This window comes from Orcinus orca, chromosome 17 (genome assembly GCF_937001465.1).
Source record: "Orcinus orca chromosome 17, mOrcOrc1.1, whole genome shotgun sequence".
NCBI lineage: Eukaryota > Metazoa > Chordata > Mammalia > Artiodactyla > Delphinidae > Orcinus > Orcinus orca.
This window is the reverse complement of record NC_064575.1, coordinates 58,488,479-58,632,657: the sequence shown is the minus strand read 5'-3', so window position 1 is coordinate 58,632,657 and position 144,179 is coordinate 58,488,479. Positions and strand designations below refer to the sequence as shown.

General features: G+C 37.1%; 2 protein-coding genes and 1 pseudogene across 2 annotated transcripts; 1 reads left to right on the top strand and 2 right to left on the bottom strand.

The window, feature by feature from the left end:
• Positions 1–827, bottom strand: part of LOC101279096 (AP-3 complex subunit sigma-1-like) — a 1,158-nt pseudogene extending 331 nt beyond the window's left edge.
• Positions 828–82,871: 82,044 nt separating this feature from the next.
• Positions 82,872–136,321, top strand: EIF3E (eukaryotic translation initiation factor 3 subunit E). The gene is made up of 13 exons (XM_004282938.2): positions 82,872–83,051; positions 89,161–89,275; positions 90,886–91,003; positions 94,782–94,824; positions 95,892–95,996; positions 101,117–101,242; positions 101,918–102,042; positions 117,753–117,879; positions 118,708–118,809; positions 120,112–120,221; positions 134,493–134,595; positions 134,888–135,022; positions 136,130–136,321. The coding sequence occupies exons 1-13, from the start codon at positions 82,962–82,964 to the stop codon at positions 136,166–136,168; spliced, it is 1,338 nt and encodes a 445-aa protein (XP_004282986.1). The 5' UTR covers positions 82,872–82,961; the 3' UTR covers positions 136,169–136,321.
• On the bottom strand, positions 110,341–110,783 carry LOC105748701 (cyclin-dependent kinase 4 inhibitor B-like). The gene has a single exon (XM_033411252.2). It carries the CDS (start codon positions 110,614–110,616, stop codon positions 110,359–110,361), a length of 258 nt encoding a protein of 85 aa, XP_033267143.1. The 5' UTR covers positions 110,617–110,783; the 3' UTR covers positions 110,341–110,358.
• Positions 136,322–144,179: the final 7,858 nt, after the last annotated feature.

The following is a 144,179-nucleotide window of genomic DNA, read 5'->3' as shown; positions in this document are numbered from 1 at the left end:
AACAATGAACTTCCATACCGCCTTTACATAACTTCTTTACAGTACCTTGACTTAAATCCAAGAGCGAAAGTTGACTCTCCTCCTCTATTTTTGGTAAACAACTGCATGGTAAACTTAGACAACTTTTTCCCCAGATTTTACCTGGGAGTGGCCTTTTAAATTTTTTATTTAAAAGAGGGCAGGTTTGGCACTTTTATGCTGATGTCACAAATGTTAATATTTCTTGGGAGCTCAGGAAGATTCATATTCTTTACAGCTGATACAGCACTGGCTGGAGCTCCTGCTAAGCCAGCCTCAGATTTCTCTAGTTTATTTTGTGCATCAATTTGTTTAACAGTCTCATTCATGTTGGTCTCCAATACCATTCCCCCCACATCACCATGTCTGCAAGAATATTGTGAACCTTGTCTACATGGAAAATTAAATCCAGTTCACAGACGTTTTCAAAACACTTGTCTAATGTTTCCACAAATACTTGAATTAGATCTAAAATGCCAAGTTCACTTTCTGAAGAATCCACACAGAAGACAAAATATAATGTTGCATAATGTCTATAAATCAGTTTGTTGTCAGATCCTGCAATTAATAATCCTTCTTCTAGGAAATTACAGCATTTTCATCTCTCTTAGATACCAAATGGAATGTCTCCCTGATGATTTGCTGTTGTGTATCTTCACTGTAGGGCTGGTAGAACTTGGAGAGCCGCGGCTTCCCTTGTTTGTTAAGGATGAGGATCGCCTTGATCATGGCTGAGCAGGGCCGACCGGGTGGGAGCTGGGGGCCAGGGTGGGGGCAGGCGCGCGAGCCTCGCCTCGGGATCTCGCTGGCGATCCTTCCCCACCGGGTGAACGGTTTTAAACAAAAACATATGCTAAATACTCATCTGGACAGAGATCACACGAGATAAAATCTACACGATGTAGCGATAAAACCAAGTTATTTAGAACTATTCAGGTAAATTTTAAATACTGAAAAGAAATAAAATGATTGCTTCTGGGAATTAGAAAATAGAGGAGCAGTAAGGGAGAGGAAAGTGTTGCTTCAAAGAATCACTTAACTCTTTAAGTTTACTATGTGCATGCGTATCTTATATAAAAATTTTAAATATAAAGAAATTAAGAACGGAAAAAGAAACAGCTAGCTAGCTAGCTTAAGTTTCTTCATAATTATAATTTTGATATTGTCTATGGCCACACCACCCTGAATGTGCCCAATCTTGTCTAATAATTTTGATGTTATCCTCTTCTCTGATGAAAAGCAAGAGGAAGGCAGTTGGCTTTTACAAAGAGCTTACCATTTTGAACAAATGATGTAAATGGTACTCTAAAGCGAGGTGAAGAATGAACGTATAGATGCATTGAAATTGTCTGCATCTGTGTGTGGAGAGGGAGGGCAAAAGCCCTAGGGACGTGGACTGTCTAACTAAAAGTGTAATATTCCTATCAGTAGTTCCTGATGAAATAGATTAAAAAGATAGACACAAAGTGAGGTAATATTTAATAATTTGCAGGGTTCCTAGAAACATTGTTCAATATTAATTTTTAAGTCTACACTGCCACATATTTCCTTGATATTTAGCTTGAATTGAGTTGAATCCAGTGAAATGTCAAATATATGAGTCCCATTATTTTGTTTGGTCACACATTGATAAGACAGTATTTCTGTACAAATTTGTTTACAAATTTTGTGATATTATTATGATTTTCCTTAAAATCAAGCAAGTTGTAAAAAATGATTTATAGATGTTTATAATAGAGCTTCCTACTAAAGACAGCACTTGGCTTTTCTGGCATATTTTTCAAAACTTTAATGATTAAATAGTTCTTAAAAATGAAATATATATATATATATATATCCCAATTCTCAATAAAAAAGTAGAAAATATTTATATATGATACCCTCAATTCACAATAAAAAAGAAAATATTTCATTTTTAGGAACTATATATATATAAAATCATTTTAAGAAGTTATCAAACACCATTCACATTTATCATTTAAAAAGAATGATTATTTTGCCTACTGTAGCCTTAAAAGATCCAGGGGGAAAATACAAAAAATGTTCTTATATTTTGGCAATTTTCTTACTTAAGTAAGGTGTTACTTATATTGGTGGTGTGATATATTGATTAATAAGATATTAAAAAATCTTTTTTTAAAAAAATTTAGAGTTCTTTTGAAATTCAGAGAAGTTCACAATAATTTGTCTATGTTATATATGTGTGTGTGTATGTATATAGACTCTGATTAGAATTGTCTTTTGATGTTAGTTAGTTCATTCTTAGCTTTTGTTCAGATAGGAAATTGAAGAACAGAATGGTTTAATGGCTCCCTAATTCTAATATGATACAGCTGATCGGTGAAAAAGCAGTGGTCTCCTGATCCTCCATCCCATTCTACTTCTATGATACCAGTAGTAAAGGAGATCCAATTTTTGATAATTATGAATATAAATGAAGAATTTAAGAAGCATGATCTAGTTATGATGATGAGAACAGAAAGGAAAAATAAAAGACTTACAAATTATTTGATCAGATTTGGGAGAGAAAAGATTCATTGAGGAAATGGGAAAAGTTTGGTAAACTTTGTAAAGGTTGGAAATATATTCCCATCAGATTTCCTATATATATATATTTATTTATAAATAGAGTAGTATCTATAAAAATAGCGCTCCTCACTCTTCAGTCTGTGCAGCATGGGAAGACAGAACTGTAAAAGAAAGCCACAATCCTACTGGTCTAAGAATTTAGAGAACTGAGTTTGGGACTGCCTGAACAACTAAAAATTTAGGGGGAAATCCCCAAAAGGAAGGAGCTTCTGGGTGAGAAGACACAAAATCTGTATCTAAGCTCCCCTCAAAACGTTGGCTTACTGCCTCAACTATGAACGTGCCAGTGAGAATCTAAGGAACCTAGCTGAAAGTAACATCTGGGGAAGGCTCCAAGAACTAAGCAGAGATTTTAGCTGCTATCTACCACAGGTAAGACACACTTTGGAGATTAAATCCAACTAAGTTAGAAGGGCTTGATAAACACCTTGGGCTTTCCATAAAGTTAGGAATAAAGACTACATCACAAAACTAAAACTTAGAGCTGCCCTAACAAAATAAAAACCAAGCCTCCCCAAGTTGAAGGCAACCTGTCTGTAATTTAACTACTTGCTAGAACAACACTTTTCAGAGGAAGATTCAGAGATTCTGCAATGTATTACCCTCAGCATAACAATAAAAAATTACTAGAAATGGAAAAATGTGACTTATAGTCAGTAGAAAGAGACCAACAAAGGACATAGGTGTTAGATTTGGCAGAGAAAGACTTTAAAATAACTGTGATAAATATGTTGAAAAGTCTACAAGAAAAGATGGATATAACATATAAAGAAATGGGTAATGGGGAATAAATATTGGAAAAGGTAAAATGAAACTGTCTTTATTCACAGACAACATGATTCTACACGGTTCTTCAAAAATCTATTAGGGTCAATAAGTAAATTCAGCAAAGTTGTAGGATATAAAGTCAGTATTCCTATATTGTTTCAACAGACAATTGGAAGGTAACATTTAAAAATAAATATCTTTTATAATAGTGTCAAAAAACATTAAATACCTAAGAATAAATTTAAGGAAAGGTGTAAAATATCTCTACTTTGAAAGTCACAAAATTGTAGAAAGAAAGACAGACCTAAATGAATAAGATACACCATACTTTGTTGCAAGACAATATTATAAAAATGTCATTTCAGCCGAAATTGATCTATAGAATCAATGTAATTCCAACTCTTAATGCTTTTTTGTTGTTGTTGTTGTAAATTGATAGTGTAACATGAAATGTTATATGGATATACAAAGGACTAGAATGGCCAAGATAATCTTGAAAAAGAAAACAAGTTTTTGGTTTTTTTTAATTGGGGTATAATTGCTTTACAATGTTGTGTTAGTTTCTGGTATACAATGAAGTGAATCAGCTATTAAAAAAAAAAGAAAACAACTTGGAAGACTTAGATTACCTGATTTTAAGACTTAATATAAAACTACAGCAACTAGGACAGTGCATTATTGGTGTAAGAAAAGACAAATAGATTGAACAGAGGAGAGAATCGAGAATTAGGCCCACCTCCATAACTTCAGCTAACTGAAAAGGATGCCAGAAATTCAATGGGGAAAAGAAAATATTTTCAAAAAATGGTGCTAGATGTATCCTGACATGTACATCACAACATATTTAAAAATTAACCTGAGTTGGACTGAAAATCTAAAAATAAAAGCCGAAACTATAAAATCCGTAGAAGGAAGCATAAAGGATATCTTTGTAATCATGCAGTAGGCAGAGATTTCTTGGTGTCTAAAAAAGCAATAACCATAAAAGAAAAAATGATATACTGGACTTTATCAAAATTAGAAACCTGTTCATCAAAAGGCACCTTTAAGGAAAATGAAAAAGTCACATACTCGCCACTGAGGCCTAGTGAAATTATATTATATAGCTTATATATAATAGAAATATGATTTAACCCAGGTCTCTTGAATTTGAATCCTTGCAGAACAAAATATAAATATGATAAAGCTTGACACTGCAAAAATACAGAAATTGAGGCTTAAAAAATGGGCAGGAGAGCTGGAAGTGTGAATAGTAATGTTAGTGTCATCTTATTAACACAAAAAGTGAAAAGAGAGTTGGCAGTTGATGCAATAGACAATAGAAATTTCAGTACTAATAAGAACCTACTATATAGCACAGGGAACTCTGCTCAGTACTCTGTAATGGCCTACATGGGAACAGAATCTAACAAAAGAATATATATATATACGTATATATATGTATATATATATATGTATATATATACATATATATACGTATATATACTATATATATATATATAAAAAACTGATTCACTTTGCTGTACACCTGAAACTAACACAAAATTGTAAATCAACTATATGCCAATAAAAATTAAAAAAAAAAAAGATAGCACATACTTTTTCCCTACCTTGGGAATGATGGTTCTCTTTGCTTGTACTGTCCACAGAATCGGATGATAGCCTCATCTTCCTGCAATAGTACCATAGAAATTATAGTTCTTTTAAGATACATTTCACAGAGGAGACCACAGTTAATTTGTACTTTATGACTTTTTTCACCAATTTGAAATAATTAGTGTTTATCATGAATGTGATGTTTATGCCTTTTTTATTCAACTAGGAGCCAAGTACTTTGTCAACAGCTTTAAGGTGATGGATGTGATAATTAACTAAATGGGGGAAATCTTTTCATAATATATACATATATCAAATCATCACAATGTACACTTTAAATATATTACAAATTTGTCAATTATACCTCAAAGCTGAAAAAAAATAACAAATAAAAAAACAAAAAAATAAGTCAGTAAGTAACCATTAGAAATGAAAGTAATAATAGGATTATTAAAACTGGTAGGAAGAAAAGACAAGTAGCAAGTAACATGGGTGGACTAAATTCTTACCTTTATAGCTGGGAATCAACAGATAATATCCAAAGTCGATAAATCAAAATATAGCAGTGAAACATAAACAATTTAACCTCTGAAAAACTGATTTAAGGATGGGAGGAAGGAATTTGCTTTACATGTTGTGTCCATTCTCTAATATATGATTTTTCCATAATGTGTATTTATTGCATTATTTTTAGATAGAGAGATAAATAGAAGGATAATAGAAAAAGAGGGAGGGAGGGAGGGAAACCAACATACCTAGAGGTTATCACTGCATAGTGAGATTTCAGATGATTTCTTTCTTCACTACACCAGTCAGTATGGCTAACAATATTTTTATAACTGTAAAAAGAAAATAAAGTTGTTTTCCCTTTGAAAAACAGAAAATCTCAAATAAAAATCAACCTTGTTGAGATACTTTGTTGCCTACTGGAAAATAACATCTGGTAGTGTTGGAACCATCTGGTGGGAAAACACTTTTCAGAATGTCAAAGTGTTATTAACTTCTTGGTTTGCATCACGATAATACACTGAATGCAAACCACTGTTGTTTCAGTTGATAAAGTCTGGAGAGTCCTTAGCCTCAAAGTGCCAGGTAGACTGAAGAATAGTTGCCTACTAGTCAAGCAGAAAGTTCTCACAATGATATTGATAGAATTACTGTCAAATGACATTGAGTTCTTTGCAATTACTGAGGGAGTAAAGAAATCCTAAAAATACTGCTATGGCAGTGTCTTTACAATTTGTACTGACATAAGCTCTTTTGGAATTCTTCTCTAAGATTAAGTCTACACCCATAATTATGTCATCCTGTATGCAGAAATGTCATTTTTGCTCAGTTCTTATAACTTGTTTACAGACCTGGAAGAGCAATAGCTAATGGTGATGTCCAGAGCCACCTGTCACTTAGATACCAAAACCTGTTGTAGTGCTCCCACTAGAGCTGTGATGCTGGTTCATCGATGTCCTAAATTAGGTGTGTAGAGAAAAAATTACATGCCATAGGAATGCGTTTTATAGCCAACAGTATTGTTTTAGAAACTAGTCATCAGGTTACCTTGACCATTGTACATGTAGCACATCTGGGAATTATTCTTGGGAAAACATTGGGTAGAAGCTCTTGCTTACTAGTAGCTTGGACTTTATCTGACTACTGCAAAGACTGGAAAAAAAATAAAGCACATGTCAAGATCCAGTGTATTATTTACCAAAATTAATTCCATGATAGATAATGTCAAAACCTTGATCAAGAATCCCTATTGATTTTTTAAGATTATATTAATAGGTTCTGGTAGACTTTTTCACAAATGCCACCAAACTGTTTCCAATTTCCCTACTGCTTTATTCATAACTATGGGTCAGATATTTCCAATAAATCTTCTGCTGTATGTGTGTGCAATTTTTTTAGTTAAATTTAGGATTATCTAGGATCTTGCTTAAATAAATATAGTGAAGTAGTTAAAAGCAAGGATTTTGAAGTCAGACAGACCTGGGGTCTGAATCCTTTAAGCTGGATTTGCTGCATGACCCTCATCAACATATTCAGTGTGAACCTCAATTTTCTCATGTATAAAAAGGAATGAAAGCACAACTCAGAGAGTTGTTGTAAAATTAAATACGAAAATTTATATGTCATCTACTGCAGTTGTCTGCACATTGGACTCTCGTGGGGAGCTTTGAAAAGTCCTCCTGGTCCCTGTGTCCCATTCCAAGAGATTGTGATTTAATTGGTCATGGGTGTGGCCTAAACTTTGAAATTTTTTAAAGGTCTCTAGGTGATGCTAATATACAGATTAGCTAGGAAACCACTGACTTAGAGCATAACAATATCTACATAAAGTTCATATGGCCTAAGTGTTTTATAAACATTATGAAACTTAATATTTATAATAATCCTAAGAGGCAGACACCATATTATCCCCAATTTCTAGACAGGGTTTAGAGATATTTGATAACATAAGGCCAGATAACTAGTACAAAGAAGAATCAATATTTAAACCCTGTTTGCCTAAATTCAAGGTCCAAGCACTCAGTTATAACACAACCTAGCCCTAAGCAAGTTTCCTATTCATAAATTTCCCAATGCAAGTGAGGTATAGCATATTGACAATCTCAGTTTTGAAAAAAAAAAAAAAAAGAAGAAAAAACAAAAATCTCTTCAGAGTTGTATTAGTAAGTACCCAATAAATCATAGAAGCAACTGTTTTATCACATCTCCCAATGGTCTCAAGCAAATGGTCAGGCTGAAAGGATGGTAAAGACCACTGAAAATTGTTGCAGGAAATTGGACAATAAGATTAGATGTGTTTCTCATCATTCCACATTAGACAGTAGATGTTAGTCCTGTCTAACTTTTTAATAGGAATTTGCATGACAACTCACTCCAGCTTCCTTCTAAATGCATCAAGGTTTCAAAATACAAAGATGTCTTTTGGAAGTTATACTCCGCACTTAATTTTCACTTATCTATACAATAGTTAATACTTGTAAAGAACTGAACTAATGTAGCTTTCAGCCACATAATTGAAACATGGTCTGTGTTCAACAAAACTAAGATACAAGCAAAGTGATAAAGCATCAAACGTATTAACTGTGAGCATATCCCTCATGCATCAGTTCTGAACTGGAGTTTTTACTCCATCTTCTCAGATCAGAATTAGTGAAAAGCATCTTTAAACATGACTATTCTCTGCCATGACATTACTTGGTTGAGTAACCAACGGAAAAAGAGGAACAAAGTTAGAAGACAAATGCTATCTGACTTCAAAATTTATTATAAAACTACAGTGATTAAGACAGTGCAATATTGGCATAGGCAGGCAAATAGATCAATGGAAAAGAGTAAAGAGCCCCTTTGTGACCACCTAGAGGGGTGGGATAGGGAGCGTGGTAGGGAGACGCAAGAGGGAGGGGATATGGGGATGTGGGGATATGGGGATATATGTATACATATAGCTGATTCACTTTGTTATACAGCAAAAACTAACACAACATAGTAAAGCAATTATACTCCAATAAAGATGTTAAAAAAAAAAGAAGAGCAAGCCCAGAAATAGACCCACACATGTATAGACAACCGATTTTTGACAAAGGTGTAAAGGCAATTCAGTGGAGAAAAAACTAAACTTCTCAATAAATGATGCTGAAACATTTGAAAATACGTATGCAAAAAACAGAGAACTTCTATCCATACCCCTTACAATACACAAAAACTAACTCAAAATGGATCTTAGATATAATGTAAAAATCTAAAACTATAGAACTTCTAAAAAAAACAACATAGGAGAAAATCTTTGAGACCTTGGGTTTAGACAAATATTTCTTAAATACAACACCAAAAGTAGAATCCATAAGAAAAAAACAATAAATTGGACCTCATCAAAATTTTAAATTTCTGTTCTTCAAAAGATACTGTTAAGAGTGTGAAAAGGTAATCCACAGACCAGGAGAAAATATTTACAAATCGTATATAGAACATGGTGCTTATATCCAGAATATTAATGAACTCTTAAAACTCAACAATTGGGCTTCCCTGGTGGCACAGTGGTTGACAGTCCACCTGCCGATGCAGGGGACACGGGTTCGTGCCCCGGTCTGGGAGGATCCCACATGCCGCGGAGCGGCTGGGCCCATGGGCCATGGCTGCTGAGCCTGCATGTCTGGAGCCTGTGCTCTGCAACGGGAGAGGCCACAACAGTGAGAGGCCCGCGTACCACAAAAAAAACAAAAACAAAAAAAACCCTCAACAATAAGAAAACAGCACAATTTTTTAGAAAGGGAGCAAAGTATTTGAACACACTTCATCAAAGAGCTATATGAATAACAAATGAGCAAATGAAAACATGCTCATTATCATTAGTCATTAGGTAAGTGCAAATTAAAACCACAAGAGGCTGATCCGGGAAGATGGCGGAAGAGTAAGACGCGGAGATCACCTTCCTCCCCACAGATACACCAGAAATACATCTACGCGTGGAACAACTCCTACAGAGCATCTACTGAACGCTGGCAGAAGACCTCAGACCTCCCAAAAGGCAAGAAACCCCCCACGTACCTGGGTAGGGCAAAAGAAAAAACTAAACAGAGACAAAAGGATAGGGACGGGTCCTGCACCAGCGGGAGAGAGCTGTGAAGGAGGAAAAGTGTCCACACACTAGGAAGCCCCTTCGCGGGTGGAGACTTCGGGAGGCGGAGTGGGGGAGCTTGGGAGCCGCGGAGGAGAGCACAGCAACAGGGGTGCGGAGGGCAAAGCGGACAGATTCCAGCGCAGAGGATCGGGCCGACCGGAACTCGCCAGCCGAGAGGCTTGTCTGCTCGCCCGCCGGGGCGGGCGGGACTGGGAGCTGAGGCTCCGGCTTTTGTCGGAGCGCCGGGAGAGGACTGAGGTTAGCGGCGTGAACACAGCCTGCAGGGCGTTAGTGCACCGCGGCTGGCCGGGAGAGAGTCCGGGGAGAAGTCTGGAACTGCCGAAGAGGCAAGAGACTTTTACGTCCCTCTTTGTTTCCTGGTGCACGAGGAGAGGGGATTAAGAACGCTGCTTGAGAGAGCTCCAGGGACGGGCGCGAGCCGCGGCTAAAAGTGCGGAGCCCAGAGACAGACATGAGACGCTAGGGCCGCTGCTGCCGCCACCGGGAGCCCTGTGTGCGAACACAGGTCACTAGCCACACGCACTTCCGGGGAGCCTGTGCAGCCCGCCACTGCCAGGGTCCCGGGATCCAGGGACAACTCCCCCGGGAGAACGCACAGGCGCGCCTCAGGCTGCAACATCTCGCCGGCCTCTGCCGCCGCAGGCCCGCCCCACACTCCGTGCCCCTCCCTACCCCCGGGCCTGAGTGAGCCAGAGCCTCCGAATCAGCGGCTCCTTTAACCCCGTCCTGTCTGAGCAAAGAACAGACGCCCTCCGGCGACCTACACGCACAGGCGGGGCTAAATCCAAAGCTGAGCCCCTGGGAACTGTGAGAACAAAGAAGAGAAAGGGAAATCTCTCCCAGCAGCCTCAGAAGCAGCGGATTAAAGCTCCACAATCAACTTGATATACCCTGCATCTGTGGAATACCTGAATAGACAACGAATCATCCCAAATTAAGGAGCCCTGTGGATGAAAGGCGCTTGGTGCTGCAGCCAGGAGTCAGTGCTGTGCCTCTGAGGTGCGAGAGCCAACTTCAGGACACTGATCCACAAGAGACCTCCCAGCTGCACATAATATCAAACAGCAAAAATCTCCGAGAGATCTCCATCTCAACGCCAGCACCCAGCTTCACTCAACGACCAGCAAGCTACAGTGCTGGACATCCTATGCCAAACAACTAGCAAGACAGAAACACAACCGCACCCATTAGCAGAGAGGCGGCCCAAAATCATAATAAGTCTACAGACACCCCAAAACACACCACCAGACGTGGACCTGCCCACCAGAAAGACAAGATCTAACCTCATCCACCAGAACACAGGCACTAGTACCCTCCACCAGGAAGCCTACACAACCCACTGAACCAACCTTAGCCACTGGGGACAGACACAAAAAACAACAGGAACTACGAACCTTCAGCCTGCAAAAAAGGAGACCCCAAACACAGTAAGATAAGCAAAATGAAAAGACAGAAAAACACACCGCAGATGTAGGAGCGAGATAAAAACCCATCAGACCTAACAAATGAAGAGGAAATAGGCAGTCTACCTGAAAAAGAATTCAGAATAATGATAGTAAAGTTGATCCGAAATCTCGGAGATAGAATGGACAATAGAATGGACAAAATGCAAGAATCATTTAACAAGGACCTAGAAGAACTAAAGATGAAACAAGCAACGATGAACAACACAATAAATGAAATTAAAAGTACTCTAGATGGGATCAATAGCAGAATAACTGAGGCAGAAGAACGGATAAGTGACCTGGAAGATAAAATAGTGGAAATAACTACTGCAGAGCAGAATAAAGAAAAAAGAATGAAAAGAACTGAGGACAGTCTCAGAGACCTCTGGGACAACATTAAACGTACCAACATTCGAATTATAGGGGTTCCAGAAGAAGAAGAGAAAAAGAAAGGGACTGAGAAAATATTTGAAGAGATTATAGTTGAAAACTTCCCTAATATGGGAAAGGAAATAGTTAATCAAGTCCAGGAAGCACAGAGAGTCCCATACAGGATAAATCCAAGGAGAAATACGCCAAGACACATATTAATCAAACTGTCAAAAATTAAATACAAAGAAAACATATTAAAAGCAGCAAGGGAAAAACAACAAATAACACACAAAGGAATCCCCATAAGGTTAACAGCTGATCTTTCAGCAGAAACTCTGCAAGCCAGAAGGGAGTGGCAGGACATATTGAAAGTGTTGAAGGAGAAAAACCTGCAACCAAGATTACTCTACCCAGCAAGGATCTCATTCAGATTTGATGGAGAAATTAAAACCTTTACAGACAAGCAAAAGCTGAGAGAGTTCAGCACCACCAAACCAGCTCTACAACAACTGCTAAAGGAACTTCTCTAGGCAAGAAACACAAAAGAAGGAAAAGACCTACAATAACAAACCCAAAACAATTAAGAAAATGGGAATAGGAACATACATATCGATAATTACCTTAAATGTAAATGGACTAAATGCTCCCACCAAAAGACACAGATTGGCTGAATGGATACAAAAACAAGACCCATATATTTGCTGTCTACAAGAGACCCACTTCAGACCTAGAGACACATACAGACTGAAAGTAAGGGGATGGAAAAAGGTATTTCATGCAAATGGAAACCAAAAGAAAGCTGGAGTAGCAATTCTCATATCAGACAAAATAGACTTTAAAACAAAGACTATTAGAAGAGACAAAGAAGGACACTACATAATGATCAAGGGATCGATCCAAGAGGAAGATATAACAATTGTAAATATTTATGCACCCAACATAGGTGCACCTCAATACATAAGGCAAATACTGACAACCATAAAAGGGGAAATCGACAGTAACACATTCATAGTAGGGGACTTTAACACCCCACTTTCACCAATGGACAGATCATCCAAAATGAAAATAAATAAGGAAACACAAGCTTTAAATGATACATTAAATGAGATGGAGTTAATTGATATTTATAGGACATTCCATCCAAAAACAACAGAATACACATTTTTCTCAAGTGCTCATGGAACATTCTCCAGGATAGATCATATCTTGGGTCACAAATCAAGCCTTGGTAAATTTAAGAAAATTGAAATTGTATCAAGTATCTTTTCCGACCACAATGCTATGAGACTCGATATCAATCACAGGAGAAGATCTGTAAAAAATACAAACACATGGAGGCTAAACAATACACTACTTAATAATGAAGTGATCACTGAAGAAATCAAAGGGGAAATCAAAAAATACCTAGAAACAAATGACAATGGAGACACGACGACTCAAAATCTATGGGATGCAGCAAAAGCAGTTCTAAGAGGGAAGTTTATAGCAATACAATCTTACCTTAAGAAACAGGAAACATCTCGAATAAACAACCTAACCTTGCACCTAAAGCAATTAGAGAAATAAGAACAAAAAAACCCCAAAGTTAGCAGGAGGAAAGAAATCATAAAAATCAGATCAGAAATAAATGAAAAAGAAATGAAGGAAACGATAGCAAAGATCAATAAAACTAAAAGCTGGTTCTTTGAAAGGATAAACAAAATTGATAAACCATTAGCCAGACTCATCAAGAAAAAAAGGGAGAAGACTCAAATCAATAGAATTAGAAATGAAAAAGGAGAAGTAACAACTGACACTGCAGAAATACAAAAGATCATGAGAGATTACTACAAGCAACTCTATGCCAATAAAATGGACAACCTGGAAGAAATGGACAAATTCTTAGAAAGGCACAACCTGCCAAGACTGAATCAGGAAGAAATAGAAAATATGAACAGACCAATCACAAGCACTGAAATTGAAACTGTGATTAAAAATCTTCCAACAAGCAAAAGCCCAGGACCAGATGGCTTCACAGGCGAATTCTATCAAACATTTAGAGAAGAGCTATCACCTATCCTTCTCAGACTCTTCCAAAATATAGCAGAGGGAGGAACACTCCCCAACTCATTCTACGAGGCCACCATCACCCTGATACCAAAACCAGACAAGGATGTCACAAAGAAAGAAAACTACAGGCCAATATCACTGATGAACATAGATGCAAAAATCCTCAACAAAATACTAGCAAACAGAATCCAACAGCACATTAAACGGATCATACACCATGATCAAGTGGGGTTTATTCCAGGAATGCAAGGATTCTTCAATATACGCAAATCAATCAACGTGATACACCATATTAACAAATTGAAGGAGAAAAACCATATGATCATCTCAATAGATGCAGAGAAAGCTTTTGACAAAATTCAACACCCATTTATGATAAAAACCCTGCAGAAAGTAGGCATAGAGGGAACTTTCCTCAACATAATAAAGGCCATATATAACAAACCCACAGCCAACATTGTCCTCAATGGTGAAAAACTGAAAGCATTTCCACTAAGATCAGGAACAAGACAAGGTTGCCCACTCTCACCACTCTTATTCAACATAGTTTTGGAAGTTTTAGCCACAGCAATCAGAGAAGAAAAGGAAATAAAAGGAATCCAAATTGGAAAAGAAGAAGTAAAGCTGTCACTGTTTGCAGATGACATGATACTATACATAGAGAATCCTAAAGATGCTACCAGAGAACTACTAGAGCTAATCAATGAATTTGGTAAAGTAGCAGGATACAAAATTAATGCACAGAAATCTCTGGCATTCCTATACACTAAGGATGAAAAATCTGAAAGTGAAATCAAGAAAACACTCCCATTTACAATTGCAACAAAAAGAATAAAATATCTAGGAATAAACCTACCTAAGGAGACAAAAGACCTGTATGCAGAAAATTATAAGACAGTGATGAAAGAAATTAAAAATGATACAAATAGGTGGAGAGATATACCATGTTCTTGGATTGGAAGAATCAACATTGTGAAAATGACTCTACTACCCAAAGCAATCTACAGATTCAATGCAATCCCTATGAAACTACCACTGGCATTTTTCACAGAACTAGAACAAAAAATTTCACAATTTGTATGGAAACACAAAAGACCCCGAATAGCCAAAGCAATCTTGAGAACGAAAAAAGGAGCTGGAGGAATCAGGCTTCCTGACTTCAGACTATACTACAAAGCTACAGTCATCAAGGCAGTATGGTACTGGCACAAAAACAGAAATATAGATCAATGGAACAGGATAGAAAGCCCAGAGATAAACCCACGCACATATGGTCACCTTATCTTTGACAAAGGAGGCAGAAATGTACAGTGGAGAAAGGACAGCCTATTCAATAAGTGGTGCTGGGAAAACTGGACAGCTACATGTAAAAGTATGAGATTAGATCACTCCCTAACACCATACACAAAAATAAGCTCAAAATGGATTAAAGACCTAAATGTAAGGCCAGAAACTATCAAACTCTTAGAGGAAAACATAGGCAGAACACTCTATGACATAAATCACAGCAAGATCCTTTTTGACCCACCTCCTAGAGAAATGGAAATAAAAACAAAAGTAAACAAATGGGACCTAATGAAACTTAAAAGCTTTCGCGCAGCAAAGGAAACCATAAAGAAGACCAAAAGACAACCCTCAGAATGGGAGAAAATATTTGCAAATGAAGCAACTGACAAAGGATTAATCTCCAAAATTTATAAGCAGCTCATGCAGCTTAATAACAAAAGAACAAACAACCCAATCCAAAAATGGGCAGAAGACCTAAATAGACATTTCTCCAAAGAAGATATACAGAGTGCCAACAAACACATGAAAGAATGCTCAACATCACTAATCATTAGAGAAATGCAAATCAAAACTACAATGAGATATCATCTCACACCAGTCAGAATGGCCATCATCAAAAAATCTAGAAACAATAAATGCTGGAGAGGGTGTGGGGAAAAGGGAACCCTCTTACACTGTTGGTGGGAATGTAAATTGATACAGCCACTGTGGAGAACAGTATGGAGGTTCCTTAAAAAGCTACAAATAGAACTACCATATGACCCAGCAATCTCACTACTGGGCATATACCCTGAGAAAACCATAATTCAAAAAGAGTCATGTACCAAAATGTTCATTGCAGCTCTATTTACAATAGCCCAGAGATGGAAACAACCTAAGTGTCCATCATCGGATGAATGGATAAAGAAGATGTGGCACATATATACAATGGAATATTACTCAGCCATAAAAAGAGACGAAATTGAGCTATTTGTAATGAGGTGGATAGACCTAGAGTCTGTCATACAGAGTGAAGTAAGTCAGAAAGAGAGAGACAAATACCGTATGCTAACACATATATATGGAATTTAAGAAAAAAAAAATGTCATGAAAAACCTAGGGGTGAAACAGGAATAAAGACACAGACTTACTAGAGAATGGACTTGAGGCTATGGGGAGGGGGAAGGGTAAACGGTGACAAAGCAATAAAGAGGCATGGACATGTATACACTACCAAACGTAAGGTAGATAGCTAGTGGGAAGCAGCCGCATAGCACAGGGAGATCAGCTCGGTGCTTTGTGACCGCCTGGAGGGGTGGGATAGGGAGGGTGGGAGGGAGGGTGACGCAAGCAGGAAGAGATATGGGAACATATGTATATATATAACTGATTCATTTTGTTGTGAAGCTGAAACTAACATACCATTGTAAAGCAATTATGCTCCAATAAAGATGTTTAAAAAAAAAAAAAAACCACAAGAGGATACCGCTACACACCTAACACAATGGCTAAAATTAAAACTGACCATACCAAGTGTTGGTGAGGATGTGAAACAACTGAAATTCTCATTCACTGCTGGTAGAAACTGAAGTGGTTCAGCCAGTCTGGAAAAAGGTTGGACAGCTTCTTAAAGAGTTAAACACAATCTACTATGTGATCCAACCATTCAACATCTACATATTCATCCAAGAGAAATGAAAACATAGGTCCATACAAAGATTTGCATACAAATATTTGTAGCAGTTTTACTTGTACTAGCCAAAATCTGGAAACAATACAAATGCCCTTCGACAGGTGAATGGATAAACAAATTGTGGTATATCCATACTTCAGGAATAAAAACTAATGAACTATTTTACATGCAGCAACATGGATGAATCTGGGAATAATTATGCTGAGAAAGAAGCCAAACAAAATAGAATATATGCTGTATGATTCCACTTATATAAAATTCTTGCAAATGCAAACTAATATATAGTGACAGAAAGCAAATCAGTGGTTGCCTAGGTTGGGGTAGGAGAAGTAGAAAGGGTTATAAAAAAGGCACAGAAAAACGTTTGAGGGTGATAAGTATGTTTATTATCTTGCTTCTGGTGGTGGCTTCACAGGGCTTTGCATGTGTCAAAACTTACATATTTTTTAGTACACTTCAAATATGTGCAGTTTGCTTTAAGTCAGTTATATCTCAACGAAACTGTGGAAGATTTTTTAAAATGTTAAAGCTCTTCTCTTTTTGTTTAAAGACTTTGTTAGCTAAATAGAAAAGCACTGCATATGGTGGGGACATTTTTCTTTTATATTTATTTATTTTGATTATATGCTGCAGTGATTTCTAATATGGCTTGACTTTTCATTTTTCAGTGATAAAAGAATACCTCGTTAAAAGCCTGTTTTATTGCTTAAAGACAGCACAAATATTTTAATCAATTTTCTGGGAGAAAACAAAAACTCCTTCTCCCTCAAAAAGAAATTGGGAGTACAATGGATTAGACGGTTGCATAAACTTTTATAATGCTGATTGTTTTGAAATTCATATTTGGCAAGTTTATTCAATAGTTTGCAGATTTATCTTATGTATTCTGACCCATTTGTTAAAACAGGCAATTATGAGAGAGCACTGCTGGTGAGTATACATTCTCAGGGCTAAACATATATCTACACACTTAAGTACATTTAATATCTGAGCATCAGTTTGCTGAAGATTCTGTTTGTCTTTTTCACCTTTCTCCGAAGGTAAATGGCACAGCAGATTCTTTAAAGACAAAGTTGCATTTTAACAAGCTGGTTTTAGGATTTGTTCATATTCTGTGCTTGCAGTTATTTATTGCTTTATAAAGGTTATATAGGTAGGTAAATATGACTAAAGGTCGATAAAACAGAACAGTTTTACAGAACACCCCATTGGTTTAATGTGGGAAAACTTCTGGCATTTCAAATCATTTTAAATAATGAATATCTTAGAATTATTAGACCTGAAATGTTTATGACATATCTAGATAGGAGTAGATGGTTTTTAAATACCTACAGAGAAGATTCCATAACTTGCTTTTGTAATCTATTTTACTGTAATTTACCTTAAAGTAAGTATTAAAAGCAGAGTAAATTCTTGCTTATTTGGAATTTTGATGAATGAGATATTAATAATTAATATTCTTGTTAATAGGAATGCCATATACAGTATGCCGGGTTTCTAATTTTTCAAAGAAAAAGTATTATGAAAGACACTAAAATGAGGCCTTAGAATACCTAAAACAATCTTGAAATAGAAGAATAAAGTGTGAGGAATCACTCTTCCCATATTAGGGCCCATTGTATAACTACCGTGGTCAAAACAGTATGGTATTGATGGAGGAAAAGATGGATAGATCAAGGAAGGGAACAGAACAGAGGACCCAGAAATGGACCTACACTCTATCAATGTCAATATCCTGGTTGTTAAATATAACTGTGGTTTTGCAAGATGTTACCACAGAGAGGAACTGGGAAAGTGTACAAGGGATTTCTCTGTGTTAATTCTTACACATGCATGTGAATCTACAGTTATCTCAAAATAAAATTTCAATTTAAAAAATTTGCTAAAATAGTAGCAAATGAAATAGAATTTTTCTGGTTTGCTTTTAAATTAAATACAAAATTTCACTTTTCTTGGTGGCTTTCATTAAAAAGATGAGTTATCACACATAAGGACTATAAAAAAAACTCATTATTTGAAATGTCTAGTTAAGTGAATTTTCAATGAATAAGCATTGACTGTACACAAAAGTTGCAGTAAAAAGACCTCAGATAGTTCTAGAAATTACCCAGTAACCTTTTCCAGGGGTGAGAAAGGTGAAACTTAGCAATTTGTCAACCTAAAAAGTTGCTGGTGCCTCCATGAATTACCTATGTCTTGGTCATCTGACCATTTCTCATGTAATGCAATAAGAAAAGGATGTTCTTCATTAGCACACCAGAAGACATATTTTTGCCTTTAAGTATCTATTTCACAATCTTGAAATGTATAAGATTGTCAAGAATATACAAAATTGGAACACAACATTAAAATATTTGATGAGATTATTTTTGCATAATATATTCAAAAGTAATCTAACCTGGGATGTTATAATGGATGTTATATTTGTTTTGTTTTGTTTTTTCCCTGAAGTATGAGCTTTTCTATGTTTTAGAAGAGACTAACATTAAACAGTGAGATGGTAAAATGCAATTCATTTTGAATTAGATAAAAAGTTTTCAAACATCATCTCATAAATTTTTAGGGTTTTAGAAGTATATAGATTATTGGAAATGCTTCATAAAATGCTTTATCAAAACAAAGTTGGAAAAGTAAAAAGAAATCATCATTTGTGAGATAATAGAAAATATATATCAATCTCTGCCCCTGGTTCCTCACCCAGATCTCCTGAAACCCTTCTAATTTCTTAGTGATAAGAGCATTAGGATCATCTCTTGTTCTAATATTTGTCTTTGACCCCATCTCTGACATAGGGCTCCTAAAACCCTTGTGAATTCCTAAGTGATTAGAGTACTAGGGGTATCTTTTGTTCTATTGAGGTGACTCTGGGTGGGCTCTGGGATGGCTTCTGGATGGGGGCTGGTCACCAGAAAGACCAAGCCATGATTAGAAGCTTGGAATTTTCAGCCCCACACCCCCTCCTCCAGAGAGGGGAGAGGGGCTGAAAGTGAGGTTAATAATTGATCACGCCTACGTAAGGAAGCCTCCCTAAAACCTTGGTAGTATAGGGTTCGGAGCGCTTCCAGGTTGGCAAACACATTCACACTGGGATAATGACATACTCCAACTCCACAGGGACAGAAGTCCCCATGCTTGGGGACTCTCCCAGACCTAGCCCTAGGTATCTCTTCATCTGGCTGTTCATCTGTGTTCTTCATCACCTCCTTTAATAAACGGGTAAATGTAAGTAAGTGTTTCCCTGAGGTGTGTGAGCTGCTCTAACAAATTAATCTAACCCGAGGATGGGGGTACTGGGAAACTCCAAGTTGTAGCCAAATCAGATAGAGGTTGTGAGTAAACTGGACTCCTATTATTTGGTATTGGCATTTGAAGTGGGATGGGAACAGTCTTATGGGACTGAGCCCTTAACCTGTGGGATCTGACACTATGTCCAGGTAGATAGTGTTAGAATAGAGTTAAATTATAGGACACCCAGCTGGTGTCACAGAGAATTGGTTGGTGTGGAGAAAAACCTTCACACACTTGGCGACCAGGAGAAATGAAGTGTTCTCTGTGAGTATTAAAAGAGATACACAGAGAAAAAGTGCACAGTAGAGAAGAACTGGGTTTTTCCCTACATTAGAAAGAAAGAACTGCATTTTCCCAATACATCATTGTTTTTTTCTGCCCCTTCATCCCACTGGAATCATCTGATTCAAGCTCTTGCCTTACGTGACTTGTCTAAACAATTCAGGTAGACTACAGGTGTCCCCAACTTACAATGGTTGGACTTAACAATTTTTTGACTTTACGGTGGTGTGAAAGTGATACACACTCAGTAGAAACCATACTTTGAATTTTGATCTTTTCCCAGGCTAGCGATATGCAGTACAATGCACTCTCATGATCCTGGGCAGCAGCAGGGAGCCACATCTCCCAGTCAGCTAGGCAATCACAAGGGTAAACCACAGATACACTTACAACCATTCTGTACCCATACAACCATTCTGTTTTTCACTTTTAGTACCGTATTGAACAAATTACATAAGCTATTCAGCACTTCATTATACAATAGGCTTTGTGATAGATGATTTTGCCCAAATGCAGGCTAATGGAAGTATTTTGAGCACATTTAAGGTAGGCTAGACTAAACTATAATGTTCAGTAGGTTAGGTGTATTAAATGCATTTTCAATTTCCAATATTTTCAACTTACAATGGGTTTATTGGAAAGTCAAGGAAGATCTGTAGTGATTTCTTTGCTCTGACCTGTTTCTCACCTCCCACACATAGTCCATCTTCCATACTGTCCCCAGAGTGATCTTTCTAATGAGGAATCTGCTCACCTACTCTCTATTTGAAATTGAGTCATTGCTTTTGATTGCCTAAAATATAAAGTCTAAATTTTGCTGGCTATAAAAAGCTATCAAATATATAGGCCCAATACCTGCCAATCCTAAATACACATCCCACAGTCCAGATGGGCCACTTCATTTTCTCAGAACACACCACGCTTTTTCTCAGATGGCTCCTTTAACCTAGAGTGCCCATCTTGGTCTTTGCTGGTTAATGATCTCACTTCCTCTCTGAAGCTGTCCTCAGTATCTTGAGACAGCCCATCACTCCTTCTTTTTGCTCTCACAGGATTTTACATGGAAGAATAGTTACTATTTATTGAGCGCTTACTAGGTACCAGGCACTGTGCCTAACTAAGCATTTTACAGACGTGATCTCATTTAATATTCCCAGAAGCCCTATGAGGTAATGTGGCACTTTTCGCACTGTCTTCTCATTCATTGTTTTCACGTCCATATCCTCATTAGAAGAGATTGGTATTATTCATCTTATCTGAACCACCTCCTCCTATAGTATCTGATCAAATCAGGTGCTCAATAAATGTTTGTTAAGTGAGTGAATGATGGAATGAATAAAGTGAAATAAATAAACAATAGGGTGCTTTAAAGACTAACTTGTTAGAGAGAACTGGCTTTACCATATTTTACATGGCCAGAGCACTGGGAATATGCTTCCTAATCCAAATATCTCCCTTCTTGCTCCTGGCATGATGCCTGAAATCCCCAGGATTCACAAGAATGCCCTGTCTTTATTTTTTATTCTTATTGCCATCAACCAAAATTAGACCATGTCTTGCCTTTTATTTGATCTACATTCAGATCTTCTCCTCTTTAATTATTACTAGACACCATGGAAGAGAGCAATTATCCTAAAATACTAGTCTGATTATATATTTCCCCTGCTCAAAAATCTTACAGTTTTTTAAAAGGAATCCTTTCTCCCTAGCCTGACTTTCAAGAATCTCCACAATTTGGTCTCAACTATTTCCTACTACATTTTAAATGCTCTGGTCCAATCAAGCTGAAATAGTTGCCATTCTCACTTCCATGTCTTTGTTGATTGTAATCCCTCTGCCTGTCTGGGCTGGCCTGTTTCCCTGTACTGTCTAGATGCTTTCCTAGAACACACCAGTCAGAAATGACCTCTTATTTTTCCTATATGCTTATTCCTCTGATAGAAGACTTATAAGAGACATTTGAATTTTAGATTTTTCTCCTATATTCAAAAGTTACCTCTTTGGGCTTCCCTGGTGGCGCAGTGGTTGAGAGCCCACCTGCCGATGCAGGGGACACGGGTTCGTGCCCCAGTCCGGGAAGATCCCACGTGCCGCGGAGTGGCTGGGCCCGTGAGCCATGGGCGCTGAGCCTATGTGTCCGGAGCCTGTGCTCCGCAACAGGGGCCATAACAGTGAGAGGCCTGCGTACGGCAAAAAAAAAAAAAAAAAAAGTTAGCTCTTTGAGGGATCGAGTAGACCTTTTCAGTTAACTGCCCACTTCATAGAAAATTCCCTTTTCAAATAAGTGCCCCCTTCCCCATATGAGGGTGAATCCTCCACAGCTGTGCATCTGCCACATTAGTCGGTTTCTCAGAACATGGGTGAGTAGATTAGGGAGGAGACCTAACCATGCTGGGCCAGCTAGATTCTCCTCTTGGAGACTATGCACTTGTAACAAAAAAAACTCTTAGCCTGGATCTGTCTCCTAAATGGAGGAGCTGGGAACTAGAGAATTGTGAAGCATTACCGGTGTACTCGTAAGGCTGTGTCCCTCCATGGGGACCATTTTGTTCCCATAAGAAAAGGGCAGCCCTCTAGGTAGATGCAGCTTCAGATGCAGGGCACAAATATATGTAGTGACCTTGGGCAGCCATAGCATTTTTCTTCATAGCTGGGGAGGCAGAAAAATTTGGGTTTCAGAAAGAGCAAAATGAACCAAAAACGAAAGAGAGAAAGAAAGAGAGAGAGAGAGAGAGAAAGACAAAGCCACTGCCTGGTTCCTGTCAGCTTTCCAGAAACTGGGTATAGTCCCTATTGAGATACCATTGCATATGCCTGAGAAAATCCAGTATTCTTCCCCAAAACTCCTTTTTCACTCAAGGCAAAATGAGTTGTGCTTTAGTCATGTAATCCCACAAGGCTGAGAGTAGTTTTTCAGAGTAACTTGCAATGTCAGGCACCTGCTGTATATATTTTGAATGTGGGTTGGACTCCTTGTCCTTAATGTTGGCTGTACATCAGAAACACCCAAGATGCTTTTAAACCTACCAATGCACGCATCCCACTGTAGACCAGTTAAATTCAAACTGGCTTGGATGGGAGGGCTCATGCATTTGATATTCTTTTAAAGCTTCTCTGATGATTCTAAAATGTAGTCAGGAATTATAACTGGGTTAGATGTTATGAAAATACAAACACTGAGGAGGAACTGCTAAAACATTAAGCCATTTTTATTTGTTAACTCATCTATGTTGAATCATTTAATAGATTATACAGTTTGGGGAAGGTTTTCAACAGTATGGTAGGGTCAGGGTAGCATCAGAAGCAGTAAAGAAAAATGTATAAAAAGACAGAGAGGATTCACAGAAAGATAGACAAGATGAAAAGGCAGAGGGCTGTGCACCAGATGAAGGAACAAGATAAACACCCAGAAAAACAACTAAATGAACTGGAGATAGGCAACCTTCCAGAAAAAGAATCCAAAATAATGATAGTGAAGATGATCCAGGACCTCAGAAAAAGAATGGAGGCAAAAATCAAGAAGATGCAACAAATGTTTAACAAAGACCCAGAAGAATTAAAGAACAAACAAACAGAGATGAACTATACAGTAACTGAAATGAAAACTACACTAGAAGGAATCAATAGCAGAATAACTGAGGCAGGAGAACGGATAAGTGACCTGGAAGACAGAATGGTGGAATTCACTGCTGCGGAACAGAATAAAGAAGAAAGAATGAAAAGAAATGAAGACAGCCAATGAGACCTCTGGGACAACATTGAACACAACAACATTTGCATTATAGGGGTCCCAGAAGGAGAAGAGACAGAGAAAGGATCCGAGAAAATATTTGAAATGATTATAGTCGAAAACTTCCCTAACATGGGAAAGGAAATAGCCACCCAAGTTCAGGAAGCACAGAGAGTCCCATACAGGATAAACACAAGTAGAAATAGGCCAAGACACATAGTAATCAAATTGACAAAAATTAAAGACAAAGAAAAATTATTGAAAGCAGCAAGGGAAAAACAACAAATAACATATAAGGGAACTCCCATAAGGTTAACAGCTGATTTCTCAGAGGAAACTCTACAAGCCAGAAGGAAGTGGCATGACATACTTAAAGTGATGAAAGGGAAGAACCTACAACCAAGATTACTCTAACTGGCAAGGATCTCATTCAGATTCGATGGAGAAATCAAAAGCTTTACAGACAATCAAAAGTTAAGAGAATTCAGCACCACCAAACCAGCTCTACAACAAATGCTAAAGGAACTTCTCTAAAGGGGGAAACACAAGAGAAGAAAAGGACCTACAAAAACAAACCCAAAACAATTAAGAAAATGGTCATAGGAACATACGTATCGATAATTACCTTAAACGTGAATGGAATAAATGCTCCAACCAAAAGACACAAGCTCTCTGAATGGATACAAAAAAAGACCCAGGGATTCCTTAGTGGCGCAGTGGTTAAGAATCTGCCTGCCAATGCAAGGGACACGGGTTCGAGCCCTAGCCCGGGAAGATCACACATGCCGTGGAGGAACTAAGCCCGTGTGCCGCAACTACTGAGCCTGTGCTCAAGAGCCCACAAGCCACAACTACTGAGCCCACGTGCCACAACTACTGAAGCCTGTGTGCCTAGAGCCCGTGCTCCGCAACAAGAGAAGCCACCGCAATGAGAAGCCCGCAAACCACAACGTAGAGTAGCCCCCTCTTGCCACAACTAGAGAAAGCCTGTGTGCAGCAATGCAGACCCAACATGACCAAAAATAAAAACAAACAAATAAATAAAAACAAAACCCATATATATATTGTCTACAAGAGACCCACTTCAGACCTAGGGACACATACAGACTGAAAGTGAGGGGATGGAAAAAGATATTCCATGAAAATGGAAAGCAAAAGAAAGTTGGAGTAGCAATACTCATATAAAATAAAATAGGCTTTAAAATAAAGAATGTTACAAGATAAAAGGAAGGAAACTACATAATGATCAAGGGAGAGAAAAGGAAGGAAACTACATAATGATCAAGGGTTCAACCCAGAAGAAGATATAACAATTATAAATATATATGCACCCAATATAGGAGCACCTCAATACGTAAGGCAACTGCTGACAGCTATAAAAGAGGAAATTGACCATTAACACAATAATAGTGAGGGACTTTAACACCTCACTTACACCAATGGACAGATCATCCAAACAGAATATTAATAAGGGAACACAAGCTTTAAATGACACAATAGACCAGATAGATTTAATTGATATTTTAAGACATGCCCTCAAACAACAGCAGATTAGACTTTCTTCTCAAGTGCACATGGAACATTCTTCAGGATAGATCATATCTTGGGTCACAAATCAAGCCTCAGTAAATTTAAGAAAATTGAAATCATATCAAGCATCTTTTCTGACCACAACACTATGAGATCAGAAATCAATTACAGGGAAAAAAACATAAAAACACAAACACATGGAGGCTAAACAATACGTTACTAAATAGCCAAGAGATCACTGAAGAAATCAAAGAGGAAATCAAAAAATACCTAGAGACAAATGACAATGAAAACACGATGATCCAAAACTTCTGGGATGCAGCAAAAGAAGTTCTAAAAGAGAAGTTTATAGCAATACAATCCTACCTCAAGAAACAACAAACATCTCAAATAAACAACCTAACATTACACATAAAGGAACTAGAGAAAGAAGAACAAACAAAAGCCAAAGTTAGCAGAAGGAAAGAAATCCTAAAGATCAGAGCAGAAATAAATGAAATAGAAACAAAGAAGACAATAGCAAAAATCAAAAAAACTAAAAGCTGGTTCTTTGAGAAGATAAACAAAATTGATAAACTGTTAACCAGACTTATCAAGAAAAAGAGGGAGAGGACTCAAATCAATAAAATTAGAAATGAAAAAGAAGTTACAACAGGCATCGCAGAAATACAAAGCATCCAAGAGACTACTGCAAGCAACTCTATGCCAATAAAATGGACAATGTGGAAGAAATGGATAAATTCTTAGAAAGGTATAACCTTCCAAGACTGAACCAGGAAGAAATAGAAAATATGAACAGACCAATCACAAGTAATGAAATTGAAACTGTGATTAAAAATCTTCCAACAAACATAAGTCCAGGACCAGATGGCTTCACAGGTGAATTCTATCAAACATTTAGAGAAGAGCTAACACCCATCCTTCTCAAACTCTTCCAAAAAATTGCAGAGGAAGGAACACTCCCAAACTCATTCTATGAGGCCACCATCACCCTGATACCAAAACCAGACAAGGATACTTCAAAAAAAGAAAATTACAGACCAATATGACTGATGAATATAGATGCAAAAATCCTCAACAAAATACTAGCAAACAGAATCCAACAACACATTAAAAGGGTCATACACCAGGATCAAGTGGGATTTATCCCAGGGATGCAAGGATTCTTCAATATACGCAAATCAATCAATGTGATACACCATATTAACAAACTGAAGAATAAAAACCATATGATTATCTCAATAGATGCAGAAAAAGCTTTTGACAAAATTCAACACCCATGTATGGTAAAAACTCTCCAGAAAGTGGGCATAGAGGGAAACTACCTCAACATAATAAAGGCCATATATGACAAACCCACAGCAAACATCATTCTCAATGGTGAAAAACTGAAAGCATTTCCTCTAAGATCTGTAACAAGACAAGGATGTCCACTTTCACCACTATTATTCAACATAGTTTTGGAAGTCCTAGCCATGGCAGTCAGAGAAGAGAAAGAAATAAAAGGAATACAAATTAGAAACGAAGAAGTAAAACTGTCACTGCAGATGACATGATACTATACATAGAGAATCCTAAAGATGCCACCAGAAAACTACTAGAGCTAATCAATGATTTTGGTAAGCTGCTGGATACAAAATGCACAGAAATCTCTTACATTCCTATACACTAATGATGAAAAATCTGACAGAGAAATTAAGGAAACACTCCCATTTACCATTGCAACAAAAAGAATAAAATACCTAGGAATAGGGGCTTCCCTGGTGGCGCAGTGGTTGAGAGTCCGCCTGCCGAGGCAGGGGATACGGGTTTGTGCCCCGGTCCGGGAAGATCCCACATGCCATGGAGCGGCTAGCCCCATGAGCCATAGCCACTGAGCCTGTGCGTCCAGAGCCTGTGCTCTGCAACGGGAAAGGCAACAACAGTGAGAGGCCCGCATACCGCCAAAAACAAAAAAAACAAAACCTAGGAATAAACCTACCTAGGGAGACAAAAGAACTGTATTCAGAAAACTATAAGACACTGATGAAAGAAATTAAAGATGATACCAACAGATGGAGAGATATACTGTGTTCTTGGATTGGAAGCATCAATATTGTGAAAATGACTATACTATCCAAAGCAATCTACAGGTTCAATGCAATCCCTATCAAATTGCCAGTGGCATTTTTTTATAGAACTAGAACAAAAAGTCTTAAAATTTGTATGGATCCACAAAAGACACTGAACAGCCAAAGCAGTCATGAGGGAAAAAAACAGAGATGGAGGAATCAGACACCCTGACTTCAGACTATACTACAAAGCTACAGTAATCAAGACAATATGGTACGGGCACAAAAAGAGAAATATAGATCAATGGAACAAGGTAGAAAGCCCAGAGATAAACCCACGCACCTATGGTCAACTAATCTATGACAAAGGAGGCAAGGATACACAATGGAGAAAAGGCAGTCTCTTCAATAAGCTAGTAAGAACCTGCTGATTTAAAAGATAAATTAAATTTTTTAAAAATGGAGCTTAAATTCTTTTATGGGCAGAGGGAGGGGTAATATCTAATTTAAAAAAAAATAGAGGACAGGCATTGAGTTTAGTTCATATTTTTTCAAACAGCAAATTATTAGGGCACTAGGAGTGGTTGCATAAACCAGTAGCTGATCAAACAGAAGGAAATGGGTTATGATAGTCATTTTCATTCCAAAAATATGGAATTCTTTTGAAAGGATATCTTAGAAAACAATATTTTGCTAAAATTTTAGATAATATTTTAGGAGGCAGCATAAACTTCCAAGAATACTTGGAAGTTTTTAATTTTATCCCTCCCCTCCTTTCCCCACTGCTAATCATAAGATTGTTTTCTACATCTGTCACTCTATTTCTGTTTTGTAAATAAAACAGAATTTGTACCATTTTTTAGATTCCACATATTAAAATATGTATTTTTAAAGCTCTATTCCTGATTTCCCCACACTGTTCCCTGAACTCAAGTATGACTTCATTCTGCTTAAGACATGGTTGGTGCTGTACTTCTTCTTAATGCATTCTATCTGGTACTGCGGCTATTTCAGCGCTTGTCTTTGCCTTCTACTTAATTAGAAGTGCCTTGAGAGAAGCTTCTCACAGAACCTTCTTCAATTAGAGCATGTTAGTTTTATTTGTTGGGTTAGGCTGTATCATTTAGGCATAAATTCTACTGAAAATAAGGTAAACCATACCACAATGGCTTAAACCATGGGTTTATTTTTCTCCTGTAGCAAGAAATCCAGACCCACGCCCCTATGGTCAACTAATCTATGACAAAGGAGGCAAAGATATACAATGGAGAAAAGACAATCTCTTCAATAAGCGGTGCTGGGAAAACTGGACAGTTACATGTAAAAGAATAAAATTAGAACACTCCCTAACACCATACACAAAAATAAACTCAAAATGGATTAGAGACCTAAATATAAGACTGGACACTATAAAACTCTTAGAGGAAAACATAGGAAGAACACTCTTTGACATAAATCACGGCAAGATCTCTTTTGATCCACCTCCTAGAGTAATGGAAATAAAAACAAAAATAAACAAATGGGACCTAATGAAACTTTAAAACTTTTGCAAAGCAAAGGAAACTACAAACAACAAAAAGACAACCCTCAGAATGGGAGAAAATATTTGTAAACGAATCAACCAACAAAGGTTAATCTCCAAAATATATAAACAGCTCATGCAGCTTAATATTAAAAAAACAAACAACCCAATCCAAAAGTGGTCAGAAGACCTAAATAAACATTTCTCCAAAGAAGACATACAGATGGCCAAGAAGCACATGAAAACCTGCTCAACATCACTAATTATTAGAGAAATGAAATCAAATCTACAATGAGGTATCACCTCACACCTATTAGAATGGGCATCATCAGAAAATCTACAAACAACAAATGCTGGAGAGGGTGTGGAGAAAAGGGAACTCTCTTGCACTGTTGGTGGGAATGTAAATTGATACAGCCACTATGGAGAACAGTATGGAGGTTCCTTAAAAAACTGAAACTAGAATTACCATATTACCCAGCAATCCCACGACTGGGCATATACCCGGAGAAAACCATAAATCAAAAAGACACATGCACCCCAATGTTCATTGCAGCACTATTTACAATAGTCAAGTCATGGAAGCAACCTAAATGCCCATCAGCAGAAGAATGGATAAAGAAGATGTGGTACATATGTACAATGGAATATTATTCAACCATAAAAAGGAACGGGGCTTCCCTGGTGGCGCAGTGGTTGAGAGTCCGCCTGCCGATTCAGTGGACACGGGTTCATGCCCCGATCCGGGAAGATCCCACATGCCGCAGAGCGGATAGGCCCGTGAGCCATGGCCGCCGCGCCTGCGTGTCTGGAGCCTGTGCTCCGCAACGGGAGAGGCAACAACAGTTAGAGGACCGCGTACCGCAAAAAAAAAAAAAAAAAGGAACGAAATTGGGTCATTTGTAGAGACGTGGATGGATCTAGATACTGTCATACATAATGAAGTAAGTCAGAAAGAGAAAAACAAATATCATATATTAACGCACATATGTGGAACCTAGAAAAATGGTACAGATGAAACAGTTTGCAGGGCAGAAATAAAGACACAGATGTAGAGAACAAACTTATGGACACCAAGGAAGGAAAGTGGCGGGGGTGGTGCTGGTGGTGAGATGGATTGGGAGATTGGGATTGACATATATACACTAATATGTATAAAATGGATAACTAATTAGACCCTGCTGTACAAAAAAATAAAATAAAATTCAAAAAAAAAAAAAGAAATCCAGATACAGGCACACCAAGGTTGGCACAGTTTCTCAAGGAAGCAATACATTCTTTCCATCTCTCTGATTCTGTTGTCGTTACTATTTAGCATGTCACCTCATGGTCATAAGATGGCTGGTATACCTCTAGGCATTGCATTTTTTTGCAGGCAAGAAGGGGACATGTTCAAAATGTCCAAAGAACATTCCAACCCAATCATTCCTTTTAAAAAATCTTTCCTGGAATCTTAGCCAGCAACTGCTTTTTGGTTAGAATTGGACACATGGTTACCCCTGGACCAATACTGAAAGACGATGAGGGAAAAAAGAATTATGCATAGGGGTTGAGCCAGCCAGAAACATTGTACCATAAGGTTTTATTCTAATTAGACTTGAAATGAGTATTACAGATTATTTGGCACCCCCTACCGAGATCTGACAGCCAAGATAATCTTGGGTCAGAAATGTCTGAGATCCATAGCCAGGTAATGGCAGAACAGAGACTAGATTAAGATCCAGCTATTACCATTCCTAAGCCATCAAGTGTTACATACATCTGCACGTGGACATTTAGAAGGTCCTACTTTAGAAGCTATGCATCATTTCCAAAGACAGAATTTAGAATGTTGGAACTTTGCTTTAGCCATCTCCCAAAGAACCTTCCCCTTCCTATAAATCATCAGAGCAACAAATAGGAAAATAGAACTTTCAGTCCCACTTTGATTTAAAAGATGGCAAAATTAACTGTTCAAAATTTCCGTGGGATATGTCCTCCATAAGTTGTCCTCTTGCTTTGGGTAACTGGGAAAGTTGTTTTTAAAAATCTCTAATGCAGAACTAATTCATTATACAGTGAAAATCCAAAAGCGTTTACATGCAATCCCAATCTTTGTTACTTTCCCTTAGTATACACTACCATTGATTATTTTTGCTAGGAAACTTTTTTATAAATTATTGTTGCTATCAAATGACTTTGACCCTTGACTCCCCAAAATAAGGTTTTGCTAAATGTATACCACCTAAATAATTATCATTTCATGATTTTTGTTTCCCCAAATGACTAATTTTAGCTCCCTAGGTATGATATTCACACTTCAGGAAAAAAACAGTATACCTCCATTTCAACCACCTAATGCTCGCAAGAGTGTTGATTATTACTTCTCCACATCTATGATTTTTATCATTATGAATAAATGCTAAGTGGTAGTTATTATTAAGTTCCGGTTGCTATAAGTTCAACAAGACAGTGGATACACATCTTTGAATGTTAAAATAGAAATCAGTTGTATTCTTATGTTCAAACACGTTTGGGCCTGAATTTTTAGGACTCGTTTTTTCATAACTATATTATTACCCTTATACATATATGCATAGCATATACATAATTTAACCATTCAGCCATCTGCTGTCATGTTTCCTTTTTTCTTAACCACTTTAAGGATTATTCAGCAATAATCTTGCTACCACCACAAACTGTGTTAGGGAGAATAATTCTATGAAAATTCAACCTCATAAGCTAGCATTTTAAATAGGGAAGTACAGTAAAGAAATGTATACAAAATGTTTTACATACATTTTGTAATACCCCTCCGTAGTTTTTCTAAATCAATTTTAATCTGTTTGGGATGTGTAGTTTATCGGTTATATTTCAATTTCTATGGCAACAGATGCAGTCATTGCATACACATTCTGCAGCTGGGTAGACAGACAGTCTCCTCTGAGACTTTAACTTGCAAATAAAGCAGTGTGTGAGTAAGAGGCAAGCGTTCCTCTCCTCCAGGAGACTGAGTACATTATACTTGCAGGATACCAGGCTGAGGCCATAGCCAAAGAAAGTCTTCCAAATGCAACCCTTTCTCCAGGTTTTCATGGAACGATTGAGACATCTTTGCACAAGGCATAAAGATACTTCCACTGCTGCTTTTCGAATTTGGGACTTAGGCTAAATAAAACACAATGGAAAAATGTTCACTAAGTACCTGGTTCTCATCCATTTCTTAAGACTTCCTGTGTTTCTGAAGTGGAAATTTATAAAAACACAGTTCAGATGTTCTGAAAATAAAGCTTAGATGATGATGAAAATAAAGTAATAGAAGTCACTGCACACACACACAAAAAAGTAGGAACCAAAGAAATCTCTGTAACAAAAATTCCTTAAAAGTCTTTCATGATGCCCTGAAACTGAGATTGTGCATTCATTTGAGCTACTTCTTCTGAGCAAGTGAATGTTTTATACATAGTTGACTCAATTAAAGGAAAGATGCTTTCATTTTTTTTGTTACAGAAAATTTCAAATATAAACAAAAATGGAAAATACTGTACAATGAACTTTTATGTACTCACCTCCCAGATTCAGTTATTATCAATACTTTTACATGTGTTTTATCTATAAACCCACACAAACTTCTTTTGACAAATTATATTAAAATAAATCATGTCCTTTCAGTCATATATCTACTACATCTCTAATTGGTAAGGATTCTCTAAATGTAACAATTGTGCTGTTATCTATGACACTTAAAATGAGCAATTATTTAATATCAGAAATATTCTATTTTAAATTAATAATGTGAAAAGAGATTGATGTTAACAAATGAATCACTTTCATAAAAAAATGTAAATTATTTATTTTTCCCATGGAGAACAAAATACGTTTTAAAAATCACTTTTTATTTTGTCCCTAAATTTTGTTTTTCTTTTCTAGAGGAGGTATGATCATGAAGTTATTTCCTATCCTACAATAGTGTAGGGACTACCCATTGAAGAATTTAATTTTAATTAACTGAAATAATGTTTAGGTATCTCTGTCTTCAATTTCCCTTCAGTTGGCCCAGAGGTAAATACCAAGAGGTTATCATCCGCCATATACCCATCATTGCTTAACACTAATGTTTATTAAATGTTTCAGTAAATGTTATTGATTAAGCTATTTCTCCATGAAAACCTTTCTCTTAGAATGACCCATGTTCCATTTGTTGAGTGTCTGTCTCTTTGCCTTTCCACTTAACTCCTATGAGAGTCTTTCTGATACATTTCCTTGTCTCTTTATTCTTGATTTGTCCACCTATTTATGTCTGTGAGTATCTTTATCTTTTTTTTTCTTTTTCTCATTTTTCTTTTTCTCCATTTCCACCTTCCGTTGCCTCTAATCTCTGCCTCTCCTTCATGGTTGTTATATTTATTGAGTATATGGCAATATTCCGTGTTCTTAATTTTAAAAATAGATAAAAGAAACATTTGGGGCTTCTCTAAAGGAAAATAAAATGGCTTTTCACTTGATTTGTTTTCTTCCTTCAAAGTAGTAACTATCTTAGCCTCTTTGTTTAGAATACATATTTAGGCATTCTAAGATGTATTGAATGTTTACTGAAGATGATTTCCAAATAATTTTTTTCAAAGAATAATTCAGTTTATTTAAACAAAAACAAAAACAGTTCACCCATTACTCCCACTTCCCCACTGCTCCCATCCCGCCCCTACCACCCCCCAGCCTCTGGCAACCACCAGTCCATTCTCTCTATGAGCTTGGATTCATTGATTGCTATACCTTTCTTTCTTTCTTTCTTTCTTCCTTCCTTTCTTTCTTTCTTTCTTTCTTTTTTCTTTCTTTCTTTCTGTTTCTTCTTTCTTTCTTTCTTTCTCTTTCTTTCCTTCCTCCTTCCTTCCTTCTTTTGTTTTTTCCTTTCCTTCTTTCCTCTCTTCCCTCCTCCCCTCCTTCCTATCCATTCATCCATCAATAAGCACTTAGGTTGTTTCCATATCTTGGGTATTACAAATAATGCTGTAATGAACATGGGTACTCATATATCTTTCTTTTGGGGTTAGTTTTTGTTTTCTTTGGATAAATACCCCAAAGTGGAATTCCTGGATCATATCATAGTCCTATTTTTAATTTTTAAAGGAACCTCCATACTTTTTTCCATAGTGACTGCACCAATTTACATTCCCACCAACAATGCACAAGTGTTCCCTTTTCTCCACATCCTATCTAATACTTGTTATTTCTTGCATTTTTGATAATAGCCATTCTAACAGGTATGAGGTGATATCTCACTGTAGTTTTGATTTGCATTTACCTGATGATTAGTGATGTTGAGCACCTTTTCATGTACCTATTAGCCATCTCTATGCCTTCTTTGGAAAAATGTCTCTTCAGATTTTCTGCCTATTTTTTAAATTGAATTGTTTGGTTTTTGCTATTGAGTTGCATGAGTTTTTATATATTTTGGTTATTAACCCCTCGACAGATATATGATTTGCACACATTTTCTCCCATTCGGTAGGTTGTCTTTTCATTCTGTTGATGTGCAGAAGCTTTTTAGTTGATGTAGTCCCACTTGTTTATTTTTGCTTTTATTGCTTTTGTTTGGTGTCAGATTTAAAAAATCATTGCCAAAACCTATGTCAAGAAGATTACCACCTATGTTTTCTTCTAGGGGTGTTATGGTTTCAGGTCTTACGTTCAAGGCCAATGTTTCCTTATTGATTTTATTTCTGAATTACGTATCCATTGATGTAAGTGGGGTATTAAAAGTCCCCTACTATTATTGTATTGCTGTCTATTTCTCCTTTTAGGTCTGTTAATATTTGCTTTGTATATTTAGGTGCTCCTATGTTGGGTGCATAACTACTTACAAATGTTATATCTCGCAGGTTTGACCCCTTTATCATTATGTAATACCTTTCTTTGTCTCTTATTACAGTCTTTGTTTTAAAATCTATTTTGTCTGATATAATTATAGTTATTCCAGCTTTCTTTTGGTGTTCATTTGCATGGAATATCCTTTTCCATACCTTCACTTTTAGTCTGTGTGTCGTTATATCTAAAGAGCCTCTTTTAGGCAGCATATAGACGGATCTAATTTTTTTTTTAATCCATTTAGGCACTTTATGTCTTTTGACTGGAAAATTTAGTCCATTTACATTTAAAGTAACTATTTATGTGCTTATTGCCATTTTGTTCATTGTTTTCTGGCTGTTTTTGTAGTTTCTCTCTGTTCCTTATTTCTTCTTTTGCTCTCTTCCTTTGTGGTTTGATGACTTTCTTCAGTGGTAACTATAGATTTTTCCTTTGTGGTTACCATGAGGCTTACATATAACAGCTTATATCTATAACAGTCTATTTTAAGTTGATAACATCTTAAGTTTGATCACATTGTAAAGCTCAACATTATTACTCTACCCCCATCATGGTTTATGATTTTGGTGTCACATTTTACATTTTTTTAGCATGAGCAACCCTTAACTAATTATTATAATCATAATTATTTTCACTGATCTTGCCTTTTAACCTTCATACTAGCTGTATAAGTGATTAATCCATTGCCTTTACTATATATTTACTTTCCAATGCAATTTAACCTGTCATATGTGTTCTTGTTACTAATTAGCACCTTTTCTATTCAGCTTAAAGAAGATCCTTTAACATTTCTTGTAAGGTCAATTTCCAAAGAATTGTAAGCATTTTTGTAACTAGGAATTTCACTCCTTCTTGTGGCTTCTATGCTAATAGTATAAAGGGAATTGTGTAATGCTTTGATTTTTAGAAAGGGTCACTCAGTTTAGAGAGTTTCAAAACATCACTCAGCAAATGAGTGCAGACCCCTCATAGTGCTCAGTGTTTTACTTAGTAAATTTATAGTTATTCCAATTGAATTCTGTACTAAGTACAGATTTTTGTGGGCTTTGTTAAAGTCTTAAACCTGGAGGACATCTTAGAGACAATATACCCTAAAAGTCCTTCATTTTACCAGTTGGAAAACAGAGACCAGGGGAGGCTAGGTGACTTCCAAGTATCTCCTCATAAGTACGAAATAGAGGTAGAACTAGAACCTCAGTTTAATGACTATCAGCGTACTTCCCCTACAATTTTTGGAAATAGGAGATGATTATATGTTACATGGTGTGAGAGGACATAATACTTGCTTACATCAGTATAACATGCACTGTGAGTTGTTTTTTGAGGGTGCCTAAACCTCCCACTCTTTGATCCAGTGGGTCTAGAATGTTGAAACACATTAGAAGGACAGCTGGCCAGATAGATAAAGAGGTATGGAAAGTTTAATCTGCTTTCATTAGCATCATGCTAAGATGCAGCTAATGGTAACTTTACTAAAAATAAGTCAGGACACCCTTGCCTGGGAATTTCAAAATGGGAAACTACCCCCAGTGAAGAAAAAATATATACATTGGAATGAATTTATAAAACAGTATTAGTTTTCATCTGTGAAAGAGAAAGGATATCGATTATTTTCTCTACCTTAAATGATCCAATGTATTTGTTGGCTTAATAATATAGTTCCTGTCATTTTTGTTCCATTTCGTTACTAAGTTCCCAAAAAGCATGTTACTTGCTTTAATTATATGATAAGCATAAATGGGTACACATGCCACATTCTTGCTGTGAATAAAGTGCCTTGATAATAATGATAATGGGGAAGATAATAACACACATGCCCTAAATACTCATTTAAGTGATTTAAACCCAATGCCTTTTGCTCTCCAAAAGCAACTTTAGGAAATTCAACCCCCAGTGGATAAGCTATATTTTAAGATGTTATTAACTTTACTTAATATTAGATATTTGTCTCATGTATTTTAAAAATTACTAGGTTTATTTCTATTATGTTTTTAAAAAACTCCCTTTTATGACACACAATTTTATTAAAAGGATACATTATCAACAATTCACTGTTTTTCAGTAGGTTTAGAACTACTGCTAAAAAAACCACTCTCCTTCATTCTGTGTTTCCAATGAGAAAATAAATAACTATTAAAAATGTCACTTCGGTGAGGTTATTAACAACCTTAAATTATAGGGAGGTTCCCCTGAAGGGGAAAAAAGGATGATAAAACACATCTACTTGAAATGGCTTCATAGTTTAAGCAAACAGCATAGCCCCCAAAAAAAGTTCCACCCAGCAGGAAATGGTAAGAACAGCCATAAAATATTCCAGAGAAATAGACTACTTCAACAAAAAATTAGGGGAAAAAAGTCAGCCCACGACATCAATTGAATTTTGACTGAGACTGTCAAAGACTTGGGCTGGAAAAACACAACAATAGAGAATCTAAAATTTTTAAACAGCACTGGAAAGTGCAGCCCCTAGGAAAAATAATGGAGGCTAATGCATTAAAAATAGGGTATAGATACTGATCATATGTTGTAATTCAGTCTCTTTTTTTCACATTAAGCTTTAAGAATAAAATCGAACATTGTCACAGCATAGCTAATTAATCTATTATAATATTATTAAAATGCACTCACTAAAAACACACAATTCCAGATCGCTGTACTTCACATCTAATTCATGCTGTGAACTATTAAAATTATTTCTATAAAAGTTTCCGCTGATATCCCAAAAAAAGGTCTTAACTTGCAGTAGCTTTCCCCTAACTTTAGTATCAAATAACAACCAAGAAACATAAATAGAATCTAGTCATAGGAGTTGACATAATGGGAAAAACTGGGGCCTTCAAAGTTAGTTTAAATGTTTACACTAGTTGCTAGTCAATGACCTTGGATAGGTTGCTTAACTTCTCTAAGCCTCCATTTTCTTTATATATACAGTGGAACTAATGATATTTATCTTATTGGGTCTCCTTTACCACTTAAGCAAGATTGCATATATCTTGGCTTAGAGCATGGTAGATGCTCAATTAATGCTTATTTCTTACATTTTTATGATTAGGATAGAGCTTGAATTAAAACCTGGATTTCTTTAAATGCAGGCCAGTGCTCTTTTCCTGTAGATTACACAAACTGTTGCAGTCAGCTGGAGGGCCACCCTGAGAAGAAGGCTGGAGAGTAAATATTTGTCTAAAGAAAACAGAAACCACCAAATGTAAAATAGATAGCTAGTGGAAAGCAGCCTCATAGCACAGGGAGATCAGCTCGGTGCTTTGTGACCACCTAGAGGGGTGGGATAGGGAGAGTGGGAGGGAGACACAAGGGGGAGGAGTTATGGGGATATATGTATATGTGTAGCTGATTCACTTTGTTATAAAGCAGAAACTAACACACCATTGTAAAGCAATTATACTCCAATAAAGATGTTAAAAAAAGAAAAGAAAACAGAAACCTTCATCAAGTTTAAAGTGTTCAGATAGACAGTATAGTAAGCAAGAAGACTGTGTATGAATCAAGTATGGAAGTGATGCTTCAGGTTCCTGTATCTCCAATATCTAGTGCATCATAGGAATCTTTGTGGAAACACAAATACCCTAACACATTGTGTTGTGTTCTGCCTTTACTTTAAAGGTGTTTTCTTGTAAATCTCAAATTTTCTCAATGAAGCCTGGTATTTTTGTTTTCTGATTCTTAATAATTTGATTCTTATAATGTATGCATAGAGATATTTTATTTTACAAATTGTACAGGTAATAGTTAAGGGATTGGTGAGCATTTGTATAGAACATTGCCACCTTTGGTTAGATTTTAATGAAAAAGCATATGTTTTAAGCGAGCTGTCTGGAAATACATCTTTACAAAACTCAGAAAAGGCTATGCAAGAGCTATCTCAAATATATTTGCTTTTATTTAACAACTCCATTAGTGGTTGCGTAAGCAGATAGGGTAGGGGTCCCGGGAGAAAGAGAACCAGGCATGGCTTTCTTGACAAAATGGAAGCCATTTTTGGCCTAAGCCATTTTGTGATCTAAAACTGGCCACATGCTTGCCTTTGAACAGGTCTCAGTAATTAATGATCTTGAACAAAGAATGAAGACTGTTATCAGGCAAGAGAAGTAACAATAGCAAAGATAATATATCAGTTGTGAAGACTCCCATTTCTGTTTCAATGGAAAGATTAACCTGAAGGACTTAACCACCAGAACAGTGGAACCTAAGGTATGATGATGTTGACCTTTTCTGACCCTCATGACTTCAATCAACTAAAGCTTGGACTCAGTCTACCACCCAAGCCCCTTCATGAATATGCATATATGCTTACCTTAAAATTTCCCCAATTTTGCTATTCAGGGAGACACTGCTTTGGAAAAGCCCCCTGTATTCTCCTTACTTGCTGCAAATAATAACTCCTTCCTTCTCCCAATCTTTGGCTTGGTGGTGTTCTTTTGGCTGGACACTCACCAAGGGGTGAACCCAGTTTTAGGTAGCAGTATGATCTGATCAACTCAAAAGGATTTTCCCTCTTATTTCTACTTAGTTCCTGGAGAATGCTCTGAAAAATGCCACTATTTTGGCATCAACTAGGTAAGTTTAAATTCTCAGTCTTTGTCCTATGATATGGAAGGGCATAGTCACTGAAGATGATGACTTCTACTTAGGAGGCCATGTTTAGTAAAGCAGAAATAGCCTTAGCAGCACACTAAAGTTTCACCATACTTACTGGATGTCATTACTCATTGATTCCCATGAGATATGTATTATAGTTTTCTTTCTAGACACCTTTTTAAGAACTTGGCTCTACTTTTATTATCTCCTTTTAACAGATCAAGGAAATTTAACTTAGAGAAGTTATATACATAAAAATTCACAGCTTGATTGGGACAAAGGTGAAATGGAAACCCCAACTAATGACTCCAGAACCATGCTCATAAGAGCAACACCATATTCCTGAAATAGTTAATAAATATTTTTTCCCCTAATGGCAACTCATCTTCCAGGGTAGAAAACAAGAATTGCCAGGCCAAATCAGGAGGAGGCTGACTCTGTTTTCCATTCTTTCACCTACCCACCCTTAGAAATTCCATGTGTTCCAATGACCTTAATTTGCCCATGTATTCAACATGCACTTCCTACCTCAACCTCTGTCTTGAATTCAAATTCCAAACCCACATTGCTGACCTTTGGCTGGGTGTCTCCTCTTGGATGTTCTACCATTACAGAGACTCAACTTGACCAAACTGAATGCTTCTTTTCCTGAAATAACTTTCCCTTCCAAACTGTCCCAAAATCACTCTTGTTTTTGATTTTTCCTTCTTCCTCTTTCCTTACATCCTATCAGTCACATAATCTTGTTAATTGGTTAATTGATTCAGTCTTTACATAGGTCCTGGGTATACATTGTGCCCCCAAGCACAGGCCTGCGAGCCAAGAATATCAAGATAAGCCTCTTCCCTCTAGGCTCACAGTGAATGGATTTCAGAGTCTTATTTAATGTCTTTCACACCCAAGACTTTCTTTCCATCTCCACTACCAGTATTTTAATCCAATTCATAATCTTGTCAGGATCAGACTTTTGCAAGCGTTTCCTAACTGGTGGTCTGTGGCTTCTATTCTCTCTGCTCATCCCTAGTCTGAGCCCCCATTCCTTGTGCTCCATCTAACCATTCTATTCACTACCAACAGCAGACTCTTCCTGAACCCTGCTTTGCAGTGTTGCTTCTTTGCCCATATGCCTTTAATGCCTGCTATTGCTGGCAGAATTATGTTCAAACACATTAAGCTAATTTTCAAGGATCTCTACAACCTGCTCCCCCCCCTTTTTTTTTTTTTCAACCTGCTCCTTTGTTCAGCTTTATTTCCTACCAAAGGAGTGTTTCGGAAAGTTTGGTACTCAGATTCCCTCAATCAGAACCACATAGGCATTTTTTCAGGAATACAGATTTCTTGTTACCAGTGAATCAGTTTCTCACGCTCATTTGAAAAACTGAAAAGCAGTCACTGACATCCAGGATCTGGTCTGGCCCTCACTGCTGGGCACTGTGTTTTCTTGTTGAACATGAGCCATGTCACAGAACACCAACATCAGACAAGGCTCCACAGTGGCCGTGACAACCAACCTGCAGTCAAGCATCAGCACAGACAAGAACAGGAACATTGTCTGTTTTCCCGTAAACGAGTCATATGCATTATTACTTATCTGAATCCTTTCTATCCTGCAAAGCTAACTTACATTCCCCTTCATCACTGAGGGCCCCCTGACCCTGCCATTGCACATCATTTCCTCCTTCACTGAACTCATACCAGTGTGCGCATTTGGAACTAAGTACAAAACATTGCATTGCTCCCTCATCCCTTAACATTGCATGGACCTCCTCTCCTTAAAAACTGTGGCTTTTCAACATCAGACTCTCCAGAGGAAAAACGATTCTAATTGATATCAACAGAAAAATCTTCCTGAATCCTACTTTGTAATGCTGCTTCTTTGCTGGTACACCTTTAATGTTGCTATTGCTGGCCAGAATTAATTTCAAATATTTCAGCCTGTTAGGAATGAACAAACTAGGCTGTTCAATATCAGACCCTTAAAAGCAAAAGATAGGAAAGAGAGGGCATTCTGGGAGTGTCAGGTCTCTGCCAGGACCACATCTAGGAAGAGGCCCCCAGGAAGGCTCCAGAGGACAAACAGGAGAGGCAAAATCTGGCATTGTTGAGTATCAAGGAGGAAGGTAATAAGTACATGAAGAATTAAATGAAAAATAATTAATGAATGCTTGTGTTCCTAGCAGATTTATCATCAGACATGCTTGAATAGCCCTACGTGTTGATTTCATGTCTTTCTGATATTTTTCTTTTTTTTTTGAAGAAAGCATGAATATGATAACTGGTCTTTTTTTTTTTTTTAACCCTCTTTTACCTCCATTTATTTATTCCTTTTTTCACTACTCAAATGTTTTGAGAGCACTTTCCATATGTAAGGCACTGTGCTAGGGACTGGTGGCACAAAATTAATTAAGAAAGACAGGTCCCTGCTCTCACTGAAAGCCCACAATATACTGAATGGAAAGGGAAAATTAAATATCAGATTGCTCTAAATTATGCTAAGTACAGAACAAGGGACTATTGGACTACATAGGAAGGATTCTTGGAAGGAACAACTTTAAATGGACACCTAAGGGATTAGAAAGAGTTAGTCATTTTATAGAATTGTAGCGAATCATTTAATATATGTGTTAAGGTCTTTTTAAAATAGCTTTATATCTACTGGCTCAAATAAAAAGTTTTAGATACCAAGGTTTAAGAAGTTATTTTCTAAGGACTTACCTCCTTCAATATGCTCTTGACAATTGCTAGCTACCTGCTTTTAAAATACTTCACTTTTCTGTCTCTCCAACATTTGTGTTCTTTGTATCTTATTATGTGAGTATATCTTTCTGTCCTGAAAAGCATTCTGTGTTGCAAGATCTTACAAGGTTTTCTTTGGTAAGAAATATCACTATGGCATAATGTCAGATCAAAAAATGGATCCGGGCTTCCCTGGTGGCACAGTGGTTGAGAATCTGCCTGCTAATGCAGGGGACACGGGTTTGAGCCCTGGTCTGGGAAGATCCCACATGCCGCGGAGCAACTAGGCCCTTGAGCCACAGCTACTGAGCCTGCGCGTCTGGAGCCTGTGCTCCGCAACAAGAGAGGCCACGACAGTGAGAGGCCCGTGCACCGCGATGAAGAGTGGACCCCGCTTGCCACAACTAGAGAAAGCCCTCGCACAGAAACGAAGACCCAACACAGCCAAAAGTAAATTAATTAATTAATTAATTTTAAAAAATTTAACAACATAAACATACAAGTTTAAAAATGAAAATAAAAATGACTGGCCAAAATATTTTTTTTAAAAAATGGATCCTCCATTGGGGAGTATCATGACATACCACAAGTGTTGCCTTCAAACATTCCTGGGAGCTGCTGCAGTTTATGTGTATTATTGATCAATTACTTTTTTCCCCCAATATTGTACAGACTACTTGGGTAGCAAATAACAGGAAGGCAGGGTCCATGTCTATCTTATCTATAGCAGAATGTCCTCCCAACACCTAGTACCATTTCTTACACCACATCATAATGCCCATAATATAAAGAAAATGATAATACACCTTTGCAAAAATTGGAGAGGATGTAACCAATAGTATAGGGAAGCAGAAGAGGGTAGAAACAAATAAACCGAGGAATTTGAATTTTACTGGAGATAAAATGGTGGCAACTTGAAATGCATAGTGATCCAAAATTCTTGTGGTTTCAGAGAAGGTATACAGAAATAAGTCCACATACACTCACATTTCAAATGAGAAGAACTTGTGGTTAGAAGAGGATTACTGAATGAGACATGATCCTTTACTTCAGCAGCCTACAGTCTAGCTGAGGAGACAAGGCTCAAGAACAAGAAACAACCTGGTAGCAATTAAGTTCTAGGCGTGAGGTGCTGAGAGGCTGAGATATGAAAGAAGCAGAGAGAATGAGGAGAAGGAAGAAGAACGTGCATTTTGAATTTAGTGTCACATCCTTTTATATGCTTGTCTATGTCAATTTGTTCATTTAAAAATATAAGTTCCTAGAGGGTAGCAACCATGTCTATTCGATTGACTAAACTCTGATAGCTAGGACAACTTACACATCAAATGTCTTACAGAGTCTCCTAATCTATAAAGTAATTCTAGCTTCTCTGTAACTGCCTCCTTTAGGTCATTTCACCTGTGTCCTCTACTGACCTTTGGAGTTAAAGTCTTAGGTGCCAACTTTCCCAAAGTGTGCCAATTTTGCTGGCTGTCCAATCCTCCAGCCTCGACATGGTGATGGACGAGACCTACGGCATATATTTGCTTCTCTTAACTGACCTACTTAAACATGATATAGTCCTGTTTAGTCCTCTTGCTGAGATGAATTCCTGCCTGTCCTTTCCAGGCTAGACTGTGTGTTATCACTCCTGCCCCTCTGTGCAAGTTATCTGTTGCTGTACAACAAATTACCCCAACATTTAGTGGCTTAAAACAATGAACATTTATTATCTTATTCAGTTTCTCAGGATCAGGAATCTGGGAGCAGCTTAGCTGAGTGGTTCTGATTCAGTCTCTCATGAGGCTGCAGTCACACTGTCAGCTGGGGCTGCAGTTATCTAAAGACTGGAATGGGGCTGCAGGATTCACTTCCCAGCTCACTCACATGACTGTTGGCAAGAGGCCTCAGGTCCTCACACAAGGGCCTCATTATAGGGTTGTTCATGGTACTGCAGCTGGCTTCCTCCAGAGTGAATGATGAGAGAGAGAGAGAGAGAGAGAGAGGAAGAGAGAGAGAGAAACACTGCTTCTTAGGACATGCACTATTAATTCCACCTTTTTCTGTTCATTAAGAGCAAGTTCCTAAGTCTGGCCAATATTCAATGGGAGGGGATTACACAAGGATGTGAATACCAAGAGGCATAAGGGGTTGGGGTTTTTTTTGTTTTTCTTTTGGCTGTTCCACACAGCATGTGGGATCTTAGTTCCCCGACCAGGTATCGAACCTGTGCCCCCAGCAGTGGAAGCGTGGAGTTTGAACCACTGGACCACCAGGGAAGTCCTATAAGGGGTTGTTTTATTACTTTTTTTTGTACTTTTATTTTATTTATTTATTTATTTATTTAACATCTTTATTGGAGTATAATTGCTTTACAATGGTGTGTTAGTTTCTGCTTTATAACAAAGTGAATCAGTTATACATATACATATGTTCCCACCTCTCTTCTCTCTTGCATCTCCCTCCCTCCCACCCTCCCTATCCCACCCCTCTAGGTGGTCACAAAGCACCGAGCTGGTCTCCCTGTGCTATGCAGCTGCTTCCCACTAGCTATCTATTTTACGTTTGGTAGTGTATATATGTCCATGCCACTCTCTCACTTTGTCACAGCTTACCCTTCCCCCTCCCCATATCCTCAAGTCCATTCTCTAGTAGGTCTGTGTCTTCATTCCCGTCTTGCCCCTAGGTTCTTCATGACCTTTTTTGTTTTCTTAGATTCCATATATATGTGTTAGCATACGGTATTTGTTTTTCTCTTTCTGACTTACTTCACTCTGTATGACAGACTCTAGGTCCATCCACCTCACTACAAATAACTCAATTTTGTTTCTTTTTATGGCTGAGTAATATTCCATTGTATATATGTGCCACATCTTCTTTATCCATTCATCTGTCGATGGACACTTAGGTTGCTTCCATGTCCTGGCTATTGTAAATAGAGCAGCAATGAACATTTTGGTACATGACTCTTTGAATTATGATTTTCTCAGGATATATGCCCAGTAGTGGGATTTCTGGGTCGTATGGTAGTTCTATTTTTAGTTTTTTAAGGAACCTCCACACTTCTCCATAGTGGCTGTATCAATTTACATTCCCACCAACAGTGCAAGAGGGTTCTAAGGGGTTGTTTTATAAAGTCACCCCTTTATAAGGTGACTTCTCCATTCTTCATTTGAAGTAGTTACCTTAGTTTTCTCATATATTTATTAACTTCCTCATGGAATTAAAGTGAATTCTAATCTGTTTGCCTGTGAAACTATGTGAAGTCAATATTTTATCTGGTAGCCTCAAAATAAGAGTTCCCCTTCCTCCTACTGACAAATTTTACCTTTTTGAGAATGAAAACATACTTGTGTTTCCACCCAATATTGTCTTCCTCTGAAAGCTGTAGGTTACCTCTTCTTGCTTATTTTGATTTGTAAGTCTGTCAGGATAACAGCACAAAACATTCTTTAAACTGACAATGTCAAAAAGCAAACAGAGAATTCCTTCTCCTCCTTGCTGCCAACTGAAAATATTCATATCCAAGTCCTTCGCCATTCAGTCAGCAGGCCAAACCCAATTCACTGTAAAAGCTAGCATTTGCCAAATGTTTTTTTTGGTTTACTTACATCGAATAAATAAAGAACTCTATTAATGTGAGCATTTGTTCATTTCATAAATAATTGAGATAATTCAGGGCTTGAGTCTTCAGTGTTTAGAGGAAGCAAGAATTCAGCAACTCAAACATAACCTACTGTTGCCATGATTTGACTTGGGGCAAGATTCTTTTAAGCCAGGTATAAATTGGAAATTGGAAGTCAAGGTCATGGCCTCTGTCATTCAGGAATTTACAGCTGGTGAATACGTTAGAGCTTTGGTTCCTGAAACCATCCCTATTGTCACTAAGAAAGCACAGACTGGTCTGATAACTCCCTTCTTGCTTTTAAGGCAGCAGTAAAGATTTTCCTTTCTTAAATGCATGCCTACTTGGACAGCACTGAAAGGATTGTCCTAAGAAGGAATAATACTAAAATACCCCTGATGGATGCTTGAGCAGAAGTCATTTGCATTCATAGATTTGGTCCTCGGTCAAGTGCATGAACAGAATGTAGACAGGATTGTATTCCAGTCTCAGTTCCACCACAGCTGTATTAACCTCAGCAGTATCTCTGAGCTTAGTTTCCTTAAAAGTGAAATGGGAATAATGAATAAATATACTTGCAGATTTGTTTTGATGACAAAATGTGTCAAAATACTAGTAAAAGGGTTGACACATAGTAGGCATTCAGGAAGTGCTGATTCTTCTTCCTTTTGTGTCCCATTAAAATGTGCTGGAAATAACTCTACCAGGAAGCTTTTTCATAGCTGTTGCCTCATTTTCTGGCCTGGCTGGCGAATCTGGTGTGGAGGGAAGCTTTTCTACCTTCTTCATGCAGGACATTATATTGTTAACTGTATTCCAGAGACTTAAGAGTGAATTAACTGAATATTTAAGTACTCCCTGAAGTCAATGCATGATTTAGGAAATTATGTATATTAGAATGTTATGCTGCAACATGATACATTAAGTCCCAATGAAGCTGTGGTTCCTAGTTCAGACTGTATTTAGTTTCTCTGCTTAAATTTTATTATAATGGAGATCATCGATATCAAGTGAATCAAGCCAACTATGAAAACATCACTAATAAGAGAAAAACATTTTAATGTATCAAAAAACCGCTCTATGAAGTTTTACACAAAATACACCACTTATTTCAGAGACATTTGCTAGAAAGTTGCTAATGTTGAGTTTTATATTAACTTATGTTTACCAAATGCTTTGCAGTCACCTTTATTTCCCACCTCCAAAGACTTCTGATAATGGATCAAATCAAACCACCACCTTGGAGAAATGATTTTGTTGAGATAGAAGGCACCATTACACCACACGCCAACTGAAAATTTAGGATAATTTGGTCTACAATATTTTGTAGAACCCCTTCTACTGTCAAAATAGCCAAACAATAGTGTTGAACTTTTTCTCAAATAATTGAAAACCATATTGTCTCCCAAACTCCCTTCACTTTGCCCGCAGAGCAGGGAAGAAGAATCAGAATCTTTTTCTTACTAGAACTTAATATACTCAACCCTGTCGTATCATCTTGGTTTCCTTGTCACATTCATGCTTGATGTATTTTTGAACAATATCCCACCCATGCTCAGTCTTCTCCATCTCACACCATCCAAGTTCACAAAGGACTGCTATATAAACCATGGTTCAATTTTTAAACATATAGTGATAAATATGACTGTGAAGAGAATGCAACTACTCATGTTGAAAATGAGTCCATCCTATCCCTGGAGACCAGGAATTTATGAGGAAGCCTTGGCAGAATCAGAGGCTATTTAGTGAACATGGAAGCAGAGTAGATAATGTTAGATGATATTCCAAGTTAATGCCTTTAAGCTATGACTGCCTGATGCTCCCCTTCACTAAAGAAATGCTGCTAAACAGACTAGATATTTGACCAGTTCATAGGAGACAATATAGACAATAACTATATTGAAGGCATGCAAAACTTCTATAGTACTTTTTGCCTTCCTCTTAATAGGTCCCGTGCAGACTTGAAAACATGGGATATATTTGTTAACTATAGCCTATCTTTTCTTTACTTAAACACAATGTAAATGTTTGGACTCAGGCATTCTTACTTGTAGTCACCTTGATAAATTTTGGGTATTCCCGTATTACCTTAACTCTGCATTTGCAAGTAAGCACATCTATTGATAGTTACACCATGTTATTTTTCCAAAATTCATCTTGAGAGGTTGTTCAAACCTCTTGTGCCCCACCTCACATTCTCTTAACATACTTCTAGCCTGGGTGTTATTATAACAACCAGGCGTACACAAGCATAATGTGACAGCACTTACCTCCACTGCAATTCCTTGCTTTCTGCATCAGGAAATTTTTGCTGTAGCGCCTGTGGGAATCTGTTCAGCTAAATTTTGACTCACACACAAACCTGGAACTGGGAACTGTGAGGGAATTAACAAAATGTAGGACAAGAGTCAGTAGAGAAATAATTCCCTCTTCCACCCCTTGGGTGGAGAACTCTAAGGCATGTTCCACACAGTTCCTCAGACTGTTCCCGTATGATAAGATCACATTGGTTGATTTGCTATGTTTCTTAAACGGAGTTTTTTCCCCCTCAATTGAAAAATGTGAGATTTAGGAATATTTTAGTTATGCCCATTTTTACATTGGCAAGTAGATATGCCATCATGACTTTAAGAAGTATTTTATCAGCTCCCAAATCAATATGCATATTTTCCAGAATATTTAAACAAATCAAAATATTTGGACTATTAAAAAAGTAAACACAGCATGAGAAAAATTTTAATGAGAAATGTGAGTAAATCAAATGTTAAATTGCATGATTCTCTCTGTTCAATGTTTTAGCATAAAAAGTGAAAAATTGGGAATTTCCTGGTGGTCCAGTGGTGAAGACTCTGCACTTTCACTGCCCAGGGTCTGGGTTCGATCCCTTGGTCGGAGGATCCTGCAAGCTGCCTGGCATGGCCAAAAAAAAAGGAAAGTGAAATACTGGATATTTGCCCTTGGAAACATATTATTTTTCTCTTTTTAAATAATGGAAACTAGTAACAAAATAAAATTACTGCAGCATAAATAGAAAAAGTGTAAAAGCCCTAGTATATGACATGATCTTTGAATTTGCCTCAAAATGATTTCCCATTTAATACCTTCCCTTAAATATTGATACAGAATCAGAGGTCAGCCAAACATCTTGGCAATGCTTAAGAAATTATACTTTAAATGAAGTATGCAAATACTTATTTTTGTTTTCTAATCTTAATTCAGAGAAGATGGAAAATACAAGTATTCTCTCCCTAAAGAAATATTAACTCATCAAACTGGGCTGCTTTGGAATAAAAAGTCCTACATGTGTGCCCTGTGAACTTATTTAATATAACTATGAGTACTGTAATTTCTGCATTTCCTGATTGGTACTAAAATTGCAAGTATATTAGTTTAATATTTTATAGGGGTTTTGGAAGACTGCTCTTGAAATTTTCAAGGTATAGGGTTGTTTTTCCTCTGGAAGGAAAATCCCAGCATCTGACAATAATTCTCTGTAATCTTTTACTTGGACAAAAGCTCTGATTGGTTATAGTCATGGCTTTTCCTCACACACAAATTGAACAATTTCACAAGTAAAGAGGCTTCACTTTTTTTCCCTTTCATTCAAAATAACAAAAACTCTACATCATACTCTCCCTTTTCCTCTGTCCTAGAGTCACCAAAGTATTAGGTCTAATCCCAGACACCCTGATTAGTTACCCAGTCTCCATAGTTACTTTTTTAATTTTTTTTTTTTTTTTTTTTTTTTTTGCTGTACGCGGGCCTCTCACTATTGTGGCCTCTCCCGTTGCGGAGAACAGGCTCCGGACGCGCAGGCTCAGCGGCCATGGCTCATAGGCCCAGCCGCTCCGCGGCATGTGGGATCCTCCCAAACCGGGGCACGAACCTGTGTCCCCTGCATCGGCAGGCGGACTCTCAACCACTGCGCCACCAGGGAAGCCCACTTTTTTAATTTTTAAAAAAATTTTTGGCCATGCCCTGCAGCTTGCAGGATATTAGTTCCCCAATCAGGGACCGAACCCAGGCCCTGGCAGTGAAAGTGCCGAGTCCTAACCACTGGACCACCAGGGAATTCCCCATAGCTACTTTTAAAAAGGGAGAGTTTTGATCTGAGTGCTCAGAGTGTGCTTCATGGTTTGCAACAGTTCCATTGACATTATCCTTTGTTCTGTGTGATGTTGTTTGTTATTTATATTTCTCTGTTTTTGTGACCCTACACATCCACAGAGCACTCTGTTATTGACTGTAGACAAAAATCTTCTCAAATAATAAACTTTATCATAATTGTGAACTATTTTGTGGAAATAACAGGCTTATGTTCAGATGCATAGTCTAGCCTACATAAACCTCTCCCTCCCCAAAAATGTACGTAATTTTATTTTCATGTGGTCATAAGAAACAGTAAACTTCTTGTTTATTATTTTTCACAGCAGCATTCATGGAGCTTACATTTTTGGTATATTGGTTACATTACCTAGAAACTTCCTAGAAATCAAAAATTCAATTAAAAATTCAAGGAAGTAGGCAGATGATTTTATAATTATCAAGGGCTGATTTTAAAAGTAGTACAAAACAGAGCTTCCCTTGTGGCGCAGTTGTTGAGAGTCCGCCTGCCGATGCAGGGGACAGGGGTTTGTGCCCCGGTCCGGGAAGATCCCACATGCGGTAGAGCGGCTGGGCCCGTGAGCCATAGCCACTGAGCCTGCGCATCCGGAGCCTGTGCTCTGCAATGGGAGAGGCCACAACAGTGAGAGGCCCACGTACCGCAAAAAAAAAAAAAAAAAAAAAGTAGTACGAAACAAAGTAGCTAGCGCTTACTAAACATTTCTTTTTAGGCATCTGTGACAAATAATAATTAGGTCTCAATCATTCCCTCTCTCTTGGGTCATTTTCATCAACATGCTGGAATGTCTGCCTCCTTTAAAAAACATGCTTTGTGCCTTTTCCCTCAAGTTACTTTCTTTTCCTCTACTTTCCTAAAAACATTTTTTTTTAAAAATTATTTTTATTGGAGTACAGTTGATTTACAGTGTTGTGTTAGTTTCAGGTGTACAGCAAAGTGAATCAGTTATACATATAAATATATGCACTCTTTTTGAGATTCTTTTCCCAGATAGGCCATTACAGAGTACTGAGTAGAGTTCCCTGTGCTATACAGTAGCTCCATAGTACTTACCTATTTTACATGTAGTAGTGTGTATATGTCAATCCCAATCTTCCACTTTATCCCTTAAAAGCATCTATACTCACCATCTTCACTTGCTCTCCTCCTATTCCTATTTTTAAACCCCTCTAGTCAGGCTTTCATTCTTCCACTCCACTGAAAATACGCTCTTCAGGGTCATTATTCTTGCTGAATCCAGTGGTTTATCCTCAATCTTCATCTTATTGTACCTTTCCTAGAGCAGGATTTGACAATAATTGATCAAGCCTACTTTTTGAAAAACATTCTTCTTTTGATTTCAGAGACATCATACACCTGTTTTCCCTTCTACAAAACTGACCTTTTTTCTGTTTTTTCTTACTCTTCCTGGCCTCTAATTTTTTTTTTTTTTTGGCCTCTAAATTTTTAAGAGCCCCAAAGTTATCTTCACTGAAATTGTAAGGTTTCTTTGTTACTGTTTGCATCGAGCTGAGGGCTCTGTGGATAGAGATCCTGCTTCCCAGAGGGAGAACATTTCAACCAGGGGACATAGCAAGAGTCCAGTTGAACTACAAAGTATGGCTGCTTTTTGGGCACTTCTAGCTCCTAGTGTCCAGGGACCAGTCAGCAAGATAAGGAGTCACCATTTTTGCAGGGGAAATTGACCCTGATCATCAAGAGGAGGTAGGGCTGGTTAGAATATGTGTGAAGCCCAGGTGATCCACTTGGGTGACCCTTGGTACTCCTTGACCAATTCTGATGGTAAACTGAATTTACCAACTGTAGTAACTCTGGCCAGAGAAGGGCATGGTAAGCAGTGCTCAGACCTCAGAAGAAAGGGTCTGGGTCATGCCAGGTAAACCACTGAGACCAGAAGAGTTGATAGCTGAGGGTGAGGGGATCTAGAACGTATAGTAGAGGAGGGAGACAGCCAGTGTTAGTTGTGGCCCCATGACCAGCTGCAGCAGTGAGCACTCCAGCTTGTCCCACTAACCTTCCTTTTCCAAATTTCCCTCAGGAAGAAAGGCGCATGGGGAGCTGCTTCTGGAAAGTATGCAAAGATTGAGGGACACATGGGGTAGATTGTGGTAGCCATTGTGACATTTCCCCAGCTTCTGGGAAGGCTGCTGGAAGGTGATCCTCAGCTGTCAGCCTTCTATAGGGATTCCCTCAGCTGAAGAAAACTGCCTTGCCCAAGGTCACGACTCCTTTCCAGGATAGCTGGTATCCAATGACTTATCAGCATGGGAGTGTAAAGGTCTGATCCCAGTGTTCCAACCGGAGACAGCTCTGAAGGGCTGTCCCAGTTGCACACCTACACATGGGGTCAGCTGAGGATTCACTTTGACTGCATTGCACCTCAGTTTCTACCTCTGCCTGATCCGACTTCATTCTCTTCTCTTCCACGAGTGTTGATCCTGAAAGCATTCCTCAATAAACTTCTCATACACTAATCTCCATCTCAAGGTCTGCTTCTGAGGAAACCCAGGTGGAGACAACAGGATATTGTCTCCAATATCCTGAACTCACTATGTGGCTGTACCCAGGCGTATAACTAACTATAATTCCTGAACATACCAAAAGGGTCTGTACATGCTTAGTATGTGTTTTCCCTGCCTCGAGTACCCAGGCTGTTTTTGTCAGGCCAACTCACATTCATCTTCTAAGACTCAGCTCAAGACTCAGTTTCACTACCTCCTTGAAGCCTCCTCTCAACATGTGTTCACCTCCATTCCCAACATGTGTTCCTTCAGAAGCCTGTGCTTCCCTCTATCACATATCTTACTGTACCAATCTGTAAGTATATATTTACTTGCCTGTGCAAGACTGAGACTTTCTTAAGGGCAAGATTTGCCTGGTCTTTCATCTTTGTATTTTAATGCTAATACAGGGCATCTGACACAATAAGCAATCAATAAATGTTTTTTGTTTGTTTGTTTGTTTTTGGTTTTTTTTTTTGCGGTACGAGGGCCTCTCACTGCTGTGGCCTCTCCCGTTGCGGAGCACAGGCTCCGGACGCGCAGGCTCAGCGGCCATGGCTCACGGGCCCAGCTGCTCCGCAGCATGTGGGGTTTTCCCGGACCGGGACACAAATCCGTGTCCCCTGCATCGGCTGGCGGACTCTCAACCACTGCGCCACTAGGGAAGCCCAATAAATATTTTTTAAAAGAATGAATGGAATAGAGATTTTTCTCTATGTCACAGGCAAATGTTTATGCAATATAGATTTGAAGATACAGATTTTGGAGCCAGACTGGCTTGTAATGGAGGCCTAGCTCTATATTTAATTAGAGGTTTGTTGAAATAACCTTGGGAAAATTGCTTAACCACCTCATTTCCCTTATTTATAAAATGGAAATTATAATAACACCAATTTTATAAGATTGTTACAAGAATTAAAACAATAATCATAATGGGCATGATATTATTAAATATCATTCTCATTTGTTGCACCCTACCATACAGCAGAGCACTAAAGCTTTTCACCTGTAATTCTCATTCAGTCTTCCAAACAAATCTACAAAGTTGATGGCAACTCCATAAAGATTAAAAAACAAGAACAGCAGGGAATTCCCTGGCGGTCCAGTGCTCAGGACTCTGTACTCTCACTGCTGCCGTGCGGTATGGCCAAAAAAAAAAAAATTAACCATTATTTTAATCTGAAATTTTAATTTTTATTTGTTAAATCTGGCAACCTTACCCAAAATCCATAGGTTTCATACATGACTAAAACCTGTTGCTAATTTCAAGTGGCGAATTACTTCCTCACCTAAAGTTATTTAAAAATTTCTAGCCAATACAAACACATCTGCAGGTTGAAATTTGTTAGCCACTTGCCAATTCACAACTTAAGCTGCACCATATTACAGTTAAAAAAAAATAAAGCCGTAAAATCGAATTTTAAATCTTGTATCTACCTAAACTCCATCACCAACTAAGGATGTAGCTAGCCTTCTGCAATTTAAGTTGCCTGAATCTCACCTTTCCTTATTTGTAAAATTAAGAGGTTTGACTAGAAAATCTTGAGTGCCTTCTTCCTCTTAAAATCTAGTGTCCTATAACTCTACTGTGTTTCTTCTGTAGCAGGGTGTCAGGATATTAATGAAAACATATCACAAATGACACTTCTCTCACAAATAACATGTTTTTTCTCTCTCCCAAAGTGTACTCCTCAGGAGGCCATATACTTATTTTGATGATAGTGCTGTTGCTTAAATCATTTTTGGAGAGCATAGCAACATATTGAATATCCTTTCTGGTGGCAAATTATTTTTCCATGAAAGTGGATTTGATTTTTGGAACTAGACCAAAAGTTATTCAGACCCAAATCCAATGGATGGTACAACTGAAAAATATATAGAAATTTTAAACAAAATACGAGATGGGTTTATCAAATAAATGAAACTTTTATTTTTGGGAATCTTTTTTATTTTATTTTATTATTTTTTTGCTTTTGTTTTAATTTTTGAATCTTATTTTATTTACATTTTTATACAGCAGGTTCTTATTAGTCATCAGTTTTATACACATCAGTGTATACATGTCAATCCCAATCGCCCAATTCATCACACCACCATCCCCACCCCCACGTGGCTTTCCCCCCTTGGTGTCCATACGTTTGTTCTCTACATCTGTGTCTCTATTTCTGCCCTGAAAACCGGTTCATCTGTACCATTTTTCTAGGTTACACATTCTTGCGTTAATATACGATATTTGTTTTTCTGTTTCTGACTTACCTCACTCTGTATGACAGTCTCTAGATCCATCCACCTCTCTACAAATGACCCAATTTCGTCCCTCTTTATGGCTGAGTAATATTCCATTGTATATATGTACCACATCTTCTTTATGCATTCACCTGTCGATGGGCAATTAGGTTGCTTCCATGACTTGACTATGTAAATACTGCTGCAATGAACATTGGGGTGCATGCATCTTTTTGAATTACGGTTTTCTCTGGGTATATGCCCAGTATTGGGATTGCTGGGTCATATGGTAATTCTATTTTTAGTTTTTTGAGGAACCTCCATACTGTTCTCCATAGTGGCTGTATCAATTTACATTCCCACCAACAGTGCAAGAGGGTTCCCTTTTCTCCACACCCTCTCCAGCATTTGTTGTTTGTAGATTTTCTGATGATGCCCATTCTAACAGGTGTGAGGTGATACCTCATTGAAGTTTTGATTTGCATTTCTCTAATAATTAGTGATGTTGAGCAGCTTTTCATGTGCTTCTTGTCCATCTGTATGTCTTCTTTGGAGAAAAGTCTATTTAGGTCTTCTGCCCATTTTTGGATTGGGTTGTTTGTTTCTTTAATATTGAGCTGCATTAGCTGTTTATATATTTTGGAGATTAATCCTTTGTTCATTGATTCATTTGCAAATATTTTCTCCCATTCTGAGGGTTGTCTTTTCGTCTTGTTTATGGTTTCCTTTGCTGTGCAAAAGCATTGAAGTTTCACTAGGTCCCATTTGTTTATTTTTGTTTTTATTTCCATTACTCTAGGAGGTGGATCAAAAAAGATCTTGCTGTGATTTATGTCAAAGAGTGTTCTTTCTATGTTTTCCTCTAAGAGTTTTATAGTGTCCGGACTTACACTTAGTTCTCAAATCCATTTTGATTTTATTTTTGTGTATGGTGTTAGGGAGTGGTCTAATTTCATTCTTTTACATGTAACTGTCAAGTTTTCCCAGCACCACTTATTGAAGAGACTGTCTTTTCTCCATTGGATATCCTTGCCTCCTTTGTCATACATTAGTTGACCGTAGGTGTGTGGGTTGATCTCTGGGCTTTCTATCTTGTTCTGTTGATCTATGTTTCTGTTTTTGTGCCAGTACCATACTGTCTTGATTACTGTAGCTTTGTAGTATAGTCTGAAGTCAGGGAGTCTGATTCCTCTTGCTCCGTCTTTTTCCCTCAAAACTGCTTTTGCTACTCGGGGTCTTTGTGTCTCCATACAAATTTTAAGATTTTTTGTTCTAGTTCCATAAAAATTGCCATTGGTAATTTGATAGAGATTGCATTGTATCTGCAGATTGCTTTGCGTAAGATGGTCATTTTCACAATATTGATTCTTCCAATCCAAGAACGTGATATATCTCTCCATCTGTTAGTATCATCTTTAATTTCTTTCATCAGTGTCTTATAGTTATCTGCATACAGGTCTTTTGTCTCCCTAGGTATGTTTATTCCTAGATATTTTATTCTTTTTATTGCAGTGGTAAATGGGAGTGTTTCCTTAATTTCTCTTTCAGATTTTTCATCATTAGTGTATAGGAATGCAAGGGATTTCTGTGCATTAATTTTGTATCCTGCAACTTTATCAAATTCATTGATTAGCTCTAGTAGTTTTCTGGTGGCATTTTTAGGATTCTCTATGTATAGTACCATGTCATCTGCAAACACTGACAGTTTCACCTCTTCTTTTCCAGTTTGTATTCCTTTTATTTCTTTTTCTTCTCTGATTGCCATGACTAGGACTTCCAAAACTATATTGAATGACAGTGGTGAGAGTGGACATCCTTGTCTTATTCCTGGTCTTAGAGGAAATGCTTTCAGTTTTTCACCATTGAGAATGATGTTTGCTGTGGGTATGTCATATATGGCCTTTATTATGTTGAGGTAGTTTCCCTCTATGCCCACTTTCTGGAGAGTTTTTATCATACATGGGTGTCGAATTTTGTCAAAAGCTTTTTCTGCATCTATTGAGTTGATCATATGGTTTTTATTTTTCAATTTGTTGATATGGTGTATCACATTGATTGATTTGTGTATATTGAAGAATCCTTGTATCCCTGGGATAAATCCCACTTGATCATGGTGTATGATCCTTTTATTATGTTGTTGGATTCTGTTTGCTAGTATTTTGTTGAGGATTTTTGCATCTATATTCATCAGTCATATTGGTCTGTAGTTTTCTTTTTTTGTAGTATCTTTGTCTGTTCTTGGTATCAGGGTGATGGTGGCCTCATAGAATGAGTTTGGGTGTGTTCCTTCCTCTGCAATTTTTTGTAAGAGTTTTAGAAGGATGGGTGTTAGCTCTTCTCTAAATGTTTGGTAGAATTCACCTGTGAAGCCATCTGGTCCTGGACTTTTGTTTGTTGGAAGATTTTTAATCACAGTTTCAATTTCATTACTTGTGATTGGTCTATTCATATTTTCTGTTTCTTCTTGGTTCTGTCTTGGAAGGTTATACCTTTCTAAGAATTTGTCCATTTCTTCCAGGTTGTCCATTTTATTGGCATACAGTTGCTTGTAGTAGTCTCTTAGGATACTTTGTATTTCTGCGATGTCTGTTGTAACTTCTCCTTTTTCATTTCTAATTTTATTGATTTGAGTCCTCTCCCTCTTTTTCGTGATGAGTCTGGCTAATGGTTTATCAATTTTGTTTATCTTCTCAAAGAACCAGCTTTTAGTTTTATTGATCTTTGCTATTGTTTTCTTTGTTTCTATTTCATTTATTTCTGCTCTGATCTTTATGATTTCTTTCCTTCTGCTAACTTTGGGTTTTGTTTGTTCTTCTTTCTCTAGTTCCTTTAGGTGTAAGGTTAAATTGTTTATTTGAGATTTTTCTTGTTTCTTGAGGTAGGCTTGTACAGCTATAAACTTCCCTCTTAGAACTGCTTTTGCTGCATCCCATAGGTTTTGGATCGTCGTGTTTTCATCGTCATTTGTCTCTAGGTATTTTTTGATTTCCTCTTTGATTTCTTCAGTGATCTCTTGGTTATTTAGTACTGTATTGTTTAGCCTCCATGTGTTTGCATTTTTTATGTTTTTGTCCTGCAATTCATTTCTAATCTCATAGCGGTGTGGTCAGAAAAGATGCTGGATATGATTTCAATTTTCTTAAATTTTCTGAGACTTGATTTGTGACACAAGACGTGATCTATCCTGGAGAACGTTCTGTGTGCACTTGAGAAGAAAGTGTAATCTGCTGTTTTAGGGTGGAATGTCTTATAAATATCAATTAAATCTGTCTGGTCTATTGTGTCATTTAAAACGTGTGTTTCCTTATTAATTTTCTGTTTGGATGATCTGTCGATTGGTGTACGTGAGGTGTTAAAGTCCCCCACTCTTACTGTGTTACTATCGACTTCCTCTTTTATAGCTGTTAGCAGTTGCCTTATGTATTGAAGTGCTCCTATGCTGGGTGCGTATATAATTGTTATATCTTATGCTTGTATTGATCCCTTTATCATTATGTAGTGTCCTTCCTTGTCTCTTATAACATTCTTTATTTTAATGTCCATTTTGTCTGATATGAGAATTGCTACTCCAGCTTTCTTTTGATTTCCATTTGCATGGAATATCTTTTTCCATCCCCTCACTTTCAGTCTGTATGTTTCCCTAGGTCTGAAGTGGGTCTCTTGTAGACAGCATATATATGGATCTTGTTTTTGTATCCATTCAGCAAGCCTGTGTTTTTTGGTTGGAGCATTTAATGCATTCACCTTTAAGGTAATTATTGATATGTATGTTCCTATGACCATTTTCTTAATTGTTTTGGGTTTGTTTTTGTAGGTCCTTTTCTTCTCTTGTGTTTCCCACTTATCGAAGTTCCTTTAGCATTTGTTGTAGAGCTGGTTTGTTGGTGCTGAATAATCTTAGCTTTTGCTTTTCTGTAAAGCTTTTGATTTCTCCATCGAATCTGAATGAGATCCTTTCCGGGTAGAGTAATCTTATTTGTAGGTTCTCTCCTTTCATCACTTTAAGTATATCATGCCACTCCCTTCTGGCTTGTAGAGTTTCTGCTGAGAAATCTGCTGTTAACCTTATGGGAGTTCCCTTGTATGTTATTTGTCATTTTTCCCTTTCTGCTTTCAATAATTTGTTTTTAATTTTTGCCAGTTTGATTACTATGTGTCTCGGAGTGATTCTCCTTGGGTTTATCCTGTATGGGACTCCCTGTGCTTCCTGGATTTGGGTGGCTATTTCCTTTCCCATGTTAGGGAAGTTTTTGACTATAATCTCTTCAAATATTTTCTCGGGTCCTTTCTCTCTTCTCCTTGTGGGACCCCTATAATGCGAATGTTGTTGCATTTAATGTTGGTGTCTTAGGCTGTCTTCATTTCTTTTCATTCTTTTTTCTTTATTCTGTTCCGCAGCAGTGAATTCAACCATTCTGTCTTCCAGGTCACTTATCCGTCCTTCTGCCTCAGTTATTCTGCTATTGATTCCTTCTAGTGTAGTTTTCATTTCAGTTATTGTATTTTTCATCTCTGTTTGTTTGTTCTTTAATTCTTCTAGGTCTTTGTTAAACATTTCTTGCACATTCTCCATCTTTGCCTCCATTCTTTTTTCGAGGTTCTGGATCATCTTCACTATCATTATTCTGAATTCTTTTTTGGAAGGTTGCCTATCTCCACTTCATTTAGTTGTTTTTCTGGGGTTTTATCTTGTTCCTTCATCTGGTACATAGCCCTCTGCCTTTTCATCTTCTCTGTCTTTTTGTGAATGTGGTTTTTGTTCCACAGGCTGCAGGATTGTAGTTCTTCTTGCTTCTTCTCTCTGCCCTCTATTTTGGGGAATCTTAAGCCACAAGTTTAAAGCAGTTAGGAGAGACCTCTAAAACCTATTTTCGAGCAACAGTTGCATCCCTGGAATAAGTGCATTGCCTCCAACTTCAAGGGGCTCACACTCAACAGGGTGTGTAGGTTCTGCCAGTTGGTTACACAAAGTCACCCTCTATCAAGAAGCTAGTGATTCATTGCTATTCATGATAAAGTGTTGAAAATACAATTCCACATGATTTATTACCCAAATGCTCTTTTATCCTGAGACATAGTTCCTTTTTGGTGAAATTTTCAACTATGTTTAAGAAAAGAAATGCCAAATCCTGATGGTTTTTTACCTCCCATCAACACACACATACATATATACATATAAAGCTTTTCTTAGCTCATTCATCTAATGATTTTAAAAGTAGCAGTACTTATACTCTACAGTGTAAAGATTATGTGACAATGGAAGAAAACAGAAAAAGTGTTTCTTTCAAAGGGAAAATGTAACATGTCATAATTGAAGATGATTCTACATAAAATGCAAATATTTAAAAATAAAACATATTTCTAGACAGAAACAAAACAGGGATAATCAAATAAATAAATTGAAAGCACACAAATTTGGCTGTATTTCTAGGCCTAGACCAATAAGGTATGTTTTATTGATATAACTATGGACAGACAAATTATAAAGGAGTAGAGTTGAAAGCCCCCTCCCAATTCTTTTTCTGTTTTCTCTCCACTTCCAATTTTCTCTTCTCTTTTCTTTCCTTTTTAAATTTTTATGGAGTACACATACGTTTTTGCATGGTGTGTATACAAGCACACGCATATGTTTAAGAACATTAAAAACACAATTCAAAGTCACTCTAAAGCACGATTTGGAAATATCTATCTAAAAACATTTAAATTTTACCTAACCTGAACTAATAATTCTGGTTTTAGAAATTTATCTTAATAAAACTGTAGTGGGTTGAATGGTACCCCCCCTCCAAAAGGTATAATTCATGTCCTAATGCCCAGAACTTGTTAACATTACAAGGAAAAAGAGTCTTTGCAGTTGTAATTTAGTTAATGATCTAGTGATGATAAAATCATTCTTGGTGGGCCTTAAATCCAATGACAAGTGTCCTTGTAAGATTAAGGCAAAAGGAGATTGCAAAGACAGCTGAGGAGGAGACAATGTGAACGCAGAGGCAGATAATGAAATGATGCAGCCACAAGTTAAGCAATGCCAAGAACCACCAGAAGCCAGAAAATGCAAGGAACATTATCTCCCTTAGAAGCCTAGGATCAGTGTGGCTCTGCCACATTTCTGATTTTTAGCCCCTAGAACTATAAGAGAATAATTTCTGTTGTTTATACCCACCAAGTTTGTGGTAATTTGTTAACTGAACTCTGGAAACTAATACAAAAACTACCATAAAATCAATAAATATGATAAGTGTAGTTTAATATATAATAGCAAGATGAAAATGGCATCTTATGAAATAGCATATCCATAATAGAGGGATCATTAAAAATTATACCATAGGGGGCTTCCCTGGTGGCGCAGTGGTTGAGAGTCCGCCTGCCGATGCAGGGGACACGGGTTCGTGCCCCGGTCCGGGAAGATCCCACATGCCGCGGAGCGGATAGGCCTGTGAGCCATGGCCGCTGAGCCTGTGCGTCTGGAGCCTGTGCTCCGCAACAGGAGAGGCCACAACAGTGAGAGGCCCACGTACCGCAAAAAAAAAAAAAAAAAAAAAAAATTATACTATAGGGCTTCCCTGGTGGTGCAGTGGTTGGGAGTCCGCCTGCCAATGCAGGGGACACGGTTTCGAGCCCTGGTCCGGGAAGATCCCACATGCTGCGGAGCAACGAACCCAGGCACCACAGCTGCTGAGCCTGAGCTCTAGAGCCCACCTACCACAACTACTGAAGCCCACATGACTAGAGCCCGTGCTCCGCAACAAGAGAAACCACCCCAATAAGAAGCCCTCACAGCACAACGAAGAGTAGACCCCGCTTGCCACAACTGGAGAAAGCCCACGCGCAAAAATGAAGACCCAATGCTGCCAAAAATTAATTAATTAATTAATTTTAAAAATTATACTATAAACATATGACATAATATAAATCTTATAGCAAAATAATGTTAAATAATATATTCAAAGTACATAAAATGAAATGAAAAGACACATTGAAAAACAGCCTGTAGTGTATAAGTATTATTCCATGTTTATTTAAAAACATATATTGGGTATTAATACCCAGAATATATAAAGAATTCCTTCAACTCAACAACAGAAAAACCAAAAAACCTGATTTTAAAATGGACAAAGGAGGGAATTCCCTGATGGTCCCGTGGTTAGGACTCTGCACTCTCACTGCCAAGGGCCGGAGTTCAACCACTGGTGAGCGAACTAAGATCCTACAAGGCGCGAGGCTCAGCCAAAAAAAAGAGACGAAAGACTTGACGTTTCTCCAAAGATGATATACAAATGACAAAAAAATACCAAAAGATTCTCAACATCACTAATCATTAGAGAAATGCAAATCAAAATCACAAGATATCACCTCATACCTGTTAGAATGTCTGCTATCAAAAAAGAAACAAACATAAAATAGCAAGTGTTAGCAAGGACATGGAGAAATTGGAATCTTTGTGCACTATTGGCGGGAATATAAAATGGTTCAGCTGCCTGAAGAAATTAAAAGTAGAATTACCATATGATCCAGCAATCTCACTTCTGGGTTTATATCTAAAAGAACTGAAAACAGGATCTCAGAGATATTTGCACAGGCATGTTCATAGCAGCATTATTGACAACAGTCAAGAGGTGAAAGCAGGGCATATGTCATTGACAGATAAGTGGATAAACAAAATTTGGTGCATACATGCAATGGAATAGTATTTAGCCTTAAAAAGGAGGAGAAGGAAGGAGTACTTGTCATATGCTGTAACATAGATGAATCTTGAGGACATTATGCTAAGTGGAATAAGCTAGTCACAAAAAGACAAATACTGTATGGCTCCATACATATAAGTTACCTAAAGTGGTCAAATCCATAGAAACAGAAAGTAGAACAGTGATCACCAAAGGCTGGGAGGGAGGGGAAATGGAGAGCTGTTGTCTAATGGTTAGAGAGTTTTGGTTTTGCAAGGTGAAAAGTCCTGGAGATCTGTCACACAACAATGTAAATATACTGAACACTGCTGAACTGACACTTAGAAATAGTTAAGCTGGTTAAAAAAAAACCAAACTGTGTTTTTTAAAAATTTGCAGTTTATTGTATATATAAATAAATAAAGCTGTTTAAAGAATATATTGGTGAACTATTTTAGCTAAGAAAATAACTAAGAAAATAAGACTCCAAAGTCAGACTACCTGGCCTCAAATCCCAGCTCTGCCACCTACTAGTGATGTGATTTTGGGCAAGTCATTTAATAAAGCTGTTCCTCAGCTTTCTTTGTAAAAGAGAGTTTATAATAGTATACTGCCTTATAGAACTGTTTTTTGAATTAGATGAGCTAATATTCATAAAACAAGGTCTAGTACATTGTGCTAAATAAATATGGTGACCTATCAATCTCACTCTTGATAGAAGAGTGAGATTGAGATTGTGAGATGAGATTCTCTACATAGAAATATTTACAGATTATTTCTAAGTAGATGTCCTACCAGAGATTTTAATCATTTTCTTCTCAGCTTATCTGAGGGTTCTTTTTAATATATATTTATTTATTTATTATTTTTGACCATGTTGGGTCTTCCTTGCTGCACGCGGGCCTTCTCTAGCTGCAGCGAGTGGGGGCTGCTCTTCATTGTGGTGCTCAGGCTTCTCATTGAGGTGGCTTCTCTTGTTGCGGAGCACAGGCTCTAGGCACACGGGCTTCAGTAGTTGTGGCGCACGGGCTTAGTTGCTCCACAGCACGTGGGATCTTCCCTGACCAGGGATCGAACCTGTGTCCCCTGCATTGGCAGGTGGATTTTTAAGCGCTGCACCACCAGGGAAGTCCCTTATCTGAGTTTTTAAATCTTTTTATTACATATTTTCATAATAAAAGCAATAGAAGGTTTTTTTATGAATACAAAATAAGTCAGATGGTCCATCTAGTTTACAAGTTTGTCTCTTGGTAACACTAAGGTAATAATTTCTGGGCAAACATGGATTATTTATTATATTTCAAAAACCTTTCTAATATTTTTAGCACTGTCATTGACAAAAAGAAAGATACTGTTATATGCGAATGAAAATAACAGAGTCTACAATAACAGCCTGTAACTGTTGTTATGAAAATTATGGTCTATAATCCTTTAAATTTTTATAGTTATATTATTAACTATTAGAGTAATTTCCTGTTTGTAGGCTGGGTGACAATAACACAATTTAAATGCGAGACTGCAGAGGTATTCCATATGGATGTCTTCCTGACCCAGTATTTTTGCAACGCTGGGAAAAGCCATGGTAGATTTGGTGTTGATCCTGCTTTTCCTCTGGACAGAGTCAGTTCTGGCCTGCTCTGTCTCTCATTACTGTGATGATGGCCCTATCCAGATGCTAAATACTCAAGAGACACTCCAGTACAGTGTTAAAGACTCTGAACACTTCATCCGCAAAGAATGTAGCATTCCAAGAGAAAACAGGCCTCCTTCTGACACTAGTAAAATTGTGAAGGTGTGTGATAAATCAGGCATCAAAATGAGAGGCCACAAATTCTTAAATATACTCTGCCTCTTACAGTGAGTCCCTGCTCCTCTCTTTCCAACACAGAAATAGTCATATATTCTAAATAATGATAATAAAGCTTGCAAATACACATCAGTAGAAACAACTATAAAATATGTTCAACTATAAAGTGTTACAATAACCTATTATGCAGTTAAGAAGGCTGGTCTAGTTGGGAATCAATAAATAGAGGTGTAACTAACAATGAAAACGTGTGAAATGTCTTAAGCTCTTTGAGGCGATTTACGTTGAGAAGATCGGCAGGAATATTTTGTTTTAAGAGCACTGGTTTCTTCCATTTTCCTTCTCTCTCTCTCCCTTCCCTTCCCTTCCCTTTTCTTTCTTTTCCTCCCTCCCTCTATTCCTTCTTTTCTTCCTCCCTCTTTCATACAGATGTTTTCACTCTTTCATATTCAAAAAACAAAAACTACAGGGGTTTAAAGGTACAATTTACTTGAAACATCAACTTTCTAAAGAAATACAAAATTTTTAAAATCTAAAAATTTGATAGATAATGACTTATCTATCTCAAAGAAAACAAAATGATGGCTTGTTTTTCAAACAAATAGATTTGGCTATAAACTAGAATTATTTTTCCATTGAAAAATAAAACTATTTTAACCAGAAATATGTAAAAGATTGTTTCTAAAATGACCAGTGCTTAGTTTTCTAACAAAAATGCAAAATAATCTGCCTGAGAACAATGGAAATATATAAATTATGACTACTGGTGCTAACTAAAATTTACTAAATATTAGATTTACTTATTATGCTAAAGCAATATGGAATTCCTAGTATTTTTTGTTCCTTTTTACTTTTTACTAAGATATAACTTAATATGAAGTAGAAAAGTTAAGTGTATACCTTGATGAATTGTTACATGTTACAGCCATGATCCACCAGCCAGATCAAGATAGAGAACACTTAAAAGATCACGTTTCCTTCAATTTTAGGTGTATAAATCTCTCCCTTAGTATGTAGTTTAAAATGTAGATTCCTAGACTACATTCCCAGAGATTCAATAATAATACGTCTGGGATAGGGTCCCTGAGACTGAATATTAAATAAACACCTCCACTTGGAGAAACTTTGCCCTCAAAGGAGGCCTAACTTGACTTATGACTCTAAAAGTTCCATTACTCTCAGCTTTAAAGATAATTTTATTAGGAAATCTAGGTGGTTTTCTACCAACATACATAGGACATTTGGTGTCCTTGTGTAATTCTAAGTTTTAGTGTGATTTTTTCTTTTTTTGAGGCAGCATCTTCCATATGAAGTTTCTCCTAGTCCATGGCAAAATGAAAAATTTTAAGTCCCTAGTGAATATATCCTAGTAATATATCCTTTCTGTAGAAAACTTTCAAAGAATGGGAAAACTTAAATCAAGACAACCAAACCATTGTTAATATATTGATTTATTTATTCCAGTGTTTTTCTATGTACAGTTTTTTTTAACAAGAATATATATATATATGTATTAATATATATTGTTCCTGCCATTACCACCCAATTTTTCTTCAGCATTTTCCAATGTCCTTAAAAACCCTTTCAATGTAGTTTTGTCTGTAGAATGTTCTGTCTTATGAAAGCATCATAATTTATTTTACTACTCTGTATTTAAAATTTTAAACATAGAAGTTGTTTCCACTTTAAAAAATGTAAAGAACACTATGATGAACATTTTTGTACACATTTTAAAACTTCATTTTAAAATATTTCTTTAAGATAGATTGTTAAAGAAATTGATATGGAGGGTATAAGCATTTTTAAGGCTTTTGATATATATTGTGATTCAGTTACCTATTGCTGTATAACAAAATCTCCACAACTTAGTGGCTTAATATAACAACTATTTATTAACAATCATTTTTCAATACATAGTATTGACTGGGTTCACGCATGCAGCTGCATTCAGCTGAAAGCTTGACTGAGGCTGGAATGTCTAAAATGGCTTCACTCATGTGTCTGGGACCTTAGCTGGGGGTAGTTGGAATAGGTGGGAGCTGGCTTGACCTCTTTCTACATAGTCTCTCGTTATTCAGTAGTCTAATCTGAGCTTGTTTATATCACAGCTGTATCCCATGAGAATAAAAGTGGAAATGTCAGGGTTCTTAAGACCTAGAGCTAGAAGCCAAAGCAAGTCATGGCGTCAGCCCAGATTTGGGGGGAAGAGAAAAAGACTCCACCTTTTACTGGAAGAGCTCCAAAATCATGTTGCAGAAGGGTATGTGGGGTTGGAGGTATTGCTAAGGCCCTATCTGGAAACAAAGGACCACATACTGACATATTATTATTTTATAAAGCATAGATTTATTATAAAGATTATATGCAAAATGTACTTCCATCAGATTGGCATGAGTTAAAAAGTGTCAGCAAGAATGTGTAGCAACAACTCTCATATACTCCTGGTGTAGGTGTAATCTTGATGCTCATTTTACAAAACAATTTGTCATTAATTGCCAAAGGTCATAAGTATATACCCCCATGAAATGGGTGCACAGGTAGACCAGGATATATGTTCAATGAGGTTCATAGCCTCATCATTCATTACAGCCTCAATCTGAAAACAACCTAAAGTTCATTGACTCTAGAACATTATATTGTAGAATAGAATATATGGAAAATATAGAACAATGAAAATAAACAAACTATACACTCAGCATTATAGATGAATCCTTCAAACATGATGTTGAATATAAAATACAAGTCCTGGGAATTCCCTGGCGGTCCAGTTCTTAGGACTCCACTCTCTCACTGCCGAGGGCCCAGGGTTCAATCCCTGATCAGGGAACTAAGATCCCACAAGCTGCGCAGCGTGACCAAAAAATAAAACAAGTCATAAAATGATTCATAGAATTTGATTTTATTTACTTGAAGTTCAAAAACAAGCAAAAGTAAACTATGTTGTTTAGGGATGCATACATAAGTAATTGAACTATAAAGAACAGCAGAGAAATGTTTACTGTATTAAAGCCAAAGTATGTGTTTGGCCTGGTAAGGGGGAAGGAGGATGGAGAGGAGCATCCAGGCAGAGGAAAAAGAATAACTGGGCAATAGGAAGGAGATGACGGAATTTGAGGAGTTTAAAGGAAGCCAGTGAGCAAAAGGAAGAACAGGAACTTAGAGGCCAATGTAAGGATTTTCAGACTTCGTGCTAAGAGCAATGAAAAGCCACTGATTGGTTGTAAGCAATATGATTAGATTTTCATTTTCAAAGAGTAATTTTGTCTGTTATATATAAAACAGATTAGGGAAAGTCAAGAGTGGATAGAGGAGTATAGTTAGTAATCTATTTTAAATGGCTTCAAGTGGTACAGTGAGAGTGGTTAAGAAAAGGATGGATCTGAGATGGGCTTGGAAGATGGAATCAATAAGACGTGTTGCTTAGGGAGTTTAGAAAACAGAATGAGTCATCATGATTCCTATTTTCTGGCATGATCAACAAGGTGCCATTAATCAAGAAAGGGAACACTAGTGGGGAACTGGATCTTGATTTGGACTCCTGGAAAAGATGTGTGTACTAGATTCACTGTTTTAAATGTACTATTTAAAACCCACAAGTGCAGATGTTACCCAAGCAGTTGAATAAATGATCCGGAGCTCAGAAGACGTACTGATCTAGCGAGAGAAATTTGATATTTTTTTCTTTTAATGTACCATGGCAGTAAATGATACAGAGCATACCTGAAGTACTAAGGGCAGATAAAATGACTCAGAAAGGACAGATAGAAGCAAAACACAGTGAAAATGTTAATATTATCTATGTCCAAGGCACTATACATGATGCAGGTCACAAAGGTAAGTAAGATATGGTCCCTAGTTTACTGCGAAGTGGAGGAAACACTTAGATTATATAGATCTTACCTGGTAAATGACAAGAACTAAAAGATGCTTTGAGATCCCAGAGGGGTGCAGTTAATGCTGGAAACTTGAATAAGAATCAGTCATAAGGTGAAAGGTGGAAAAGGCATTCCAGGCAGAAGCAATAAGATGCACAAAAGCACTGAGTCTTGAAACAGTGTGGACGTGAGTAATCACAAGCAGTCCAGTAGCATTAATACGCAGGGTTTGAAAGTTGTGCAACAGGAGGTCAGACTAAAGAGAGAGAAAGGCCCCGGTTATGGACTGTCTCGCTTGCCCTTCTCAGGAGTTTAGGATTTATTGGGTAGGAAAGAGGAGTGTGTATTTCTACGTTAGGGAGATTACGCAGACCAAGCATGGAGGGTGAAGGCAAAGCTGAACACAGCAAAGCTGCCTAGGAAAGAAAGAAGCTGCTACATGTATGGGAAGTGGTGATAGGGGTAAAGAGGGGACATCACATTTGATAAATATTTAAGATTACCCTTTAATTCAAAGGGCCTGTGTGAAGTCTTATCCGCTTAGTCCCAGGTTTCTCCCAGCTTTAAATGCAGTTGACGGGTACTTGGGAGAGATGGCAGAAGCCCAGGTTTTAAATCTCTGAATTTCTACAAAACAGAAAGGAAAAATAAGCAAACCACAACCACTACATAAACAGAGCAAATACATGGCGAAGCCCAAACGCCTGGGCAACATATACCACAAAGCTAGGGGACCCCAAAATACACGTGGGTGCGGCCAAACCCCCAACAGTCAGATTCTCAGGGCCTGTATGGGAGGAAGGAAGCTAGCGGGCGACGGCTGCGAAGCAGGTGCGGGCAGGTGCCCTTGGCCGCCAGGAGCCGCCAGGAGCGCTTGGCTCAGCAGCGGGCAATGCGCAGCCGGCGAGGGAGGGAGCGCTTTGTCGGCTCCCGCCCCGGCGGCGCTCGAGTCCGCAGGACTGCAGGGGTCGGAGCAGCTGGGCCACCCTGTGACTCATCGGTGCTCCGATGTGAGACACGGCCCAACACTGAAGAAGGAGAAGCCGCTGAGAGTAGAATAAATCTCAGCAGCACCTGAACAACCAGGACAAAGTAAAGGAAGTTTCAGGGGGCAGGAAACAGGGCCAGGGAACTCCAGAGAGAAAGCCACCAAGGTTTTGACTGCTACACAAAAGCAACAGAAGAGGGAGCATGCTAGAGTCAGAAAACATTTTCTCCACCAGCCTCACTGTAAAAGTTCAAGGGGGAAAAAAAAAAAGACACCGAAAAACAAAAAAACCCCACAACCCGCCCCCCAATTTCCCATAGAAATGAGCATGAGGAAAATATCCAGGGGAAATCCCATACAGAATTTATTATAAGAAAAAATAAGGAGCAAACTAACATCCTTACAGACAAGGAAAGCAGGCCAGGAAGATGTGCCCACAAAAGAGCTCAAAACTGTAACCTACCATTTCAAAACAAACATAAAACACATTAAGAAAATGATTCAAGATGTGAAAGAACATCATGAATCAGGATTAGAAAAGCTCAGCGTTGAGGTGACAGACCTCAGTGAAGAATTAGACTAATTAATTTATTAATTAAAAAGAATTAGATTAATGAATGCCTTAAAAGAAATAGAAAGTGCCAAGGGAAAGTTTTTCATTTTAAAAGAGACATTAGGGAATTCCCTGGTGGTCCAGTGGTTAGGACTTGGCACTTCCACTGCAGTGGCCCAGGTTCAATCCCTGGTCCAGGAACTAAGATCCTGAAAGCCACATGTAGCCAAAAAAGAAAAAAATAAGAGAAATTATTTTAAAAATATAAAAGAAATGAAGAGATAAAAACAGTGAATCTAGTACACACATCTTTTCCAGCATCTACAGACTGGGAGCTCTGCTTTTTACCTGTTGCTGCTTCACAGTCTTCCTCCTGGGCATCTTTGTATCTCGTGGGCCCCCTCAGCTCTTGTCACATGGCAAGTATAGAATACCTTTGTTAAATAAGTGGTTCTTAACTCCTGTGACAACTCCCTTATTCCCAATCTCCAGGACTCAGAGGAGTCTTCAAAGATAGGAATACCACTAACCCACTTCCCTTCCTCCATGGCACTGAGTTAATTTCCTATTGCCACTTAGGAGAATAAAAAAGGGGAGACCTCCCTTTCAGAGATCAATTACCAGGACTTAAGGCATTTTTCATGTTCTTTCCTTTTTCAATAGTTGTACTTCCCCCTGTGCCCACTGTATCCTGGTATGTAAGCAAGCTTTTCCTATCATGTAAGAAATTTTCAGAATACAAACATATTCTTTTGGCCTAAATCAGACATATTAATTCATTCAAAACTTCATTCAGCAAATAGTTGTCAAGTAACAAATAGTTATTGGGCAGTAATGAACAAGACCAAAGATTAGGTTCCTGCCTTCATGGAATTACCATGAGCTGAGAAAGATGTAAACCAGTCAACATGTAAACAAGATCATTATAGGTTGTGATAAGCAATGGGAGGGAAATTAACAAAGTGAGGTAATGTTGGGGGAAGCTATTCTAAATAAGAAAGTCAGGGAAGATCACTCTAACCACATCCTAGTCTTAAATCATCTGGTTAGTTGAATAATATTAAGATATTTAAGTGCTTTCATATGAATCCCAGTTGTTATTCCCCTTTGGGACGACCTACAGGCCTTCTTGCCCGTGACTTCATTTCCTCCAAAAGGTACATGGATATAGAGGTACATAAATATGCCTCATTCCTGACCTTGAGAACCTACAGTGTAGTAGAAGGAACAGACATGCAAACAGATAAGAAAATACAACATGGCAAAGGGGATACCACAAGCACGAACAAGGTTACTGTTCTTCCTGGTTAACTCTTCGGTCTTGGGCCTCTGGTGTCCCTGGAAAACCCTGTTTACCTGTTTGGGTTTTAGGCTGAAAATTCTTCCTGGCTCCCTACATCATCTTAATATTTACTTTTAAGTTTTTGGCTATATCAGAAGTAACTTGACTTGCATGCATTACTAGCTTAATTCCCTCATAGCCGGTAGATCCCAACATTGGCTTGAGATACATAACAAAGTACTGGGGAAAATATTTTTAAAAATTACTTTCTTAAAGAGCCCATATTGTTCATGTCAAATTTTTCAAATAAATGCTAAATAAGATGTCTGGCCAGATAATTGAAGCTGGCTGTTATCACACAAGAGAATGTATTCAAATAATAATTGTCATGATTAGAAGCCTGTACTGCATTTCAGTGTCACCGTTTTCCTGTCAGTAACCATGTTAGTCTGGTAACCAGGCAGTGAACATTTATTTGGACTGCAGGAATTTTTAAAGACAGATAACACAGGCACAGAATATGCTATAAAAGACACACAGAATTAGAAGTATTTGAACAGATACATAGGTATTTTAATTATGTTCTGAAGTGGCTAGTGGTTTATTTAGCTTGTCAGCTCTTAAGATTCATCACAACTCTTTCAGATTCCTCTGAGATACTTCCAACTACTGGGAATTGCTACCTTCCCCCAAATAATGGGGTAGCCGCATTCCAGGTGCTAGCATCAGGGACAGATGAGAAAGAGCAGTGATGTTTCCCTTTGCCCGATATCCTTCACTTCACATATTACAACGTCTCCAAGTGAAGTAGATTTAGCTGTCAATCCTAGCTTTATATGAGGTGGTAAGTGAAGAAAGAAGGAGATTTAAGTCCTCCAAAGGCACCTTCTCTCTGTGTGATTCTTTAATGAGGATGACAGCAGGACTGAGGCTTCTGGAAATTCTCACACAGGAATTAGGTGGAATCAGTACATAAAGAGTTCCAATAAGGTCCCCCAGAGCAAGGGAATAAGGTCAGGGAAAAGTCAGCTTCTGAAGATACACACTCCCAGAAGCAATAATTATTTTGGAAAGAAAGACTGAAAACACCTAGCTGTACGATGTGTCCATGCTTTCAATCTAATTAAAGCACTACATTAATATCCCGTGCACACCTCTATCATTGCACTTACCACACTGAAATATAAATTGTTAGTTTAGGTATCTGTCCCTTCTGCCTAATCATGAGTTCCTTCATGTAGGAACAGCATTTTAGTTATTTTCTCACTCTCAGAATCTAGCACTGTGTCTGGCTAGAATAGGGACTGAATAAATGTGTGTTGAATAAATGAGTGGGAAATATAGTTAAAGAAGGCATACTGCAATAGGCATCTGCATGCAGTACGTAAAAAGGGTAATTGGATTAAATATAATATTATTTAGTGTTATTTAGAAATATCTAAGAGAGCTATTGAATCAGAAGGCAGGAGCATTCTGAAAGTGTCCACTACAGTAGTGACAGGTATTCATTAGGCTATTCCAAGATATGGATGAGGGACTTCCCTAGCAGTCCAATAGTTAAGACTCCATGCTTCCACTGCAGGGGTCATGGGTTCGATCCCTGGTCGGGGAACTAATATCCCACATACTGCATGGTGCGGCCAAAAAACAAAAACAAAATATGAAAGAATTTCTTTCAAGAACATGTAGGTCTGGATATCCAGGCTCTATGCACATTTATTCATTTCCATAGCATTTGTTGAGTACTTGGTATATGTCAGGTACTGAGACAGGAACTAGGACTACAAAGACAGATATTCATAGTCCTTACACTCAAGATGTTTACAGCCTAATAGGGGGAAACAAACATTAAAAAATAATAAAAGAGGGCTTCCCTGGTGGCACAGTGGTTGAGAGTCCGCCTGCCGATGCAGGGGACGCGGGTTCGTGCCCCGGTCCAGGAAGATCCCACATGCCGCAGGGCGGCTGGGCCTGTGAGCCATGGCCGCTGGGCCTGCACATCCAGAACCTGTGCTCCACAACGGGAGAGACCACAACGGTGAGAGGCCTGCGTACCGAAAAAAAAAAAAAGTGGGCTAAAATGTTATAGACTCTGTGATAAAAGTTTGTTACTGGTAGTGAGAGGCTGGAGGGATTGCTTCAGATATGCTCTGCTAATGGGAGACACAGAATAAAGAAGATGATGCTTAATCCAAGTCTTAAAAAGTGAAGAGGTTGGGACTTCCCTGGTGGCGCAGTGGTTACAAATTTGCCTGCCAATGCAGGGGACACAGGTTCGAGCCCTGGCCCGGGAAGATCCCATATGCTGCGTAGCAGCTAAGCCCCTGTGCCACAACTGCTGAGCAACCCCCGCTCGTCATAACTAGAGAAAGCCTGCATACAGCAACGAAGACCCAGTGCAGCCAAAAATAAATAAATAAAAATAAATATATTTTTAAAAAAAAGTGAAGAGGTGGTCAACAGGGTGGGAGAGGGCAAAAGGGCATTTTAGTCTGAAGGACCTGCTAGAGAGCAAGCGAAGAAATCATAAACTTGTGACTCCGTATAAATTTCAGAAGTGTTTTTTTCTACTTCTGTAAAACATAGCATTGGAATCTTGACAGGGATTGCACTGAATCTATAGATGCCTTTTGGTAGTATTGTTGTCTTAACAATATTAATTCTTTCAATCCATAAACACAGTATGCTTTTACATTTATTTGTGTCTTCTTCAATTTCTTTCGTCAATGTCTTGTAGTTTTCGGAGTAGAGATCTTTCACATCTTCACTAAATTTATTCCTAAGTATTTTATTATCTTTTATGCTATTGTAAATGGGATCAATTTCTTTATTTCTTTTTCAGAAATTACATTATTAGTGTATAGAAACACTACTAATTTTTGTGTGTTAATTTTGTATCCTGCAACTTTACTGGACTCATTGATAAAATCTAACAGTCTTTTGATTGAGTCTTTAGGATTTTCTGTCTATAAAATCACTGTCATCTGCGTATAGAGACAATTTTACTTCTTCCTTTCCAATTCTTATACCTTTTATTTCTTTTTCTTGCCCAATTGCTCTAGCTAGGACTTCCACTACTATGTTGAACAGGCGTGGTAAAAGTGGGCACCCTTGTCTTATTCCTGATCTTAGAGGAAAAGCTTTCAACCTTTTGCCATTGAGCTATGGGCTTATCATACATGGCCTTTATTATGTTAAGATATGTTCTTTCTATGCCTAACTTGTTAAAAAGTGTTTATCATGAATGGATGTTGAATTTGCCAAATGCTTTTCCTGCATCTATTTAGATGATCATATCATTCTTTCCTTTAATTCTATTAACGTAATGTCACACATTAACTGAGTTGCATATGCTGAACCATCCTTGCATCCCATGGATTAATCCCACTTGATCATGGTGAATGGCTCTTTTAATGTGTGGCTAAGTTTGGTTTGCTAGTATTTTATTGAGAATTTTTGCATCTACATTCATCAGGGATATTGGCCTGTGGTTTTCTTTTCTAGTGGTGTCCCTTGCAGTTTTGGTATCAGGATAATGCTGATCTCATAAAATGAGTTTGAGAGTGCCCTCCCCTTCATTTTTTGTTAGCGTTTGAGAAGGTTTGATGTTAATTTCTTATTAAATTTTTGTTAAAATTCACCAGTGAAGCCATCTGGTCCTGGGATTTTCTTTGTTGCAGATTTTTTTTAAAATAAATTTATTTATTTTTGGCTGCGTTGGGTCTTTGTTGCTGTGCACGGGCTTTCTCTAGTTGTGGCGAGTGGGGGCTACTCTTCGTTGCGGTGTACAGGCTTCCCATTGCGGTGGCTTCTCTTGTTGTGGAGCACGGGCTCTAGGCACGTGGGCTTCAGTAGTTGTAGCTTGTGGGCTCTAGAGCGCAGGCTCAGTAGTTGTGGTGCACGGGCTTAGTTGCTCCACGGCATGTGGGATCTTCCTGCACCAGGACTCAAACCTGTGTCCCCTGCATTGGCAGGTGGATTCTTAACCCCTGCGCCACCAGGGAAGCCCCTGTGTGAGTTTTTTGATTATGGTTTTAATATCTTTACTAGTAATTGGTCTATCAGATTTTCTATTTCTCCCTTGGTAAGTTGTATATTTATGAGAATTTTTCATCTGTTCTAGGTTGTCCAATTTGTTGGCATATAGTCATTCATAGTAGCCTCTTATGATCCTTTGTATTTCTGTGGTATCAGTTGTAATGTCTCTTTTTTCAATTATAATTTTGTTGATATGGAACTTCTCTTTTTCCCTTGGTTATTCTAGCTAAGTGTTTGTCAATTTTGTTTATCTTTTCAGAGAACCAACTCTCAGTTTGGTTAACCTTTTCTATTGTTTTTCTATTCTCTATTTATTTCTGCTCTAATCTTTATTATTTCCTTTCTTCTGCTAATTTTGAGCTCAGTTTCTAGTTCCTTAAGGTGTAGAATTAGGTTGCTTTTGGGGGCTATTTCTCACTTTTTAATGTAGAGAAGCAAAAAAACTTGATGGCTTATTCGAGCAGAAGTTAGCATGGAAGGGGTGTACAGCTCTGGAGAGATAAAGTTCTAAAGAACATCCTACAGTGTGCTAAGATGTTTTTATGTTACACTATATGAAATTAGAAGTGCAGAGTGTATTAATTTGCTAGGGCTGCCAAAATAAAGTACCACAGATTAGGTGGCTTAAACAACAGAAATTTTTTTGTCTCAATTCTGGAGGCTAGAAGTTCAAGATCAATATGTTGGCAGGGTTGTTTCTTCTAAGGCTTCTCTCCTTGGCTTGTAGATGGCTATCTTTTCCCTGTGTCTTCACAAGGTCTTTCGTCTGTACATGTTTCTATCCTAATCTCTTGTTATTAGGACACAGTCTATTGGATTAGGGCTCACCACAATGACCTCATTTTAACTTAATTACCTCTTTAAAGACCCTATCGACAAATACAGTTTCATTCTAAGGTACTGGAGGCTAGGGCTTCAACATATGAATTTCAGGAGAGGGGGGCACGATTCAGTTCATAACAACGTTAGATGTACATTTAGGTCACCAGGACAGCAGGGCAGAGGACAGGCTATATGGGTGCAGGGCTAGGGACAGGGAGACCCTTTGGATGACTATTGCAATAGTCCGTCTGTGTGAGGGATGATCAGAGCCTGAACTAGAAAGACAGAGGAAGGTGTGTCAAAGACAGATGATAAAAGAGTTACCAGGAGAAAGGGCCTGCAGGATAGAATCTAAACTCCTCAGCATAGTTCACAGAGCCCTTGACAATTCAGCCCTGACCCCTCAACTCAGACTCATGTCCTGCCACTTGCCATCACACATGCTACCCTCTAGGCATAAAGACCTTCTCAATGTCTCTGATCACACTATGCTTTTACTCAAGGTCAAGTCTGTGTGCCTGCTCTTCCCTCTGCCTAAAACATTCTTTTCCCTTTTTTTTTTTTTGTGGTACGCGGGCCTCTCACTGTTGTGGCCTCTCCCGTTGCAGAGCACAGGCTCCAGACGCGTAGGCTCAGTGGCCATGGCTCACGGGCCCAGCCGCTCCGTGGCATGTGGGAACTTCCCAGACCAGGGCACGAACCCGTGTCCCCTGCATCGGCAGGCGGACTCTCAACCACTGCGCCACCAGGGAAGCCCCTTTTCCCTTTTCTTAGTCAGTTAAACATCTATTCAGGTAGAGGTAGTCCAGTGTTACCTTCCCCATGAAACTCCAGCTTTCTCTGGCAGCAAATCACTTCCTCCTCTGGACACTCTGTGCATAGACTCTCTCACATGGTGCTATGATTATTTTATATTTTACATGCTTGTCACCTCCACTAAACTGTAAATTCCTTTTAGGCTAGGATTGGTTTCCTTTCTTTGTTTCCCCAGAGCCTGACATGGTGATCAGCAAATGAAAAGTGTTGCATCAATATCTGATGAATGTATGAGAAAGTCTTCACCTGATACCACCTAGATCCTACCAGGTGAGGCCTTGCCTGTCTTTCTTCTGTAATATCTCTTTTTAACTAAAACACTAGGAAGAGACTAAAGCAAGAAAGTCAGATTTTCCATATTTGGGGCTAAATCTCTCTTTTAAAAAGAAATAAGATATTTTCACAAACCAGCAAGGAAAATTCCAGGGGAAAAGCCAGGCAAATCAGCAGAGTTTCCAATCTGTCACCACTTTAATCCTTCTTGTAAATCACTTCCAGTTTAATTGTAAAGGACAAAACACCACTGTCTTCATGTCTTTTTCTATTTAAGAACTTAATGAGCGGCTCCCATTGCCTATCTGGTCAAATCCAAGTTTCCCAGTCTGGTTTTGAAGATCTTCCACAGCCTGGCTGCATTTCACCTAACCAATTCACTGTCCACACGACAGTCAGAACTACCTTCCTGAAACACTCTCACACTCAAAAATATTTTAAGGCTCCTCATGACTTCAGATGAATTTCAAATTCCTCACATAAGCTTTCTACTGTTTGGCCCTGGTCTTGTGTTTTCTGGCATATCCTCTTCTATAGTCTTCAATCTTCAGTCAACTTCCCAAGTTGTCTTTCCCAGATATTTCTTATATTCTTCTGTTTTTGTGTCTCTCTACTGTTCAAATCGTTCCTGAACCACCTGTAATGCTCTCTCCCACATCTGTTTTAAAAGTCAGCAGTTCCAATACAAAAGACATCCAATCCACCAAGCTTTCTCCATTTTCTCTACCCTCATGGAGAATCAATCTCCGTTTGGAGCCAGTTGCCTAGGACCACATGCTCTTCTCATATTCCCTACAGCTTGTCATAATACTCTATCCTTCCATGATAGCTATTTATGTAAGTACTATAGCATGTCTATCAGCATACACACATCTTTTAAAACATGCTCCCTAGACCCAACATCTATCGTTCCATTTTACTGCTTCCCTTTCTAGTAAAATTCCTCAAAAGATCTGTTTATATATGGTGTTTCACTTTCTCTCCTCCCATCTTTTGAGCTCACATCAAACAGACTTTCATCCACCACTCACTGAAATTGCTTTTATCAAAGTCATCAATAACCTGCATATCTTAGAAAGTCAAAGAGCAACACAGTAAGTGCCCTACGTATAAACCTTCAAGTTGCAAGCTTTCAAAGATGTGAATGTGCATTCAAATGTCCAATCACATAAGTTAGTTCACATGTCTGGTGTACATTGTCACATGCATCCTCTACACGTGCTTGTGCTTTTGTGTACTTTACTGTACAGTACTATATAGAGTACAGTAGTACAGTATCTTTATTTCAAGCCCAGGATGTCTGGAAGCAAGTGTAAAAGCGGCGGTGATGTAGCTGGTACTGCTAAGAAGCACCAGGAATTGGAGGCCCAGAGAAAGGACAAAGAGAGACAAGAGGAAGAAGAAGTAACTGAAGAACTGAAGAAATTCATGACGCAGGAAGTGGCAAGAGGATTTTCTTTATTTGAGGAGGCACTATTAGTTTTTGAGGCACAGGACCGTGTAGAATGGTACATGAAGGAAGGTTGCAGCAGCTGTTCAGAGTGCAATCCAGTGCTACCGTGTCATCTAAGATGAGAAAAAAAGAGCTATTACTCAGACGTCACTGGATCGCTTTTTTTAAGAGGGTAGATAGAATTAAATCCAGAAAGGAACCAGAACCTGTGCCATCAGCGTCAGCCATGAGTGAAATTGCAGCTTGCCCTCCGTCTCCTATTGCTGAGGATCCTTCAGCTCTACCATCTCCCACCTCCTCTCCCTCCTCCAGTTGGTAACTCTTCTTGCCTGTTCACTCGATGCCAGCCCCTGTATGCCACCTATTGTACTGTACTACTGTACTTTTCAAGGTACCGTACTATAAGATTAAAAATGTTTTCTTTATTTTTTGCGTCTGTTTGCTTTTTATGTATTATTTGTGTGAAAGCTATTAGAGTACAGTGCTATATAGCTGATTGTGTTAGGTGGGTACCTAGGCTAACTTTGTTGGACTTACAAACAAATTGGACTTATGAACGTGCTTTCGGAATGGAACTCGTCCCTATGGAGGGGACTTACTGTATTCAGTTGTCATCTTGAACAAACCATACCATTTGACACAGTTAATTGCTCCTTGGTGCTTGGACCAATCTCCTTCTTTGGTGCCTGGAACACCACTATCTCTTGTTCCTCCACATTCCTCCTCCACTTCCTGGCCAGTCTTTCTCTGGTGTCTTTACTTGATCTGAATTATCCCAACCTCTACAAGTTGAAGTGCCTAAGATTTAGCCCTCCTCATCTCTTTTCCCAACATACTCACAGTCTGATCTCATCCAGTGCCATGGTTCTAAATTTCATCAGGAGGTTGACAAGATCTAGTCTTCTGTCTCCAGCTCTTACCTTTCTCCTGAATTCCAGATTCATATGTACCACTGCTTAATCAGTATTTCAACTTAGGTGTCTAATAGGCATCCCAAACATAATATGTCCAAAACTTAACTCTTGATTTCTCTCCTCTAAACATGCATCTATCACACCCTTCCTCATCTTAGCAAAGGGCCTCTCATTTCTTCTAGACCTTAGAGTCATCTTGGCCCCTTCTCCTTCTCATCTAATGCATCTAATGCACAAATTTTGCTAGCTATGCATTTGGAATATATTCAGAATTTCACTACTGTCCATAACTCTTTCAATGCTACCTAAGCCACCAATGCTGATCTAAGCCACCATCATCTCTTGCTTGAGTTATTTCAATAGTCCCTTAACTGGTCTCTCTGTGAATGAGCTTCTTCCCCCACCCCCTTCCAAACCCTCAAAGTGGCCTTTTTTAAAAGCATAAACACTGATTATATGCCTTCTCTGCTCAAAACCCTCCAGTACCTTCCCACCTCCTTCAGAATGCAACCCAAAGTCTTTACTGTGGCCTACAAAGCATTATGTCATCTGTCCCACCACTCCCTCTCTGAACTCATCTTCTTCCACACTTCCCCTTGCTCAATCAGTTCCATACATTGATACTTAATGTTCCTTCACCTGGCTTTTTCTCCTCTAGGCAGCCACAGGCACCCTCACTTCCTTCATATCTCTTTTCAAATTCTACTTTATTAGAGACGCCTTCTCTGACCACTTTATATAAATTAGCAACTTTTTCCCATCATTCTCACCCTGCCTATTGTTCTTCATAGCACTTATCACCACTGGACAAATTATGTATTTGTTAATATGTTTTTATCTGTCTCCCCCAACTTGAATATAAGCTTCTTTAGAGAAGGCAATTTGTTTTCTTTACTGCTATATTCCCAGGACCTAGACCAGTGCTTAGCATATTGCAGGTGTTCAATTTATATTGAATGAATGAACAAATAATTGCTACCTATTAGATTGAAAGCTCCTGGGCCAGAGACTAGCTCTTACGGATTATATAGTCCCATTAACACCTAGCTTAGTACCTGGCATATTAAAAGTTCAAAATGTTAATCAAATTGAATTGCATCTTATTTCTCACTGCTTCTCAAAGATGCTCTCTGTTCCTTTTTGGCAAGTTTCCGTACTTCTACCTGCTTCCTTCGTTCCTCTGCTGCGGCTCACTTCTGCTGGAAGCCTCAGTTCCTGCTTTTTCTCTCTTTAACTTCCTCTTTTCCTGTCTATATTCTATTACAGCTTTGGTCTCTGGGCTTACAGGAAACTTCATATTACAGCTATCACCTCTTAGAGGCTACAAAGACTATCCCCTACAATACAGCAGCCTATACCACCACTTATTCTTTGCTTCATGGAAATTCAGCCTTGCTTTCCCAACAATACTGTAATGACACTATGGCAGAGATCATATCATACTCCCAAATCCTTGAAAACAGCTAGTACAAGGTTACACGGATGGTAAGTGATTAACAACTATATCAACTGATCCAGAATAGTATCTCCATTTTTTTTTTTTTTTTTTTTTGTGGTACGCGGGCCTCTCACTGTTGTGGCCTCTCCCGTTGCGGAGCACAGGCTCCGGACGCGCAGGCTCAGCGGCCATGGCTCACGGGCCTAGCTGCTCCGTGGCATGTGGGATCTTCCCGGACCGGGGCACGAACCCGTGTCCCCTGCATCAGCAGGCGGACTCTCAACCACTGTGCCACCAGGGAAGCCCAGTATCTCCATTTGCATACTAGACAGCATCACTTGGGTAGCTAATAGGAATGTTATTCTGTCTGAAACAGAATTTCTGATTTTAGCACTCATACATATTCCTTTGCCATTCCCCCACCCACCTTTTACTGTCACCAGTAGGTATCCAGTTTTTTAAGCCCAAAGTCTAGGAGTCACTGTTTTTTTTAATTAGACTTTTATTCTGATTGTGGATTCACATGCAGTTGTAAGAAATAATACATGAAGATCCCGTGTACCCTTTACTCAGTTTCTTCCAGTGGTAACATCGTACAAACTTATAGTATACTCTGATGGTTCCTCAAATAATTAAACGTAGAGTTACCGTATAACACAGCAATTCCACCTCTGAATATATATGTAAGAGAACTGAAAACATATGTCCACATAAACATGTGTACACGAATGTTTATAGCAGCATTATTCATAGTAGCCAGAAAGTAGAAAAAAACCAAATGTCCATCAGTGGATGGATGGGTAAATAATATGTGGTATGTCCATATAATGGAATATTAATCAGACCTAAAAAGGAATGAAGTACTGATACATGCTACAACTTGGATGAACCTTGAAAACATTAAGTAAAGTGAAAAAAGTCAGACCCTAAAGGCCATATATCATGTTATTCCATTCATTTGAAAGTCCTGAATGGGAAAATCTACAGAGTGGTTCCTTAGGGCTGTGGTAGAATGAGCAAGAGGAGGAGATAGAGAAGATGAGGTAAGAGAGGTAACGGGTCCAGATGGTGCAGGGCTTTTTAGGCTATTTTGAGACATATGTTTTTCTCTGAGTGAGATTACAAGGCCTGCAGGGTTTTGAGCATAATCTGACTTTTAAAAGTCACTCTGGCTTATATATGGAGAATAAACCACAGGAGGAAAAGAGGGGAAGCAAGGTGATTCGTGAAAAGACTATTTCAAAAACCAAAGCAAGTGATAATGGTGTTTTGGAGTAGGGATTAACTTTGTAGGTGCTGTGAACTGATTGATCAGGACATGCTTTAAAGGTAGAACCAGAGGATTTGTTGGTGAAGTCAATGTAGAGTATAAGAGAAAGAGAAAAGTCAAGGACGACTCCAAGGTTTTGGGTCTGAACAACTGGACAGATGGAGTGGGCATTCACTGAGGTGGAGAAGAGTGTAAAAGGAGCAGGTTTTGACGAGCTACATGGGGAATTTGCTTTTGGACACGTTAATGTTGAGATGTTGGATATATGGAGTATTAGCTGTTAACTAATATGTGGACTATTAGCTGTTAACTAATAGTTTGTGCTGGGGCTCTAATTTGGGAGTTGTCAATGTGTGGATTGCATTTAAAGCCCTTAGGTTGAATGACATCACTTAGGGCATTGGCCTAGAGAGTGAAAAGGTCCAAGACACTCCAAAGGCACTCCAAAATGCAGAGGTCTGAAAGACGACAAGGAGACAAGAGTACTTAGAATAAAATACTCACATTCCCTACCTTAATGGAGACCTGGCCCTTCTCCATGTCTGTAACCTCACTCTCCAGTCTGGTAGGATACTCAGTTTTTGAAGGACACCAAGCCCTTTCCTGTCTCATGGACTTTGTCTTTGCTGTGCTTCCACCAGGCATGTTTCCACCCAGGCTCTAATTTTGGTCACCTGCTTCTCTTACCACAACCTCGACTAAATTGTAACCCTGAGTTTTATCTAAACACCCTAATTGAAAAGCCCCAAACTGGCACCGCGTCCCTCACCTCCCTGCCCCCCTGACACCAAGTTATGGCTTTTACTATAATCTTAAATTATTTCACTGTTTTTTGTCTAGAAGACCATCCCATCTTAATTTAACAAATGCTTACAAAACGATTACTATACACCAAATAAAAGCTCAGCTATTCCTTGTACTTAATTTTCTGGAGAGCAGGGGCCTCATTATCTTGTCCTTTGCCGCATCTCCAATACAAATGACATTGCCTCAGCAATCAATTCTGAGTTTTCAGTATTTGTTAACGGAACGGATTGCGGGACACCTACAAACTTGCAAACAAAAGGAATTTTGCCCGCCCATCCACCCCGTCCCAGAGTTGCCGGGAAGGAGGAAGGGAGGGAGAACCTCGCGCATGCGCTATTGTTCCCTGAGCTCTCGAGGCTGAACCCCGCCCCTTTCCTTTGGCTGGTTTAACCACTGCACATGCGCAGTAAGGGTCTTGTCCGTTCGTTTGTCGGCGCTATCAATAAAGTTTTAGCGACCGCACACTTCTCTTTTCCTTGGCAAGATGGCGGAGTACGACTTGACTACTCGCATCGCGCACTTTTTGGATCGGCATCTAGTCTTTCCGTTGCTTGAGTTTCTCTCCGTAAAGGAGGTGAGTGGGTTTTTGAGCGCGAGGAAGGCGTGGGAGCGCGTGAGATGCGGGGCAAGGCCGAAAGGCGGTGGCGGTAGCCTTAGGCCTTACCCACGTGTGAGGCGGCCCTGAGTTTGGTCCCGAGTCGGGCAATAAGGATCTGCTGGTAGTTAAGCGTCGTCCCTGTTGATTAGCACCGCGGAATTCGGCCGTGAGTAGGGGTGAGGTGACAATATGAAACTCAGGGGAGAAAGGGAGGGGTCTCTGCTTCACTTCTTGAGGTGCCAGTGCCGCTGGGACTTCCGCATCGTTCCTCTTGGAAGTTGACGATTGGCTGGCTTCCCTGTATTAATGCTTGAGCTTAACATAAAGCTGGCTTCGAGAAGCAAATTGGACTGTTAGAGACTTAAATTTTTCTTTTGGGCACAGTAGGAGGGGTGACCGTGGCTTTGTGTTTTTGCTTGCCGGATCGTTTGGAATGATTTTCTTACACTTAAATATCTAGCCCTTTGGTTTCCGTAAAGTTGGGAGTTCTTTGCGAGGAGTTTAACTGGTGTTTCGGTAAATAGCCACTTCCTAGAAGCGTAGCTTTTTTTTTTTTTTTGCGGTACGCGGGCCTCTCACTGCTGTGGCCTCTTCCGTTGCGGAGCACAGGCCCCGGACGCGCAGGCTCAGCAGCCATGGCTCACGGGCCCAAGCCGCTCCGTGGCATGTGGGATTCTCCCGGACCAGGGCACGAACCCGTGTCCCCTGCATCGGCAGGCGGACTCTCAACCACTGCGCCACCAGGGAAGCCCAAGCGTAGCAAATTTTGTCTAGTGGGGAGGGGACCCCAAAAAATAATCCGACAGTAATTTTATCTTAAGAGTTGTTTTTCGGTGTATAGATGTACAGACTTCGAGTGATTTAAATTGGTTGTTAATGTTCATTGAGCTATTCCGGATATCTTGAAAAAGTATTTGGTCCTAGTACCTCATTTAAAAATATCTCAGTCCTAAAAGTTTGGAGATATTAGGCTTAGTTATACCGTAGTTTATTGGGAAATTGATATATTTTAATAGTTACAATAAAGTAATATTACTGTGATGAAGGAATTAGAATATTGGTCAGAAAAATGCGTTCTATTTCTAGAAGCAGATTAAACCGCAAGTCTACTTTGGGCACTCTAGATTTGGGGAGTAGATTTTGTGTGTTCCAACAGCAATAAAACAAAAAAGCCCTACAAATAAACATTAAATTTTTCTGATAAGTTTTCAAATTTTCCCATGGTTCATTGGATAGGTATAACCCTCAAATTCATATGAACCTTTTCTAAACACCTACACACAACTCTAAAGTTAATGATATTAGGGAACAGCAAAGTTTACTTTCAATAAATATTCAAGCATGCCTTGCCATATAAAGCTTTATCTTGAAATGCTTTTGTCTTGATTTTTCTTTTATAGGATGTACTTAACCTGTATTGTAGAACTTGCATAAAACAGCCCAGTCTGCCTTCTGTTTCTCTTTTGGATAATTTAGGATAATTTACCAAAGATCAAGGAATAGAAAAATATCCTCTATGCTTCTGAACTAGCCAAACTTCATATTTTTGTAATGTGTCTTTACACCTTTGTTTTTCAATGCAGACAGATGAAAGGGAGGAATACATAAGTGTAAATTAGTTTTTCATAGGGCAAGACCAAAACTGTGAACGGCAGCTGAGAATCAGTGGAAAATAACTGCTCAAAACCTGTTTCCTTGGAGAGAATGTTGGTAAGATGGCTGTGATACACCAAGGGGAAGACAGCTGCTGGAGTATTTATTTATCAATTACTAAGTATAGGACTACCGTGGAATTGTGAGAAATCCAAGATAAAATCCAGACATCTCATCACTAAAAAAACTCATCCTTTCGTGGAGATAGAGGTCTGTAATTATAAGGCTAAGAGTAATAAATGTCAGAAGTAGTGGCAGAGTGCTGTCAAAATTGAAGAGGTACAGAAAGGATTCTGAGGAAGAGAGGCTTGAAGTTGAGTTTTGAAGGCTAGATGGTTAGGATAGTCAATGATCATGACACGTGAGGGTATCAATTGAATATATTTATAGTATCAATATGTTGGAAAATATAAACTCCATTGGAGCAGGAGCTTTGTTTTATTTCCTTGCTGTGTTCTCAGCAGATAGAGTCTGGCATAAGGGCTTCTCATGACTATTTAATAAATGAGTGAATATATATTTGAACCTTAGTGTTCTTTATTCTCAAGTGAAGTGGAAGGCCAGATAGTGTTTAGCAGCCTGGGTACTGAATTGGGACCTGGATTAGGATCCTGGCTCTGTCACTTAATACCTTTGTGCACTTGAGAACAGTTTCTTTCCCATCTTTTTTTTTGCGCGGTACGCGGGCCTCTCACTGTTGTGGCCTCTCCCGTTGCGGAGCCCAGGTTCCGGATGCGCAGGCTCAGCGGCCATGGCTCATGGACCCAGCCACAACGCGGCATGTGGGATCTTCCCGGACCGGGGCACGAACCCGTGTCCCGTGCATCGGCAGGCGGACTCTCAACCACTGCGCCACCAGGGAAGCCCCTCCTTCCCATCTTAACTAAGCCTTTTCTCATGCATAAAGTGTTGGTACTACCACCAGCCTCATAGGGTTGTTAGAAAAATTACATGAAATAGTACATATAAAGTATTTAGCCTTCTGGGACAGAGTAGGTACTCCTAAGTGTTTTCTATTAGGAGGCTAGGCCATCCTATATGAGAGGTATTCAATTGGCTTTGTTTGTTTGTTTTTTTAAGTTTTGTTTGTTTTGGGCTGCATTGGGTCTTCGATGCTGTGTGCAGGCTTTTTCTCTAGTTGCGGTGAGCAGGGGCTACTCTTCTTTGCTGTGCGTTGGCTTCTCATTGCGGTGATTTCTCTTGTTGCGGAGCACAGGCTCTAAGTGCGCGGGCTTCAGTAGTTTGCAGCACTTGGGCTCAGTAGTTGCGGCCTGTGGGCTCTGGAGCGCAGGCTCAGTAGTTGTGGTGGACAAGCCCAGTTGCTCCACGGCATGTGCGATCATCCCGGACCAGGGATCGAACCCATGTCCCCCGCATTGGCAGGCGGATTCTCAACCACTGTGCCACCAGGGAATTCCTCAACTGGGGTTTTGAGGAGGGAAATAAAGACTGGAAATGGTGACTGAGGAAACTGACCAAAGACAAATGCAAGGATTGGTAAGTTTGGAGGGCCCAACTGAGATTGGAAATCACACATTTATAAGTGGTCATTCTTGGAGTGAGAGAAATGGTAGTTTATTTGAGTAGTATAGAAATATGTGGAGGTAGGCTGGTGATAAATAAATGCCATCTAGAGATTGATGAAAAGGTTTGCTGATTAGAGAAAAGCACAGATGTGATTGAATAACATTATTGCCTAGTTCTGAAACATTTTATAGGTGACCTTAGCCATAACGTAGAAAAGAGGGAACTTTTTTCCAGTGCTAGAGATAGACATTGATTGTATTTGGTTGGAGAAAATGAATGGAATAAATGTTAACCGCTAAAGAGAAGGGCTTTGAAATAGCCAAAAACAATATCCAAACTAATGTAGAAAGTGACAACCAAATAGGGTGATGTAAAAATTAGAAAGAACAGAGGGTATGTTGAGGGTGATGAACCATTTTAGAGGTAATAGTGGAAGAGGTGATGAATGTAAGTTAAAAGTCTTAGAGATGAGCTGATGAAAGTTGTTATGATTTGCAGGATAAAGGAATTTTAAGGCTTGAGGTTTTAAAGAATCATCAGTATGGATGTTGGATTTGTGGAGGATGATAGCAGGAGATGTCAAAAGAAGATTTTTAATCTATTAAAAAGTAGGAGTTGTTTTCAAGAGGTTGATAGACTGTGTTGGCAGACTATAACCTGTGAGCCAGATACAACCCTCTCTGCCTGTTTTGTATAGTCTCAGCTAAAAAAAATTTTTAACAGGTGCAAGATTTGCAACCTTTCTCAATTATAGAACAATAACTGTACACAGGTTAAGTGAAACGTTTCCTGCCCAAAAAGAATTCCATTCTTCTCATTAGTAGAACTGTATTACAGAAAATTTTATAACATATTATATTTTTTATTTCAAAAAGAAAATTGAAGCTTTTCTCTCTTGTACTTATATATAGTATCCTTGATTTTTGCTTTTTGGCTCACAAAATCTTACTGTCTTTTCTTTACAGAATAAATGTGCCTATGAGATAAAATTTAGAGAGGATGGTATAAGCAGATATAGATTTAAGAAGAGCCCAGTGAGGTCTGATGGCAGAGGAGAAATGCTTTGGATCTGCAGTTGGGAGAAACATTACAAATTAAAAGCTATTGATGAAGTGGTGAGGAGAGGTGGCATGCCAGGAAGAGGATGTTTTCACCTAAGATTAGGGTTTCTATGGGGCAAACGGAAAGGAAATTTCTTTTTTTTTTTTTTTAAAGTAAACTTCTTATCAAGTATAATATGTGAACAGAAAAGTGAGCTGGGCTTCCCTGGTGGTGCAGTGGTTGAGAGTCCGCCTGCCGATGCAGGGGACGCGGGTTCGTGCCCCGGTCCGGAAGGATCCCACATGCCCAGGCGGCTGGGCCCGTGAGCCATGGCCGCTGAGCCTGCGCCTCCAGAGCCTGTGCTCCGCAACAGGAGAGGCCACGGCAGTGAGAGGTCCGCGTACCGCAAAAAAAAAAAAAAAAAAAAGAAAAGTGAGCAACTATAAATCCTTTTTTCCCCCAAAGGAAAAACACTTATGTGTGACCACCATCCAGATCAATAAATAAAACGTTGCCAACATCCTAAATAACTGCAATTTATTTATCCAGTCTAATGTTGATAGGACTTGGCTGTTACAAATAGTTCTGCTGGGAACATTCTTGGTAATGTCCTTTGAGTATACGTACCCATTTCTGTTGGGTACTTAGGAGTAGAATTGCTGGGTTAAAGAATATTTTAGCTTTAGAAGATAAAAACAGTTTTCCAAAGTGGTTGTAGTTCTGCCAGCAGAGAAGGTGTTCAGTTACTCTGCAACTATACCAACACTGGTATTGTCCAGTTTTTTTAGTGTGATTTTAATTTACATTTTCTTTATGACTGATGCGGTTGAGGGCTTTTTCTGGTGTTTGTTGGCCATTTGGTTGTGCTCTTGTGGAGTGCCTATTTAAAATCTTTTAGCCATGTTCAATTGGATTGTCTATTTTTTCTTACTGTTTTGTAGGAGTTCTTTATGTAGTTTGGAAGGTTCAGGTTTGATCTCATGGCTATACCGTTTGACCACCTTTATCTTTTCTTTTCATGGGTAGTAAAATGTTGTATAATCTTCCTTCATTTTTCTTTGCTTGACAAAATTAGATTTAGTACAAAAATCTTTTCTTTTGCTGAAACCTTATCTTGACTATTTGATTAAAAATTGTTTTGAATTATGTTACTGTCTCTCTCCTTGAATGCTATTGTGTAGAATCCTTAACATATTGCTCAGTACACTTCATGTTTATGTGAGTTTGCTTATGTATCTATTTGGTTCCTGAACTGTGGGTTAAATTACGTTTCTTGAACTCTTTGCAAAAGCTAAAACCTGATATGACAAGGTTGACTGAAAGAATGGGTGCCAATTTGTTTCAGGGGTGTGGATGGGAAGCATTATAAAGGATTTTAACTATTTAGTGGAAAAGTATGTGGGGGAAAAAGGAGAGGCCACCTCAACGAGAAATGGGTAGGCATCATGTGGATGTGAGAGAGACTAAGAAGGTAAAACATTTAAGGGTTGATTCTTAGTTACCTGAATGTGGAGAGGAGTCAACAATACTATGTGCTTATCAGGGGAGTTGGTGTGGTTTATTTACTCACAGCCTTGTTCTAGAAAGACTAAGAGATGACATGTAGGGACACATTAAAAAATGAAGTTGGTGGGAATGGCTTTGTGGTATGTAATTGCCTTTATTTTAAAGTTGCTAGGTAAACAAAATATTTTATGTCTCTGTAGGCTGATTGCTTGCCTTGTTGTAGGAGGGTGAATTAATAGTATATATTTTATTAAAAAAATAGTTCAGGACATATGTTTCCAGGTACACTATCTTAATATTAACCACTTTACTTGAGGGAACTTCAATTTATTCATTAGAAAGTAATTTTCTCTTGCAGATATATAATGAAAAAGAATTGTTACAAGGGAAATTGGATCTTCTTAGTGATACCAACATGGTAGACTTTGCTATGGATGTATACAAAAACCTTTATTCTGATGATATTCCTCATGGTAAGTTTTGTCATTACATCTGAAGCTTGACTTGTGAGCTGAGGCCACGTGTATTAAAAGTTTTGTGATTTATAAAAGTGCTTTAGCCAGAAGTCTTAATAAGTATTTGAATGATTTAAAAGTTCTTTGGATGAAAGGTAGTATGAAGGTTACAGGTCTTCTAAAGCAGTGGTCCCCACCCTTTTTGGCACCAGGGACCGGTTTTGTGGAGGACAGTTTTTCCATGGTCTGGGGGTGGCAAGGGGATGGTTCAGGGGGCAGTGCGAGCGATGGGGAGCTGCAGATGAAGCTTTGCTCCCTTGCCCGCTGCTTCCCTCCTGCTGTGCAGCTGGATTCCTAACCAACTGGTCTGCAGCCCGGGGGTTGGGGACCCTGTAAAATGTGTGAAACTACTTTAAAACATGGTCATCAAATGTCTGCAGTTCATAGTATGCAGCATCAAAGTTGTACTTATTAATCAGATTGCTTCCTTAGAATTATCTGGGAATTTTGCAGTTTTTTGACTTTTTCAGTTGGCATCTTGTGTGCCTTAGAGATTTCTTTTTTGTCTTGAAGCATCTGGGTTCTCAAAAGCATGGTCCCCAGAACCAGCATCCTCAGCTCACCTGGGAGAACTTGTTAGAAATGCAAATTCTTGTGCCATACCACAGATCTACTTAACCAGAAAATGTTGGCTGAAGACCAGCACTCAAATTAGGGAACTGCTGTGGTATATTTCGAAATCCTTGTTTTCTGTAGTAATAGATGTTCTTAAAACAAGCAAACAGAAAAACCCACTATGCACATAGTATTTTAAAAGATTATAAGAACTCAGTAGAGAAATACAGTTTACTTTGTTTAAATTGACATTTCTCAAAATTTGATCACAGATCCCGTCTGTGTTTGAGAAACACTCTCCTAGTATTAGTACTTTCTAATATATAATGTAGAAATTATTACATAAAACATAATCACTATTTTGACTTCTATTATAGTTCCCTGCAAGAACAGTAGCTCTTTAAATTTTAGTTTGTGGTAAAAAAGTAAACTATTTCTTAGTGAAACTTTAAAACATGCTAACAGGGTAAATTATGTGCAAGTTTTCTCTGACTTCATGATGTGGTAAAAAGAAACTATAGAATTGGTTTTGAGAGATTACAGAACTAGATTTAAAGTGAAAAGAGAAATTATTGACTGGATTTAAATTCCATTCAACCTAGTTGAAAACCTGTACTAATAATATGTAAACCCCTCTGAGCCTCTTCAGAAACTGTGGGATAATCTCCTGAAAGAATTCAATGAAAACAAATATAAAAACACTGAGGATGAAGTGTCTGAAATGTAGAGTTAGATAATTGTTTCCTCAACAGCTCCTTCTCCTAGGCTGTATCTGTATATTCCTCAGTTTCTTCTAAGAGTAAGAAGAGGATTCACTGTTCCTTTATGTGCCTTTGCAGTGCTAGACAGAAGAAATTGGATCTGAGGAAGTTACTGAGTTGGTGGCTCCTGGCATATGCATATATTGGGGATAAATAAATGCACAATTTAGATAGACTGAAAAATTTCCAGAGACATCCTCATAGTGAGCAATATAGTTTAACATTATAGTACTCCTTTGCATTTTTAATTAGCTTTGAGAGAAAAAAGAACCACCGTTGTTGCACAACTGAAACAGCTTCAGGCAGAAACTGAACCTATTGTGAAGATGTTTGAAGATCCAGAAACTACAAGGCAAATGCAGTCAACCAGGTAACCTCTTTTTTTTAAAATTATTTTATTGAAGTATAGTTGATTTACAGTGTTGATTAATTTCTGCTGTACAGCAAAGTGATTCAGTTATACATATATATACATATTATTTTTCGTATTCTTTTCCATATGGTTTATCACAGGATATTGAAAATAGTTCCTTGTGCTATACACTAGGTCCTTGTTGGTTATCCATTCTGTACATAATCGTTTGCATCTGCTAATCCCAAACTCCCAATCCATCCCTCCACCACCCCCTCCCCCTTGGCAGCCTCAAGTCTGTTGTTCTCTGTGTCTGTGAGTCTGTTTCTGTTTTGTAGTTCATTTGTGTCATATTTTAGATTCCACATATAAGTGATATCACATGGTATTTGTCTTTCTCTTTCTGACTTAGTTCACTTAGTATGATAATCTTTGGGTCTGTCTTTGTTGCTGCAAATGGCATTATTTCTTTCTTTTTTATGGCTCAGCAGTATTCCATTGTTTATATGTACCACATCTTCTTTATCCATTCATCTGTCATTGGACATTTAGGTTGTTTCCATGTCTCGGCTATCGTGAATAGTGCTGCTATGAACATAGGGTTTCATGTGTCTTTTTGAATTATGGTTTTATCCAGGTATATGCCCAGGAGTGGGATTGCTGGAGCATATGGTAACTCTATTTTTAGTTTTTTAAGGAACCTCCATACTGTTTTCTACAGTGGCTGTATCAATTTACATTCCCACCAACAGTGTAGGAGGGTTTCCTTTTCTCCACACCCTCTCCAGCATTTGTTTGTAGACATTTAGTGATGGCTCTTCTGACTGGTGTGAGGTGGTACCTCACTGTAGTTTTGATTTGCATTTCTCTAATGATTAGCAATGTTGAGCATCTTTTCATGTGCCTGTTGGCCATCTGTATGCCTTCTTTGGAGAAATGTTTATTTAGGTCTTCTGCCCATTTTTCGATTGGGTTGTTTTTTTGTTGTTGAGTTGTACGAGCTGTTTGTTGTGTTTTTGTTTGTTTGTTTTTGCCACAGCATGCGGGATTTTAGTTCCCTGACCAGGGATTGAGCCCTTGCCCTTGCAGTGGAAGCGCAGAGTCCTAACCACTGGACTGCCAGGGAATTCCCTGTATGAGCTGTTTGTGTATTTTGGAAGTTAAGCCCTTGTTGGTTGCATCATTTGCAAATGTTTTTTCCCAGTCAGTAGGTTGTCTTTTTGTTTTGTTTATGGTTTCTTTTGCTGTACAAAAGCTTGTAATTTTGACTAGGTCCTATTTGTTTATTTTTGCTTTTATTTCTGTTGCCTTCAGGTAACCTCTCCTTAATTTGAATTCTAAAAATTCTGTTTTCTGGATTAATACAAATGTTAATTCATACTTTAGTAACCCAGTCTAAAAGTTCACAGTTTAAGAGATAGCTTTATCTGCTTTTTTCATTTATCTTTATTGTGTAGGGACGAGGAAGTCCTTAATTATAAATGTTAATAACTAAATTTTTTTTAGAACTTCTTTACCAATTAATCCAAATCTGATTATGCTGAGCCGCTCCCCCCTCCTCCCCCCTTCCCAGGGGACATTTGGAATGTCTGGAGACATTTTTGGTTGTCACAGCTGGAGAGGTGCTACCAGCATCTAAAGAGGAGAGGCCAGGGATGCTGCTATACATCCTACAGTGCATCAGGCAGTACCCTCACTTCCCCCAAAAGAATTACCCAGCTCAAAATGTCATTAGTCCTGAGGTTGAGAAACTGTGCCTGGGCAATACCTAGAGTACATGGGTTGCTCAATGTATGGGAAAACTGAGCTCACTCTATCACTTTGCTACGTTGTCTCATATCCTTCCATGCTCAGCCCAAGGAGGGTAGTATAGAGCTGATATGGTTATATTTTATTCCTGATTTCCTCTTAGCTAGAAATAGACTTATTGTTTAGTTTACAAAGAAAGCATGTTACCCTACTCTGGCTTTACTAATTGAAGCCCTTTGGGTCATTAAAAATGTTTAAAAATAGTCTTCTACTAAAACTGAATATTGCCATTGTGGTAAATCTTTTCTATCAATATATTCACCTGAGGAATTGTTTAGGATTTTACCATGTTGCACCTTGAGTTCTTAGGATATGTCATCAAACCAAATTTTTAGAGCGATTGGCTCTAAGTTTTCATTTGTGATTTGAGAAAGTGTTACCAGATATGTTTTAGAAAAGCAGCAAATACTATACAATTACTATACCTTACTATAATGTGCCATGTTATATAGTATGTATATATATACAGAGATAACTATATCTTAACAAAGCTATTATATATATGTATTTTCATATATATGTATATAGCCTGTATATAGCTATCTCTGTGTGTCTGTGTATACTAGTATACACTTAGAATATCATGAGTAATTGTAGCCCTTCAAGTCACGTGTAAGTGCCCACAAAGGGACAGCTGAAATAATCCAGATGTTAGGGTATGACAGAAAATTTAGGATTTTAATTCTAAGTTTAGTCTAGTCACTTAAATACTGGGAAGTAATTAGATTAAGGTATGAATAAGATGAATATAGATTTGTTCACTAAATATTAGAAAAAGATAACTCCTTTTAGCTTAATAGGCAATAAATTGGAGATAAATGAAAGGATGGAAATGGGGTAAAAACTTGTAATCTAATTTATAACCTATTCATTTTCAAAGTAATAACCTCTCCCTGCCGATTCCCCATTTTAAAATTTCATTGAATATGTAGTTTTGTACTTCTCATACTTTCCCAGAAATACCGTATCAGCCAGAGGACAGTGATTATATACCTGAGGTGTAAGGCGTATAACACAAAGTTATTCACTATGACCTATAGGAAGTGTTAAGGGTTTTTTTTTGAGATCTCTTTATGTTAAAATTTCATGCATGTTTTTATTTAGTATTATAATATGTTCATGTTAATTTTAGTGGTAACATATCCCCTCCCCATTAAACCTTCAAGTAAAATTATGCTCCCAAAAGACATGCCACGGTATTCATTCTTACAATGAGCATAAGAAAATGGTTTCATTTTTGCAAATGCCCAGAAGGCGGGCAACTCTGCCACCTGTCACTTGTTCCTTGGTGTCTTTGTCATCAATTTGTCTTTTACAAGGCTGCCAACATCTCAAGTTATGCAAAGCTAATTTTAAAAATGTTACATTGGGTTATTTGACACTTTGGTATAAATAATGATCATATAGAGTATGTAGCATAGATAGCATGTGAGTTAGGCATGATTTATTAGTCTTGTAAATTTGCCAAATCACTGTCTGTATGAGAAATACTAACATTGTGGAGGGGGACAAAATTTTTGTACAGGATTAATTCCTCCTTGTTTGTATAGTACATTATTTCCATCTCTATCCTATTTTAAGAATATATTACCTATTAGAAAAGTATCCTCAAGAGAGCAGATTCCATTCTCAGTAGGTTAACACCTAAGTAGACCTCACTGACCTCACTATAAGAATAGTCAGAATGTTCTGGTTTTATTACCTAAAAAACTTAGATCATGTGGTGAATCAGAACACATGATTTTCAATTACAGCTAAAGAAATCTGAAAGTGAAATGTTAAGTTTGCAGTTGTCCTTGAGTTCCTATTCCTTATGTTCAAAACATGTAATGTTCTGTTTATTTTATTCCGGAAGTTTTATTTTTAGTGTTTAAGTATTAATATAATTAAATTGGCTTTATGTGAGTAATAAGATAGAAGTTGAATAGGCTTGTTTTGTTTTCTGTGGTCTATAAATTACAATAATTTTTGTTTTTTTATTATTAAGGGATGGTCGGATGCTGTTTGACTACCTCGCAGACAAGCATGGTGTAAGTGGTCTTTTAAAAAATTGTTTAGTTGTCATGTTGTAGTAAGGTTAATTAAAGAATAGTGCGGTATAGATAGATTCATGGCTTGACAAGAGTATAATTTCCAGATTAAGTTATTAGACATAATACCTGGTATGTTTTTGAAACTTTAGTTTTTAAAAATTGGTCCTGATTGGAAAATAATATCCTTATACTTACCTTTTTAGATAACAGAAATTCTCAAATTGTTTGTTCCAGAATGATCATGTAATAGTTAGCATTTTATATTTCTGATGGATAAACAAGTGGGTAAAAACAGAACTAAATTTGAATTAGAATACCTTGAGCAATAGCATTAAGCTGCCTTGTGGAATACAGTAGCCCTTGACATTACCAAGACCTTCATAAACCCCCATATAAAGGAATGTTGTTATAGGCTTTCCTTGTCATCTCCCAGTCTCCTTCCCCTTGTGTTAACTCAAAGTGTGAGGCTATGTATATAATCAGTTCTTTAACTTGCATTCAAGTTTTATCATTCATTTAACAATTATTGTAACAAGAGACATGCTGACCACTGCAAAATTACTCTTTCTGGTTTCCATATAGAATGTTTGGTATATTTGTTAATGTTCTGGTTCAGAGCCCTTCTCTTGATTTTTTGTCTTTCACTTTGCTTGCATCATTAACTGTAAAAGTTGGTGTAATTTGGGGGCCAGTTTTTTCAGAGAACTAAAGTTTACTATACACATTATTTGTACAGAATCACAAAATCCTCACAGGGATGCATATGCTTGGTAGTTGTCTAAGCTCATTCACCAGCTAAGGGACTCACACATCAGACCTTCAGCTGTAATTCAAGTTTGTATCACAACAAAGTAGGTATTGTTACAGTTCAGAACTATGAAAGTTAAATCCAACAATTCCTAATATGTATTTTAACGGTCATGTGCTTTTCTGATTTTGGGGGGCGGGGAGAGGGTAGTAACTTTTGAAAGAATTGATATCTGGGGATATTTGAAAGAGTAAATGGTTTGAATTTTAAAACTCAAAATTAAAAAATAGAATTTAAGCTTTTTTCCTTTTTTTAGTTTAGGCAGGAATATTTAGATACACTCTACAGGTATGCAAAATTCCAATATGAATGTGGAAATTACTCTGGAGCAGCAGAATATCTTTACTTCTTTAGAGTGTTGGTAAGTAATTTTTTTTTCTTTTTCTTCTCTTTTGTAGGTTGCCTTGGTTCCTTAAAACATGTCTGTAGATTTGATCTGTCCATTAAGTTTTCAACAGTTATTGGCAAAAGGAGAAAAAAATAAACTTTCAACAAAACCAAATAGAAATAGGAAACCTTATTTCAGGGCCTCAAAATTTGGAGGGAGATTTAACTTGTCCTTGAAATCCAAAAGTAGGAACCACTAATTTTTCATTTTATATATAATTGTATGATTTTAGCATTAGAATTCTATCATGTAGTGAATTTGTTATAGTATTACTGTACAGCACAGTGAGTGGCACATTGTGGGTGCTTAATATTTACTGAATAAATCTATTATTCCTAATTTTAATTCAATATTTTATGCTGCATATATTCCTTGAATTTGTTCTAAACAGCTGTGGAATTCTAATGATATCTGAAAAGATTTTATGCTTTAATAGTAACTTTTTTCTATTTACTTCTGCCCTCAGGTATTAGACTACAAAGCTCAATTTCTTTTCATTATGTAGGGAGTAGATGAGTTTAAATAGTACTGCTAGAAAAAATCCCTAACCTTTTTTTCTTCATTTGTTTACTTGACAAGTTTCCTAGATTCATTGTGTTTGTTAGGGAAGGAGAGTTGCATGAAGCCAAAGGAAAAATCAGGATTTCACATTGACAGATTTCTTTCTTATTCTGCCTTCTGTTTAGGTAATTATATTAATAAATGCCTTCTAAAGTTACCAAAATTCTCTTGTTTTAACTAGCGTCTCATTTGAGAAATTATAATTTGTTACTTTGGATTAGTAAGCAAGTACCTACATCTCTGATATCTCTAGTTAACTCTAGAAGTTGGGAAATGACCTCTTTAAGACAGGGACTTTTTGTCTTCCAACCTTGGAAGAGTCCGTTCTTTCTGTCTCTGTTTTCTGGTGCCTTTTTTCTTTTAACCCCGCAAGTCACAAAGACAAGACTCAATGGCTGCTATCTTTGGTTGTTCTCTAGGAAATTAAATTTTCCTTTTTTGCAAGTGAGGAAAGAGTTCAGTATTAATAAATCGAATAAATCCTACACTTAAAAAAAGTGCTTAGACAACTTCATTTTTTAAAGTACCATCCTTCCTTCAAAGAAATAAAGATTTCAGTTTATTTCCAAGTTTGATTTGAAAAAAAAATTATCCCATTTGTAAACGAATTCTTAATTTACAGTTTAGCTGTGGTTAGCTTGCAAGTGCATTGAAGGTAATGGGTGATGCTAAATTTGTAGCAGCTTATCAGAAAATTCCATCAGTTTTACTTTGAATATTATGAAGGATTTAGGAGAGCAAAAGTTGATTACTTTGGAAATGTAAACAGCTTAGACGAGGATTGTAAAATCAGAAGCCTGATATGATTACAGGTACATGAAAAGAGTTGGTTATTCATATCATTTGTTAATGCTGGGAGTGAATTTTGAGAATGAAGATTTAGTGTCATGTTAGAGTTCTAGCACAGTAAATTTATTGTTGCTGGTCAGTGAGTGAATGTGCCATTTTGCTAAGACATGGAAACTTAAGGTAACTGCTGGAAATCCAGATATTGAAACTCTTCTAGCATATCCACCCTTGAAAGCAGATTGGTATGAAGAGCCAACTGTAATGACATGGACTTGAGCCAGAGTAGTATGCATGAATCTTTTGGGGATTAAAAAACTTGCTACACTGCTGCAAAAAGCTTTTATCCTAACACATGTAACATATTTTAGTTTTAATAGTATTATTATGTTTATGTAGTATGGTTTCATAATTAGTCTGAAAATTTCTGCATGTGATAGGTATATACTTAAAAGTTTGCAGAGTTTTTGTATTTACTTTTGTAAAATACAAAGATCTAATTAAGTTTCCTGTCTTAAAAAATTCTGGGTTGATCTTAAGCTTTTACATTGCCTAGCAGATCTTATGATGGAACTCAAATGATGTTTAAGTGATTGAATACCATGGTCTGGATACAAAATTAATGTTTTACGTTAAGAGCAGTCAAAATGTAGTGATTGGATAGTGTTCAGAAATTAGGTGCAGTTCATTTTAGTTTTTGTCCCATCTTGTGCCACAGAACAATTGAGTTACGTGGGAGTTGGTTACTTCATGTTGGCATATTGATAAAGGCTAACTAAGCTAAGTTTAAAAATGGATTATTTACTTTTGATTAAGATAGACACCACTAATGAAATCTTGTTAATAGCAAAGATAAAAATCCTGTTTTGGATTTGGGATAAATAATGTCAATGTTTTTGCTTATTAGTTATTTAATTTTACTTTTTTGCAAATGGCCTGTTTTCATTTCTTTTCTGGTGGTTGATTATTCTTTTAAATCTATGGTTAGGGAAACATAAGCTATGAAAGAACCATTGTAACTATGATCTGAGATTAGAATTTGACTCTCTGAGTGACCTATTGTAGGTTAGTGTTGTATAAATTAAAGCTGTATGACCCTAGAATCTACTTTTATTTTTAAAAGACTTCATGGCTTTTAGAATACACCAAGTGCTTAAATGCACCCTATTTGATTGTGAAGCTTCTTTGAATCATGCTCTAAGAAATGCATTAATTTGAATTGAAATGGTGGGGCAGATTTGTTAGGAATTTTTGAACACTTTTGTTTTAAAAGTTATTAATTTATAACTGTATTGTAATTAATCACTGTATTGTAATTATTTTGTTAAAATTTGCCCTCACTGTGGCCTTTGGTCTGGCTCCAAAATATAACCCCTCTCCTCATCCAGCAGCTATTTGAAATAAAAGTGATTTTAAGATGCTAGGACTGTTGGTGATCATATTTGTGTGTGTGTGTTTCACTCAGAATTTAAAGTTTATCTACTGTAAGTACTTGCCATTCGATTTAAAGGTACTTTCCCTTGACTCAAGAAAGCTTGAGTAATGATTTGGTGAAGTTTTAGGCTCTTGACTGAAGGTTTGGATCTGATGTACTCTGATAATGTCACTATAAAAGACATCTATTTCATATCGATTCTCAGATATATTTTTATCCCACTTTAACATCTAAAATTAGGACGTGTCCTGAATTGACCTAAAATAATATACCATAAAATTGATGACATCTTAGATTCAATGAAATATTAGTACTTAGATTTCTTTGTAAGGATAAAACGTTTTATCCTTTGTAATTTGAACAATAATTTTATAGATTTTTATATAAGGTTTTTTTGATTTCGGTGAGTTTTGACAAATGCACATACCTGTACAACTACCACCAAATCAAGATAAAGAATATTTCTGTTACCCAGAAAGACCCCTTGTTCCCCTTTGCAGTCATACCTCATCTCTGGTTCATCCATTGGTCTGCTTTCCATCTCTGTAGATTAGTTTTGTCTGTTCTAGAATTTCATGTAAGTGGAATGATATATGTAAGCTTGTGCCTGGCTTATTTTGACTAGCAAGTTTTTTGAGATTCGTTTATATTATTGTATGTATCAGAAGTTTGATTCTTTCCATTGCTGACCAGTATTCCATTCTATGAATATACTGCAGTTTATTCATCTATTGATAAACATTTGGATTACTTCTGGGTTTTGTCTATTTCAAATAAAGACATGAATATTCATATACAAGTTTCTTGTGGACACACATTGTAATAATAATAAGAACTAGTGATTTCATGGTTATGTTACAAATTTTAATTTGCAAATTTAGTCTCTACTATTTGCCTGTTCTGAGAGTTTGCTAAAGTGTTTTCCTGTACATTTGAATTAATTACTGACATCAAAGGAAGAATTTCAGTATAGGCAGAGTCTGACTTAGGTATGATTTTGATCCTCATAGTTTAGGCAACCTATAATACTCTGATATAATCATTTCTATTCTCATTATCATTGTGGTAATGACTCACATTTCCCAAGTTTTTATCATGTGTCAGATGATGTTGTAATCTTTTTACATGTATTATGTAATTTAAGTCATACAACAACTGAGGTGGCTTCTGTTACTAGCCCCATTTTATAGATGAGGAAGCTAAAGCACAGATGGTTCAGCTGCTTATAGTAAGTGGTAGAGCCAGAATTATTGGTGGTTGGATTTCCAGTCCTGCCCATATGATTTTATTTAACTTGTAATTATAATATGTACCAATAGTACTTTACAATTAATAGTACCATGTAAGTGCTTCAGTGAAAAATTCAAAATTTCAGCTTGGGGTATAGAAATGTTTTCTCCCTCCAGTACCCTCACTTGCTTCTGCTGCTTTAGCACAGTTCAGAGTCATTATATCCACTTTCTTTGCCTTGTTTTGAGAGTCCTGCTTTACTTGTTTTTGTTATTAGCCTAGTCCTTATAGGTGTTTGGGTTTATGACCCACTTGCATCAATGGCAAGAAGAGATAGAGTGACCCTCATTCCTCCTTTTTTGTAGGGTTAAGACTGCAGTATGAAATTTTATAGCTTTTATGATTAGAAGTATAATTTTCAACAAATTATGCTCTCCGTGCATCAGTTCCCCTCTTTAAAATAGGGATAAAAATCATTATTTACCTTCCAGGGTTTTAGGGTTATATAAGAAAATGAACTTCTGTTTCTCAGTACATATTCCTTTGGTAATTATTAATGTTATTAACCAGTAGACCTGCTTTTTTTTCTCTCTATGACCTCTTCCATTTATATCATAATTTGGAAGTTTTTTTGTTCTGGAAATAATTTTTCTAAATTTTAGATGAGACACTCAATTCTTGATTTTCACATCTTCACTCCAGGAATTTTTAGCAACAAATTGCCTCTGAATCTAACTTTGTTTGCAAAGTTTTGAGTCCCTAAAATTTGATTAATTGTGTATAAATGGTCTGAAATGGGTTACACGAAAACACTGGTGCTGTATCCTAGTTTTAAGTTATTTATCTTCTGATCTAGACTGACTATCAAAGACCTGAGTATTTTTAGTAAATCAAGTTAAATGAAATCTATTTGAATCAGCTTAACCAGTGTGATCCAAATAAGGGCTTATATAACTGGAGTTAGGGGAAGAGTGCTATAGACCTTTTAGTAGGCCCGAGGGATATGTAGGGTATAAAATATACATTATCTTTTTTTCCTCCAGAGTATTCAGAATATAATTAATTATGATTGCTTAAACAGGTTCCAGCAACAGATAGAAATGCTTTGAGTTCACTCTGGGGAAAACTGGCCTCTGAAATCTTAATGCAGAATTGGGATGCAGCCATGGAAGACCTTACACGGCTAAAAGAGACCATAGATAATAATGTGAGTTACACTTTTGCAGGGTGATTTTCTGAAATTTCTATGTATCCTTCATACTTCCTGATAAGGAGAACACTGTGTACTTTAAAAAGGAAGGAGGAAAAGGAGGGAGACTAAACTAAAATGTTGACCTGATATAAAAATCACAGTGGATTAGTGGCTTGATTAGTTTTACTGAATCTCCTTGAAGGAAGCTGTCAAACTTCTTTTGGCTCTTAGAGAAAATAACTCAGTTTTCATTTTTCTTAGAGCTGTGGTGCCTCTTTGATCTGTTCCAGTGGAAATGACATAATACTCTTAGTGCCACCCATTATTGAAAGTCTAATGCAGAAGATGACAGTTTTCATCTACTATTAATGTCTAATAAAACTTATTATGAAGTGTTTAATTTAGTCCTTGCTTATGAAATGTTTTCTGAAATGTGTATAACTTGGAGCCTCTGTAAAAATGGCTTAGTGGACATTGTTGAATTTGTCTCTGAGAACAGGGAAATTTTGAATGTCAGGGGTCATGCAGAGAGTAGAGTGGTCTGGGGGATTGGACTTTGATCATAATGATCACTGTGCATGCTTTAGAAGGTTCTCATTTAAAATAAAATTCTGAGATCAGGCATGTTTATTCCCTTTCATCTTTTTCATATATTAATATTTCCTATGTATACCTTTTTTAATCCTTTAGTCTGTGAGTTCTCCACTTCAGTCTCTTCAGCAGCGAACATGGCTCATTCATTGGTCTCTGTTTGTTTTCTTCAATCACCCTAAAGGGCGTGATAACATTATTGATCTCTTCCTTTACCAGCCACAGTAAGTTATTTCACTGTATAGTTTTGACTTTAATTATGTGAAATCAAATAGGATTTTTAAAATTTAAAATGTACTTCTCTCTAACATTTGAATTTGTTGTCACATTTTTTCCCCTCTTCATGTGGTAGATTTGCTTGTTAATTGAAAAAGCTTACATGTAACTCTTAAGTAAATTATTTGATAAAAGTATACTCTTAAGCCCTTTAAAGTGCTATTTAAGTTTGGTCCCTGGGCCAGCAGCATCAGTATAATGCAGAGTCTCAGGCCTTATTCTAGAAGAACTAAATCAGAATCTTCAACATAAGAAGAACCCAGGTAATTCATGTATACATTAAAGCTTTAGAATTAAGGCTCTAGGCCATATTATTTGGAAGGAAGATACACATTCCAAGAGAATTCCTTTTATATCTTCTTTGTTCCATCATCCAGCTTTTGGTGATAAGAAATTCACTGCTTTATGAACTAGACTGTTCTACTGTTAGCTAGAAATCATTTTTTAAAATTTATTCTTCCATTTGAGGTCAATGCCTCTGAATATTCTATTATTTCTTATTTGGTTGGAGCAACAGAAAACTAGACTGCTTTATGAAAATACTTCAGATACTTGAAGATAATTTTCCTTATTTTTCTTTCCTTCAGGCTAAATATCTCTAGTTTTATTAAGTAATGTAGTTTGTCACATTCTTCAGTATTTTGGCTGCTGTTCTTAGGTAACCACCAGTTTATCCACAGCTTTTTAAAAATCTGGATCTTTAAAATTGAAAGCTTATTCTAGGATTGTTATCTAAGCTTTATAGATTACAGTGGCAATATTAGCTCCTATGACCAGTACATATACTTATATTAATTTAGCCCAAAATTGCATTCTTGGTATGACTTATTGACTGCATTGTTGGTTAAGTCTCACATAACACTTTGAGCCGTATTTTTGTTATTTTTAACTCAATTTAAGATGGAGATCCTAATACATTTCAGTTGATATCTGCTTATTGTCTGTCAAATTAAGATTTTAACATTTTTTTCTAAAATGCATATTTAATTTACAGAAGTATAGTTTAGGAATAGATGGTGTAATACCCATCTAATAGAAAATCAATGAACATTGAACAGTGTATTTTTAAATTTCTTTGTAATTTTTTAAGTCTTGAAAATAAGGTAATAATACGTTAGCGATATTTTTATATAAGTTGATGAAATATAATCATCTAAACTGAGTCACATGAATAAACATGTTCTTTAAATACTCCGTGTAGTAAGATTTTTGAGACTATAAAATATTTGACCTATTCAGTTAAGTTGTTAACATAATCATCTGAACTTTAAATTTAAGAGAAATGAAGTTATTGGTGGCGATACAGATGAAAAATATTTGCCAACCAAGAATTGCCAGTGATTTTTAAATGTAGAAATGGAGGGGTTTTGTGTTTTTTTTTGATGTGGACCATTTTTTAAAGTCTTTATTGAATTTGTTACAATACTTTTGTGTTTTTGGCCACGAGGCATGTGGGATCTTAGCTCCCCAACCAGGGATTGAACCCACACCCCTGCATTGGAAGTCTTAGCTACTGGATCACCAGGGAAGTCCCAGGGAGCCATTTTTAAATGGTTTAAATTGTGTTTTCTGCATTAAATGCTAAATGTTTGCCTGAATCTGTCAGATAGAAGCACTTTTATCAGAAATATGCTTGGCTTATTTTTTGTATTAACATTACAACTTCAGTATTAATGTATTTAGTTAGTATTTGCATGACACGCAGGTCCAATTTGTTAAAACTGAACACAGGCAAAGAAGTTTTCGTAATAGGAAATTATTTCGGTCTTCCCTTGAAAAAACAAAACTACATGGCATTAAGTGAGGTAGAAGATGGTGATTCCAGCATTAAATTTTAAATGTAAATTATAAGAGATAAGATTTTGTAATTTACATGGTATTATAGTTATTTCTTCTTTTATTAGAGATGTTCAAGTATGCCTTCTAGATTCACATTATTCACTAATGTGAACATAAAAGCTTCATTCTGTCTGAGCTGTTGTTCCTCCTTTATTGAAGAAACCCTATTTTGTGGGAAATCTAAAAATTTTAAAGCTATATGTTTTACTGTTTGCTGGATGCTATGATAGATTGTAATCTGGAAAGTTATATATAAGTTGTAGTCCATATGTTGCATTAAGTAAAAAGCTCTTGGGAAAGGTTAAAAAAGAAAAGCCACTGTGTACTAAAGTAAGATCCTACAAGGGTGGTATTATTTTGTTCTGGCTTTTGGTATAGGAAGCATGCAACTTTATTTTTACAGTATCCTAGGGGTTGATTTGTGAAGAACAAAGCTGAACCAACCTCAAAAAGACTGAGTATAAAACCAGAAAGCCATCATTATTTGCAATGAGAAGTGCTTAGAGGACTAAGTACATGAAACATGACCAGATTGTTCTGACCCTATAGGTTTAATACATAGGAAGCTGTAGAATACAGAAGATTCCTTTATGAATATTTGGAATCAGAATAGAAAATTAATTTATGTGACTGGAATGTTTCATGGCACCATCAGATTAAGCATCGGGTTAACATTTCCATTTCCACAATAGGAATATCCTTGTCATAAGGACCAGATCATGAACATTTTTTGACATGTTATGTCACCCTAAACATTTGGATGGGCATTTCCAAGATTTGCTTTTTACTTCTCTTTTTATGATTCCATTTCATATCAGTATCTCTCACTTTGTTCCTATCTTCCTTCCCTGTCCCCCTATGTTGATTTAAATATGTTAGTATTTTGTATCAAGTTCTTCTCAAGTCTTCCTGATCTGGTAGTTTTCTCTTACTAAATTGATTAATATCTCTCTGCTCTGGTGCATTGTTTATTTAATCCTCTGAGGGCCGTCTTATTTCTGTTATACTCTGATTCTTGAGAAGTACCTTTTTCATGCACCCTTTGGGCAATCATTATATTTTAGAAGAGGCTTTTTTATTTGTGATACTGACAGTTGCAATCTTATGCAGTAGTTGAGACATACCAATAATGGATGAATCTGGAGTACCCAGAAAAATGATTGGTAAAACATTGCAAGAAATTTGGGGATGTTGGTGAATATAAAATAGTTACATACCTATCTTTAATGTTAAACTATCCGTGCATCTTATGAAAAGAGATGTTTGATGAGAATTTCAAACTCAAGAATTAAGGGTATATTTCTCAATATTTATGGAGATTAATCGAACATGCATTCAGGAGATTAAAAGTAACATTATTATGTAGTATTTTGCCTCCCTCCTGAATAATACAGCCTGTACGATTGCCTTATGAGTTGATTGATATCCCTAGAATCATGGCTGGGAGTAAGAGCCTTCCCTGAATGAGCAGATTTGACTCAAACATTGGATACTGTAATAGTTGGCTCTAATCTTGATATCTAGTAGGTGGGTTAAGGATCGATAAGGACAGCTCTTCTTGAACTCAGTCATAGGAATCCCTAGGCATTGGCTTTCCATGCTACTGCTTACAGGTAGACTCACTCTGCTGAAATTTTTTTTTTGATAAATTTATTTATTTATTTATGGCTGCATTGGGTCTTTGTTGCTGCGTGCAGGCTTTCTCTAGTCGCGACGAGCGGGGGCTATTCTTCATTGTGGTGCATGGGCTTCTCATTGCGGTGGCTTCTCTTGCTGCGGAGCATGGGCTATAGGCACGCAGGCTCAGTAGTTGTGGCTCGCGGACTCTAGAGCACAGGCTCAGCAGTTGTGGCTCACAGGCTTAGTTGCTCCACGGCATGTGGGATCTTCCCGCACCAGGGCTCTAATCCGTGTCCCCTGCATTGGCAGGCAGATTCTTAACCACTGCGCCACCAGGGAAGCCTTCTGCTGTAGTTTTTGCAGTTACATATGTATCCAGAAAGGAACATTAAATTCAACTGATTTTTTAAAAATATTTTTAAGTAATGAAAGGAAGTATACAAACAAGGAAAGTGAAAATATTCAAGCCCACTGTAAAAATTCTATAATACAAATAAGGGGGAAACAGTATGGATTAATCCCTGACAACCTTATGGCTTATATGAAATCAAAACAATATATTTAATTCGTTAGTAGAATCATTTATTATAGATATTAGAAATAGAAAGGTAGTTCAGTTGAGATTGCAGAAAATTTTGTTAAAGATAAAAAATCAAACTTTTATAAAGGAAAACAATGCAAAAAAGTAGATTTGTTTTTTAAATTTTAAAGTAAGATAAAGGTTCATGGTCATAGAAATATAATTAAAATAACAACTTAGAATTAAGACAGTTAATTATCAAGCTGTATTCTACAAGTAGGCTTAATGCCTTCATTTGCATTTCCATGGTTCATATGCAAAAAAGACAATACCTTATGCCATTAAAAATCTCTGAATAAATTTTTAAAACTAGAAATTTTATAGCATGTACTTTCCGGACACAAAACAGTAAAACTAGGAGTTATTAAAAGTTTTATAAGTAACTGAATCAAAGAAGAGATTAAATGTTGATAATTATGAAATACCTGCCAAAGCAGCACTCAGAAATTAATTCATAGCTTTGAGTACTTGTTCAACTTTTAAAACCTTGAGTAAAAAGTACAGAAAAATGGAACAAAGGCACTGAAAATAAAATTAGTAATATATTAGTAAATGTTGAAATTACTAATTTTGGAGCATTAAAAGAACTAGGTGTACATGGGGAGATATTCTGCATCCAATTTTGCGAGGCAAATAGGACTAGCCCTATTAGAACATTCAGTAAGATCCTCTTACCCCCTCCAAGACCCAAATCAGATATACACAGTGAGGAGAAAAAACATTGGATGTTGAGAAGAAAATAATACTGACATCAGAATTATCTTTGGCAATATTATTGTTACTGGTGAATGGTTCTTAAACTTTTTAGTCTTGAAACTCTTACACTATCAAGAGTTTTTGAGTGTAGTTTTGTATGTGTTGGCTAAATTTATTGATATATATACTGTATTAGAAATTAAGAAATTCTAAAATATATTTATTAATTGACAAATAGTAAATTGATTATAGTTATATATATTCTTATGAAAAATAACTTTAAAAAACCAAATTTAGTGATGAGTGGCATTGTTTTACATTTTTGCAGACCTTTACATTTCTGGCTTAATTGACAGCTAGATTTTCGTGTTTTTTTTCATATCTGATTTTCATTCAGTCTGTTGTGATATGTCATTTTGTTTGAAGGATAAGAAGAAAACCAAGCCTCACACATACATGTAGTTGGGAAAGAGAGGTGTTTTACTAGCCTTTTCAGATAATTGTGAATATCCTTTTTTGATCATACACCAGAACTCAACAAGTAGTAATTTCTTAAAAGGTACTGAAATGTGGGATTTGAAACCATATCATTCAGTTTTTTGGATTCTAAACTATACTAGAATTCTAAACTATATTGGTTGATTTTGCAATTTAAATGGATCTTTTACCCATGCATGATTTTTTGACCGTATGCATTGATTGTTTGGGAAATACTGGTTCAGGGAGTTATGCAGGTATTCCAACATATGCAGCACCATTATACAACACCAAAAAAATCACATTCATTAATTTCACTACTAAACCCATTAGAAAAGGCTTTTCAAAAAGTATTGGATAATAGTCAAACTCTTGATGACAGATACAGATTTTCCAAAATTTTACCCTTTTTTTGAAAACTGATTTTTATCATTTGTTTTTATTGAAGGATAGGCTCAACTTTATTATCTGGAAAATGTCTGCCAAATACTCAAGTCTGAATGGCTTTGGTTTGACTGTCACTCCTTCAAGTAAAAATAGTGTTCTATGAGAAAAGCAGCTGGTTCACCTTGCAACTCAATCATTGAACATGTACTTTTCCTTAAGACAACCATGACACTGTAGTGTACAGCAGAAGATCTTTTACACACTTCCCATTTTAGTCATACAGAATATTAAAAAGATAAGTATGCACGGGTTGAAATTTTTGAAAATTAATAATTTGTACTGCCTAATCAAAGATATAGTTGAAATTGGCTTTTTTTTTAACTGTAAGAGTTTGGTTATTAATAACAGTGACTATTATAGTATGATGTCACTACCGTGGTTTGTGCTAAGGTACCAGATGATTTCATTTTTTGTTTACAGTTCAGCGATTTTTAGTTACTTTACCAAGTGGTGCAGCCATCACCATAAGTCAATTTTTGAACATTTTCATCCTCACAATAAGAACCCTGATGCCATTTGGACTATTTTTTTTTAAACAGAAGTAGCTTGTTCGCAAAATGTGAAAAAGAAAACTCAGTAGTATTACAGTTTTTTTTTTTTTTTTTTTTTTTACATTATTGAATTCTGAATTTATTTCACTTCCAGATCTTGCAATGAAGGTCAGGTAGTAAGATGTGTACAAACCTTGGTAATATTTTAGATTTAGATACAGAAATTAACACGTATATTTTTCTGTAATTGTAAAATAGAGCCAGAAGCAGGGTTCATGTATATAGAGCTATATTTGCTTGCATGTATCCTTCAAAGTGAAATCTTAAACAGATTTAACAGTATATACTTCTTGTGCTGCTGATAAAACACATTGACCAAATCTGCCTACCAGGTGGATTTGAAATCTGAATTTACTTTTACATGTATTCATAAATTACTATTTCAGTGCAACCAGGTGGTACTTGATTTTCCAATAATGTATGATGTTTTGGTTTTGCCAAATATATAGATATATATATTTGCCGAATATATATATATATTTGCCAAATATATATAATATATATATAATATATATATGGCTGTGGATCTCACAGAACCCTATAGTACCCAACCACATTTTCTTGATTTAGTTTCCCTTAATATCAGGTTGTCATCAGATTCCACAATTTCTTTAAATTAGGAATGGAATCATGTTTTAAGCCAAAATCTTGGAGTCCAATCTCAATTTTTTTTACATTAAAACAGTGAAATATCAGTTATTCCAATGCTGTAATGTATCAAGCAACACTGGAAATTTAAATCCCCAAACAGTACACCTTTAGTTTGTTCAGCAGATATTAAGACATTCCGCGAGCCATCATCATATATTTTCAACAGTTTTATATTCAATCTACTCTTAGCAACGCTTTGGGAAATATCCTGAGATAATTTACTGGGTAAGTGCATGGATCTTCTAAAATACATTTGTAATATTTCATTGTTTGATCCCCTGAGACTGTAGTAAAGGAAACAGAAAATTTAACAGAGAAATAAATAGGTTAAGGATCAAAGCAATCTGGGCGTTGCTACTGTGCTATAGCTTCGTGTAAAAGCTGTAGTTCTTCCTCACCTCTTTCCCAAGGGCCACGAGTTACTTTGTTATTTAAAGTCTCCGTAAGTAAGACTGCTATTGAAGAACCACCCAGAAGTACAAAATATCACGAAATCTTTTCAAGTGGCAATTTACAGGGGGCTCTCTGTATCCTACCGTTCATAGATTAAACAAATCGTTACAGTTAACTGCCTACCTACAGTTGCTCTCGCTACAATCCCCGACTTCAGTCTGTGCGCGGACTGCTGGAACGCCGCAAGAATCTCGCCTTTATTTAACAACAGCAAACGAGCGCCCCTTTCGGAGAGCTGTTCAGAACCACCTTGCCCTGGGGACTTTAGAATAAGCAGGCAAGTTCGAGGTGGCTTCCGGGTCCTCTCTTCTCCGTCACTATCCGGTGTAGCTGGGCGCGAGTCCCCAAGGCTTCCAGTATGGAGCGTTTTGCACGTGACCTGCTCTGCTCCGTGCAGCTTGTAAAGAAAGAGCCCACGACGACCGTCATCATCGCTTGGTCCTCCGTCTTCAGCTTTGCCCTCATATCCCCAGGGCCTAACGCCTGACGTAGGGGCTTAAAGGAGGGGGGTCTTTCAAGGTCAATGGGGCGAACGTTATCACCTGCCTCCCACCCGAATGCCAGTCACCGCCGCCTCCCACTCTGCCCCAGCATCTTTTGTGTGAAGATTCGCAGCGCTTGGGTTCCTTCGCGGATTTCTTCATGTGCCACTTTTCGCCAGAAAACCCTGAAAAATAAACCTGGGAATTCCACATTCGGCTCCTAAATCTCGCTGGAAATCCATTTGCCCCACCTCTCTGCGTTTCACTTCACGGTGAGTGTCGAGGGCTGCATCCAGAGAAAAAAAGAGAAAAAAAATTTCTTCCCGGTCTGCCCCTCCTTCCCTGCGGGGAATCAGGTCGCCCAGGAAGACTTCCGCCGCTCCACGTTTGCAGACCTCATTGAACTAAGTTGGGGTGAGGAACTGGAGAGAAAAGAAAAATCGTTTGGGGCGGCTGTGGCAAGCGCCATCAGTCTCCCTCGGCCGCGCGCAGGTAGCGGGCGACGTCGCGGTGGCCCCGCTCCTCAGCCAGGTCCACGGGCAGGCGGCCCCAAGCGTCGCGCACGTCCAGCCGCGCCCCGGCTCGGTGCAGCGCCACCAACGTGTCCAGGAAGCCCTCCCGGGCGGCGTCGTGCACGGGTCGGTTGAGGGTGGCGGGGTCTGCGCAGTTGGGGTCCGCACCGTGGAGCAGCAGCAGCTCGGCCACGCGGGCGCTGCCCATCATCATGACCTGCCGGAGAGAGCAGAGCGGTCAGGACCGGGGTGGGGGCAGGTAGAGTCTTCTCAAAGAAATACCTATTCATGATCCAGAGACTCTTACAAGCCTCAGGAGTCTAGTTAAGCTTCATTTGCTGACGCAATACCATCCCCCCCCACCCCCGGCCCCAGCCCCAATTATACTCTCAGTATTACAGTTTTAAAATTTCACCAAAATACGGTGCTTACCATTTTCACTTGCCATAGGGTCAGGTTGCCATCGTATTTTCTTCCTCATTAGTAATGTCTTAATGACTTACTCTGGTTTTTGCTTGATTCTAACTTTTTTCGCGTGAGAATACACCCAGTTGGCTTGACAGATCATTGTTTCAGCCATTTTCCTAGGTTGCATATTCTTTAAGTAGAATAGCTTCTAGTAAGTGTGTAATTTGCATTTGTATGTCTACAGTCAGTATGCATTTTTCAGTTGTCTCTGATAGGTAGTAGGTATTAATGGAGAAAGTATCATATTTTTCTGTTTTTAATTTCCAGTAGCACAGGAATACAATTTAATGTGGTTCACTGAGTGTATGTTAAATTGATAGTTTATATAGATTGTGATTTCAGGCTTTTTTTAAAATACGAAAGTACTGTTGAGATAATTTATACTTTTGTCCTTGAAGTGAAAGTTTAGATGCCAGTGCAGGTTAAGTCTCTTACATCATATATATTATCATTTCTGCCATAATTTATTCTGAATCCAAAATGGAGATGATTTACACATTTGAAAAATGTTGAACTTTTAAATGTAATATAATATGTAAGATAAAGTATCAAGTGTAAGCTAGAACAGTGTTCGTAGGCTATTAGAGATGAGGCTTTGCCACCAAATGTAGATGCTATTAGGGAGAAGAATGCATTTGTAATACAATGCCCTAGTTACTCTCCAGTTGTAAAAAGAAAGATTCAAAGTTCAGTTAGCAAAAGAATGTTTAATTTGTTTTCTAAATAAAGATATCATAAATATCCTAAGAAATTTCAAGTTTTACTGTTAACAGTCAACTAGATCGTGTCTAGAATTTGTCCTGATTTACCCTCTGCCTTTATTTTTCCTAAATTTTCTAATTGTTCCTGATAAGAAAACTTTTTCATGCAGGTGTTTTACCTGCTTTAGCTCAGGATGATCTCTAAAAATCCATCCTCTGCAGTTCTACTAAGTCTTGCCTTTTTGATTTTTTAAGCCTTTCTGGAAGTACCTTTCCCTTTTTTGTACCAATTCAAAGCCTGCCTGTTTTTCAAGCTCCAGCTCAGGTTTACTTCTACATGAGGTCCTGTATATTGTGCCTACCTTATATTGATAATTTGGAATTTAATTATTTACTGTCTTTTTTAAAAAACTTATAATTGCCTTATCTCCCCAACTAGATTATAAGCATATTTGAGAGCAGAATTTTTATTCTTTATGTCCTTATAGTATCCCCCATATAATACTTAAATATTTTTTATTTGGTGGCATATTTTGTCTTATCCTTTGATTTCTAAATGTTCTGACTTACCATTAGAAAATATTGTAGAAAAAACTTCCATAAAATTGTACAATTAGAGCAGGGCTGTGCTAGAGGAAAAATAAACATTTTTACTTAACCATCATGAAATTACACTTCCAGACACAGTAAATACTGAAGCTCTTGTTTAAAGGAAAAATTAATTTTAAGTTAGATTTCAAAAATAGGGGAGGTATAGCCTCCTTTCTTGCCTAATTTATAATCCAAACAAATAACATAACAAGTAGTTTAAGAACCTACTTAGCTAAATACAGATGTATTATGCATGCTAAACACACTGTAAATATATAACACTTACCAGTGAGACCTCGAGAAGTTAGAGTCCAGTGAAGATGAAAATTGATTTGACTTTTAAATTTTGATTGTTAGAGATGAAAGGAGGTGGATGATAACAAAGAGAAGTAGAACAAAAGAGTACAATGGTTATGTACAGGCTGTTAAATAACTATATCTATGGTTTTGCTTTTGTTCGAACTAAATATATAATTACGGATCCTACAAGAGTGTGAAGTAAGGTAACGTCCCCAGAATCACCCTTAATCCCCACTCCCTTCCTTTATATATTGATCTATATACATAACATACATACATACATACATAGGAAGGATCACTTCTGCCCTAGCATGTTTCGAAGTCAGCCATGGTAATGCTGTATACCAGGAGTCTGCAAACTATGGACCATGGGCTAAAACGTCTTGTGGCCCACTGCCTTTTTTCTTATGGCCTGCAATCTAAGAATGGCTTTTACATTTTAAATGGTTGGGGAAAATAATGAAAAGAAAAATATTTTGCAATGTGATAATTATATGCCATTACAGTTTTAGTGTCCATAAATTTTTATTGGAACACACATTTATATATGGATATATCTACACACACGCACACACACACATCTTTGGCTGCTTTTGGATTGTAATGGCAGAGTTGAATTGTTGTGACAGAGATCATATATTATTGCACTCTCCCTGCCTCACTCTGCTACTCAGTGCTCTTTGAATCCCAGTGACGCTGCCCTTGTACCTGGACAAAGTTTCAAGTGCCATGTGTATCACTATACTGCAACATTTTACTTCTTTTAGAAAAGTGGACTCAAATGTGCTTAAATGTTTTTTTTAATAAATGTATTAATTTATTTATTTTTGGCTGCGTTGGGTCTTTGTTGCTGTGCGCAGGCTTTCTCTAGTTGCAGCAAGTGGAGGCTACCCTTGCAGTGCACGGGCTTCTCATTGTGGTGACTTCTCTTGTTGCATGGTACGGGCTCTAGGTGCGTGGGCTTCAGTAGTTGTAGCTCATGGGCTCTAGAGCGCAGGCTCAGTAGTTGTGGTCACTGGCTTAGTTGCTCCGTGGCATGTGGGATCTTCCCTGACCAGGGCTCAAACTTGTGTCCCCTGCATTGGCAGGAGGATTCTTAACCACTGTGCTACCAGCGAAGTACCAAATGTGCATAAATTTTAAGGCACAGTGCAGTGGGAATTATTTTGTTTCAAATTAGAAAGCAAAGCATTGAACTGACAATGTAGATATGCTAAGAGAATACAGTATACCTCTACATAACCAGACTGTAAGCACTCATTACAATATTCCCAACTGATTACAAAGCAACTGTCAGAAAAATTAGGAAATTTAAAACAGAAGATCTCATCACAGCAGAATTTCCTCACAAAAATTAATGAAAATGAGGCTTCAACCAAAGTAAGTTTCTGAGCGGCTCTTTTGTTAACCAGGTAAGGAAAGCCATTTACCAGTGGTGATTTTGTTAAATTCTGTTCAGTTGCAGTAGCCAAAGAAATATGTCCAGAAAAAATGAACTTGTTTAAAACTTTTAGCCTTTTGGTGAGAACAGCTCCTCAGAATTGAAAATGTTGGGAGCAGCATCAGTAGTCAATTAAAATATAAAGTATATGATTTTTAGTGGTTTTCCTGGGCTCTTGATGAGTTGAGAGATGTTTACCAATATGGCTAGTTGTTGGCTTGAGGAGTCAGTGATGGATTTGAAGTGACTGAAGAACATGCCTCTATGAATAGTCTGGAACAATTACAGGTGAAAATGTTTTCAAAATTGAGGAAACACTAATTTAGTACAGCCTGAAGTGGAATCTGCTAAGATGTGTTAAAACTTTTGGTGGCAAATATGTGTGGAGGAGAAAAATGCTTATTAGTTGAACAGATTTACAAAGCTTGTGAAAATGTGAGGTGTTCAAAGCCTATAGTTACCCATTGCATTGTTCATTTCCAGGTACTTTGTGGGGAAAATTCTTGAATCCATGGTGTATTACTGAACCATTCGTGTCAACAGTGAACTTCATTTGCTATTGTGGACTTAACTGTTCTCAGTCCATGAATTTTTGTCAGATCAATAGAATATCTTGATTTTTCCTGCTACCACAGTGATAGGATGGCTTTGCAGTGGCAAAGTTTTGTTGTGACTTTTTTGAGGTTGGAGCAAGACTGAAATTCTCCTGAACAAAAAATTGCCCTCAACCACTATTATCAAGCCATGAATGGCTCTGGACGTTAAGCTATAGACTTGATAATGTTTCTGAATTCAACCTAAAATTACAAATCAGAACAGTACTTATATGCAAAACTTATACTCTGGTAGTCACTTTGATAATGCCTAACATAGCATAAATCCTATGTCCAGCTGCTTTATACATTTTCCATTCTTTCAAAAGTTAAAAGAAGAAATGAGACTCTCATTCCCACACGTTTGTAGTGGACACGTTTTTTGGGCTCAAGTTACAATTCCAGAAAGTTTTAGACCTCATTGTAAGCATTGGGTTGGCCAAGAAGTTCATTCGAGTTTTTTTGTAAGATCTTACAGAAAAACTGAACCTTTTTGCCAACCCAATACAAAGGAAATTTCTGTATTTGAAAATTCATTTAACTGTGCAATTGAAACAGAAGCAATTTATCTGTAGTGTAATGATATGCTAAAAGGCAGTATCAAAAGAACTTAACAGAATTCTGTAAAAACCTTCCATAAAAGCCTTCCAAGTGATAAATATGCTCAATTAAAATCTTATCAATTGATATCAGAGGTCAAATATGTAAAATCTCGTTACAAATCAGCATTAACAGATAAACATTTGCAATAAATTTTAGTGATAGGGATCTCTAACTTTGAACACAGTTAAGCAAAGTTACCCTATTAAAGGAATTTTATTCTTCTCATTAGTAGACCTGAATTATAAAAAATTATAGTCAACTATTATATTTTGCATTTCGTCAGTAAAATATTTTGGAAATTTGTTTTCTTGTTACTTAGGTTATTTAGGTACCTGATTAATATTCTCAGTCTTGCCTCTCAACCTGCGAACCTAAAATATTCATTATCTGCTCTTTACAAAAATTTTGCTAACCCCTACCATATACTCACATAAGAGAGATGATTTTTTAAGGAAGTCATTCTCCAATAAAAACAGTGAAGTTGGGGCTTCCCTGGTGGCGCAGTGGTTGAGAGTCCGCCTGCCGATGCGGGGGACGCGGGTTCATGCCCCGGTCCGGGAGGATCCCACATGCCGCGGAGCGGCTGGGCCCGTGAGCCATGGCCGCTGGGCCTGCGCGTCCGGAGCCTGTGCTCCGCAACGGAACAGTGAGAGGCCCACGTACCGCAAAAAAAAAAAAAAACAGTGAAGTTACACGTGGTGCAATGATACAGAGAAAGGATAAGTAAAAATAAATGTTTAACATCATATAAAATAAACTTACAATTTTTTATTTTGTATGGAAAAATCTATGAATGAGTTTCATAAATGCCTACTAAAATTACCTACTTCAAAACTGATGAAGAACACCAGTCATGCTCTGCTGTACATGATGTCTCTGATAAGAATATTGAGGCAATCACTTGTACTGAGTGAACATTGCATTTAAAATTTTCTGCCTAAAACTCAGGCTTAATTTTTCAGATAATGAAACTTTTAGCTGATTTGTGTAGTTATCTTTTCTTAGAAATTGTTTTATTCTTAAGTGAGTGTTGATTATTTTTATACCTTACCTTTTTTAGAGGAAATTTAGGGAGGGCTAAGTGGGACTAGATTTTATTTGTTACGTTACTATCAGATTCTAGGGTCCTCTAAAGAGTTCAGACAGCATTTTATGGGGAATCTGCAATATGACAAAGTATAAAGATTTATTAACATTACAGTCTGGGAGAACTTGGAAGATAAGGTATCTGAGCTGGACCTTGAAGGATGGCTAGAATTTAGGCCTTTAGAGGGATGTGTTTGGAAGAGCAGTCCATATGGAGTGAGTTTTAAGAAGTGAGGGAAGCAAGAGGCAGTCGGTGGTGTGGTGGGAGATGCATCTGGATGGGTACTTTGGGACTTGAAGATTTAACTAAGAGAAATGGACTTTATTGACAAATGTTTCCAAGCTTGGCATAGTACCTGGTGGCTCAGAGGTTCTTACTGGATAAAAATTGGGGAGCTATATAAGGAAATTGAGCAGGAGAAATACAGGATAAACACTGAATGACAGAGGGTAACCAGCTGGGGATCATCAAAATAGTTTCCAGTCTTTCATCTCCTGAAATTATTTTTTTAATTCTTTGTGTTGAGTGCCTGATTCTCTAATTGAGTAGTGTTTTTTTGCACATAGGTTTTCACACATTTGTTCTTCTAGGGAAATGAAATCTTTTGAAACAGAATGACAGCATGTATAAGGGCCTTGCAAAATCCTCTTATTCAACAATGGTAATAGGATTATTTACCTCTTAAGTGAGTCTGTCATCTCACTCCAAATTGGGAAATACCAGCTGGCATTCTCATCATTTAGACTTTTTCTTGGAGGAGATGGCCCTTACAGCAGGGGTCTCCAACTCCCAGTCTGCAGACTGGTACCCGTCCTCGGCCTGTTAGGAACCGGGCTGCACAGCAGGCGGTGAGCGGTGGGCAAGCAAGCAAAGCTTCATCTGCCACTCCCCATCACTCCCGATCGCTTGCACGCTCGCATTACCGCCTGAACCCTCCCCACCATCGAGCACATTACTACCTGAACCACACCAACTCCCCCGCCGCCGCCCTCCCATGGAAAAATTGTCTTCCACAGAACTGGTCCCTGGTGCCAAAAAGGTTGTGAACCGCTGCTTTATAGTATTCATTCTTAAGTTTTTGCAATCCTAGTTTTCTGAAACAGTGCAATCTAATGGGCTGCTCAAGTGTTTTATTTTTATTCTTTTATAACTTAATTTTTTTAATATTTGGCTGCATTGAGTCTTCTTTGTTGCGCACGGGCTTTCTCTAGTTGCGGCGAGTGGGGGCTACTCTTCGTTGCAGTGCGCGGGCTTCTCATTGTGGTGGCTTCTCTAGTTGTGGAGCACGGGCTCTGGGCGCGCAGGCTTCAGTAGTTGTGGCACATGGGCTCACTAGTTGTGGCTCGCAGGCTCAGTAGTTGTGGCACATGGGCTTAGTTGCTCCACAGCATGTGGGATCTTCCCAGCCAGGGCTCGAACCTGTGTCCCCTGCATTGGCAGGCGGATTCTTAACCACTGCAGCACCAGGGGAGCCCCAAGTGTTTTTTTTTAAATCACAGGTGATTATAGATCTAAAAAAACTGGGTAAGTGATTAATATTAAGTAACTTTTATGTTTTTACCTTAGGTATCTTAATGCAATTCAGACAATGTGTCCACATATTCTCCGCTATTTGACCACAGCAGTCATAACAAACAAAGATGTCCGAAAACGCCGGCAAGTGCTAAAAGATCTGGTCAAAGTTATTCAACAGGTAAAAACTAAAATCTGTTGATTTTTAAAATGTGCCTAAACTTTAAGTCTAACCTCTTTTTCTGAAAAAGTAGGACTCTTAGTTCTTAAGGTAAAAATGTTTAAAAATAGGAGGGAAGTATACATGAAGAGAAAAGAGCCCAAGAACCCCAAATGGGCATATACTACTTTTAAGTTCATGATATACTTATGGTAGATGTGGTATGAATGAATACTACTCTCTGCTAGTTAGATACTTACTATGCATTGTGTATTAGTGTTGCTCTTATTGCAAAGGGTGAAGGAGATCTGGAGCTTGGAACTTTTTGTTGGAAGGTCATTACCTACATAGTTCCAGAGTAGTGATCTTTACATAGAATATAATTTTAATAGTCCCCAAGTTGTACAAAAGCTATAGCCCTACTGATTGATTTTTAGTGAATTTCTTAGCAGTAACTATGGGTTAAAAAAGAACTTAAACATTTATTTGATCTAAGAATAATTTAAGTACAAAAAGACAGTTTTATCCTGAAAGATATGAATACCCTTTTACTTGGAGAAGTTCATCACTGTTTATTAACTAAGGGAGACTTCTGGCAGTAGAGGAATTTGAAAGCTTTTGGAATGGTTCTAGGATGAGAATTAAGAGAACTTGGTCTGGAAGGCATTATAAGGTTAAGGTGTGGCCTGCAATCAGGATATGAGCAATTGCTTTGAGAAGATAATACTAGGTAATTTGTTAGAAATTAATGGTAAGGGAGGAGAAAATAGGAAGATTGGGCTATTCTGGGGATGGTCTACTAAACAGTGTTGAATCAGATCCAACTTAACCTTTGACTTAATTTTACAGGAGTCTTACACATATAAAGACCCAATTACAGAGTTTGTTGAATGCTTATATGTTAACTTTGACTTTGATGGGGCTCAGAAAAAGCTAAGGGAATGTGAATCAGTAAGTACAAATTTTTACTTACAAATTAATAATATTCTTAAAATTTTGAATATTATAAAAGTTAACCTTGCAGGGTTTTATTAAAGTGATTATATCAGAAATGTTTATTAATCTTAATATGCAGATTATTTAGAAATGTGCTGGGTTGAAGACATTTTCAATCTTATTGCCTGAGTCTATCCCTTTTGTTAGGACAGTTGGTTAAAACATGGGGGCTTTATAAATTCACACATGTCTTATCCTGAATGAGTAAATATGTGAAATATTTTATATGTATGGGCAAGATTATATGGAATTTTCCATCACAGCTGTAATTCCAGTGTGTTACGTAAGCAGGCCTATCTTCAGAATTTTTCTCATGATTGTATTTATCATTTGCTATAAATCAGTCAAGCTAAGAGTGTGAATTTTTTAACTACAACGTCTTCTGTTAGTTGGTAGAAACTAAAGTTCTGTGAGAGCAACTGAAAGAGTTAGATTTACGGGTTTTTTTTGAATAACTTAGTTTGCAAGTTTTGAGAAACTAAGAATTTACCTGTTTAAGGCATTTACCAAATCTACAAGTTACTAGCTGTCAGTTTCATTTTTGAACCCAGATATTAGCACAAAAATTGGAAGAGTTTGTTGAAGGACTTAAGATCTTATTTGTCTAAGGAAAAGGAAATTATGTAAGTATACCTTTAGAGGTGATTTTCAAACATTGGACAAAATTAGAATCCAGTTTAATAACTTGTGTACTTGCAGTGAAATGTGACATTGTTATTTAAATATTGGTGTATATTGTAATACTAAGTATCTAGGCCTTGCCAAGGCAGTGGGGCACTTGGTTGCTATTCTTGAAGTTAGAATATTCCCTTCTAAGTATAATACCATCTGTGGAATAGGTGCCACCCTTTGAATTTTTTTCTTTTGTAGATTTTCAAGTCTACTTACTATCACAAAAATATGCATATCTTTAGTCCATTTGTAACTATCTTAAATAGCTGGAAATATGTTATCTACAGAACATTTATGTAGGATAGAGACAGGACAAAGCTGCTTTGTCACAAGATTGCTCAAGTCATCAATGGAACAAGGAAACAGTGCAGTTCTTAGCTCTTTTTCCTGTAGCATTCGTTTACTTCTTGGTTAAATTGTTAGAGACTTGAATGTAGTGTTCTAGAAAGTGCTGTGGTGTACAACTTGTGATAGATGAGAGAATTATAGTGAATGGAATAATGAGTAAAGCACAAAGAAAGTATTTGTGACAAATTTTTCAAAATTGCTTGTCAGCACCGTTTTTTCTTTTTCTTACATGCATAGGTGCTAGTGAATGATTTCTTCTTGGTGGCTTGTCTTGAGGATTTCATTGAAAATGCCCGTCTCTTCATATTTGAGACTTTTTGTCGCATCCATCAATGTATCAGCATTAAGTAAGAGCACTCTGATTTGATTTGTATTTTCTACTTCTAAATTCCTGTAAATTTTCATTTATTGTAAAGTTATACTTAATAGGATTCCAGTTAATTGGATTTTTATTTTATTTCTGTTTGCTTTAGAAGAAAAAGGAAACATTGTCCTAGTAATTTATTAAAAATCCTAGCTTTTGTTTGAATTCCGGGGTGCTACAGTCCTTCTTTATCTTTTTTAGTTTCCATGTGTGTGGGAAAGCATGAATTTTGAAAATGATAACTTCAAGGCAGTATTATGATTGTCAGTTACCTTTTTAAAGAGTTACCTTTTAAAATAATACTATTATACCATTACGTAGGGAGAAAAGAGCAGTGACCAGTTTTAGAATGGTTTTTAACAGGGGTTCAAATAAGGAGTTAGTCCTTAGTAAATTGGAAATGCTGTTGAAAAGACCACATTTGGTAATCATTTCAGTTAATTGAATTTGTTTTATTTAATTATATATTTGAATTCTCATATAGTAAACTCTTGTGACATTCTAAAATGTTGAAACATGGAAAAATTATGGTGAATTTCAGTTGGAATTTTCTCTTGTGTGAGGAAATTATTAGGAAAAAATTGTGAAACTTACATAACCTATTAGAAACTAATTTTACATATTAGAATTTGAAAAATAACAGTGCCCTTTGGCCACAGATGAAGTCGAACGGTAAATGCTCCTTAATGTTTAAAAACTAAGCTACTTTAATGTTTGCCTCTTAGGAATTGTATGTAGACCAAAGTTTTTCTTTAGTGCCATTCGTTTTTGCTAAGGCATCCATACTTGCTTGCCTAATTTTAGTGGATTGTCATTGAAGTGGTTACTCAGAGTTAGAATTACAGTGTGAGTGTGAGGCTTTTTCTATGGTAGTTGAAGCCTTGACCTGTTTTAGTAGTACTTTAGCTAGCAGACATATAATTTTACAAATCTGATTCTCTTAAAGAATACATGGCAATTCCTAAAATGTCATTCGTTGTGAAATGCAATATTATGTATATGAGTATACATATTTATGTATACATATATGCAGATAAAATAAGAGCCCCTTCACCTTGTTTAGCCTGTACCTCTATTCAGCTTTCCTCCTGACTCTATGGAATCATACGACTCTGACTCTGGAAACCCAATTTTACAAAACACTGATTCAGTACAACTCCTTTGTTTTGTAACTCCCTGTTTATAGCTGAGAAACTGAAGGCTCAGAGACATTAAGCAGCTTAGGGCTTATTTAATGAAAGAGGCTGAGCTAATAGCTCTCTGACATTCATTGTCTTCACCCTCATTATAAAATCTTTCCTTTTCATTGTGAGCAATTGATATTTTTAGAAACAGCAGATTTAGACTAATTTGTCATTAGTTTATCACTTGAGCCAGAGGATAAAGATGGAAACCATAAGGCAGTGTTTAATTTTTTTGTGCAAAATCTGTAGAATTTTGATTTTTATTTTACAAAGAGATTCCCTGAAGCAACTGCGAACTTTCTGAGTCAGATTTTCTGTGTATGCTATGCTATGCTGTGTAATAAATAGGGCTACTATGCTGTTCCATTTAGGGTGATAATTCCAAAGCACATCAGGATTGAGAACCATTGCATCAGGTCACCAGTTTTTCTTAGGCACATAATTACAGCCTGCTAGGGTAATGAAGTGAAAAACCAGTGATTTAATATTTTTAGTATATAATGAATTAAGAAGGTAGAGGCAGAGCATAAAGTATAGCTTCACGTGAACAAAGAAATAATTCTTTTTAGAGTAACAGTGAGATCTCAGGTTGTAAGGTTTACGGGGTGATAGTGGAGAGTATGTGGCCAATAGGCTCAGTCCAGGGGGCTACGCTTCTTCATGTTTTTTTAAAATTATTTATTTATTTATTTATTTATGGCTGTGTTGGATCTTCGTTTCTGTGCGAGGGCTTTCTCTAGTTGCGGCGAGCGGGGGCCACTCTTCATCGCGGTGCGCGGGCCTCTCACTGTAGTGGCCTCTCTTGTTGCGGAGCACAAGCTCCAGACGCTCAGGCTCAGTAGTTGTGGCTCACAGGGCTAGTTGATCCGCGGCATGTGGGATCTTCCCAGACCAGGGCTCGAACCCGTGTCCCCTGCATTGGCAGGCAGGTTCTCAACCACTGCCCCTCCAGGGAAGCCCCCTTCATGTTTTTAGAGCTGCTTTAATGGGTTAGGAATATGGCTGAAAATTATGTTAAGCATCTAAGTTGGGCTTTTATAAGTACAACAAATGTCTTAATTCAGACCCCAAGGACTTGGAATCCATAATAATGACCAAAATAGCTAATGTTTACCTTCAAACAATCCATAGAAAAAATTATTGTTCTCTAGTCCAGAGGTTTTTAAACCTAGCTGTACATCAGAATCATCTGGAGAACTTAAAAAACCACCAACAACTTAAACTTAAGAAGAATAGATTTTCTGGCTTTACCCCAGACCTTCTGAATCAGAATCTCTGGGATCAAGGCTTGAGAATTTGGTTTAAAACTTCCCAGGTCCAACCCCCCAAAAATGAAGCATTCTCAGAGTGGGGAGGGGGAGATCTCAGCATCTGTATTTTTCAAAGCTCCTCTAAGTAACTCTGATGCAAAACTTCTTTTTTTAAATTACGCTTCTTATTTTGAGATGATAATAGATTCACCTTGAGTTGTAAGAAATAATGAAGAGATCCCCTATGCCCTTTACACAGTTTCCTTCAATGGTAACATTTTGTAAGCCATAGTAAAATATCACAGCCATCATTATTGTTGTTGATATATTCAGATACAGAACATTTCTGTCACCACAAGGATTCCTCAAATTGCTCTTTTATAGCCATACCCACTTCCCTCCCACCTCTCTTTAACCCCTGGCAACCACTCATCTGTTCTCCATTTCTGTAATTTTGTCATTTCAAGAATGTGCAAAATTTTTAAAAGATAGTGTTCAGTTTTCTTTTTTTTAATATGATTTGCTTTTATTTATTTTTGGCTGCGTTGGGTCTTTATTTAAATTTAAATATTTATTTAAAGATTTAATTTAAATTTAAATAAATTTATTTATTTAAATAATAAACATTATTTATTTATTTAAATAATAAATATCATTTATTTATTTTTGGCTGTGTTGCTGTATGCGGGGGCTTTCTCTAATTGTGGCGAGCAAGGGCTACTCTTCGTTGCGGTGCGCAGGCTTCTCATTGCGGTGGGGCTTCTCTTGTTGCAGAGCACGGGCTCTAGGTGCACGGGCTTCAGTAGTTGTGGCACATGGGCTCAGTAGTTGTGGCCCGCGGGGCTCTAGAGCGCAGACTCAGTAGTTGTGGCGCATGGGCTTTGTTGCTCCGCGGCATGTGGGATCTTCCCAGATCAGGGCTCGAACCCGTGTCCCTTGCATTGGCAGGCAGATTTTTAACCACTGTGCCACCAGGGAAGCCCAGTGTTCAGCTTTCTAAAGAGGATAAATACATATGATATACATTAAGATATAATTAGTTAAGAGCAGTGTAACTAGTACAGTTGTTGAAGAAGAAAATATTACAGATGTGAATGAGTGCCTCTTGGAGCATAGCCTTAGAGCTTAAAATCCAGAGGAAGAAACAGATATTAAATAAAGGTAAGATTACAAATTATGATAGGCATTTTGAAGAAAAATACAGAGTAATTAGAATGACATGGACATTATTTGTATATTGAAAAATCAGAGAATAATTTGGATTGAAGGTTCAGTGAACTCTGATAATTCTCCAAATGGGATATATTTAAGTAGACTCTTCCACCATATATTAATTATGACAAATTACTCCATTCACTAGTTTATGCTGGCCTATCTCTGCTGCTAATTAATTTAAAGTTATTTGATATTCGATCTTTTCTAGGGTTGGGCGGGGAAGATTTGTCTCTGTCTTCCTTTCTGTCCCCCAGCAGACACATATCAAATGCTATTCAGTATTATAAAACGCATGGTTGTTTATTAAATAACTCTTTCCATTTGTGATTTGGAACATTCTCTGTTAATAGGATTCTTCACTAAGTGGCTGTAAGCACATGTGATAGTCTTATTTTTGTAAAAATGCATATTAAGAATGTTTTTATCGGTTTATATACAACCCTATAGATTTGTAGGATAAGTTTCGAATCTGTTTACCATAAAGTATACAACATCTGTCAAAAAAGATTACTGTGGTGGGATTTAATTTAGTATAGCTGAATAGTTTATCAGATATGGTGTGTGTCTGAAATTTAAAAGCTGTTCTAGAATAAGTCTTGGACCAGTTTTCAATTGTAGATAAAAGCAAAGTATGGAAGTAATATTTTGAATGTGTATGATAAACATTTTGGAGCATACATTAATATAATTTCCCTATGGGGATTAGTTTTGGCTTTTCACAAAAGTATGTATTTGCCAACTGCTCTTGCATTTAAGTTATGAAGTCATTCTACTTTGCTTATTTTATTAAGTAACACTTTAGATCTTAATATTTTTCTTAAAGTTTTTATTACCATGTAGCAATTTGTATTCTTAATTATACTTCCTGATGTTAGAAATAAAAAGGTGTGTTTCCAGATGGAGATTAAATCATTTTAACAGCCATTATCACTGTATTTCTGTGTTAACTATAAAGTAATATACTGTCTTTTTTTATCAGAAGTTTCTTTTTTAAAAAATTTATTTATTTTTATTTTGGGCTGCGTTGGGTCTTCATTGCTGAACATGGGCTTTTTTCTGGTTGCGGTGAGCAGGGGCTACTCTTCGTTGTAGTGCGCAGGCTTCTCATTGTGGTGGCTTCTCTTGTTGGGAGCACGGGCTCTAGGCTCGTGGGCTTCAGTAGTTGTGGTGCACGGTCTTAGTTGCTCCGCGGCATGTGGGATCTTCCCGGACCAGGGCTCAAACCCGTGTCTCCTGCATTGGCAGGCGTATTCTTAACCACTGCACCACCAGGGAAGCTCTATACTCTCATTTTTGACTAATGCGATGTTGCAAAATTCAGTGAGAATTTTCATTTGTCACACACAGAATTTAGCATTTTCTCAGTTTTCTCCTGGTTTCTTTCTATTTCCTCCTAATCTTACAGTTAAACACAGTTTACACTTAACACTTATTCTTCAATTAGTTGTCATAGCATACAGTTATAAAAGACTGCTGCTCTTTGGATATGCTAAATAGCCACAGTCTTCAGTGAAAAGCAGGCCAGAGTTTCCATAGTTTAATGCTAAAGTCAATACTATTTGAAATAAATTGTGCTTATCAAATAAAATTTGGAAAGCCAGGTTACTTAAACAGGTAATTCATATGCCTGTGAAATGCTGGACCCCAAATCCTTATTTGTTAAATACTAATATTAGGGCAGGGGCTATGGGAGGGTTCAGAAAAGGGAGACTGTCTAAAAGATTAGTCATTGAAAACCTGATAGACAATCAGCCTAGAGTTGATGAAAGCCTAATTGGTTCTCTAGATTTAGATTTATATATTTTATGTGGTTAAGTGGGACCACTGGTCTTAATTACTTCCCAGAAAGAAGAAAAGTATCTGGTTTTGTGCTAAGAGTCTTGAATATGTTTTATTAATGAAATTGAATAGAGAATGAAATACTTATTTTTTCTATGCCTTGAAATAGCACTTAGGATTCTATCTTTTTCCCCCAAAGGAATGATTTATATTTTTATTTAGTCAAAGTTACTAACCTTTTCCTTTATGGTACTGGATTTTGTATTTTATTAAAAAGTTCTTTCTCATAATAGGTTTATATGCTATTTATATGTTTTTTTCTAGGACCTTAATGGCTTTATTTCTTCTACTTGAATCCATCAATGATTATTTGGGAATAGAGAATAGTTTCCCCCCACCCCCAATAGCTAGCCAACATGAGTTATTGAAAAACTATCCTTCCCCCGACCTATTTGAAATGCCACCCATATCACATTTTAAATTCTCATTTATATATGGGACTTTTTCTGAACTTTTTAATCTTTTATAAATTGTGTGTTGATTTCTGAACTTAGCACCAAATACGTGCTAAGTTAACTTAGTACCTTTTTTCAGATAAGGTAGATCTGTAGTATGTTTTAGTATTCAGTATTTATTTTCCATGTAATTGATAATTGCCACTTTTCCCTCATTTGCTTCATTGTTCTTCCTAATGTCTTTTTCATTAATTCTACTTCAGGTTCTTTGCCAGTTTATAAGTCTCTTCTGAAAATTGATTATTTTATTAGTTTTATCTTCTTCAAAAAAATGTGAACTCGTTGCTCTTTCTGCCAGGTGCATATTTATCTCTCTTTGTCATTTGTTCTGGGGATTTCCTTAGCTTGTCTACTATGATAGTGCTCCAGTTTCGTGGACATTATGCCTTCCTTTTTCTTGGTTTATTATCATATTTGGTAATTATCATATTCTTCAGCGGCTTTATAAGGAAGGGTACTTTGGAGGTAAATTTTTTCACATCTAAAATTGTGTATTTGACTCTCACACTTGAGTAGTGGTATTGCTCAAGGCATGGTATTCTCATTTGAAAACTACTCCAGAATTTTGAAGATGTGATTCTCTTGCTTTCTAGCTTTTGTTGTAGAAGTCAGAAGCCATTTTTATTCCTCATCTTTTATACAGGTGTTTTGTTCTCCTGTCTAGAAATGTGGGGGGAAGAAGCTTTTTTTTTTGGTCCCCATTGCTCTGAAATTTTACAATGATATGCCTTAGTTTAGGTCTGTTTTAATTCTTTATGTAGGACCTTTTTAATTTGGAAGCTCATGCTCTCCAGTTCTGGGAAATTTTCTCTTGAATTATTTCTTTCTTCTTTATGTTCACTGTTTATTCTTTCTGGAACTTCTATTGTTCAGGTATTAGACCTGCTGGACCAGGCTTCCAATTTTCTTATCATTTCTCTATTTTCCATCACTTTGTCTTTGTGTTCTACACTCTGGGATATTTTCTCAACATCTTTCAAATCTTCTGTAGATTAAAAACAACAAATCTCTAATGTTATTCTTTAATTTCCAAGAGCCCTCTGTCACTCTTTTCTCTGAATATTTTTCCTTTATAGCATTCTGTTCTTATTTTATGAATGCAATACTACAGTGGTTTTTAATTTTGCTAAGGATATTAATGATAGTTTTTGTTGTAGTTTTCTTTTTATAAATTGAGATATAATTAACATATAACAAAACATTACATTAGTTTCAGGTGTACAATATAATGATTTGATATTGTATATATTGTGAAATGATCACCATAATAACTGTAGTCAGCATTCATCGCCACACATAGTTGCAAATTTTTTTTTCTTGTGATGAGATTTACTCTAAACTATAGTCACCATGCTGTACATTATATCCCATGACTTATTTTGTAACTGTAAGTTTGTACCTTTTGACCCTTCACCCAGTCCCCACCGCCCTCCCCAATCTCTTCTCTGTATCTATGAGCATTTTTTGTTTGTTTTAGATTCCACGTATAAATGAGATCATATGGTATTTGTCTTTTTCTATCTGACTTAATTCACTTGGCATAATGCCCTCAAGTTCTTTCCATGTTGTCACAAATGGCAAGGTTTCATTCTTTTAATGGTTGAATAATATTCCTCTGTGTGTGTGTGTGTGTGTGTGTGTGTGTGTGTGTGTATCACATTTTCTTCATTCATCCATTGATGGTCACTTAGGTTGCTTTTGTGTCTTGGCTGTTGTAAATAATACTGCAGTGAACATGAGTTTAGGTATATCTTCACAAGTTAGTGTTTTCATTTCCTTCTGATAAATATTCATAAGTGGAATTGCTGGATCATATGATAGTTCTATTTTTAATTGTTTGAGTAACTAACATACTGTCTTCCATAGTGGCTATACCAATTTACTTTACCACCAGCAGTGCACAAGTGTTCCCCTTTCTCCACATTCATGCTAACACTTATTTCTTATCTTTTTGGTAATAGCCATTCTAACAGGTGTGAGAGATCTCATTATAGTTTTGATTTGCATTTCTCTGATGATTAGTGATGCTGAGCACCTTTTCACGTTCCTTGGAAAAATATTCAGATCCTCTGCCCATTTTTAAATTAAATTACTTGTTGTTTTGATATTGAGTTATATGTGTTCCTTCTGTGTTTTGGGTATTAACCCCTTAAATACATGGTTTGCAATATTTTGCAATATTTCTCCCATTTGGTAGGTTGCCTTTTCTTCTCATTGATGGTTTCCTTTACTGTGCAGGGGTTTTTTAGTTTGATGTTAATTTTTGCTTTTGTTGCCTTTGTTTTGGGGTTTGTTTTTGGTATCAGGTCCAAAAAATCATCACCAAGACTTATGTCAAGGAACTTACTACCTGTGTTTTTTTTTTTATGGTTTCAGGTCTTTTTTTTTTTTTTTTTTTTTGGTATGCGGGCCTCTCACTGTTGTGGCCTCTCCCGTTGCGGAGCACAGGCTCCAGACACGCAGGCTCAGCGGCCATGGCTTACGGGCCCAGCCGCTCCGCAGCATGTGGGATCTTCCCAGACCGGGGCACGAACCCGTGTCACCTGCATCGGCAGGCGAACTCTCAACCACTGTGCCACCAGGGAAGCCCTGGTTTCAGGTCTTAATGTTCAAATCTTTAATTCATTTTGAGTTAATTTTTGTACATGGTGTGAGGTAGTGGTCCAGTTTCATTTGTTTGCATGTAGCTGTCCAGTTTTCCCAACACCGTTTGTTGAAGAGACTGTTCTTTTCCCATCGTGTATTCTTGCCTCCTTTGTCATAAATAAATTAATGCTTGGGTTTGAGCTCTCTATTGTGTTCCATGGATCTTTGTGTCTGTTTTTATGCCAGTAGCATACTGTTTTGATTACTGTATCTTTGTGATATAGTTTGAAGTCAAGGTGTGTGATGCCTCCGGCTTTGTTCTTCTTTCTCAAGATTGCTTGGGCTACTTGGGGTCTTATGTATTACTGACTTAACGTATTCAATATCATATTGTTGTGTCATTTGAGGAGGAGAGCTCTTCAACTAAAAGATGGGAATAAGGAATTTACACAAAATATTTTAAATGTCTTTTTAATTTATCTTATTGAAGTATAGTTGACTTACAGTGTTGTGTTAATTTCTGCTGTATAGCAAAGTGATTCAGTTATATATATTCTTTTTTTATTTCTTTCCATTATGGTTTATTACAGGATATTGGATATAGTTCCCTGTGCTATACAGTAGGACCTTGTTGTTTATCCATTCTATATATAGTAGTTTGCATCTGCTAATCCCAAACTACCAGTCCATCCCTCCCCCAGCCCTCCTCTACCTCAGCAACCACAAGTCTGTTCCCTGTCCTTGAGTCTGTTTCTGTTTTGTAGATAAGTTCATTTGTGTCATATTTTACATTTCACATATAAGTGGTATCATGTGGTATTTGTCTTTCTCTGTCTGACTTCACTTAGTATGATATCTCCAGGTCCATCCATGTTGCTGCAAATGGCATTATTTCATTCTTTTTTATGGCTGAGTAGTATTCCTTTGTGTATATATACCACATCTTCTTTATCCATTCATCTGTCATTGGACATTTGGGTTGTTTCCATGTTTTGGCTATTGTGAATAGTATTGCTGCTGTGAACATAGGGGTGCATGTATCTTTTTGAATTATGGTTTTGTCTGGATATATACCCAGGAGTGGGATTGCTGGATCATATGGCAACTCTTTTTCGTTTTTTGAGGAACCTCCATACTGTTTTCTCTAGTGGCTGCACCAATTTACATTCCCACCAACAATGTAGGAGGGTTCCCTTTTCTCCACACCCTCTCCAGCATTTGTTATTTGTAGACTTTTTAGTGATGGCCATTCTGACTGATGTGAGGTGGTACCTCATTGCAGTTTTGATTTGCATTTCTCTAATAATTAGCAATGTTGAGCATCTTTTCATAGGCCTATTGGCCATCTCTGTATGTCTTCTTTGGAGAAATGTCTGTTTAGGTCTTCTGCCCATTTTTTCGGACTAGGTTGTTTTGTTGTTGTTGTTGAGTTGTATGAGCTGTTTGTATATTTTGGAAATTAATCCCTTGTTGGTCGCATCATTTGCAAATACTTTCTCCCAGTCAGTAGGTTGTCTTTCTGTTTTGTTTATGGTTTCCTTTGCTGTGCAAAAGCTTACGTTTGATTAGGTTCCATTTGGTTATTTTTTGTTTGTTTGTTTTTTGCTTTTATTTCTATTGCCTTGGGAGACTGACCTAAGAAAACAGTGGTATGATTTATGTCAGAGAATGTTTTGCCTATGTTATCTTCTGGGAGTTTTATGGTGTCATGTCTTAAATATAAGTCTTTAAGCCTAAAATATCTTCTTTAAGCTGCCTACTGACAGGGTTGAGATTTTTAGTGTAATCTAAATAATCTGGAAGTTATTTTTGAGTTTGAAACCTAGATTGAATTAGGTATTTTTCTCAGAAATTCTGCCTTTTGATACATTTTGTCTTTTAATTTATTGATAAACTAAATTATTTTAAAAACACAAAATTAACATGGTGTAGGATAGCTTAAGGCAAGTTTGTTTTTTTAAGCTTTAATAGGATATTAAATTTTTATTTTTAAACCTTTACTAATATTTTCATAAAATCAGTAGAATGTAAGAGAATTGTGGACTTTGAGGATTTCTATTATTTACTTTTACTGTGTATATTTTCCTGTTACTTGAAAGAAACTGGATTATTGCCACGTTCTCTTACTTATTCTCAGAGTGATTGGTAGCCTAGATAACCTGCGATACCATCAATAATTTACTGATACTTCTCGGACCTTATTTCAAGTTTTTCTTTGACTTGATTTAAAAGTAAAGGATCAACAAGCACATTGCAAAACAGTAAATCCCCAAAGTGGGATTATGGGTCAGAGTATGCAGACATTTGTGGGTCTTGCTGCATGTTGCCAGATTGCTCTAACCATGATGGAATATGAGACTTAGAATATGTATGTAAAGAAAAAAGAGGGATGGAAAATTCTAGGTAGAGTTATACAGCGTAGAATTTTCTTTCTTTTATCTTAAAATTTGACCTTAAATATTCCTTTACTTAAACCGTCCTCAAACTTCCAGACTGGAACTGGTTAAACCCTTTTGCACTCACATAGCTCCTTTCACTTTTTTATCCTTACACTAAAAATAGTTTATATATTTGGGGTATTAGGTGATTGTCCCCTATTTCCCAGTCTCCAGCTTTAAACTTTATGAAAGTGGGGAGCAGACTGTATGTTGTCACAAACATCTAACATAGTTCATATTTTGTTGAATGAATGATTTGGTTGGTGTGTGGTATTCATGAGGAAGAATAAGAGAAGGCTGGGAGGGTAGATTGTAGCTAAATTGTAGAGAACCATGAAAGAGAAACTTGGAAGTTTGAATTTTATTGGTTTGGTAGAAGGGCTCTATTAAAGATTTGAAAGGAATTTAGGAATAAACTGGTAGTTGGGTTTTAGGACTAAGCTGACAACTATGTAAAATAGATTAAGGAGAGACTCGAGGTAGATTAATTAGAAAATTAGGAAATAGTAATGGAGCCCTAGGGTAGTAACTAGGGTAGGAATCAGACAATAAGTATTTATTTAATTGCCTCCTGTAGACTGTGCTAATTGCTGGATATATAGCAGTGAACAAAGAAGCTATGATGCATGCTCTTGGGGTACATATACAGTCTACCATGAAAGCAGATACTCAGTAAAACAACTACAGCTCTATGAATGCTCTGAAAAAAATAGGGGGCCTTGAAAGCATCAAACAGATCTGTCATGATTGGCAGAGGTGTCTTGGAAGGCTGATGAGGGTGCTGTTTTAACTGATAGCCATGTAACACATAGCTTAGTGAAGAAAAAGGTGGATTAGCCTTTTAAGCAGAAGGCACAGCATGTGCAAAGGTCCTGAAGTGGTTAAAAACATGGTATGTTTAATGAACAGAGAGGTTTAGTCTGGTTGGTGAAGAGGAGAGTCTTTCAAGATGAGAGTAGTTTGGTAGGGAACTTAGATTAGAGGCAGTGGTTAAAGAGATAATTGATAGGACTTCTCAGTTTGTTATAGGCAGCAAGAAGAGGAATCTGATCAGTAACTTAGGCTTGAGACTGAATGTTTCATTATAATTTTAATTATGTAAACAGCCTGGATAAACAGGTTCTATATTATAATTTTTAAAAATCTGTATAAAACCAACTATACACAATTAGTAGCTACTAGGAATAACGTCTATTTTGAAAAGCAGTATATAGAGATCTTGAAGATTGGAGTTTTAATATATTCAGTATAAATTATTTTCATTTGTGCTTTTCAGAGTAAAATGGTCTTGACCTCACTTTAAAGAGTTGTATTTTGGGGGAATGCAGGAGACATACAAAAGAGAAATTGTTACAAGAGTCGATAAAGTAATATCTTTTGGAAAATATGTTCTTTACCTTTAGAGTAGCAGCTTCAGATAAAAGTATTAGGCAGTTGGTTACTTTAGCAGCACAGAAGAGAATGAAATTTATTTATTTATTTATTTTTGGCTGCGTTGGGTCTTCCTTGCTGTGTGCGTGCTTTCTCTGGTTGCAGAGAGCAGGGGCTACTCTTCGTTGTGGTGCATGGGCTTCTCATTGCGTTGGCTTCTCGTTGCGGAGCACGGGCTCTAGGCACGCGGGCGTCCGTAGTTGTGGCTCGCAGGCTCAGTAGTTGTGGCGCACAGGCTTCATTGCTCCACGGCATGTGGGAACTTACCGGACCAGGGCTTGAACCCTTGTCCCCTGCATTGGCAGGCGGATTCTTAACCACTGCGCCACCAGGGAAGCCCAGGAGAATGAAATTTACACATCTCTAAGTCAAGTACCTGCAGGAAACACAAGGAGTTTATTGGGAAGCCACAGGAAACACCAGCTGCAGGAATTTTTCCTAGTCAAAAAAAAGCCTGGTTCTTTCAGTAAAATGACACACTTCCCTACTTCTAGTAGCTTAAATAAAATAAGGTTTGGTTAGAGAGCAGTAACAAAGAGACTAAGATGAAACCTGATCATGAAATTGAAGTAGTAGTCATGGACTAATTGTTCTTTGTGTTTGCTGAGAATGTGTACTTACAGCAAAATTAACCATAAAAAGACAGACAACAGAATTTGACATGTAAATCCAGGGAGTGTTATGGTTGAGTTGGCTCATACTCATCATGATGTTTTTAACATCAAGCATATTTTAGGGATAAATTTTAAATGATTGTCTTCATAGCTTTAGTTTGTAATTTAGTGTGTAATGATTTTATTGATAGTCTAACTTAATTTTTACATTTTGAATGAAATTCTTCTCTTTGACAATAAACATATAAAATAGGGATAGCACAGATTATATTATTCCCATAAAGGTATTTTTATTAACTTGATTGGTTACTTTTAGGTTGGGAGCTCCGGAATTACATAATTATATGATTGGCAATGTCTTGGATATTTATGTTATAAAATTGGGAATGCAATCAAATCAGGAATTTTAGTTTATAATATTCTAAGGAATTATTTTGTTACTGATATTCTAGGTTTTTTTTTTTCCATTAAACCAGTGATAACATTAGAAGGCCTAGCAAGTGTGCAATATCTTCAGTGAAGACAAGTAAAAGGGGACAGTTAATGTTTGTGTCTAACACCTGTGTATATGCATATATGTATACCATCCTTCCAAATACTATACATGCATATGTAGATACTCTTTCATCAGGTGACTGACTGGCTTACCTACTAGCAAGGCTTGTGTTTGTGTTAGTCCTGATAAATTAAGCTCTGCAGTGGCCTCTTTTTCAACCTGACCATAAATTAGAAAATGCAGATTGGTTGATGACATCAAAGGCTTTAGATCAGGGTCTTGGTGTCTGTCATCTTTTTCCCTCCCCCTCTCCTTTCGGGTTTTCTGTGTATGTGTGTCTGTCTCTTTTCCCTTAAATTCAGTGGTCATTTAGGTTATATAGTGTTCTAGTTCTAGGGAGTGTCCTTAGAATTTATAACAAACATATGTAGCGGCCCTGAGTTTTAGTTACGTGTTACATTTTATTATTCTTACTACTGATGTTCCTTGTAATAGGATTTCTGTAATACAGAATATGGGGCCCTACCTTCAAGGATCTTACAGTCTGGTTGGTGAAATGAGATAGATTGTGAATGGTACAAGATAATAGCACAAACATCAATAGTGCACTTTTAAGACTCATAATATTTAAGAGAAGGTGACCCATAAGTACCTAAAAGTTTCTATTCAGAGCATAGGTCAAAGACTATGTATGTGAAACTAAGTTTTTAGACCCAGTTAATGTCATTTTTTTCTTTTTTCATTAGCATGTTGGCAGATAAACTGAACATGACTCCAGAAGAAGCTGAAAGGTGGATTGTAAATTTGATTAGAAATGCAAGACTGGATGCCAAGATTGATTCTAAATTAGTGAGTATTATGTTATCTGTGCAAAATACTAGATATCAGTTGCTGATTATTTGATACTTTGGGGAGAAGTTTTTATTAGGACATTTATTCTATTAAGAATTTTTGTTTTAATGTATAATAATTTTCTGAAGGCAACAGCAACCTCCTATTTTGTGTTGTTGGATGAATATTGTCATCTCTGTGCATAAAAATATTTGCAACAGACATGTAGGTTGTGATGTCATCCTCATGACTTACCTGAGAAACTTGGTTGTTAACATTACAGGATCAGTTTCCCTCTGTCTCATTGTAGGGTCATGTGGTTATGGGTAACAATGCAGTCTCACCCTATCAGCAAGTGATTGAAAAGACCAAAAGCCTTTCATTTAGAAGCCAGATGTTGGCCATGAATATTGAGAAGAAACTTAATCAGAACAGTAGATCAGAGGTAAGAACCACACATCTTCTCTTCTGTCTGGGATTTAGCAATAATGTAATATAATTGTTATATGGACTTCATCTGAGAACAAATTAATTTTGGTTGTATCTGATTCTGTATTTTTGGGGCTATAAACATTTTATTTAAGAAATTACTAAATGGAAAAGGTTTCTCTTAGATGTATTATGCATTAGTTAAGGCAGCAAAAAAAATTAAGTGTTCCTAGTTTTAACCATAATTGGGTTATTTTTCTTTTACCCTTCCTGTGTGCCTTCATTATCTCATTTCCTCAGTGTTTTTAACACATCATTTTGATACTGGCAGATGATAACTTACATGTGTTATCTCTCAAGTGTTTGAAATTCATTTTCCTTTTATTCAGTAAATCTAAAGAACTACTTCTGTAAAAATGTTGATCTTATATATATTGATTTTATAAAATTTTATTTTATCTGAAAGTCATATTTAATTTTCAGAAAAATATATCCCCCTTTTTGGTAGAAATCCTGCATATTAGATACTAAATGAATTTGTATGGCCTTGTAATTTTGGGATTCCAAACTACCTCTAATGCTCTTTAGTCATTATGATTATGTATAACTGGAGGGTAGGACATTTTTAGGAAACTGTTGAGGCACATTCAAAGATCTCATTTTTTTTTTTTTTTTTTAAAGATCTCATTTGATTGAAGTTTTAGTATCAGATTTTGTCCTTAGCATAGTCCTTCAGTTGTAAAAGAGAAGGAAGAATTAGGAAATTATTGTCCTTGCCTTTTCCATCCAAGTCCAGAATAACTGAGCCTGAAAAATAACTTTTATGTAATGGTTGTTTCCGTATGCTTAAGGATCAATTTGTATTGATTTTAGTTATAATATTGGTGATATTGTCCTTGTCATACTTTATAATTGGTGAGAAACTGTATCAGATGGTATTTTGGTGTGTTTTGTTGTTGTTCTGAGACACCTCGCATTTAGTAATTGAAGAGGTTGTTAAAATCTTAGAGAATGGTTTGGGAGGAGTATTGCTAAAAAACTCTGCTAGTATCACTTTTTTTTGAAACTGGCTTTTCAGAAAGTATTTCTTTTCACCCTGTTGATTTCTCTTTGTGTATTTTAGGCTCCTAACTGGGCAACTCAGGACTCTGGCTTCTACTGAAGAACTGTACAGAAAAAATGAAAAAACTATAAAAGAAAGGTGAAATAATAAAACCATTATACAAAGGTGAAACATTTTATAAACAATTAACATATTTAGCTAAGTTTTGGAGAATTTGAATAAAATTGGCTATGTTTCATTTATGTCATTATATTTCCTTGTGTATGTAAGTGTGTGATTTTTTTTAAACTTTTTATTTTGGAATAATTATAGATTCACAGGAAGTTGCAGAAATAGTACAGAGAGGTCCTATGCAGCCTTAATCTAGTTTCTCCCAATTTTTTCCTCATGTGTTACTATAATACAGTATCAAAACCAGGGTATTGACATTGGTACAATGGTGTGAATAGCTCTGTACCATTTTATCACTTTTTTGGTAACCATCGCTGCAGTCAAGATACAGAGCTATCATCATCATGAAGATCTCCCTCATGCTACCCCTTTGGAGTCACACCTACTCCAACCAGCCCTAACCTCTGGCAACCACTCGTCTGTTCTCTGTCTCTATAATTTTGTCATGAGAATGTTACAGCAATGGAATTATACAATATGTGACTTTTTTGAGATTAGCTTTTTCTACTCATAATGCCCTTGAGATCTCTTTATCCAAGTTACCATATATATCAGTAGTTTGTGTTTTTTTTATTGCTAAGTTGTATTCCATGGCATTGATGTACCAGATTGTTTAACCATGTACCTATTTTAGGATATTTTGGTGGTTTCCAGTTTGGGGCTATTAACAAATAAGGCTGCTATTTCTTAATTCCTTAAAGTGACTCTTTAGTCACTCACTAGGCAGCTACAGAGACTTAAATAGGAATATAAGTTGAATTTTATAAATACCTCCTTGAATATTTTGTGCATGTGCGCACATGCACACACACAAACACAGAGTTAAATAGACACCTAAGATATTCAAGAAGTATATAAAGCCCTGGTTGGGTCTCCTTTACCTAGAAGTGGTTTGATGTTTCATTTTGATTGTTGAACTAAAACCCAGTCACAACAGAAGTTTCTGTTTCTGCTCTCAACAAATGGTACAAAGATAAAAGATACATGCATACTGTTCTTTTATTTGACACCTGGTCAGGCCACCCTCAACATACAGTTAAATTTGGAGAATACAGGCCAGATTTGGCCCTTGTGCTGTGGTTTGTGGTATTGGTTCTTCTAAACTGTAATCCAAAGGTGTTGAAGCTAGGAGGATTCCTGGTCAAGGTAAGCCAAATGCTAATTTTTGATTCATCTATAACCAGTGTTGTGAAAATGCCAAGTTTAGAGGATCACTTGTAATACAAAATGATCAAGGTTCATAGAGAAAGTACCATAAAGTGGCATATCAGTAACTAGATAGAAGCAGACCCTCATTACCTCATGTGTAGGAGCTAATTCCATGGCTCAAAAGTACAGAGCTATAAGAAATGGAGCAGTAGTTATATAAAGTTGCATGTATTACTCAGGCTATGTAGAAATGGGAAGAATGTTTAAGATGCTTATGTTTCCATCCTCACCAGTGACCCAAGGGCAAAACATTCTTAAAGGCATCATTAATATTTACTTTTTATCTTAAGATAGCTCAACCAAGCCATGTTAATAGCAAAGATTTCTAGGTGATTATATCACTAGCAATTAAAAGCAAGTCTGACAGTTATTTAATACGTCTTAGTGGACCTGTAAAAACTGCAGGGAGGAAAGATAGTATGTGACTATTAAGCATTTACTATGTGTCAGGCATTTTTACACCTATATATCTAAATAACCCTGAGGAAAAGAAAAGGAATCTAACATTTGAGTGCCTCACTTATGCCTGGAAACACTGAAATTTTTGTGCAAATATTTATATATTGTTGATGAGGAAATATACACAGATGGTTACTCAGGGTCATACCTAGTAAATGTTAAAGGAAGGAATTGAAAACAGGCTTTTTCAGTTATGTCACACTGTCTCTCCTTACATCATTATTGCTTTATAAATCCTTCCAGACTAAGTTTACATAGGGTTATGGGATGTATGTTTAGTAGGTTGTAAATGAGAATCTTGATCCACAAAACCATTTAAGTCTCTTGGCACTATTATCTTCAAATGAGAGCAATAGGGTGTTTAGTTTAGTTTTGTTTTTTAAGCCAGTATAATCATCTCATGCTATTGGCCTCACAAAAGAACCTATTGGAACATACAAAACTTTAATGAATATCTCTGATTTTTTTTTTCTATTTATGTACCACTCCTTCAAGATTATACATTATATGAATAGTTAATGTTCACATTTTCTACCACTTTTTGCTTTTCAAATATTGCTGCCCTTTGAAGAAAGATGATGCCACTATGGATTACCAGTATCAATCAGAAAAATAATAAAACTGTATATAACTAATGGCCATTTTTACACATTACCAAACTTTGTTCATTGTTGAAGTGCACATTTGAGGTTTGCATAAAAACAAATTACTTGGTTCTGGATTTAACCTTAAGTTTTGATAACAGGCAAACTGTCCCAGTAAGATGTTGAGCACAAATTACATACTGATTAATTTTTTTGTGCTCTTTATTTTTTTCCATTCAATAATAGACCCTTCTATGTGTCAGCAGTTTTTACAGGCACTGGGAACACGTCAGAGAAAAAGAGTTCATGAAACTTAAATAGTTGCTTGTGTATCTTTTTTTAAAGTAACTATATATTCACAAGCAGTGTGTTTATGCTTTTTAACATATGAAATATACAAAAGAATATATATAAATAATATCTCCAGTTTAAAGAAAAATAAAATACCCATTTACCAGTATCTCCTACCTACTACTCAGCTTAAGAAATTGAATGGTTCTAGTAACTTTGAAGAGCTTGTGAGCCCCTCACTAATTGTATTTTCCTCTTTGCCCCTGAGAAGTAACCATTACCATGACCTTTGTGTTAATTTCTTTATATGTACATCCCTAGCAAAAATGCCTGGTTTTGCATGTTTTTGACATGTATTTAATTGAAATCATGCTTTATATTCTGTGGCTTGCTTTGTAAACACCGAAACTTATCCATATTGATTTATTCATGTTGCTGTATTCAGCTGTAGTCTATTCTCTTTCACTGCTTTGTAATATTCCATTGTCTGAATATACCATAATTAATTCATTCAAGGATTGATGAACACAGGGTGTTTCCAGCTTCTTATCTGGAGTTTTTGGAACCAGCCTGACAGTCATGTGCCTGTTAACTGGAATGTTAAATCCATTCATTTTATTATGATTACTAACATATATGGGTTTATTTCTACCATCTTATTATAAGCTTTCTATATGTTCCACTTTGTCTTTTTTCCACTCTATTTCTTGCCTTCTTATGGTTCCATTTTTCTTTGATCTTCTACTAGTTGGGTAGCTAAACATTCTATTTTTATAGTGGTCACCCTAGAAATTTTAACTTGTATTTTTTAACTTAATGTCTTAAAATTAATATCTTTGCCCCCTGCCAACAATATGAAGAAAGCTTCGACTGCAGTCATCTTTCTCTCAGCTTGTTATTTGTGTCCATAGTCTGTCCTTTTCATTGTAACCTCATAAATAAGACATTATTTTGTACAACAGTACCCTTTTTCTTGTTCATTCTTTTTGTAATTACATTTTTTTCCCCTCAGGTTGCTTTTAGCATTTCCTTTTCATTGGTGTTCTACAGTTTTACAATGAGATGTCTAAGTGAATTTTCTTCTATTTATACTGAAAAGTTTTCACTGGGCCTCCTGATGCTGAAAATGGCTTTTGTGTTGCATTAGTTCTGGAAAATTATCTCTTTGGGTATTTCCTTTTCTTGGGTCCTCAAGTTTTTGAGTTCTCACTCCAGAAGAACCTCCCTCCCTTTCATATTTTTTTACCTCTGTCATCTGTGCTGCATTGCTTTTTGGGTAATTTCTTCAGATCTGTTTTCTAATTCATTAACAACCTCTTCAGCTGTGTCTAATTTGCTGTTAAACATCCATTCAGTTTCTTATTTCAGTTATTTTCTGCATCTTTGGTAGTCTCTTATCGTACTTTCAATGCCCACTTGTATTCTTTACATTTATTTTATATTTTATGTTTTGAATCTATTTCTCTGCCACTACTCTTGCCCAAGCTAGCATCTGTCACTTAATGAACACAATAACTTCTGAGTTACTCTCCCTGTAACTGTTCTTGACACCCCCCCAATCCCACCCGTTTTCCATATTATAGAGTTCGAGTAATTTTTTCAAATTTAAATCTGAGTGTTTTTCTTCACTGAAATTCTTCAGTGGCTCCCCATTGTTAGCCTGAAGACTGAATCCTTAACCTGGCTCTCATTATCTGGCATCTGCTTGCTGCATCCGCCTCATTCATTATATGCCAGCCTCAAGCCCTACTGACCTCAGTCCTTAAAGCAGTAGCTTCAAGCTATTTTGACTGCTGCAGAGTAAGGAAAACATTTTACATCATGACCCAATACTATAAAAATAAACATATTTGATGCAAAAGTTTTATAAAACAATACCCACCTTTTTGATATGTGGTGATCTCTTTTTATTCTGTTCTGTTCTATTGCTTTCATAATCTACTGTTTGATATTAATTCACATTTGAAAAATACTTCTCTAAAGAACAACAGTCCTTCCCTATGCTTTAATGTTTGTAATGCTGTTCCCTCTGCTTGGGAATAAATTTTCTCTGCTTCCACTTCCCACTTCCCAGAAGCACACGTGTACTTTTTTTGTTGTTTTTTAATATTCATTCATTTATTGATTTGGCTGCATCAGGTCTTAGTTGCAGCGCGCAGGCTCTTCGTTACAGTGCGCGGGCTTCTCTCTAGTTGTGGCACGCAGGCTCAGTTGCCCCGCGGCATGTGGGATCTTAGTTCCCTGACCAGGGATTGAACCCGAGTCCCCTGCATTGGAAGGCGGATTCTTAACCATTGGACCACCAGGGAAGTCCCCACACACGTGTACTTTTAGTTTATGTTTTATTTTTCCTCCAGGACTCAACTCACATCAAAGAAAACTTGACATTTCCTTTCTCAAGGAAGATTTTCCTTACCCGCAGACTAGGCTAGATTCTTCTGTCACAATCTCGGTCTCATTTGTATTATTTACCCCACTATAATTATATTTAATATTTTATAATTAATTGGTTCATTTCTGTCTTAGGCTGTCATTTTCATTTGTTTATGGATAATACGTGTCTTTTTCATTGCTGAATCCCTAATGCCTGGCTTATAGTAGGCCCTTGATAAATTATTGAATGAATGAATGAGTCTTGTTCAGAATTGTACAGTGGAAAAAATGTGGACTTAGATGGGGAAAGGTTGATAAATGTACCTGTTCAAAAACTTTTAAAGACTTCCACAGCCCTTCTTTCCATGAATTTAGAGTTGATGTCTGAGACACACAAACATAATACAATTTGGTAAGTACTATTGTATATGGAAACACTTAGACTGATGAATTGTTGTTATAGGATACGTTTTTATTTTATGGTTAAGGTTAGTTGAAAAGTTGTTAAAATCAACATGATAACTGCAATTTAAGAAAAGTTTCCAAACTTGTCTTTCTCTGGGTCTTGGCTCTTTCTTGGTAATGATAGAAGGAAAATAGAGGCAGATATTCTAATGATCTCAGATGTTTTCCTTCCTCTCTACTTCCCAGTAGTCAGGAAAACAGCTGAACAACATATAAAACTATTGACTTCTAAAATCACAATATTCTGAACTCAGAATTCTGTTTGTCAGCCTACTGTTGATCCCCACATCTAACCACTGTTTTGTTTTCCATCTGGTAGATGTGTGAACAAAGGAAGAGGTACAGGTATCCTCAAAAATCCTGAAGCATCTTGAAGAGGTCACTTGGGAAGAAACCTTTTTGTTCTAGTATCACTGCTAACACTGGAGCAGTTGAAGCCCTAAATCAGATTTACCTCAGCAGTAGACGTCAGTAGTAAAATACTGAGTAGTAACAACCATCAGTAAGAGAAGTAACCAAGGTCAGGTCCAAACTATCTGCTAGAGTGAAATGTTTAAAACTTTCAATGAGTCTTTAATTAGACTCTTAGAAAATGGCCTGCTGTTAAACTGTTTTAAGTGTTTTCCATGCATAATTTACTCCCATGCATTTTAATTCTCTCAGAGAACAAGCCATCCTCTGGAAAAGTGTTAACTTGCTGGAGAGGTAGCACAAACACTGTTAAGTTTTGTTAATTTTTCATCTCATGTATTTAATAAACTGTTGAATTATTAGAATCTGCAAGAAATAACATTAATCTAAGGCATCTCCTATTTTGGTTCTAAAACTGATTCTTGTGCTGACTTCCATTTAGTCTGCTGAGATTGGGAGAACAATGCCAGACTGATTCATTTAGTTTTTAAGTATTGTGAGGACAATTGAGGAGAAGTTGACATTTTGAACTGGGAAACAGCATGGGTACTTAGGCACAATTCCAGGTAAATAAACGAAGTATTGCTTATGTGCATGTGTAAGTCTGATGGCTTAAACGTATACATCGAAGATTCCATGTGGATCTAGACAGCAGCTGTTTTGAGGACCCAGAGGTATGGCTTATGTGCACAATGGCATGGAAAAAGCAATTGGATCGCAGAAACACTTTCATTTAATCAGGACTTGAAATCTGGTGCTCTTCTGAGGGAATAAAATATAGTATTGGATTGCTTTTATTTGTGGACCTTTTTTTTTCTTGCCTTCTACATTGCCCTTTAAGCATAATAACCATAATTTCTTCATCTTTGTACTCCCTAAACAGTAGGCATAATAGTAGATGCTTAGATATTTACTCCACTACCTATCTGTTTATTCAGGTACACAGGTGATGTTTGGTAAATATTAAAGCAGCAGTCTAGCAGAGAGGGCATTGCTGTGATTCCCTCTGGTTTCCTCAACTTAGGGAGTATGCAGCTTTTCATTTTATTTTAAAGACAAATGGTTTGCATAGAGAGGAAGCACTGATTAGTTGTGTCTTTGTTCAGTTGGCTAATTAGGACAGAGCTGTTGGACCTTCTGTGCATAAGCCAGTTAGTGTTTCTCCACTCCTAGCCACAGATTTGCACCTTGAAACTTTGCCAGCTGTTTCCTAAGTGCATGCTATGAGATGCCAGGAGACCAGAAAACAGTGCACGTAGATCCGCTTAAAATCATCACAACTTTTAAAAACAAAGCAAAGCATAAAGCATGAATCCCATAATGGCAAATCAGAAGCTTTATCTTTGTATATTGAAAGGTCAGTAAATCGGTGTTATATGTGCTGCTGTCATTGTAAACACTACGTTGAGAGGGACAAAACTTAAGAAGCTATGACAGGTATTGGAACTTTTGTTATCATTCTTACTTAAAATTTTAAATTTCTGCTGGTGAGTTAGAATAACCAGGCCTAGAAAATACTGGGCAGACTGTGGATGGTTTCCTTGATTCAGAAATCATCCAGAGTTCTACATGATCAGTATGTTTTAATAGATGACATAATTAGAGAACATTCTTGGTTGTCTAGGCATAACTAGACACAGTTATGGGACTTTGGGCCTTGTTCTTTGAAGATTTGTAGGACTCAAATGCGGTTTCACAGTCAGTAATAATGCCTCATATTTGCTTCATTTTCACTTTTTGTTAACATTCATCTGTAATGATTTACATCGTCTCAAATGAGTCTCAAAACAGTCTTGTAACTTGGACATTATTGTTCAGGTTTATCATTTGATCACCTGGCAGCCTTTTCTTATCTGACCATTAGTGACTTAAGGAACTCTGGGAAGAACAGTTGACTATATAGTTTAAAAAAAAAAGTCCCATACTGACAAAATTATTTCTTATAAGATGCTATTACATTCTCTTATTAGAAAACAGAATGAAATTTAAGTTCATCATTCATCAAAGTTAAAAACAATACTAAAACAGTTTGCTCCCTTCTAGAGCATCTAAAGAAAAAATGAGAGAATTCCCTTTGGCATCTCTGGATATTTGAATAGACAACAAGGAAGAACTGTAGCTTTTTTTTTCCTTTTTCTTTTTCTTTT

Bases quoted from the DNA above. Each gene is read 5' to 3' on its own strand.
- EIF3E (XM_004282938.2), top strand. From the start codon at position 82,962: ATGGCGGAGTACGACTTGACTACTCGCATCGCGCACTTTTTGGATCGG. The intron at 94,825-95,891 runs GTAAGTGGTCTT...TCCTTTTTTTAG, and splicing joins ACCTCGCAGACAAGCATGGT to TTTAGGCAGGAATATTTAGA. The intron at 95,997-101,116 runs GTAAGTAATTTT...TTGCTTAAACAG, and splicing joins TTTACTTCTTTAGAGTGTTG to GTTCCAGCAACAGATAGAAA.
- LOC105748701 (XM_033411252.2), bottom strand. From the start codon at position 110,616: ATGATGATGGGCAGCGCCCGCGTGGCCGAGCTGCTGCTGCTCCACGGT.